The following is a 144,179-nucleotide window of genomic DNA, read 5'->3' as shown; positions in this document are numbered from 1 at the left end:
TCATATTCGGCTTTTGCTACAGTAAGAATCTTATATAATTCATTATAAATAATATAGAATTATTTTTGGCCTTTATCCCACTGAATCAGAACTGATAAACAACATTTCAGTGGCATAGAGGTAAACAAATGTATGATAGATATGCAAGTATTGTAAATTGGCATTTCACTCTAGAACATTCAATGAATATGGCTTTTTTCTTCTTTTTTTGCTTCTATTGGCTACCGTTATCATCCATTACCTCTTTGGGATTCATGGAAAAAGATTCTGGATTAAAACAGTTAAATTAATTTGTCTATTTCATTATTGATTTCTAATTCATTTTATAATTTTTCCTTTCATCTAGAAGTAAAAAAATACTTACAAATTGTGACTCCGCAGATGTTTGTACCTGATATAAGAGAAATAATGTAAATAAGGATAACAAGGATTATATTTTATTATATTTATAATCTGGAGAAAATGATCCTGTAATCATTATCATAACATCTATCTATCATAATATCTGGAGAGAACCAATAAATCTTTGCTCCTGAAGTCATGTGGTTTGTGCTCAGAATTCTACAACTAGCATGTGATATAAATTCAAGACTCATCCACCATATAAAAAGCTAATCATTTGAAATGATAATTCAGCGTGTCAGAGGATGGCTTTTATTGTTTTTTTATATATCATCATGATATAATATTTTCTCAGAATTTCTGTCCTTGGCTTATAAGCACTTAATTTTTTTTTATTACTATTTCTAACTGACCAAGAGAGTGCTCAGAATCATATCTATGTTCATGAAGTATAAATATGCTGAAGGCAGCAAGACCTTCATCTTGGGCACATAAACAATCCCAAACCATCTCCAGCTGTTTAAATTTATTAAATCTCTTCTGGGATATTATGGATTTTAAATGAGATAATGTTGTGCAAGTGCTAACTCTAACCCAACCTATAAATAAATAAATAAATGTCACCTATTATTATTGTAACACTTAACCTAATAATTAACTTCATCTGGCCAGTGTTCTAACTATAAGTTGGTGATGTAATATGTTTCTTAATATCTGTGAATGAGTGATTCTTTTTCATATGAATTATGATGCTTTCCTTCTTAGCCTAAGCTTTTGTCTGAATCTGGAACTCTAGAAATAGGTAGGTGACATAGTGGATAGAACACAGCACTTGACACAAGCTGTGTGATCTTGGGCAAGTCACTTAACCCTAATTACCCTACCAGTTGAAAGAAAGGAAGGAAGGAAAGAAGGAAGAAAAAGATAAAGAATTAAAAGAAATACGAAGTGTTACTCTTCATTTTTACATATTCATCTCTAGTGGTTATATATTTGAGATATAATTAGAAAAATAAACACTTTGCCTTCTTATTTACAAAGTGACCTAAAGAATCTTGATCACCACAGTGAGTTTTTCTTACTTACATTACTTGAATTCATATTCACTGTTCCCAAAGAAGTTGCTTGATTTCCTTCTAAAGACTGAAGAACAAATTAAGAATTCAATTATCTGATACTTCAAAACATTCTTTCTTAGTTTGGTCTGCTTAAGGAATTTCATATTCTTTTAAGTATAAATGAAATTCATTAATTAATATTAAACAGTGATTTTCCCCCTCCTTTTCTTGAGAAGGGATAAAAGATTTCCATTTATCTTTTAATTTAACTTCTAGTGAATCATTTAAAAATATATTGTGCTTTTCCTCCATCTATGAAAGTGAAAGGGAAGTGGAAAAAAAAAAAAAGGATTTGGGTTTGAGCCTACTGATGACATTCTCCCTGGAATTCTTTCCTCACTTTTGGGATGAAGAACTTTTTTCCAGAAACTATTCATTTCTCCAGCAATGGCAAGTACCACAGTGATGAAGTTAAAGCAGAAAGTCAAATCCATTAGGCCCTAAGTTGGCTGAGTTCAATAAACATTCAATAACTGCCTTTTTATGCAAGACACTATGCTATATTCTGAATAAACAAAGATGAAAAATTTTATAGTACCTTCCCTGAAAGAATTTCCAATCTAGTTAGGGTTGTGAGAGAGAACAGGTTTTAGCACATGCTCAAGGAAGTATAATAAAAAGATTGTGATAAAGGCAAAAGAGGTTCAGAAAGAATAATACATGAGAAATCAAAGGAAGGGCAGACCATTTAGCTAATGGGATCAGGGATGGCTAAGTATATATTACTGAACTCACTTCAAAAAACATAAAAATTCCAGATCCGATATAGTATACATTATAACAATCCAAATAAAGTCAGGTTTATTAAAAGAATGTAATTAACTTTCCAGGTCATGAGCAATATATTCACAGACATATATCCTGACTAGCACTCTCTCTCTATCTTACTAGATAAAGGGTTTTTCATCTTATTGTGTCATCTTATTGTGTGGTCCCCCCTTAACAGTCTGGTGAACACTATGGACTTCTCAGAATAATGTTTTTAAATGCTGAGATAAAATAAAATGGATTATTAAGAGAATCTGAAATGTAGTTATCTAGTTTTGCACTTATCTATTTAACTACCTATCTACTTTAAAAAAGAAACAATAACAACAACAACAAAAACCAACCCAAAAACTTAGGTTCATGAACACTTCATTAAGAACTCTTAGATTCTCATTTCTAAAGAAAGCTTTAGAAAAGCAATTAAAAAATACATGAAGCTACTTACCATGTTACTGGGAAATTCAATTTTCTCAATCTGTACTTTGCCATAAATTCCCAGGGTATCTATTTTGTCTGGCTTAATTCTATGTTCGTAGAGCAAGAGATGTCTTCCATTCACATCCACCTATGAAGATAGCAGACAACTAGAATACACTATATCTAAAGGGTTAACTATTTTAATTTTTATTTAATTAAATTAAAATCTCTACGTTTCAGATAACAGCATTATAGTTTTAATCTCTAGTATTTGAATTTATTTCATTACCATGTTATATCTAGAGTTAGAATGGATTTTATAGTTCCTTTAGTCCATTCCATTATTTTACAGATGAGGTCCTGAGACATTAGGTGACATGCCTAAAGTAGTAAATGGCAAAGTCAGAATATAAACTCCATTCCAGTCACACCAAGTCCCATGCTCCAAGTTGAATAGTCTTTCCACTGCACCACACTGTCTCCCAATTCTTTCTTCTTTGAGCTCACAATATGTTGGAGTATAATATGACTAAAAATCATACTTCCTCTAAACTGTGTCTACACAGCAGTTAATTAGCTCATATTTATTAAGCTTTTACTATGTAGTAGAAAGTGCTATATCATGTTACTCCAAGAGATATGTGATGTCATTACTGGGAACAATTCATCCTGTGCAATTCTTGTGCATGCTCTCCTGTGGAACAACCAGAGAAGGTCTATCTCATGTGTGATTAGTACCAATGCAACAACCAGGACTGGCTCTCCACTGTTTGTCACCCTCACTTCATGGCTAGCACACCTCCATTTTTCAGTCATATGCTTTTTTGATGATAGATTTTATGCTACCTCTTGTATACATCCTCCATTGGTAATACAATATGCTATAATCTGCTTATGTGTCTCTTCATTTACCTTTAGGTGTGTCATTTTAATTTTTTCAAAGACTCTAGTATCCTATGATTTGCAGCTATTTAACATCACAATATTATGTTAGTATTAGTTAGTGTTTTTTTACTTTACTTTACAACATTTAAATGTTAGTGTTAAAAAGTTGCTTTTTGGTGCAGTAATATTTGTTATAAGATAACAAGCATAAAATTTATCTGCTGCCAACAGAATGACTTTTCAAATGTTTTGCCCTTCACACACAGAGATAATGAACTTCAAGTTCACTGGGAGTCCGCAGTAAGATACAAGAGCCAAAAAAAAAAAAACAACAACAACACCCAAAAAGCCACCAGGAATACAATTATATTAGCAGGGGCATAATGTCCCAAATGAGGGGCAGCCAGATGGCACAGTGGGTAGAGAACCAGCTCTGGAGTCAGGTCGACCTGGATTCAAATCCATTATCAGACACTTAACATTCACTGCTGTGTGACTTTGGACAAGTCACTTAACCCTACCTACCTTGCCAAAAAATAAATAAGTAAAATAAATGAGAGCAGTTCTCTGTCTTAGCCAGACCACAGATTGTGTATTCAATTTTAGGCATCACATGGACAAACTGGAATGAATCCAGAGGAAGGAGACCGAGGCAGCAAGGGAACCTAGAGCACATTCAACACGTGATCATTTGAAGGAAATGGGGATGTTTATGCTGGACCAAACAGAAGAGATAGCTGTGTCTCCAAAGGGGATTGATCTACCTGAAGGGCCTTCCTGTAAAACCAAGATCCAACTGCTCTGTTTGGCCATAGATGGCAGAACTGCAAGCTAAGGGGAGAACTTGAAAAGATAGAGATTTAGGTTCCAAGAAAGGAAAAAAATAAACCTAAAAGTAGTAGTGGAGTGTACTGAGCTATGTAGTGGCTCTCTGGATTAATGAAATAATAGGTAATTGTTAGCTGGCAAGGAGTAAGACTATCACCTCTGGCTCTGCAACAAGAACCTAATTCACATTTATTAGGATGAAGTCTGTCAACCTTACTAACACAACCTTCCACTGAATATCTATCTATTAATTTAAGTAAAAAAAATCATTGTATTTGGTGTCAAAAAAATCTGAGTTCAAATCAGAGCTCTGACATTACAGGTGCCACTAAAGGCAAGTCATTGTACCTCTCACAGTCTTTTTTCTCTTATCTGGAGAATGAGGATATTGGACTAGACCCCTTTTAAGGCTGTTTCCAACTTTACAGCCAGGAGGCTATGAAGATCCTCTACTAGGGAGTAAATAATTAATTTCTCTTTCCCACAAACTGACCTGGAACTTGTCCTTCAGTACCACAAACATGATCTTAAAATCTTTTCCTTTTTCAAATGGCATGTCATAGGTGATCTCTTCCCTTCCCCACTTCTCCCTCATCAAGGTGTTGCATACAATGTAGCCTGATCTTTTGAACCGAGGGTTAAAGTGGAAAGCCACATCAGCTCGAGGCTTCACGCTGTTGCCACACTGGAAATCCACCTGGAACCTATTTGGAGAAAAGCATGTGAGAGATCAGTCTTTTGTCTTTTAGGAAGAAAGGAAGAGAGTTTCCAATCCTCCTTCTTTAATCCCTTCCATCCCTGCATAGTACCCACTTTCATTATAAATCAAAAAGCCATCACTCTCCTAGAAACACTTCTGCTGTCTACACTCATGCCCCACTTATCTTATACTTCCACCAAAATTCTCATAATGTGTGACAAATTCCCAATAAAATATCTGTGGATCTTCACTGGCTGGCTCCCACTCCCTGCTCGTCTCTGTCTCCAGGTTTCCTTCAAGTCTCAGCTAAAATTCCATCTTCTTTAAGAAGCCTTTCCAGATGCTTTTAATTCTAGTACCTTTCCTCTGAGATTACCTTCACTTTATCCTCTATATATTTTGTTCACATGTTTTCTCCTTCACTAGATTGTGAACTTAAGATCCTTGAGGCCATGGATTGTGCCTTTCTTTTATTTTTCTATTTTTCAATTTTTTTTTACAAGTTAGAGGTGATTTATTGTCACATCATCTGCACCTGTGATTTTATTAATATAGGTTAAGTCCTGGTGCTAAAACTCCTACTAGAGAGAACTCCAATCTTATCAGTTACTCAAGCAAAGATTGTTCATCCTTCATTCCAAAAGGACCAATATCATCATGAGGTGATGTCTTGACTTGCACGCAAATTAGATTTAAGTGAGGCAGAGTTATATAAAATTATACTCTATTTCAGAGTAACCAAAGTTCAGTGTTAATGTAAAAGTCATGATTGGCAATGGCTCAGGATGCAGGGGATGACCTTGATGTCTTCAACGTCTGATCAAATCCAAGTGCTCTACAATGCCTGCTTTAATGCCATTGGAACAAATTGTTCTTATCTACCCATTTCTTCAAATGCTTGAGGTAGCCATCCCCCTAAGCCATTGATGGGTTTGAAACTCCTTGGTTACTCTCAATATTGTTTAGCCTGTTTGCCAAGATGATTTACCAGGGTGTTGCCTCTGTGCATGCTCAGTGAAAGAGTAAGTGACTTTCCTAGGGGTCATACAGTCATCATGTATGACTGTTAAAAGTTTAGCTAGGAATTAAGGAGGTAGGACTTAAGTCCATGTGTTTTCAACTCTTGGATCCACACCATCATCAGTGTTTCTGGGGGTTTTCCACAAATAGTATGATTAGAGCCTTGATTTAATGCATTAATGATACTGCCTTCCCACTATCAATTGTCTCTAATTTGTCCTGTTTATATCATCTTTGTATGTAATTGTTTGCATGTTATCTGCCCCATTTATTTATGAACTCTTTGAAAGTAACAACTGTCTTTTGCCTTTCTTTGTATTCTCACACACAGTAGATGCTTAATAAATGCTTATTGACTAATTCATGATAATCTAAAATCCACTGAATAATAGTCTGCGAAATAATATCTTGTCTTTACATTGTTCAACCCTTACACCAACTCTGTGAAGTAGCTGTTATTATTCTTCCCTGAGTTTATAGATGAGAAATTCAAGACTCAAACTGTTGAAAGACTTGGTCCAAGTTTACAACTGAAGCAGCATGTTGAGGCAAGGCTTCCTGACTCCAGTTCCAATGCTATAGACATCATGCCATGTCTTACGTTCTCATCCCCATTTTTAGTGGAGATTTTAAAAAATCATTAAAAAAAATCATTATTCTTTATCTTCATCTGTAAAATACATGAATTGCTTGCTTTGTTAATCATTCTGCATTATCATTGGAGATGTACTTCTTTAAATCACCAAATAAGATAGTGTTGAAAAGATGGGACTTGTGGATCAATTTGATATTGGGAAGATCATCCAGGGGCAGCTAGATGACTTTCTGGTTAGAGAGTCTAAAATCAGAAAGACTCATCTTCCTGAGTTTAATTCTGACTTCAGATACTTCCTAGCTGTGTGACCCTGTCACTAAACCCTGCTTATCTCAGTTTCCTCGTTTGTGCAATGAGCTGGAGAAGTAAATGGTAAATCATTCTAGTTTCTTTGGCTAATCCCAAATGAGGTCATGAAAAGTTGGACATAAATGAAAAATGATTGAAAAACAAGGTCATTCAAACTCTTTGGATTTCAGTTTCTTGATCTGTCAAACACAAGGTTTTGGTCTGATCACTTCTAATGTCTTTTCTGTAGACTTATAGACATGGAGATATTTCTTATTTACTTTACAGAAGTATAAGTGACAAGCAAAATCCGTATGTTCAGCAGATTATGTCCTTTGAATATGTTAGGGATTCTCATTCATGCTTTCTTCTGGGCCTATCACAGTTGAAAATTTGATTAGAATAGCACTGAATAAGTAAATCAATTTAGGTAGAATTGCCAATTTTGTCACTTTGTTGTTGTTTTTTGGCAAGGCAATTCGAGGTAAGTGACTTGCTTAGGATCATACAGCTAGGACATATTAAGTATCTAAAGCTTCATTTGAACTCATGTCCTCCTGACTTCAGAGCTGGGGTTCTATCCACTGCACCATCTAGCTACCCCCACTAATTTTATTTTATTTTTAAAAATAATTTTAATTAATTTTAATTTTTTTTAAATGACAGAACCCATGCCTGGGTAATTTTTTACAACATTATCCCTTGCACTCACTTCTATTCCGACTTTTCCCCTCCCTCCTTCCACCCCCTCCCCCAGATGGCAAGCAATCCTATACATGTTAAATAGGTCCTAGATACAATATATCCTAGATACAATATATGTGTGCAGAATTGAACAGTTCTCTTGTTGCACAGGAAGAGTTGGATTCAGAAGGTAAAAATAACCCGGGAAGAAAAACAAAAATGCAAACAGTTTACACTCATTTCCCAGTGTTCTCTCTTTGGGTGTAGCTGGTTCTGTCCATCATTGATCAACTGGAACTGAATTAGATCTTCTTTTTGTCGAAGAAATCCATGTCCATCAGAATACATCTTCATACAGTATCGTTGTTGAGGTATATAATCCTGGTTCTGCTCATTTCACTCAGCATCAGTTCATGTAAGTCTCTCCAAGCCTCTCTGTATTTGTCCTGCTGGTCATTTCTTACAGAACAATAATATTCCATAACATTCATATACCACAATTTACCCAACCATTCTCCAATTGATGGACATCCATTCATTTTCCAATTTCTAGCTACTACAAACAGGGCTGCCACAAACATTTTCTGTTGCCTTTCTTTTAGAACAGTGCCTAGCACATAGTAGAAACTTAATGCTTCTTGAATTAGCTTGACACTTAAAATGCCCTGTATTATTTGCTGCAATGTTTAGTCTATTTCTTTAAGTAACATTCCATTTGAGAGATCAAAGGAATTATTTGGATCTCAATTTTGAATTGCCATAAATTATTTAATACTTCAGATAATATACTTATTTCTGAGATATTCCAGATGAAAGTAATTGTGATCAAAACATAGTAATAATTTTGAATTTTCTCTTTTTATTTTCTTCACTCCAACTGAACTAGACTACTATCATAAATTCCCAAGATGGTATTATCATCTTCTACCTGTATGTATTTACATTGGCTTTTAGACCTCTCTATGGAAATTATATAGGACATGTTGGAATCAAAGGTCATTTTGGAGGAGTTGGGGGAGGACAGGAGGCTTCTCTTTGGCCAGCTGATATAATCTGAAGCTTGCATAGCATAGCATGTCTCAGCCAATAAAATTATTTTCTTAGGCACATATTATATTTGCAATGGCCCATAGCCTCTGATCTATGGAAATCATAGAATGCTCAGATGACTAATACTGGCACCATGGAAAAGGCTCAAAAATGATTGTGAAGCAATCATGTAAATAACTGAGTCCCTCATCCTGGAATTGGCTCATTTTTGCCTACTGAAGACATTCAAGATCCAGATCAAATGCTCTCTATGCTCTGAACATGGTAGGTGCTTAATAAATGCTATTTGACTTACAGGCCTTCTTTAAAATGCCTTTCTTGATATGCCTGGGAGAGGTAATTCCCCTTTTGGGAATCTCTTGGTTCATCCTGTTTGACATTTTCCATAGACTCAATTAATTCTGAAGTCATTACAGATATTTGTGAACCCATCTCAATCTCTAAGCATATCCCAAGGAACAGTGATAGGTTTTCTAATATCTAATTCCACTTATCTACCGTGTTCTAAATGAAACTTCCAATATTTGTTTATCCTATTAGAGCATATTTGGATTACGGATACTGCGACAAATCAAGTCAAGTCAAGTCAAGTCAATTAGCATTTATTAAGTGCCTACTATGTTCCAGGCAAGAATTCTACCTATAAATAAAATAGAGAAACAATCCAAAAACATCATTTCAGCTATTGCCCCAAATCTTTGGCCTGAGCTGCAAAAGTGAAAGTGAAATTGTGAAAAAAGAGAAAAGCAAAAGAAATCATCAACTAACAGCATAATTAACCTAACAGCAAAAACAGCAAGCAGAAAAGTGAAAACATCTAAATGTCATCATACCAGATCCATAATCTCTAAAATATTCAAAATATAAAGTTTCAAAATAGAAGCGTAGCAGAGGAGATCAAAGTTAGGAAGGGACAGGATAAAGAGGGATATTATCATGCTACTGTGTTTTCTGTTACTCGGGTCATTTTTATATTTTATATATTCTGATGATTTTTCTGGCCAAATGTTAAATACTTGATAATACTCTTTGCTTATTCTCAAGGAGATTTTGAGTTCCGTATTCTCAGAATGGGAATTTTTCTTTTGTCGGTTAAGGAATGATAGAACACTGTTATATAATTCTAACTGCCATGCTAAGTATTTGGTTGGTTATCATCATAAGACATGAACCTATGGAGATTGAGCTTACATCCCAAAACTTCTTTTATTTAACTCAAAAAAAAAGCAGCTATTTTATTCAACTATGCAATAAGTCTGGGCAGCGGGTTGGTTCAGTGGATAGAGTGCTGGACCTGGAGAGTCTGGAAGAATTATTTTTCTGAGACCAATACTGGCCTCAGACACTTACTAGCTCTGGGCCCCTAGACAAGGCAATTCACCCTGTTTGCCTTAGTTTCTTCATCTGCAAAATGATCTGGAGAAGGAAATGGAAAAACATGCCAATACCTTTGCCAAGAAAATCCAAAATGAGGTTATTAAGAATGGGACAGGATTGAAACAACCAAACAACAAGAAGTGGAAAGTCCATAGAAAATTGAATAAAAGTGTAATAGCAGAATCACAACTTGTTCCATAAATGCTTACATCTGAACCCTATTGAAAGTTAAAGTAAGAGATGATGATGATAACCATAATAATAACCTACTAAATACTTATCATAGTGGTTAGAATCATACAACAGAAAGTTCTATCTTACATTAACTGACAAAAAAAAAAAAAAAAAAAAAAAACAACCCCCCCCCCCCCCCCCCCCATGAATACAAGAACTCAAAATCTCCTTGAGAATAAGCAAAGAATATAATATTTGGCCAGAAAAAATCACCAAGATATATAAAAATGACTTATGAAATGAAATGTTCTGGTCAATTGAGTAGCAGTTAAGCAAATGCTAATCTGCAAAGTTTGAGGGAAGGCACGGAAATAGTAAGATTTAAAAAGAAATTATCTAGAGAAATTTGATGAAAATTGTTCTGGTGGCTCATTAAAAATTGTTAAATAAAGATGTAATTGTTTTTGAAGAACTCTACTTTCAAAATTATTTTTTTCCTGGATGATAACATAGGATTAGAAGACCTGAACTCAGGTCCCAAGTCCTTAGTCTCCTTTTGTGTACAACCTTGGATAAAATTCCAATAATTCCCTGCTTCTCGGCCAGAGAAGGCAAAGTTCTGCTAAAGGTCCTCTTCTTCTTCTAAAGTTATCCCTGATCAGCTATGATGGACTTCGCTCTTCTCAGCAATAAATCAGTTCAAGGCAATTCCAGTAGACTTGGGATGGAAAATGCCATCTGAATTCAGAAGGAGCACTAGGACACTGAATGTTGACCAAAGCATAGTATTTTCACTTTGTTGTTGTTGTTGTTGTTCTTTGTTTGCTTGGTTTTTTTTCCCCTTTCTCAGGGAAGGCATAAAAATTTGACACACTAAGTCTTACAAGAATGAATGTTGATATTTAATTTATATTGGATTGGAGGGGGAATGAGGGAGAAAAATTTGGAACACAAGATTTTGCAAAGATGAATGTTTAAAACTATCTTTGCATAAAATTGGAAAAAATAAAAATTAAAAATTTTTTAAAAAGAACGAATGTTGAAAACTATCTTTACATGTATTTCAAAAAATAAAATACTATTGAGAAAAAAAAAACTTATATCCCTGGTGATTTCATCTACTCCTACTGTAATAATGTCCTAATTGGTCTACCTCTGTATGTCTTCCTTTCTTTAGTCTATCTTTTCATCAAGTTTCTAAAATAATATGTGAAATGATTTTTTAATTATAACGTGCTACAAATATAAAATTGTTACTAATCAAATTAACTTCACAAGGAGAAAGAGCAAGAAATATCATGGTCTTTACTGATATTTTTTCCTTTTACTCTTACCCACAAAAATTCAATTTCTTTCTTCTTTGTTCCCTTCTAACAAAAGCAAGGCAGAGGACACTGAGCATGTATACATCAGGATAGAAAGTTACCTGTCTGCATCACTGGGCACACAACCATGGATAATAACCAATTTCCCAGGCCCCAGCTCCTCAGAAAGTGTACCAACATATGGAATCATCTAAGGAAGAAGAAAACAGTTTTCTCTCACTTATGCATTTATGTAAATATTAAAAGAAATTATTTTATTAAATTATATCAGTCAAAAACTTGGATGTTGAGTGAAAAACTAAACTAAGTACAGGTGATATTTAAGGTCTATGTCACTTCTAAAAACTATGCTTTTACCAGTGAATACTGGTAGCCAATTTTTTCTAAATTGTTTTGGCTTCTCAAAGTGCAAAATTTAGCCAACTAGTTGCCTCCCCATCTTTTTTATCTTTAAGAATCCCTCTTAACTGTAACCAGCTCCTGCCCACTCTTATCATAGGAAGCAGAGAAATTTGAGGGATGGGCTTAAACCAAGATTCTCCAATGCTCAGGATCATGGCCAAAGGCTGATAGGAGCCACTTCCTCCCTGTAAACTTTTTTGATTCTTGCATCTAAACGTGTTCTCTTACTCCTTAAACTTTATTTCAACATTTTTCTCCATTACTCATTTTTGCAATATACTTATTGCAATAAATTTTGCGAAATATACAATAATTAAAGACCCCTTTAAAAAGGTCTTTAAGGGGAGTGCCATGTTTTTTTTTTTCATCTTTCTCAGAATTCTCAGAATCTAGCAATGCCTTATAAAAATGTAGGAGCTTAATAAATGACTGTTAAACAAAAGAAATGCTCAGTAGCTGAAAAGGTAGCAGTATCAAATAGGGGGAATTTTTTTTTTAATAAGATAAAGGAGACATGTGTTTTTGGAAGCAAAATTAAAATAAAATGAGAATCTGATTGTGTTCTAGTGGAAGGAAATAAGTTTGGAAAAAATAAGCCTCAGAAATTTTTAAAAATTGTGACTACAGGGCTGGGTGAGATGTTGATATTTAGAGGGTTTGGGGGTTATTTTAGCATATGAACTCTCTGAGGTCTGTGGCCATGTCATTTTCTCAAAGGCCCCATCCTTATATAATATATTTTGTAGTAATTCAATGAACCCCAATAGCAATAGTGAATGTTTGCCAAGTCTGAGATGTAAAGTTACAAATTTGTTATTGCCTTCTGCACCTTTTTCACTAACTCTGAATGGAGAGAAAAAATGAGCCTAATTCATTCCCACTGTAGTGCTGGAAATTTTCTTAAGTTGCTATCTATAGAAAAAATATATAATGAATAAGGAAGGAAAAGCCAGATACACAGTTTATTTTTTGCTTTCTATGATTTTATGATAACTACAATTTGCATTATCCATCTACTACAAGGATTACAAGAGTAAAACATTGAAACTCAACACAAAAGTTAAAAAAGTAAAATTATTTTATCCACTACAGCATCTAGCTGAGCACAGCATAAGTATTCATTACTATTCATTGTGTGAGTTGTTGTAGTATATGAAATTATACATTTATGAGAATAGGAGCCACAACTTTTCCAAGTCTATATCATAAATCACTTTAATGGATTATCTGACCTATTCATAGCTTTGCTTTGTTTTTCAGACTTCAAGGACAGTCATATGCAAACCAGACAGAGGAAGAACTATAGTGAATTATGGGCATTCAGTATTGTACTTATTTAATAATAAATCAGATTCAAGGATTTTATTTTAGCCATTCATTTCTTTTTTTTTTTTTAATATATAACTTTTTATTTATAAGTTATAGCATGGGTAATTTTACAGCATTGACAAATGCCAAACCTTTTGTTCCAATTTTTCCCCTCCTTCCCCTCACCCACTCCCCCAGATGGCAGGTTGACCAATACATGTTAAATATGTTAAAGTATAAATTAAATACAATATATGTATACATATCTAAACAGTTATTTTCTTGTACAAAAAAGAATCGGACTTTGAAATAGTGTACAATTAGCCTGTGAAGGAAATAAAAAATGCAGGTGGACAAAAATATAGGGATTGGGAATTCTATGTAATGGTTCCTAGTCATCTCTCAGAGTTCTTTTGCTGAGTGTAGCTGGTTCAATTCATTACTGTTCTATTGGAACTGATTTGGTTCATCTCATTGCTAAAGAGGTCCATTAGAATTGATCATCATATAGTATCGTTGTTGAAGTATATAATGATCTCCTGGTCCTGCTCATTTCACTCAGCATCAGTTCATGTAAGTTTTAGCCATTCATTTCAAATAGCCCAGCTTTCTTATTATACTTTGAAACAGAGATCTCTCCCAAAGGCTAAAGGATAAGAAAGAAGCAAAAGATCTAGATAGACTTTCTATCTAATCCATATATTGTCTAGCAAGACCCTGAAAAATATAGTGTTGATTAAAAAATAGAAATATTATCTTGGGAGTAAAAGTGGAAAGTTGTTTTTGTTAAAGATCATTTTCCATTGACTTCTACAATGAGCTTTTCCTTTATTGTACCGAGTCGTTACAGTATAAAACTCATGATACAATATACACACCAACACCTCTCAGCATGAAAAACATGAAAATCAATTCATTTCTTAATGGTCTTATCATTACATAAATTCAGAAGTTTTGCTGTTAGACATTCTTTCTCTCTCTTTCTCCATCTATTATATATTTACCTGTCCTGTCTGTTTTTATCTATGTCTGTCTCTACTTAGTAGGCTGCTGCTGCTCTGTCTATACAAATCATTCTACTCATCTCTCTCTATTTCCACCTACCTATCCTCCATCTTTGTCTCCACCTATCTCTGTCTTCCTATCTACTTATTTCCACTTATCTCTATTTCTACCTATGTGTACCTATTTCTATCTCTCTGTTGCTGTCTGTCTGTCTACCTCTATCTCTACCTATCTAACTATTTACCTACCTACTTAAGATGTAGCCAATCCCCAGTAATTTAGGGGATAATTAACTCTACTGTGCCTTGGGAAGGCTCTTTATTTATATCCTCTTTCCCCACCCAACTTTCCATTTCATTGTAGTGCAGTGATGAGACTGTTATATTTGGAGGAAAGTCCTGAATTCAAATATTGACTCAACTATTTATTAGATGTGTGACTTTGGAATATGTTTCAATGAGCCTCAATTCTCTCTTCTGTAAAATGAGGTCAGACTAGCTAGTTTCTGATGCTCTAGAGCTATGATCCTATGAATAGATTCTTCCCTCCCCCCAACTATTAACAAGAAAGAATGAGAGGAGCTGATGCAATTGTTAATTTTGCTCTTTACTAAATGTCTAATGAAAACCATGTAGGACAGACGTTATATTTCTTGGGTAAGATGAACTTTTTGGCATTAGATAATTCCCGATTTCATTCACATGCTCATACATAAACTAAGCATAGCCACATTAAGTAGTACTCTCTCCATAAATAAAAACTAACTTCAATTACCGGATTGTGGACGACATTTTGTAGATTATTTGAGACCATCATGTTGTCTGTCCAATTGGTTGTTGCCTCTTCTCTTCTATCAGTGACCTATGGATTTAAATATGTTTTATTTGAAATTACATCTGGTGAAAACTTGGGGAATTCTCCCCATACAAAATAAAATTTTAAAAAACACAAATGGAGATGAAAATATTCAATAAAATAATTAATCACAAGCATTTATCAAGCCCATCCTTATATGCCAAACCCTATACTCAGCACTGAAGTTATAAATACAAAGAAAGAAACAAATCCTACTCTCATGGAGCTTACATTCTAATGAAGGTGATTCACTACTTTCCTCCATTCATAACTCTTTTTCATGCAAGATTCTTGTTACTAATCATACTTAGAGAACACAGTGCCCTAGGCCTCAACATAATTAAAGAGTTGTTCCAAATCTTTACCTGGTTTATTCACAAATGAAATCCCTCTACTTTAAATACTAGAAACCAATATATACCATACAGCATAGGGTTTAATAAACTTGTAAAACACAGAAATGTATTATCAAGCCATAGCCTCTAAATTCCTGCAGAATTTATCAGAAGCAGTAACTGGGGAAAAATAATAAAGCCAATCAGGTGAAGCTTTGGCTTTTTGCTTGATTGTTTTTTTCTCTTTACCAATACAGGCAAGTTCATTTGGCAGGGGAAGTCCAAGGTCCAAATAAGATTCATGAGACCCAGACAGTTGTTTTTTGTTGTTGTTGTTGTTGTTTTTAATTAAAAACTTGCTTGTCTATATTTGTACTCACTCTATTTCCGAGTCTTATCAATGGGAAGTGGTTCCTTAGTCCACGTTCAGGTCCCATCATGTAAGGTTTAGATTAGCTTTCTGGAGGTCTCGGGACCAGCCTTGTTTTCAGCAAAATAATCACCACTAGAATAGTCAGGGATAAAGTCTAAAAGTCTTTATTGTTCTAGTGGTCTTCAGAGGGGACTTGGTCTCAGTAGGGAAATGAAGGAGGACACGCCAGTCACCACCATGATGGTGGGAGATGGAATGTCTGTCTCCCAGTCCTTGTTGGCTCTTACTGAACTATGCTAAAACTAGAAAACTATAGTCTTATCAATTCCACTGAGTTAACCTCTTGTTTAAAGTAATCATACTGAGCTTTAAGTATATTTCTCCGAAGGGACTAAGAGCAGCCTTAGCAAGATCTTTACTCTTCCCCAATATCCACCCATCCATCACCACTACTGTCTCTGTTAACAGTTTTTCTTTAAAATGTAAAACTTCTTTCCTAAACAAAACCACTTTCTGATACGTAAAAGGAGGTTTTGTGGGATTGTGGGGAATACTACGTGCTGGAAATGTTCCCTCCTATCAGAGGCAAGAAGTCTAATTGCATTGCAGGTTACCCACCTTCCCTGTTGAGAAGTAACTTGCTATTAGTCCTAGAACGGAGAAAATTCTTCAGCAATGGCAGCCAGACCCAAACAAATAAATAGTGAGTTTCGGTAACGACGTTTTCCAAACGTTTTTCATTATCTTGCTTTGACAGTCAGAAGGCGCTGCCCACAGATCTAATCCTGTACAAATCCCCCCTTTCCCTCCCCCTCATCCCCACAGTGGCTACAGCAGGATCATCATGGCTGCAGAAAGAGCAATTTCTCCACCTACTTACCCTGCGCTACTCAGCCCTCCAGGAGATCCCAGCAGAAACCTGTTCGTTCAGTAGGTTTGTGATCTTCTGGTGGCATAACTTAGTTGTGTACGGGTGGCGAAGGAAAACCAAAATAAAATCTGCTTTCAGTTCCTGGTTCACGCGTCCCTCCACAGTGACGTCAATGTACAGATGCAGAGCTAAGGAAATCTCTAATCCTCTGCTTTTCCTTCCTTCGCTCACCGCCCAATGAGCAGCTGTTACCTAAGCTAAACTTCCTAGAAATCTGACAAATCTAGTTTCAAAATGAGCAAGGGGACATCAACAGAGAAGTAGGAACGTATTAGAAACAATCATAATAAACAAATCTGTGACACACGAAGGTCTGTTCTCTAACTGGAGGCAGACGTGATGGAACGGAGACAGATTTAAAAGGAGCATGATGGGTAGTTTGCCCCTTCTTCTCTAGCATCCTGGAACTAGCTCACTCGCTTCTGAGAATCCCAGGACAGCTGACCACTGAAGGCCAAAGGCCCTTTGAACAAGGCTACACCAGCCACCAGCCCTGAGTGTATTATTTTAGCTTAGCCATCTCAAATTGATGGTGCCGGTGGTCAGTTGCTTTCTAGTGAATGATCTGTCTGTCTGCCTCTCTGTATTTATAGTTTGTTTTTCTTAATTTTTATTGAAGAGACTTTGGATTCTTTTGTCATTAGAGCAGAAACAAGAAATCATAATTAATACAATTTAGACTGCTATGTCCCTCCATAATTTGACATTGTAACTGCTGTCACACTCAAGTATTAAGTTAAGATAAAAAGAAACCTGCAAAAGAAAAATATACTTATAATTAGATGTGCAGAGGCTTTTTATTTTTCTTACAGAGAATCTAGTAGCCAGAGATAGTTGCTTTGAGAGGCAGTACTGTTTACTGGAAAAACAATGGATTGAAACTGGAACTCTGTCCCCTATTCATTCTCTCTAAGTTCATTAATGAACTTTTAATTGCTACATCTGAAATTTTTCTAAATTATTACAAGTTGAATTTTTTGTTGTTGTTGTTGTTAAAGGTTGTTGTTTTGTTGTCTTTCTTTGTGTCCCCATTGCTTAGCACAGTGCCTGGCACAAAGCACAAGGTCAATAAATTTCAGTTAACTGATCCACTGCAAACGTTCACAGCAGTTACCAATTTTGCTGTAATCTTCACAAGTCCAGAATCACATTGGAATCTTAACCATCATTTTTGGCTGAGGGCAAACGCAAAAATATGTGTGTGTGTATATATATATATATATAATGAAAATGAGACACAGTGAATTCCAGGACATCAGTGGAAGAAGACCCTGGAACAGTGCAAAAGCTGGGAATGCCACAGCCAAGGGAGGGAGCAGGGAGAAAGAGGGCCTGACAAAGAGCTCATCTGGCATGGAGGGTGATGCTAAAAGAAGGGCACCCTCTGCTAGAAGCTAGAATTACAGAGCTATGGCAAAGTCTTTTCTCAGGAACTTAAGATCTAAAGGGAGGGCTAGGAAAAAGGAAATAGAGTAGTTAAACATAATTTCTATGATACTAAGCTAAAATTCAAATCAATAGGGAAGTAGAAACAAATCATTTTCACCTGGATAGTTGGCTAAGGGAAATCTTTCTAGAGAAGATGGTGAATTAAAAGGAGCAGCTGTAGGGGATTAATGAATCATGCCAGACTTGCAGTCAGAAATTGAATTCAGATTCAGCCCCAGACATTTACTAGCTATGTGACTTGGGCCAGCTGTCACTTAATCTCTCTGAGTCTCAGTTTCCTCATTTGTGAAATGAAAGAGTTGAATTTAGAGATGTCTAAAATCTTTTTTCCCTAGCTCAAGAGCTATGATTTTAGGACATAGGATTAAATCAAATGATTAGGGAAGGGGCAGTTAGGTGGTACAGTGGATAGAGCACCAGCCCTGAAGTCAGGAGGATCTGAGTTCAAATGTGACCTCAGACATTTAACACTAACAAATTGTGTGACCTTGGGCAAGTCATTTAACCCCAATTGCCTCAGCAAAAAAAGATCAGGGAATTTGCACTTTTTTCCTTCCAGAGAACAAATACTACTAAAAATTCCCATTAGGGTCTGGACTTTGCTTTATTTTCTTATTCCCCTTTCAAAATTCATATATTTATTGATGATCTCTTATGTTCTGAGTGCCATGAGGCTCCAGAGAAATACAAAACCTTTGTCCCAGTAGCACCTAACCTTTAGATGGAGAAACACGAGACTAGTTAAATGATGGCTAAAAGTTTGAATGAGTCAGACAATACAAGAGATATTGCAAGGCTGTATATGACTAATTGTGGAATGAATGTCATTAAAAAGAACTCACAAGAATTTAGAGGAGGGAGAGTATCATCAAAATCAGATTTTTTTTCTCGTTCCCCCCTTTTTCTGTTTCCGTTTCTGTCCCTTGCTTCTTTGGTCAAGTTCACTTGCTAAACCATAATTCTTAACATCTTTTTGGTAACTTCATGTGTCTTACCTCCTTTTCCAGATCAATCCTCTTCAATCTGGTCAGGTTGATTTTCTTTCATTCCATCTATCTTTCCTAAATCAGGGTTCAACACACCCCATCTTCTCTACAAGTCTGATGCTGCCAGAGAAGAATCCTCAAGAAGAGAATTTTCTCCAAAGTTTCCTTGTTCCTCACTCTGTCCCTCTTGGGCTTTGGGATGGAGAAAATATACCTCATCAGTTCCCCTTGAACCCACTAGCAGCACTTAAGACACAAGGTTCTAGAACCTTGGGCTGTATGTCATAGAATTAGAGAATCTCAGGATTAGATAAGATCTTGAGTGCTACCTGTATTGGACAATATCAGAAAAATGGGGATATGTATTGTTGGAAAGCAAAATGCAATGTAAAAAAGCAAAAAAATGTTGGGCTGAGAGTTAGACCTAGAATTTGGGATGACTTAGACCAGCTCTATATCCCCAATACACACTTCATCTTTTTTCTGTGCCTCAGTTTTCTCATCTATAAAATGGAAGTAATAACACTTGTACTACCTAACTCATTGGGTTGCTGTGTCAAAGTATTAAATAAATCATAGGAACATATGTTCAGATTTGGAGCTTAGGAAGAATCCCTAGATTAGTCTCAGGGTAATGACTTTTTCAGCCACAGCCATTCTCATATAGAAACAGATTTCTGTTGTTCAGATATTGCCTTAGCAAACCTCAAATTTGCACTGCTTTGTGTATGTCAAAATATTAAATAAATCATAGGAACATATGTTCGGATTTGGACCTCAGAAAGTATCTTTAGACTGACTTCAAGGTAATGACTTTTTCAGCCACAGCCATTCTTAAAGTTCATCAAAAAAGGAAAGCACAGAAGCTCACTTTTGGAAGGATCCTCAGAGCCATCAAATCTAGACTGGGAAGAATAATCTCCTCAGTCTATAGCATGCCCAAGGATTCATCTAAATACCTCTCCAGCTATCCCATTCTCATTTTTGGAGAACACTGATTGTTAGGAAGTTTTAATTTACATAAAACCTAAATCTAACCCATGCAACTCCTGTAGCTAGAAAGGTTGAAGTTTGCATAACAGTATTAAAACATGCATTATTGTTAAAGCACAAGTTTCATGAGGTAGGGGCTATCACCAATGCTGAGCACAATCTTCTGAGGCACAATAGGCATTTAGTAACTACTTAATTCAACAAATATTTAAATACCTATTATGTAAGACAGTGTGGACAAAGGAAAAAGATAAACTCTCTTTTCTCAAAGAATTAAAAAATTTATCCTGGGAAAGTATATTGTACCACTGGTACAATATTTCAATGGTGTGGAGAACTTGTTTGATCCATGCGAATAGATAACATTTCTGCAATGTATAGTCTTAGAAAGCTATCTAGAGTACTAGGATATTAAATGATTTTTTTAGGTCACACAACTAGTGTAGGGTCAAAGATTGGTGTCAAGTCATATTAATTTTAAAGAGGTATTTTAAAAATTCTCTTATTAAACATAATGTTTGTATGGATATTTTAAAAATCTCTTATTAAACATAATGTTTGTATACCATGCTACTCCCCAAATCAGTGTGGCTGCTTGGGAAAAACAGATTAGTGAATACATGCCAAATCCCCATCCAATGCAAAGTTTCTCTCCCTTGCTATATCCTAAAACAATACTCAAATCCAATAAAGGATAACGAGTCCACCAATATTTATTAAGTATTTTGTTATGGTTAGGTTAGTCAATTTTCAGTCATGTCCAATTCTTTGTGACCTCATTTGGGGCTTTCTTGGCAAAGATACTGCAATGATCTTGCAATTTCCTTCTTCAGCTCATTTTGCACAGGAAGAACTAAGGCAAACAAGATTTTATTAGGTTCTTAATTAAGATGAAAAAAAGGCAGAGGGAAAAAGACAAGGAAGGGAAATCAAAAAGTAAATAAAATATCCTATGTATCCAGGAGATTCTCAATCTAATTTTTCAATTCCCGATTCTCTACCAAAATGGTAAGATTATCACTTCATCATCATCATTATCATCACCACCACCACCACCACCACCATGATGATCATTATCACTAACATTTACGTGGCATATCAAGGTTTGCAAAATGCTTTATATATATATGATATCATTTGATCTCAGAGCTTCATTGATAAATGTTCAGAGTACACTCTCATCAGCCTGAGGCAGCTAGGTAAATAGAAGGAAGGTAGAGTATCTAGAGTTAGGAAGATCCAACCTCAGACACTTACTAGTGGTGGGACTTAATCTGTCTGCCTCAGTTTCCTCTACCACCTTCCAGGGTTTTTGTGAAGATCAAATAAGATAATCATACAGTGCCTAAGACATAGTAGGTGCTGTATAAATGTTTATGTCCATTCCCTCCTTTTCAGCCATTTCTTACAGTAGATTTGAAAATTGAAACTTTTTGCCTTAACTCTGAAGTATGTTGGTGCAGCTATAACTCCTGTTCTCAGAGGCACAATGATTATACTGCTTCACATGGTCTCTGTTGGCTTGTCTCTCCCTTGGTATATTATCTACATCCAATGGATTCCATTAAAACCTCCAATCTGGGGGCACAGAATTCCTAGTTCTCTACCTAGTAATGTCATCAGACAGGCACATAAACAGCCCACTGGGAAATATATTCTAGAGAAAGTGAACCAACGATTAATATTCTTTTAGCCCCAAGCATTATGAAGTTTCATGTTGACATTTCCATTTCACAGAAAATTTAACCTTATTGACTAATGCCTCAATGTACAATTGAGCCCAATTTTTCCTGCTAGGATTTATTCACTGAGTATATCACATGAGGTTACAAAGATGATTGCCTCTTTCTAAACATCAACAGGTGGAGGAGATGATGAATAACTCTCTATATTTGCAAAGGGCAATTTCCTGTTCTCTCTTGGTGCAGCAAATAATTCTCCTGCCCCTCTCACAGAATTCCAATTTCCACATTTTTAGGCAAGGATAGAAAAATGATGCACTGGAGAAAAGGAAAATGGAATGTAACATGCTCTCAGAGTCTTATTCAGTTAGTTTCCTTCACAAGTTTGGTCTAGTTCTGCCTAGGATCAGAAGTAGCCCAAATGTCACTCCCACTGGCAGTCACTCCAGGGATCTCAGGAAGAAGGTATCAGGCTGGGAGGAGTGAAAGGTATGATTAGTACCACTCCCTGCTCAATAGGTTCACATGTTTAGCCTATTAAAGGAGAAAGAGGGGAAGATTTCTGAGCTCTTTTTTAAAAGAAACACAGGAAGAGGTTGGGAGTCAAGAGCCTAGATTTACTTAAAATGTATCTTTCAGAGCCAAGAAACAATATACACATTATATATTGGGTACTATATGTAACAATGTAAATGGAAACAGCAACAATGTTTAAAAAATCAAAAGTGAATCTGGTGAAATTATAAAGAACAAACATGACTCAGAAGAAATATAACAAAGAGAATATTGTACACAGCAGCATCAAGACTATGTGATGATCAACTATGCTAGACTTGGCTCTTTTCAACAATGAGGTGGTTCAAGGCAATTTCTACAGACTTGGAATAGATAGAGCCATCCATATCCAGAAAGAGAACTATGGAGACTGAATGTGGATAAAAGCATAGTATTTTCACTTTTTTGTTGTCATTTGTTCGCTTGGGGTTTTTTCCTTTCTCATTTTTTTTTTTTTAAACTTCTTTTCCTTTTGATCTGATTTTTCTTGTGCAACTTGAGGAATATGAAAATATGTTTAGAAAAATTACACATTTAACCAGTATTGGATTGCTTGCTGTCTAGGGGAGGGAAGCAGGGGGAAAAGAGGAGGAAAAACTAGAACACAAAGTTTTGCAAAGGTGGATGTTGGAGACTATTTTGCACGCATTTAGAAGAATCAAATACTATTAAAGCAATGAAAGAAAGCATATACAGAGACTTTCCCATCACACATACTTCCTTGATGATATGGGAAGATCCATAAATGGTATACATTGCACGTATTTTCAGAGTGTTTTCAATGCATTGATCATCTATGCTGATTTTTGTGTTTTTCTTTTATTTTTCTGTCTTTAGAAATACTATTTTTTAAATTTAGAATAGATGTTCAGCCTGGACATTCCTCAAGTTATATTAGTCTTGACCTTGAATTTGAATTTCTTTATTTTTTTTAACATTTTAATTTAATATTTATTTTTAAGTCTTCTTTTTAAATTTTGAGTTTGAAATTCTCTCTTTTCCTCCCACCTCCTTCAGTATTTGTTACTGGTCCCAGTAGTTAGGTCTGTAATTTGAATGGCTCCTTTCTTACTCATGAGCGCCTCCTCGTGATTAGATTGGTAAAGATAGTGATTTCATGAAAATATAAGATTTGCCTAAATGGAGAGAAAAGGGAGGGAATATTAGACAGTTATTTTTAACATTTTTTTTATTCTCTAGAAAATCTACAAGTTCAAACAATGGTAGGAATGGTTGTAATGTGGGTCATCACATCTTCCTTGGAATTGAGGGGGCGGGGGGGGGGAAGGTAGCGAAGGAGATATAGAATAATGGACTTGAAATCAGGAAGAACTGAATTTGACTCAGATATTTATTACTGCTGTGAATAATACTTCTCTGAACCTCAGCTTCTTTAGCTGTAAAATGGGGATAATCTTTAGATTTAGAATATCCTTCAGGGTTGTTAGAGGCTTAAAGAAAATAATGTATACACAGTGCTATACAAAATTTCAAGGGCTATATTTGTGTCAGCTGTCATACCGTGCACATTCAAATACAGCAGCCATCTGGAAGGATGGCTATGGGACAGAGCAAATGGTAATGAATGGGGCACAAGAAAATGAACATCCAGAGGCCAAAAAAGAATGAATGGTGGAAAACTAACAAGAACAACAACAACCTGTTTACCTTCTTTTCAGTGGAAAATCTCAAAAGTACAGGATGAAAACAAAGTATGGGATGGTTTAACAATTCATTCCCATAACTTCATCATACCAACTGTGTCTGTGGCTAAACTCACAGTATCGTTTAGGAATGAAGTTAGGCAATGGAAAGCTAATCATGAAATAGCTAATAATGCAGCTGTTTTGGTTAAAGAGCTACATGAGAGTTTCTCCTTAGTCTTGTTCCAGGGGCTTCCTTTGAGCCATGTAAGGTTGTAATGATAAATAAGCTTAATTGAATGTTTTCTTTGGCTCAAAAGAGATGGCTCAATTGAGATGCAGTAAAGGTGAAGTCTTGGCATGATAATCTTAATGCTCAGATCTTTCAGATTTATGATTGTAGCTGGCAGATATTTAGGGGATGTCATGTGCAGAAGAGTATTATATTCATCCTTCCCACTTGAGGGGTTACTATTCAAATTAATGGGTAGTATATATATATGCACACATATATACACATATATGTAAGTATATATATGTGTGTATGTATATATATGTATATATAGGTGTGTGTGTATATATAGGTTTTTTTTTTTGTGTGTGTGTGTGTGTGTGTGTGTGTGTGTGTTATACACACATATAGGGTGGGTGGTACAGTAGATAGAGTATTGGGCCTGGAGTGAGGAAGACTCATGATCCAGTGTTCAAATTTGGCCTCAATTACCAGTGCTGTGGTCCTAAACAAGTCACTTAATCCTGTTTGCCTTGATTTCCTCATCTATAAAATGAACTAAAGAAAGAAATGGCAAAACACTCCAGCATCTTTGCCAAGAAAACTCCAAATGAAGTCACAAAGAATTGGACATGATTTAAAAATTAACAACAATATATGTACACATATAAATGATATTTTATATATGTAATAAATAGAATTTATATACATTATGTATACATGCATGTGTATGTATACATACACGTAGAAATTTAGCCCCAGTTAATTATTAACTCTGTTGTTCTGGGTGAATCTCTTAATTCTATTTAAAGGTATAGCACTTTACAAACCTTAAATCTCTAATATAAATACCATGTTTATTTGCATATAATTGATATTTATATGATGGTTTAACATTTGTAAAATGCTTGTCATACATTATGTAATTATAATCTCCCAACTGCTCCACTGGATTGATGCTAGAGGAGTTCTGATCTCCATGTTGTGGATCAGGAAATGAGATGAGAATGAGTAACTGATTTGTTCATGGTCTTAGAGTGTGTAAGTATCTCAGGTCTTCTTGATCATAAGTTCAGCACTGTGCTACCTGATACCCCATGTGCCTATACACACATATATAAACATATGTGCCTATATATATACCTAAGTATTTGTGTGAAGGGCATCCACTTTTCTCATATGAGACCCCTAGAATAGTTATCCCAAATTTAGGGTTTTCTATGTGTCTAAATTTGGTAAAAATTATAGTTCCCAAGCTCCCAGTAATGTTTGTTATTTATTTTCTAGTCACCTAGATCACAAAATTATTTCAAAGCAAAGCTATATATAATAAAAATGTATTTAATAAGAAGCTATTTAATAAAAACCCCACTAGAACATTTCTCCTATAAACTAAGGCATACTGTTCCATAAATACACATACCATCTATGGGGTAAGTTGGCATCCATAGGGGCACAATAAGGAGCATATACATAAGGAACAAGACATGTGTATGGAGGAACAACTCATGCCTCTGATGTTATAGGACCACTGATGATGTGTTTGGATGAGAATAGCATCAAAATGCTCTCCCTGAGCCTAACTTCCAGATTGGCATCTCTGTAAAACAAGTTATTCCACTGGTCTCTGATGGCTCTATGGTAATTATTAGGGTTGGAATATAAACCAAAAGAGGTTCTACTATCTTCTAGAAAAGTACAGGAGGCAACATTGAACTTTGATCTGCTGCTCTTGGATGGATGTTGTTCCCTGTTTTCAGCTTCTAGGTTTATCTCTTTGCTGATCAATAGAGCTCCAGTCTGCTGGACTAGAGGTGTCAAAATATTGCCAGCATTGCTAACTCTCCCAAGTGCTGCCTAAATCAGATTAAGATATAATAAAAAATATTTTCTAAAAATAAATAAAAATATAATAGAACATAAATAATGTTAACATACAGTTTTCTAAATCAATGTCCCCATCGGGATCTTTAGGTGGGGCTTATTATTGTTTAGTCATTTTCATTTGTGTTCAACTCTTTATGTCCCCATTTGGGGTTTTCCTGGCAAAGATAATGGAGGGGTTTACCATTTCTTTCTCCAGCTCATTTTAGAGATGAGCTTGCTGAGGTAAACAGGGTTAAGTGACTTGCTCAGGGTCTTTCTGACTCTAGTTCTGATACTTTATCTGCTGCTCCACCTAACTATCCCTCAGGTAGGGTTTAATGATCCCTCCTCTTTGAGTTTGAGACCACTTGGCTATAACATAATGGCTAGAACTTCTTGTTGAATCCAGGTTAACAGGCATTTGTTTGTTTGTTTGTTTGTCATAGCCAATATACTTAGTTAAGAAAAGCCAAACAGAATAGCCATAGGCTAAGATGAAATCTTCTCCCCCTTCTCCCACCCCTCCCCGCCCATATGTCTAGGAGGAGAACAAAGTCCTTTGTTACAAATAACTCTCTAATTTAGGTAGATATTTCTGAAGTTCTCTCTGGCTTAGAAAAAGTGAACTAAGAAGAGAGGTTATGGCTTTCTACTCAACAAATTCAGATTCCTGACTTTATTATAAATGTCAATAGCAAAATCTTTTTATAAGGATGCTATCTATATTCTGACTAATGAAAAATCTTGTTTCCTCTCAATATCTATATCTATGTATATTTATCTATAAATGAATATACAGATGTGGAAAATTGATCTTGCCAGAATTAGAACATGTTTTTATATGTACAAGATAGATCCGATGATGACCTTTTGATATTAATTAAAATAATAATAAATTCCTATATTTGCATGGGCTTATAAAGTGCTTTTAAATGTCTTATGCTATTTGATAAAAATAGGTATACTCTTCTTACTTCTATCAAAGTTACTTTGTTGGGTAATTAGATAAAGAAGAGAGGATGAAATCTTATACACAGTCTACTCTGTAGGCTCCAGTATTCCACTCAACAACTGAACCTGATCACTATGGGTACTTCTGCCTACAATGCTGATAGTAATCTATTTGTCCCTTCTCAACCTGGATGACTCTCTTCTATGTCCTTCCATAGGTCTATCACATGGGGTCCAACAATATATTTGAGGGCCTTTCTAGCAATGGAGGACAAAAGCTATCCATCATTTATCTCTAACTTTGGATAGATTATGGTTAATGCAGATAGGAAGATTAGAAGACCTGAATCTTTTGCATTTGTTTTTAAATTCTATTCAATTACAGGAAAGGAAATGTGATTGAGAATACTCTCATGTTCAGAAAAAATATAAATGAATCTAGGGCTTGAGATTAAGTATCCTAACTACAGTGCTTAGGATGGTGTCAGGGACTTAGTAAGTACTTAATAAACACTTACTGCCTGACTGATTACTTCATAAGATTGTTGGAAGGAAAACACATTGTAAAGTTTTAAGTGCTCTAAAAATGTTAATTATTTATTATTGATACCATATTTGAGCACATCTCACATTCACTCTTCAGTTCACTCATTCATTCATTCAATGTCTTATTAAATACTTACTTTGTATCTTAGATGAACTAAGATAAGCCTAGTTATTAATGTTAGAACAATTTATTGGCTTTCTAAACTATCCGATTTGAGGAGGAAAGGACAGGCTTAAAAGAGACACAGATTGATTAAGCTCTATAGCTGATGAGAGCAAGGATAGACGAGCAATCATAGAAGAACAACCATTTAAGGAGTAGAGTCATTAACTGGAAAAAGTACAGGTGGAAATCATCATCTATCTTGGGCACTGAAAAGTGCTAGGATATTTCATTTGTAAATGTCAGGTTTCACAAAGTGGCCTCCATCTCTTAAAATCGTCATTTGTTTCTCCTGTGACTTATAGTATTTGTCATTGAACTATAAAGAGAGACTATCCAAGGAGATAAATTTCCAAACAGTCCATATCTGTCATTCCAGAAAAAGAGTAGGAGGTAAATGGTTTATTTCTCTACTGAGAAGTCCCTCAAGGGAGATACATTCAACGAAATAGAAAATAGGACCTCCTCTCCCCACCCATCCCCTGCAAAGGAACTAGGACCTTCATAGCCCCACAATTCAAAGTTAGTGCTTACTCAGCTCTAAAGTCTACAGTTTTCCCTTGAGGAACAGAATAAAATATATAACTATTTTCAAGTAATTGAGGAAAGAGAAGAGGAGAGGAAACAACAACAACAACAACAACAATAACAACAACTGGGAATCAAATTTCTTGATTTGAACAATATTCCTAAAAGTCAAAAGAAGATAATAGTAAACATCTTAGCAGCTAATTACAGCCATTCAGAATAGGGTTGTTTTTTTTTTTTAATTTATTTTTTTATTTAATAGCCTTTTATTTACAGGATATATACATGGGTAACTTTACAGCATTAACAATTGCCAAACCTCTTGTTCCAATTTTTCATCTCTTACCCCCCCACCCCCTCCCCTAGATGGCAGGATGACCAGTAGATGTTAAATATATTAAAATATAAATTAGATACACAATAAGTATACATGACCAAAACGTTATTTTGCTGTACAAAAAGAATCAGACTCTGAAATATTGTACAATTAGCTTGTGAAGGAAATCAAAAATGCAGGTGTGCATAAATATAGGGATTGGGAATTCAATGTAATGGTTTTTAGTCATCTCCCAGAGTTCTTTTTCTGGGCATAGCTAGTTCAGTTCATTACTGCTCCATTAGAAATGATTTGGTTGATCTCGTTGCTGAGGATGGCCTGGTCCATCAGAACTGGTCATCATATAGTATTGTTGTTGAAGTATATAATGATCTCGGTCCTGCTCATTTCACTCAGCATCAGTTCGTGTAAGTCTCTCCAGGCCTTTCTGAAATTATCCTGTTGGTCATTTCTTACAGAACAGTAATATTCCATAATATTCATATACCACAATTTATTCAGCCATTCTCCAACTGATGGACATCCATTCAGTTTCCAGTTTTTAGCCACTACGAAAAGGGCTGCCACAAACATTCGTGCACATACAGGTCCCTTTCCCTTCTTTGTAATCTCTTTGGGATATAATCCCAGTAGTAATACTGCTGGATCAAAGGGTATGCACAGTTTGATAACTTTTCGAGCATAGTTCCAAACTACTCTCCAAAATGGTTGGATTTGTTCACAACTCCACCAACAATGCATCAATGTCCCAGTTTTCCCGCATCCCCTCCAACAATCATCATTATTTTTTCCTGTCATCTTAGCCAATCTGACAGGTGTGTAGTGGTATCTTAGAGTTGTCTTAATTTGCATTTCTCTGATTAATAATGACTTGGAGCATCTTCAGAATAGGGTTGTTAGGGCCAAAGCTATTCACTTTCACTAGGCTTCCAGATTTTTATTAGCCCTTTCCATAATGAACTATTATTTTAATAATAATATAAGAATAATATCATTACATTTTGTCAAATAGTAATAGTTGGCATCTATGTAGTATACTATAACTTACAAAACACTCTTATGGCATTATAAATGTCAGAGAAAGAGGGTAGGCATTATTTCCTCTCATTTTACAAAGAGAAAACTGAGGCTTAAAGAGATTATGCACTTTGCCCCAAGGAATGTGTAAGGAGAACAATTATGTGAGCTGAGGCCCTGGAAGACCAGAATTGGAATAGCATCTGCCATTCTTAGGTTAAGGGAATATGCTATTTCTGAAAGAGCAGAGAAGCATTCTAGAGGTTTTGTCTAGTGATATGTGAGCCTGATTTAGCCATATATTCAGCAGAGGCATCATGCCAGGTGAAGAGCTGTATTGTTGAACCATATATTCCACCTGACATACTGTCCTCTTTGAGGAACAAGTGGATTGACCTATCCACCATAGATGTCATGGCTACTGGTGAATTTTAGGAAGACTCTTTGAAGACAGAAAGTACAATTCTGGATGAGGAACTAAGATAATGGAGCTTCTCCACCAGCCAGTTCTGCACCATTCATATGTGGAACCTTTGCTTCCATTTGATTTGCCTTAATTTGATTCTGAAGATCATCTGATAAGATCAAGAACCAGGTTCTGAGGTCCTTTCTCTACTTAAACTGCCAAGCACTCAAATTCTATTACTGAGAGCATCACTCTGATGGATTGGCCATGTTGTTCAAATGCCAAATGCACATTTGCCTAAAAGATTATCTTATGGTAATCTTATGGAGAACTCACATGAAGGTCAGAAGTGATACAGGGACACTTTCAAGATCTCTCTGAAGAACTTTTTTTTTTTTTTTAATATCTATTGTGAGACATGGGAGATGCTGGCACAGAACTGCCCAGCATGGCAACCCCACATCAAAGAAGATGCTGTGTGTTCTATAAGCAAAGTAGAATTGCAGTAGCTCAAAAGAAAAGTGAGATGTACAAATTTTAGAGATATCTCCACCCCCAAAGTTCATATGGGCTATCTGTGCCCCACCTGTGGCAGAACCTTCTGACTCAAATTGGTATAATCAGCTACAGTTGGACACAGTGTACACTGACCCCGACATAGTGATGTCATTTTTGGTCCTCTTCAAATATAAAGGACAACAATCCACATAATCACTAACTGCTATAATACCTAGACATTTGGCAAGCAAAATTAAGTTATGAATATGTATACACAGTCATTGACTTATTTATTCAATCTTGCACTAGAGTGCTATTAAAAAAAAAAAAAGGAAGTACATATGTATTTCTTCATTCTGGTGGACCCATGCTCAGTGATCTGTGAGAATGAGGTAAGACTCAGAGCTTTAGAACTGGAAGAATCCTTAGTAGTCATCTAGAATGTCAGAAGGAAGAAAGCATATCCAAATATTTAAGATCTTTTGGTTCTTCAATCCTTTGTATCTTGGCACTGTTAACTGAATACCTTGCCAAAGATACATTGCAAGTCTAGCAAAATGATTGGCTTCCTTCCGGACTGCAATATAGAAATTTGGTTGGCACTCCCCTCTATGCCTCCAAAGGAACCATATTTCCTTTCTCCTTCTTCCAGCTTCCTGTGCCAACCTTAAAATGCCTTGATATTCCATCAAAAGAAAGAACACAACTTGCTTGGAGTGCCTGAAGATTTTTAACTCTTGCTTTTTGTCTGGAGAATGGACCTTCTTCCACTTTGATTGGCCCTATGAGCCTTAAGTCTCTGCCCACCTCATCCCTCTCCTGAGTTTGTATTTACTTACTTGGATTATTTGGTAAGGTTCCACTCATACAGAAATGAGTATATTCTGTTGCAATTGACCACATCATTGGATGTCCAACTTATCATTTTGCCCATGTGGAATAGGCAAGCCTTGGGTAATTTCTCACATTGAGCTGTAGTTGGAGCATTTTAAGAAATCACTTTTTGCATTCATGTGGAAAATCCAGTGTCTACGATCTGGGTAATCTAGAAAGATTTTATAAGATCACTGATGTGTTTTTTAAGATATGATCTGATTGGTGGATTTGTGAAATGATACAAATATTTTGGAAAGTATTTTAGAATTATGTAGATAAAATGACTAAAATAAAAATGACTTAAAAATAATCTTTGAACCAGAGACTCCATTAGTGGGCTTGTAACTCAAGGAATTCTTCAATAAGAAGAAAGTACACAAAACAAAATATTTATAGCAGCACTCTTTGTGATGGCTAAAAATTGAAAACAGACTAGATGCCCATTAATTGGGATTGACTAAACAAATTGTGTTACATGAATGTAATGGAATAGTATTATGTTCTAAGTGTAAGCTGACTACCATTGAGGCAGAAGGTCAGAAGCATAGCTGAAAAGTACACTCTTCACTTACAATGGAACATTCCCAAAGTCCTCCTTTGATGACTCATCATGGTGTGGAGATGACCCTGTGTGCTTAGAACTATGCCAGCAAAGACAGACCTTGGCAGGTCCTGCCATGTTAGAAAGGCTTCAAGTAGAAGCCTGCCTGCCTGACTGCATTATATCTGTCATTTGAGCACTAGTCTGCTAAATTTAGAGGCTCATTATCAAGTTGACTGCAGGATAATGAATTTTTCAGCCACAGTATCTCTGCAAAAAGACTTTCTACTTAACTGTAGAGAAATTTGCTGCCTCACTCAATATAGAATCTTAGATCCTCGTCATTTAAAAGTATTGCAGTAAAAACAATCATTTCATTAATCAACCAGCAAGTAATTATTAAACATCTATTATTTATCAGACACTGTGACAGCTTCTGGGAATATAAAGACAAAACTGCAGAAGTTCTTGCCCTCATTGGGCTTTCTGTCAGAATGTATAAATGAATAAGTAAATAATAATTATATTAATAGCTAACATTTGCCTACTCCAAGTCTTTATGAAAATGTTTTTATGTATTTCCTGAGTTGATGCAAGCAACAAAAATGTTATCAGCTAGTGGACAATTTTTAAAATTTTTTATTATTTTTTGTTACAGCTTTTTATTTTTAAAGCATATGCATGGATAATTTTTCAACATTGACCCTTGCAAAACCTTGTATTCCAAATTTTTCCCTTCCTTTCCTCTACCCCCTCTCATTTCATTCAGCATCAGTTCATCTAAGTCTCTCCACGCCTCTCTGAAATCATCCTACTGATCATTTCTTATAGAACAATAATATTCCATAACATTCATATATCATACCTTATTCAGCCATTCTCCAATTGATGGGCATCCACTCAGTTTGCAGTTTCTTGCCACTACAAAAAGGGCTGCCACAATTTTTGTAGTGGCCAATTTTTTAAAGAACTTCGTATTGAGTTTTTGTTGTTATTGAGTCATTTTTCTGGCATGTCAAATTCTTTATGACTCCATTTGTTTTCTTGGCTAAGATGTTGGAGTGGTTTACTATTTCTTTCTCTAGGTTACTTTATAGGTAAGGAAAGTGAGACAAACTAATAAGATGAGTCTTTTTGACTCAAGGCCCAGAATTCTATCCACTGGGTCATCTCACAGCTGTTTGCATTGAATTTGCCTAGTTATAAGGACACATTGTACATTATTTTTTTAAAAAGGGAGAACAAATTATTGTTACTAACCTCTGTTATAATCTTAGTGAGATTACTAGAAGTACCTTATATCAAGTAGCAGAGGACATTGGAATTGGAACAAGGAAGACATCAGATTTTGGTCCTTATATTTAATAGCTGAGTGATGCTAAAACACAATATTTAACCTTTCTGAGCCTCAGTTTACTCTTTACATAAAATAAGAATAATATTACTTGAACTCTCTGCCTTAGAGATTTATTGTAAGCTAGGAGACTGGGCTTCAATTCTTACTGGTTGTGTGACCATGGGAAAGACATTTAATTTTTCAGAGACTCACTTTCCTCATCTGTAAAAAGGAGGGCTAATGGTTATATCACCCACCCCACAGGATGTTATGCAAGGTATCCCATAAACCATAAAGTGTTATATATGTCAGTCATGATTAACCTACAGTAGGAGAGGGGTGGACTAGGAAGACTGCAATCAATTTGTGTCCCATATACCCAGGCTAGCAGCAGCTTATACAGCATTCATAGAGAGAATACGATGGGGCTAGAAGACAAAACAAAGAGTTGCTGTAGATGATAAGTTGGCGGCTTGTGGTTGGGGGTAGCTGGTAAAAGGAAAAGAATAAGGGAGTTGGTAAGACTGGTCTCTAAGTCTTTGGCAATTTCCCAATGAAACCCCAGTTTGAGGAAACAAATAGAAGTTCAAATGTTAGCTTGGAGTGAAACATAGCCTCTATACTTGGTTACCAACTTGCCTAAAGCTTCCTTTATTGTTCTTGCCAACATCACTAAGCCACTGTCCATTATGTAGTTTTCTGTTGGATATTGTGTAAAAGGTTTTTTTGTTTCCACGAAAGGAAGTAAAAATAGATCATTCAAAGATCTGAACAGATCCTTGCTTCTGGCCACAGGTGTTTTGTTTGATTTGGATGAAGTTTGGGAAATGCAGTTAGGCTCCAGCGACAATTACAGATTACAATTTATGACTTGAATGAAAACATGAACTTTACTTCCAAGGCCATCCCCTTCTCCCAGTTTTCCTTCAAGTAGAGATTCAGCTCAAGTTTTAGGTTACTGACATGGGCTGGCTCTAAATGGCAACCCATATTTAATCCAAAGAAGAATCTTAAAACAGTAGAATGTATTACGATTCCCTTTAAATATATTAAGACATCTTCTCTTTCCTATCATTTAGAATATGCCCCTAAATTCTTTTTTTTCTCCTCCAAGAATCTTGTCCCAGGCCTGGAATATAATAATTATCATAACTATCACTGATATAGTACTTTTTGCAAAAGTGCAAAGTGCTTTATATAGATTATCTTGTTTCATTTTCATAACAACCCCAAATACAGTTTCTTTTTTTTTTGTTTGTTTTGTTTTGTCTTTGCTGAGGCAATTGGGGTTAAGTGACTTGCCCAGGGTCACACAGCTGGGAAGTGTTAAGTATCTGAGGTCAAATTTGAACTCAGGTCCTCCTGACTTCAGGGCTGGTGCTCTATTCACTGAGCCACCTAGCTGCCCCCTTCTTATCTTTTTAGAAACAGTGTGGAATTATAATTAGAGATCTGGATTTGGATTTTTATTCTTGTCTCAGATACTTAGGAGCTATGTGACCTAAGATGAATTTTAATTGCTCTGAGCATCAATTTCTTATCTGCAAAATGGGGGGACAAAGATGGTGAAAAAAGAGCCTACAGGATTCTTTAATATATTACAAATCAGTCAGTCATTAACATCATCACCCACCACATGTCAGTGAGTCATACTGGTCAAGCACCCATGGAAAATATTTACAGACTTCCTTTTGCTATCTATGACAGCATTGGGTATTTCCCTTCACCATCCAGATGTTGCAATTTCAGGGGATAAAATCCAAGATTGTCTTGGAACCAATACAAGAAGCTGGTTGTTAAATTTTCAGTGACAGCATTTACAACTTGGAAATCTGCAAATTCCACAAGTCAAGATTTGATTTATTAGTTACTTGATTGTTAAGATTTTATACAAATGTGGAGGAAATGTTAATGATGTAGATTAAACTTTATGACTTTTCTTTTAATATTTTATTTTCCCTAGTTACATTTAAAACAAATTTTACATTTATTTTTAAGACTTTAGAGTTCCAGATTCTCTCCCTTTCTCCCCATCACCCACCCCCCATTGAGAAGGCACATGTAGAGTTATGTAAAACATTTCCATAAAAATCTTATTGCGAAGGAAAACATAGATCTCATTCCTCCAAAAAAGACCTTCATGAAAAAAAAGTATGCTTCAGTCTATATTCAGACACACAGATTGAACATGTATATTTTTTCAGAAAGTCAGTTGTTAAAAATGTACCAGCATACCCCTGACCTAAATACCGTATAATTGAAGAGTTAAAATTTCTGCTTTGTAGGGTTCATCTAATGCATTCCTAAACCAAATCCTTTATATTTTGCGCTAATTGACTTTCACTGACTTCGGGCATATCACTTAGTTAAATACAACCTCAGTTTTCTCATCAGTAAAGGGATAATATCAGTACTGCACATCTCCCAGGGTTTTTGTGTAGCTTAATGAGATAATGTACATGGAAGTTATTTGCCAACGGTAAAGACAGACAAGTATGAGTTACTGTTGTTATTCCCATCTCTTCTTGATCTGCATGTTTTACTTTATTTGGTAAAAATTGGAGCATACTTGGCATTCTGACTCAACCTCCTAACCTCCTCCTCCAATCTTTGAATAATTTTCCTCTTCACCTCTGTCACTTGGAACTCCCAGCTCCCTTCAAGGTTCAGTTCAACTGCCATCTTCAGGAGATTTCTCCTGATTTTCCCTAGTTGTTAGTCGCTCCTTTCTCAACTTCTATCACTTTGCATTTATTTTGCATATAGATTATATGCTATAACCATGAAGTATGTCCTCAGTAAAGTGTAAGTCTGTTGAGGGCAAGGACTCTCAGGTTTGCATCCCCAGGACCTAGCATAGTGCCTGATACAATAAATGTGAGTTGACTGACTGCCATCTGTGTAATTATAAATGTAAGTTAATTGGTTGCTTAGGCTAGTCTCAATTGCCCTTGGCTTCAGCTTTTTTATGTAAAAAAAGAGGAGTATTTGAATGATCTTAGGGTTTCCTTCAGATATAAATTCTGTGATCCTTTAAAGCTGCTCCCTCGGCAGAGGTAGGAGGAGAAATGCAGAGGCAGCAAGAGCTCTGACAAGTGGACTACTTCTTTCATTGTTGATCGCATTTCACCCCTCTGTGCCCAGGAAGGTATAATGCAAGTTTCCCTGTATGTAGGTGGCAGGAAACTACAGTAAATATCCTATTGGGTGGTGATGGTGGTGGTTGACATTTATTTAAGCTATGATAGCATCTATTACTATGTAGACTGGGTTTTTAAAAGTCTTTATTTGTAAGAAAAATACAAAATAACAAAGGATATTCATAATGAAGGCTCATATACAACACAAATAAAAAAGTACAGTACAATAGCCACAACAGGAGGGACCATACTTTAGAAGCTGGAGAAATATTCTCCATGGAATCTCAGAGGGTGCTTGTCAAGTTAAAAGGAATAAACTGTGGTTCATGGATTGGAATATGTTTTTTTTTTTTTTTTCCTTTTTAAGATGATGAAAAAAATCTGGCTTGGTTGAAATAAAAAGCCCTTTTTTCAAATTCCTAAAATAGTTGATAAAAACTTTGGTCTTTGGTTGTAGGATATGCATTTCCACCTCTAGATTCTGTTCTCTTAGATCCAATTATGGCCAGTAGGACAGAAATCATGAACAATATCGAAAAGTTCTCTTAGTTTTTGCCCAGTACATCCAGGAAGGTAGAAGACAGGGACCTGCTGGGGCTGATTTAATCCCCAGGGCCATTCAGTTCCAGCCAGGAAGACTCACAGCAACCTAAAGATATTCAATATAAATTCTGGCAACAACATTCAAAACATAAGAATACAGTGGGAATGAAATGCACCCATATCCATTTTGCCACCAGTGTACGTGGTTTAAAAAGTAGTTACAGACAGAATTAACTAAGCTGGCATTGTTAGAATATAATTGAAAGGTGTTTTTTAGGATTCTAATGCAAGTATGTACTGAATACAAAAATGGGGGGGGGAACATTCTGATATTAACAAATCATATATTCATTTATTTAAAATCATCTTTAATTAAATGAAAAATAGTTCAACAAATACCATCTGTATTATAAGCTAGGCAAACAGACAATAAAACACCACCAAGGAAGAAGGTTGTAGTGCATATATAAAATATATTGATGCTTGAAACCAGAGGAAAATTTTAAATGCATATCACCTAGATCATTGAGATGGGGAACTAACGAGAGCGTGAATAGAAAAAGAAGGTAACCTAAGAGATATGAAATCCTCTTTTCAGTAGAAATGGTAGCTTTTAGTAAAAACTAAATAAAGGTATGCCTTACTCCTCTAGAAGGAAAGGTGAACAGAAGAACTGGCTATGTGTTAGGTATTAATAGCATATATAAATGTAAAAAAAAATCACATTTTTGTGTTACAGTCTAAAAACAAGTCAGAGAGGTTAGTACTACTAACCTACACATTACTTTTTGATGTGAAAAGTTACCCTTGGCCTCTGCATCATTTAATTATGTAATTTGTGTCAAAGTTTCATTTGCCTAAAAGGAGAAACATCAAATAGGACAAACCCAGGATCTACATGGGAAAAACTAAAGAAATAAAACCAAGAATGAAGGTCCTATTATCAGGGGTCATTGGGTACTTCCTTGAACTCAACTACTATTAGAGCAAATTAGAACCACATGTTGATACTAAGAAAGGTTGTACTAGGTGACCTGGTACATACTCCTTAGATTAAGGGGAACCAAAATTTAGCCACTGATTCATTATGAGATGTTCCACAATGCAATTAGACTCTCTGTTTCTACATTTATAAAATTTGGAGAGTTAGCATTTTTCTATTTTATGGGAGTATTACAGAGGTATTCTGAGAGTTCATTTGGTCATATCTGCAAGAATTATAGAAAGTAGTCAAATACATAAATAAAACATGGCTGGTTGTAGTAAGCTCATGAGTATGTTACTGAACCTGTATGGATAAGCTCCCTTTTCTGTAAAAGAAGGGATCTGGACCTCTAAGACCCTCCTTCTGACTCCAAATCTATTGTTACTATAGAGCTTAAGTAGCAGCAAGTCAGAAATAATGCTTCTAATTCCATAGCTTTTAAATTCCAGCAGAGGGCAGTATCACATTAAAATTCATTATTATTTTTACCATTAAAACAGGTTAACCATCAGCTGTTATTATTGTTATTATTAATATTAATAATTATTATTATTAATTATAATTAATTATTGCTACCTTCAACTCACCATTTCTATTTGTTCACGTGAGATATGCCAGTCTGATGCTCTTTTATAAAACTAATGGGGAAGGGGGGATTTGTATATTATAAAATGTACAGTCTTAAAGTGGACCTCAGCAAAATCTCCCTCCTTTTTCGGGAAAGAAGGGGAACAACAGACATATCTCCTCTTTCCTTTTTCCTATGTATTAAATTTATCTAAATGACAACTGACTTTTTGAAATCCTTAAATTAACCAAGAAACAATATATTCCAGTCAAGCAGAAGGCATGTTGCTTACTTATGTATTTACAAAATGTGCCATGTATTACTGATATTGGAATCTCATTATAGAACCCGACAAATGAAAATTTAGTGTAAAAGTATCTGTTATGGGTCATATCTAAGGAATTTAATTTATTAAAGAACCAAAAGGGTTTAATACCAAGACAATTAAGCCTTCATGGACTGATAACAGCATCAGAATAAAGCTATTGGGCTTGTACTAGACTATTAAAAATTAGAAATACTTTGATGAATATACTATGAAGTAATTTCTACTTTCCCAACCTCTTTTTTCACTGCACTTTCTCTTTGTCTGAATTTCTCCTAGTCCATAGAACTATATGAATTTCCATAAGTCTATATACTTACAAGGTCTATAATGAATACTGTAGGAAAAAGTATGAAAAAGCCACATTTAGGCATATTTCTAATATTGTTGTAATTACCTAATGTGAAATGACTATTATTAAGAAGTTTTGGATTAGTATATATATTTGATTTGCTTTTATCTATTTAAGGATCAAACTACTTTTTAATCTCATGAATTTATGTGTACAAAACTCACCCTACATTTAACTGCCTGATGGCAGTAAACTTTTGATAAGCACATTATTTAATGGGCATAATTTCTATCTTTAGCTAATTATAAACAACACTGCCTCGAAAGTATCAGGGTATGCCAGATTTTAGAACAAATGGACAAAGATTAATATAAGCAGTAAATAGATGTCAACTTCTATATTTGCTATAAACACTAAGAACTTGAAACATTTCATAACCATGGTAATAAAATAAGCAAGTGGAAGATGGAACTTGAAACATTTCATAACCATGGTAGTAAAATAAGCAAGAGGAAGATGTAATAATGAAGTTGTTAGTAGGAAGTTCTACCTACTTTGGAAAAAGTGATGCAAATGAGTAGGTTGTGAGCTGTGGTCCATATCTCATTTAGATTTCAGTGGAAGTCCCCTTAATTACTAAGTGAAAAGATAGGGACAACTTTTGGTCTATATCCTGTTCAACTCTCAGCTAAGGTTTCTGGACTAACAAGAAAGGAAAGGTAATCTAAATAAATAAAAACTGGGTCATTTCCCAGTATGCCTATAAAATGATTTAAAACAGGACATACCCAACTCATTAATGGGCTGGGTTACAAAAGTTCATTTGTAATAAGGTTGTTCGGGACTAAGAACACATTTTTCCATGGAAATGATGTCCCATATGGGTAGATTCCCATGTTAGTTTACAATTACCTATAAATTACCTAAAGAAGAGTATTATATTAATAGTACTATAGGATTTGTTATCATACCTAACAATATACCACAGTTTCCTTCTTCCCACTTGAAGCCCTGACAAGAAAGCAGAGATTCAACCTTTTTCTATCTGTTGGTTATCAGAATTTGGGGTTCCCACAGCTCCCAGCAAGGTTGGATTTAGGGAAGGCTGAGGGATGGCAATGAGGGTTTGGGGGAGATCATTAGCTGAGGACCTACTATACTAATCTATTGCAGATCTGTCCAGTAGGACAAATTGAGAACTTGTTAATGAGGTTGGCTAAATGGAAATCTAAGGCAGCATGGAGTTTACAGTAGTGAGGTTAAAAGGAAGCAGGAAATCTCCTAGGATAATGGAGAGGGAAGTGGAATTCCTATGCCCATGTAGCAAGATTGGCCATTTTTACAAAAAGGACTGAAGTATGTTGAAGGTAATCTATATTCTGAAAACCCAATTTTTTTTTTTAAAAAGGTGAAAGAGATGTTGAGGCAATAAGAATGTGGCTTATGAGTGTTGGTACCTTGATCTATGTTACTTTATGCACCACTAAATAACCACTGCCTTTTTAGTTTCATATACTTACAAAGTCTATAATGAACACTGTAGGAAGAAGTATGAAAAAGCCACATTTAGGCTAACCAGGCACCCAGAGGGGAACCTTCACTTAAAAGTTCAGCATAGTGCCAACTCCATTGTCAACATTCAATAAAAAATTCAACGAATAGTTTATCAGTTTTCTTTAACAACTTATTAAGGCCTCTTTTTTTAAAAAAAATAACATTTCATTGTAAATTGTTTCAATTACATCTTACAATAATTCTAATAAAAAAGAAAGTAAATTGGGAATAATTAAGAATAGATCAGAAATTTTAACAAACATTTATTGTTTCTTTTCTTTTAAAGTTCATCTTCTCACGGTGAAGTTGATTAAATTAGCAATATTAAGCTTTAAGTGAAAACTATTATAAGATATTGCTAGAAAAGAGTGTGGGTGGCTTAGCAAACAGTTTTATTCTAAGTCACCTTTAAAGTTTACTGATGTTGAAGGACATTGCACTCTAAGAAAAGAAAAAAAAATTGTTAGCCTCAGGGCTTTGGGTACCTAATTCTCACTTGTTACATTTATTTTTACTTAAGTAAACCAAGAATTTGGACTGAGTTGAATGCCAGATAGCTAGCTATCAGGTTGAAATGCCCTAAAATGTATTACACCCAGAATTAATCTAAATATCTACATTTTAAAAAATGAACTAGTTTTTGTACCTCCCTTCAAAAACTCCCCAAACAACCACATTATTACTGCCTAATTAATCAGTTCTGATCAGATGATAATTTGGTATATTGGGAAAAAAGCAATGGATTGAAAAGCATTTAGGTTTTAATTTCCGCCTTTACTATTAATACACTTTGTGATCCTGGACAAATAATCCAAACTTTTGGAGTCATTTTCCTCATTTGTAAAATGAAGGAATAGGAAGCTAAATGGCACAATGGAATCAGAGGAAATGGGTTTGACTCCCTATTTATTGTGTTTGTGTTCTCCAGAACGGCCAATTAACTAAACCTGAAGCTCTTTGTCTAAAAAGAGGAGGTTGGACTAAGCAAATTCTCAGGTTCCATCTAGTTCTGAGACTAGGACTCCATCACTAGATGACTTTCTTGGCTCTTTCTGGCTCTAATCTTCTATGATTCTATGAGAGATAATGCTATCTATTCCCACTAAAGAATAAAGAAAAGATGATACTCTGGGAAACTGAACAATCTTGCTATGACTTCCATATAGACTCAATGGAGCTTCTATATTTTTTAATAAACCATCAAGACAGAACACTGAAAAATCTCTGAGCTAAACTGTTAATTTTCTTGTTTGGATTCCTGGATTCTCACTTGTGAAGGTTTTACTTCTTAACTAAGTGCTTTTTATAGAATTGCTAGGGCCTGTCTTAGCTGATAAAAGAAATGTTAGTGATAGTTATGTTTTAAGGAGAGATCAGTAGATCCATGTAGACCTTTTAATGGATCCTTAAAACCCTTCACTAGCAAGACACTCAGTATTAGTCTCATATGGAAGATGCAAAAGTGAATGTTGTATTACTTTAAAATAATTCACAGCTAGTATGAAAGATTTTGAAGACTATCTATGGAAAATTCTCCTTGTAGAACACAATTACCTAGAACTAAGTTCTTGCTCTAAGACTTTATTCTAATCTCTACAATATTTACTTACATTTTAAAAAAATTTCTTTCTTTGAAAAAGTGAGCAAATAACATCTATCTTCAGATTCCTGAAAGAGCACAATGGTATTCAATGATATTAGATAGGTATATTAACTGAAGGCAACCTCAAGATAATACTAATGTCCCAATAAGTGGGCCTTCTAGCACCTTACAATGGATGAAAAATAATGTTATTATAATAAAATGATACAATCATTTAACAGTGTGTGGCTTCCAAGCAATGGAAATCAAATCTATTGATATGGCAGACATTGCATGTGATTCCTTTGGTCATCAACAGTTTTTGGACCCCGGGAATTGTTCTTACAATCTATATTATTAAAGTCAATGGATAATCTGATTTAATGAAGGAACAAAAACATTTTTACTGATAGGGGTTGGCTGTTGTATAAGCCTGCCTGCCATTTTATTTTATCCTCCTAAAGTTCTAGATTCAAACATTAAATCAAAATACAGATGTGCAAACACACACACATACTTGTACAACAACAATAAAAAACAAACAAAAAACTGCTTTGGGGACACATATGTTATTTTTTCTGAAGTAAATACTTTAAAAAAAGAGAGAGAAAGATCAATGTTTTGTCCTCCCCTCTATCCCAAACTACAGTAGTTTTTAATGTCCAAAGAATCAATGGAATAAAGGAAGAAAGCTTTTAAAAGTGATTGTGGTAGTCTCCATGTCCCCTCTTTGGCCATTCTTCTTCCACCCACCTTCGCAAGACTTTTTCCACATCAACTCTATGGTAGAGCCTACAGAGCTCAATCAGTTGATCCACAGTTTTATGACTGTTCCGGAGCAGGAACTCCAAGGTAGGACTCTGTTGTTTCTGTTCCAGAAAACACAATTCATCATAGTGCATTCCCCATTTGCTTGCAAAATTTCTCCAGTTTTTAACTGTTGGGTGACATGGATCCAGCTTTATTCTGATCACATCTAACAAGTCCTCATCGTTGAGCAAGTCACTGATGTTGGGGGCTTGGAGTGAGCATAAGGAACATGTACAATTTTCTTGGCAAGAGTTGTTCTTTATATCTGTAGGGGAGAAACAGTAAGTTCCAGTAAGTCAACAAGAAAACCACAGATAGGTGGGTTTTTTGCTTCCTTCTTTTGAGACTGGTTTTTCCCATCTCACTCAGACTGGAATGGCAGCAGGAGTTATTGATAGCCTTAGTCCCACGTGGATCACCCAGAGTACTTTAATATGCTCATATTCCAATCTATAATGCTTTCCTCTCCTTAGGTAGCCTGGTGACCTGCCACTCCTGGGAGCTCACTATACTGGCAGTAGACTTAGTACAGATACTCAGGCAGAACTCACTGCAGTAAGAATTCCTGAGCTCAAGAGCTCCATCAACCTTTGTCTCTCTCTGATAGCAGGAATTACAGGTGTGCCTCAACACGCCTGGCTGTCTCATCTAGCTTTAATCCCATCATCCTCTGAGTTGTCAGTTGCATTCGATTATATGATATGAGATAGCCAAGGAAAATAAATATTTCCATTATTTTTTTTTTTAAACTAGATCTATGATTTCCTCAATATGAGGGAACTCCAGGGACAAACTTTTTCTAGAGCTAGAAGAGAGCATCCTCTAGTTCAGCTCTCTCATTTTACAGAGAAGGAAACTGAGGCCTGGAGAAATTAAAGGTCATACTGAAAATATGTGAATATTCAAGTGAAACTTGAATCCAGATGTTCTTTATTCCAAGTCCAGCTCTCTATTCACCACACTATGCTGCCACTGTTTCTGTGCATGTATGTAAAAGAGCTATATATTACAGATCAGTGGTTCTCAAACTTTTGTTTTCGGTATCTTTATCCTATTAAAAATTATTGACGATCTCTCCAAAGCATTTTTGTTTATCTGGATTATATTTATAGACATTTACCATATTGGAAATAAAAACTATTTTTGAATTTGTAGACCCTCTAAAAGGGTTCAGATATCCCCAGGATTCTCTAGACCATATTTTGAGAACCACTGTAATAGATAATGGATATATAATGGAGATACGTATATATACCTCAAAGGACATCATAGATACACATATATAGAAATATATATATATATATATATATATATATGTATACATATATATATATACACACACACACACACACACACACACACATATATGGAGACATACATATTCCCTCTTATATACAGAATTTTCATTCCTCTACAATGAAGTTGTCAAGCTCAGAGCTCAGAACAGTTTTTACTTTAAATAATATTGTGGCATATTTAAAAATGTAAAAACTGTTCTTAGCTCTCAGGCAGTACAAAAGCAGGCCCTCTAAGCAGAGCTGACTCCTATTCTACGTCAGGATGAGCTACTGTTTCAGTAATGAGGAAGGGCTTGCCCTCAATTAACTACAATCCCCTTCTTAAGAACTTCAAGGATCTCACTCCCTTCCTTGACAGAGATGGCCAATCTTCTGTGACTCAACGGGTCATTGGGAGTTGCTGTGGCCAAAAACTTTTATCTCTTTGTGGCTACCCTGGCAATAATGTCAGAAGTATGGTGGATGTGCTGCTGGGTCTGTATGTAAAGCCTTTTTTTTTTCCCTTGGTAGGACCTGCCTGTCAGATCTTGTACGTTGCTGGCATAGCTTTCCAGGTTCAGGAATAATTTTCATGGCACAATTAGGCATCAGAGGAGGACTCTGGCAGAAGAATCCTTTTCCTAGTCCTTTTATAACTTTTTCAAAATAACTAATAACATGCATTTGTGAGATAGTTGGACTGAGTTAGGAATTCCCAAAAGGGTTTTTCTCTGAACAAAGATAAATTGCCCATCTGTGTATCAAAGTTACCCTCATTAGCACCATGCTCTACCCCATCTGAACTAACCAGCCCAGGCATGTACATAGCCTCTCTCCTACCTGCCCCATCCCCCTTCCAATTTTAAAGTCAAGCCTGACAGCTTTTAAATGCCAAACACAGTACTTTAGGGTGTAAATGACTGAAAAACTCTTAAACATTTCTTTAAAAACATACACACAAACTTGAAAATCCACCCTGTACACATATTTGAAAATGAGTGATAATTGACAATGTCAAAATACTGATTTAAAAAAAATTATGGCCAATTTATCATCCTTCTGTGTTTTCTTCACCCATGGGGCTCTCTTTGAAGCCGAGCCAAAACCTTAGCTATGTACATAGGATGAGAATCAGGCTGAAAAAAAAAAGAAAGAAATCCAACAGCTGTAGATTCTTCTTCCAAGTTTTCGTTATATAAAAAACATAATTCTTCTGCAACATGAATTTTTTGAACCAGTGCAAGATAGTGTTCATATCTGAGGGTTTTTTTTTTAATGTTTAAAGTGAATTTAAGTATCTTACTGAGAAGATAAAGGAAAATGGAGCTGGTTGGTAATAGGGTTGGCAAGCAATTCTTACCAGCTAACTTTAGGTGTCTCCACATAACCAGAGCAAAGAAGCTAATTCCCAAATGTTCCCAAATGTCTCCAAGACTCCACTTTGGTCAGGTTAAAATTGTGACTGATTATAAAGAATTCACTCTTGTTGATTTGAGTAGGGGTCACAACTCATTCTAGCCTCTCTATCTAAAAGAAATGGGTATCTCAGACTAACATGTTTTATGATTTCTCCCTTAAGCCTTACTAAATCCTTCTGAATTACTGATGCTTCCTTTACACTCACAACTCACAACTTTATACTCACAACCCACTTTGCCATCTATCTCTTTAGTTTATTTATGCAGTGGCAAACATAGGATCTGGACTTGTGATTCCTCCTAGAGGAGGAAATTCCCTCTACCATAATGAAAGGCCGGACCTCTTTGCCTAGGAGGTATTGAGAAATAAGGTGATTAGCCCCTAACAATTTGCATGAGTTGGTCTTTCGGGTTCTCAGGCCACCTTCCCCACTCAATGTCATACTCTCTCTCATATCATATATTACTCTATATTACTGTTACCTAATAATATGTACTTTGTATATAATATTTCTCATATCCTGATTAGAATGTAAGCTTCCTAAGAACAAGGACTGTGTTTAAGATTTGTACCTCCTACTAGCTGTGTGCCCTTGGGCAAGTCACTTAACCCCAAATGCTTCAGGGGAAAAAAAGATTTATATACTCCCACCACTTTATGAGGATGATCACTTTTTGTAATGGTCAATTTTCTAGGAAGATTGGATATTTGTAAAAGTAACTCGATTTTGAAGAGTCCTTGAGTAACTAGAGAAGGGCTTCTTAAAAGAGAATTGGTACATATTTTGTTCATTAGAATGGACCGAAAAGGAGGAATGCTGAGAAAAACCAACATCCAAAGATTAAGTAGCTTAAGAAGAGATTTCTTAATATTAGTAGTCTCCATGTAAATAAACTACACAGAAAATCACTTTTATCTTCATGAAGAGTAGAGAAAGGAGACACAGACTTCAATTGTAATATGAGAGATTTGGGTTAGATATAAGATAGAACTTCCCAACAATGAGAGTTGCTTAAGATCAGAATTAACTAGCAAGGGACAATACCAAATTTAGTCTAGCACCCTTTAAAAATAGTACTGATGCAAAATTATATTTAATGCTATGTAAAGATTGGGGTAAGGAATTTTAAATAATCTCTTCTGAACACATGCTTATATAATTCTATGCTACCTTTGTTTTTATATTGAAGAAAAAAATAATCAAGAAAAAGTCAAGAAAAAAAGAATAATCCAGCTACTAATATGTTAGTAGGACTACTTTAAATCTTCAGTTTGTAAAATTATTTCATTTCTTTAAATCACTAGTAAGAGCATGCATTAGTTTTGGTTTGAAAAGGCATGATGTGCCAAAAGAATGATTGCCTTTGTGGGTTTTGTTTTGTTCTTTGTACTTCAATCACTAAATCGACAAACCAGTTAGTATATTGGAATTCATCTGAGCTTGGCAACATGAGTGAATTTAAAGCAGCTCGTGAGAGTCATGGACTATAATTAGCCTTTCTGAGGGGTGTGGGAGGTGGAACATGTTTTATCTACCAGTTACATTTTGTCCTGCCATATTTTAAAAACCTACCATGTAAAGTAACACATGAAAGGATTGAATGGGTAGTGTCAAAAGGAAAAAAAAAATAATAATGGGGGAGAGGTGATCTGGAAATCACAAAATCCAAATTAATCGACAATTTTAATAAATGTCAATATTACTGCATTATTGTCTAAAAGCCACATAAAACTGAGCATGTAGAAAAAACACTAATTGTTGACTATGATTTCTGTTTTTCTTAAATGATAGGACAGATTCATTGTTATTTTTTAGATGTTAGAGATGTTAGAATCTAAAGGAAAAATGATGGTGAGAGAAAAATGTAAGTGCTTAATAAATACATAAGCTGAGGTATTTTTGTAAAACATAAGAGAATTCATTGAAGAGATAGATTTAGATTCAAAGCTGTAGGTTCCTTTTGAGTTTTTTTAAATTGGTGTTAAAGGGATAAAGCTACTAATGTTCAATACTCGCCTGGATTCTATAATAACCACCACCTAAATACGGTCACCTCCCCATTAATCTAGCTTTGTTATTGCCTGATACCTTCCATTTTGAACTTTGAAGCTGAAAGCAATGAGTCCCATTCATATTTTGGGCAGGGAATTCATTACTTTGATCCTTTTTAAGTACTTGAATTAAGTATCTTATTAAATACAGAAGATGGGATGGACATTGCTTATAACAAGCCAAGGCTTTGAAAAGATTTCATACCTGTTACTCTAGTTTGAATACTACATAGAAATATAAAGAGGGACCAGAAAGAGAATATTGAGAATAGTATTATGGTAATCTATGATAGGGAAAGCTTAGGTGGCACAGTGGCTACAGTTCTGGATCTGAAGTCTAGAAGATTCATCTTTCTGAGTTCAAATCTGGCCTTAGACACTACTTGCATGGCAAGTCACTTAACTCTGTTTGCTTTAGTTTCCTCATCTCTAAAATGAGCTGAAGGAGGAAATGACAAATTGCTCCAGTACCTTTGCCAAGAAAACCCCAAATAGAATCCTAAAGAGCTAGATATGACTGAAAAACAAATGAATAATAATAACAAACCTATATATAAAGAGAAAGATTTATAGAAAGTCTAAGCTGTGGCTGAGTGACTTACCACAGGACAGTTGGGTGGGTAAACCATGAGGCTATTTCATGCTTATTACTTTGATAAGAGAGACATTTCTTGCATTTTTCTATATTTGGAAACTGCCTGTGCCATCTGTCTATCTAAATCAAGTTCAAGTGGAGTCATTTGAATGTTATAAGATTTTACACAAAGATCAAATCGCCCCCTAGGGTTATACACACCCAAGCAGGTAGAAATCTTCATAAAAACTGGAAATATCATGCATGTACCTTGAGGAGCAGGGTGGAGTAAGGTATTAAGCATTAGACTTAAGAGTCATTTTGATCCCTTCTTAGATGATTACTAACTGTATGGTCCTGAGAAAGTTAAATAACTTTCTCATTTTCTTCATATTTGAAATGAAAGGGGGTAGCATGATGAACATTTAAGATCCTGACTTCCAGACTTTAGCTTTTTTGGAAACCAGGTAAACTACAGAATAATTAAACTACCTTGGGAACTAAGACTTTTGGGACAGCCTGCATTATAAAGGTAGAAAGAGAAGACTGATAAATTTTAAATTTCATTGTAACTGCCAGAGATGACAAATTTTTGTTATATCTTTTCTCCCCTATTTACCCATTATCTTGGTTTGTATCAATGCTTAACATAGTGCCTGACACATAATAAATACTTAACAAATTCTCTCTTGTCTCTTTCTCATTCTATTTTAGAAAAATACATAATGAGAATTCATTTTCATGGGGTGTAGAGTTTTAAATGAAAAGCACAATGAATATATATATTATTGAATGAATATGTATATATATAAAGAAAGGAACAGGACCTATGACTTTAATAGTTCAGAAAACTCCCAGATGGTGAATTCTCTCAAATGGACACCTTCACTAAGGCTGACAGTCTAGAGAATTACTTAGATTCTTGAGAGATTAAATAACTTTCCCAGGGTGACATGGTTAGTATGTGGCAGGATGATACCAAGTCATTTTGACTCTGAAGTCCACGCTCTTGCTCACTTCCTATCAATGTACTTTAGCAACACAGAGTATACGGCATATTAAAGTCATTTTCTAAAGGAAAGAGACAGGAAGGGGCAGCTAAGTGGTGCAGTGCACAGAGCACTAGCCCTGAAGAGAGGAGGACTTGAGTTCAAATCTGACCTCAGACACTTAACACTTCCTAGCTGTGTTACCCTGGGCAAGTCATTTAACCCCAATTGCCTCAGCTTTTAAAAAAAAAAAAAAAAAAGGAAAGAGACAGAAAAAGAATAAAAAGGAAGAAATAATAAAGTTGTAAGTCTCTGGTCAATAACATAAAAAGTTCTCTCAAGCAAACCTTGACTAGAAACACGAGCCTATTTACAGTATTTCTGCCCTCACTTAATTCAATTATTAATAAGAACTCTAAGGCAACAGGCACTTTCCTATGTAGAACAGAGCCTTCTAGAGAGCCTGTATCACATAGTTACTTGCTTCAAAAAAGATGAGTCATCTTTTATTTTTGAGAATATTACTTTTAAATGACATTTTAGAATTATAGTGCTTGTATATTTCAAATGAAAAAAATCTGAATCAACTATATGAGAATGGAAGTGCTCACATAATTCAGAAAATTGTTGAAAGTATTATTTTTTTTAGATTCTACATTGCTGGAAATTTATAGCTTTATGAGGAATTCAGGCATCAAATATTCAAACAATTAGAAGCAACTAGTAAGATCTAATTTAAAACTAAGCTGCATCTAAGTTTTTATTTTTTGGCTTGCAGACTAAAATGCTGGTCAATTAACAGTTAATTGGGCATCTGAACATGACTAAAAAATCACAAAGGTCATTATTAATTGTGCCTGGAAAATGGCTGCAATCAGGATGTTGGCAGTGGATCACAGATTAAGTTAATAGATCTACTTGCAGGTGAGATGTTCTTTTATCTGGCATGTTCTGGCTGTTAGAGGACTATTACCACGTGGGTGTTTCCCAGAACTTTATGGAGGCATGGAAGCACAATTGTTAGATCTCAAATCACTCCTAGTGAAGCTCCCCAGGTTAACTGAGGCTGGAGTGGAGACATCTGATAACTTAAAAAAAAATGTAGTTAACATTGAGAATTTTTATATTGGGGCTTTTGGAGACAGTCAACTTCTGTGGATTGAAAAAATGTTTTATCATACATAAGGGACTAATTCTAAAGGATTTGTAAAATTAAATATATCTGTGTGTCAAAGTTCAGTTAACTATTTTTCATTATGGATGTGCAAGCACATAGCTTTTCTCTGTAAGATTTCTAACAGGGTTGATAGCAAAATTATTTAAATGACACTTTATGGTTTTGGCAAACTATCCAGTCATATCTGCATGTACAACGATGTAGTCATTACATTGAGAAATGGAAGGTGATAAAGAATCATTCTTATGACAGTCTCAAACTAGAGGGCAGTTGGTTCATTTATGGAAGGACTTGGGATGGGCAAACAAGGACAGGCAGTGACTTGCATCATTTGAGGGACTACCCATTTTGGTGAGAGAAGAGATATTTTTTTTTTCACCTCTTTCCTAAAAAATTCTTATGAGATTACAACTTGGAGGCTGTGGGTCCTAATACTATTACTGCTGCTAATGAGTTGTCTGAATTTTGACCAACTGATTTGATTGTTGTATGTCTTGTTTTACTTCTTGGAAGAGTGCTGTCTATTTTTATCCATCTCAGGAATGAGGAATGTTTGGAAAGAGACATGGAATTATGTAAATTGAGTAAATTGAGCTCAACTGGAAGAAAGCTACTAAATATAAACATAAGGCATTATTAGCTTAACAATACCCATGACTTCCATAAAGATTTGCATTTAATAAGATTCTTTTTTAATCGCACACTAATTTTTCCTCTCACTGGCAATATCTCACATTTTTGGCCATTATCAGGATAGCCCTAAATATTACAATTAGTTAAAATATCCAATAACTAAACCTTATTCCTTTAAATGACAAAATTTAAAAATAATTATCTTAGATGGAAATATTTTGAAAATGCACCAAATGTTTTAATACTTTTCAAAACAGAACACACTAAGCCTATATAAAAATTTGTATAATTTTTGTATATTTTTACTAATCCTCAAAATGTTGGAGAGAGAGTAGATGATAGCTAAGGTCCAAAATCTCAGGATGCTATGAGAATTCAACTTTTTCTTAACACTTAGGATCAGCATTACGAATATCAATTTTTATAATGGTACTATTTGCTCCTATAACAACACAATCCCAAATGACTAACTTTTCTAGATTTATATCAGTATTTCAATTCTCATCTATTCTCCACCTCAGTCAATCAGGCTTTTATTTCCAACTGTCATCATTATTTCTGCATCAATTTTTACCCTCCCCCATCTCTCAATTCCAATATGCTGCTTATAATCTATTAAGGACTGTGAAAAATGGTACAAATGTGCAGATCATCAAAAAAATACATAAGGAAAATTTATAAGCTCTAGAGGTAGATAGGATCTGAAAGACCACCTAGTGCTAATTAACCTATTTTTATATTTGAAGAAAACAAGGTTCACAGAAGTTATTTACACTCTCTCCCTTCTCAAATTATCTTTACTCATCTATGTATTTGTCATCTCCCCCAGCAGAATATCAGATGTTTGCACGTAGTGTTTGCTAGGTGGTCCAATGGACAGATCACTAAATTGAGTTTAATCTTGCTTTTAGATCCTTACTGGGTGACTATGAGCAAGTTACTTAAAAAATTTGTATTTGGGGCAGCAGGTTGGTGTAGTGGATAGAGGACCAGTCCTGAAGTCAGGAGGACCTGAGTTCAAATCTGGTCTCCTGGCTGTGTGATCCTGGGCAAGTCACTTAACCCCAATTGTCTAAGCAAAAAAATATTGTATTTGACTCAGTTTCTTCATCTGTAAAATAGGGATAGTAATAATACTTTTCAGGGTTGCTGTCAGGATGAAATAAGATATCATATAAAAAAGGCTATTGTATTATTATTCCTAGCACTTTGCAAATATCTTGCATATTAGTAGGTTCTTAGTAAATATTTGTTGAGTTAAATTGAATTACTCAATACAGATAGTAACTGGGGGTAGAGGTGCAACTACAATTTGAATTCAGGTCTTCTGATTCTAAGATTCAATACTCTTTCCACTAACATCATGCTGGATTTTAGAAGGCAATTTAAGATTATCTCTTAAAATTTATATGATAAATCCCCAAGGCTTCCTGTACTGTTCTCTTTTTTACATTTTTGTTGTGATTTGTTTAGTAACTTTAAACTTAAAATGTAATTTTAAATAAAGTTTGGACTTGTTTGTAAGGAGAAAGGAAAGAAGAAGGACAGAAAGGAAACAGAGGAAGGGAGGAAGGAAAAAAGAAAGATTAAGTCTTGAGATTAAATCTTGCTTTCATATGTAGAAGAATGTAAACCAAACTATTTCTAGGATCTTGGAGATTAATGATTTATTATAAAGGGAATTAAAAAACTTAATTTTTATACATATGTACACATAATGAGTCAAGTTGACAGTGCCAAATAATTTTAAGGTTGTTCAACTTTAAAAATTCGCTGTGTCCAAATCCATCAATGTAATTTAGTCATGGGGACATGCTGCATCTCTAGATGGTGCAGTGGAAAGAGTATCCAGTTTGGAGTCAGGAAGGTGTATTTTCCTGAGTTAGAGTCTAGCCTCAGACACGTACTAGGCTGAGTGACCCTGGGCATGTCATTTAATCCTGTTTGCCTCAGTTTCCTCAGCCATCAAAGGAGCTAAAGAAGGGAATGGCAAACTATGCCAGTATCTTCACCAAGGGAAATCCCAAATGGGGCAAAAAAGAGTTGTTTAGAATCAAAAAATGACTAAACTACCACATCATATGCTGCATCTAGAATCTGACCACAAACTCTAAGGAATTAATAATTTATACAAAGTTCTCAATTTCATAAGATTCTGAGTAAGAACATCTGGTCTAATCCTCTCATTTTACAAAGGAAGGGAGGTTAACTGACTTGCACACAATCACAGAGTAAACCGAAGAACTGGGATTTGAATTTAGGTCCTTTGATCCTAGGTGGATCAAAAGTGGATAGAGCACTGGGTTTGGAATCAGGAAGACTCATGTTTATGAGTTTAAATCTGGTCTCAAATATTTACTAGCTAGTGACTCTGGACAAGTCACTGAACTCTGTTTTCCTCAGTTTTCTCAAGTGTCAAAGAAGCTAGAGAAGAAAATGGCAAACTTCACATTAATATAAACCAAGTCTTAACAAATGGTAGTTTGGCAATTTCTCAAAATGTCTCCATGTTTTATAGATTTGTTTTTAGTTGGAAAATACGTTGTCAAATCCTTTTTTTTTTTTTTTCTCAAATCTAGAACCTGGTTGTCATTGTACACAATATTAAGAGGTTACCTGAAAGTGGATCCCCAGTGCTGTCGGGATAGCCTTCTTCTTGCTACAAACAAAAAAAAAAGCAAATTTCATTAAACTTACATTAAAAAAAGTTAATGATATTCCAAACTAATCAGCTAGAAAACTATAAAAATGTAGAATTTTGTCACAATTTAATATACACCACACAAGAGAAAAAATATAGATAATTCTTTAATGATATAAATATATCTTAAATTTAAAGTATATATACTTTTTCAAAACATATTTAAACATAAGGCACACTTTTAAGTTTAATCTAATTTCTTAAGTCTAGGCAATCATCCAAGCAATAAATCATGCCTTGATTTGTAGAATTTGTTGTTTTCCAAGGTGTAAATACTGAAAATTTAACAATGAGCTAGTTAGAGTTGTCTCCATAATAGATCACGCTGCTTATTTAATTATTTGTAGATGTTCTATCACATTGCCTTTTGTATTAATCTAATCTAAAGCTTTTTAGGGTGGTTGGGGTAGGGGGGAGTCTGGCCCAAGGATTTTATCATGTAGGGAATCAATCCCTAGTGAGGAAGTTCCTTCTACCAATGTGGACAGGTAGCTCTTGTGTAATTTATAATCTTAGAAAATGACATGGGGGAACTGGGAGCTTAGCCAACTCGGTCAGTCACACAGCTGGAAGAAGGAATGAAGCCTGTATCTTCTCAACCACCATACCTTCAGCTCATCAAAATACCAATCAGAAAACAAAGTTGTGGTAGTGATTAGTGAAGTATATGATTAGTGGTGTTGCTTTCATGAGAATAATGGAGAACCTAATGGCTGCTTGGCAAGTAGAGTGGAAAGTACACTGAAATTGGAGACAGAGGACCTGGCTTAGTCTGTTTTTTGTTTGCTTGCTTCGTGCTCCTTTCAATAGTATTTTACTTTTCCAAATACATGCAAAGGTAGTTTTCAACATTCATTTTTGCAAAATCTTGTGTTCCAATTTTTTCTCCCTCTACTCTCCCCTCCCCTTCCCCAAGACAGCTAGAATCTGATATAGATTAAATATGTACAATTCTTCTAAACATATTTCCATATTCATTGTACCACACAAGAAAAATCATATCAAAAGGGGGGAAAATCCAAGGAAAAAAAGCAAACAAACAACAGCAACAGCAAAAAAGGTGAATTATGCTTTGATCTATATTCAGTCTCTGTAGTTCTCTCTCTGGATGAAGATGGCATTTTCTATCACAAGTCTATTGGGATTGCCATAAATTGCCTCATTGTTAGAGAACCTATCTGTGAATCCCACCTTACTAATCTTGAGCAAGCCATTTCAACTCCTTGAATTTTAATTTCTCCAACTCTAAAATGAGGAGAGTAAATGATACTTGTACTACCCACCTCAAAAGGCTTAAACTAAAAATACTTTGTAAAATGTATACCTATATATAAATACCTAAATCTATTGTATATATATATATGTATATGTAGATATAGACACATCAGTATACATATATAACACATTATAAATAGATAAAAGACATATTAATATATTTAAATCCATCAAGTGTAAAAACATAAATATATTGTATGTTAAATATATATAACAGTGTATTATATAATGTATAATAAATATATTATTATATTTAGATATATAAATGTGTAAAGTAAATAAATATAAGTATATATGTATATATTATATATGCATGTATATATGAGCTATATACACATTCATATATATTTATATATTTAAAAATATTTGTAGATTTTCATTTTATATATTTATAATATATATGTAGGCATTTATGTACATATATGTGTATATATGTATCTACAGATACATGTGTATACACACATATGATACTCTGGACTATATTATGGACTATAACTTAGATTATTTTTATTTTAAAGATTTTAAATATGTTTTTAATTTTTAGTGTATCCCAGTCAGTGTTACTCAAAAGCATTACATTTATGTTAAATTCACCTCAGCAGAATAAGCTTCCCTCTCTGTAGCACCTGTTTTTTTTTCTATCTGTGGTAAACAGAAGGACCCAGAACAAAAAACTACCTCCCTGATTATTAGACCCGAGGATACATTTGCCAAAGAATTGGAGGAAAAAAAGGGGACTGGTCTTTTCTGAGACCGTCAAAAAAAAATCATAGATTTAGAGCTAGAAGGGACCTTGAGGTCAAATCCAATGCTCTCAATATGTAGAGAAGGAAAGCCTGCTTTTTAGAGTAACTTTAACCCAAGGTCAGAAAGAAAAGGGCTAGAATCAGACTTGGAGTCCCACTTCTCTTCTTTCAAAGAATCTTTCCATTAACAAAATCTGGGTGGGAGATGTTTTCTATATAGTTCTTTCCAGAGACAAGGTTTGTCTATAATTTGATGCCTTTTGCTTTTATATCCAACATAGCAAACTATCTTTAAGACCAGGAAGGGAAAGAAGAATGTATTAGGTGACTATTATGTGTCAAGCATTGTGCTTTACTATTATTATTCCATTTGATTCTTAAATTTTCAATTTTATTAGATCCATGTTTCAATTTCTGTATTTACATTGAGGTTTTTATTTTTATTATTTAGGATTACAGCATCCGGAGAAAAGATGGGAAAGGGAATTGAAGAAATTATCAAGTCCAATGTCTGGTCTCTGGAAAGAACTAAATCAAAGACATTTCACAAAAGAGATTTCTTAAGGAAAGGATCCCTGAATTTGGCAAAAAAGGAACTGGACTTCAAGTCAGGTTCAGTTTCTTTTCCTTTTGACCTTGGGTTAAAGTCACTATAACCTCCCTGTATCTCATTTTCCTTTCTATAAAAAATGAGAGTTGGATTTGATTTTTAAAGTCCTTTCTAGCTCTAACTATAAGATAAATATTTTCCCCTTCTTTCCTTCAAAAAAGAAGTCCCCTTTTCTTCCTCTAAATTCTTTGATAAATGTATTCCCATGTCTAACAATTGGAGAGATTTTGTATAGGAGCTGTTTTTGTTTAAATGACTCATCAGCTTCAACTAAATCTCCTCCCTTCAAAAATGTCTTTAGTGGACCAAAGAAAAACTATTCACTGTCACTCATGCAATATCTTTTCATAAACTTGAAGGCTGTAATTTCCTTGGCCCCTCCAGCCTAGTAGCATTTTTTGGTAATGTGCTGAAGGACACCGAGACAGTTGCTGAAGGAACAGAATAAATCCTTTTCCACCTGACCTTTTAGTTTCACAAAACTAAACACCTAAGTTTTAAAATTTTAGGGACCTCATTTACTAGGTCATGCAGAGGCTTGCCTTTTTACATCTTGCATTGTTTCAGAAATTCAGGATCATGGTACATTGATTTTTTTTTCCACTTTGGTTATGGTGTCCTACACCACTGAAGTGGAAACTTGGGCTGAAGGAATGGAAACAGGAACTTTCTGTGGTAATGCCAAGAAACATGAATGTTGATACTTGGACACTCTTGCACTAGCATTTTTGTAGTGTGTGTGTGTATGTGTGTGTGTGTTTTTAAGGTTCACAAAGCACTTTACAAATATCATCTCATTTTGACCCTCAAAACAACCTTAGGAGGAAGATCCCTTCTTTTTTAAAGATGAGTTAACTGAGAGCTATAGTAGTTAAGATACTTATCCAGCTAGTAAGTGTCTAGAGTCACATTTGAACATTCCTAATGCCATGTTCAGCACTCTTCTCATTTTTACCACCTAACTGCCTCTTATCAAGAAAAGGTGGTTAAAAATATACATTGAGTTATTAATAACTAATATGTTTTATGGAACTCCTTTAATTAGAGAAATGAAAAATATTACAGTAATTTTTACTGGAATTAAAACCACTGTACATTTAAAAATCTTTAAAATTGTTAAAAAAAAAAAAAAAACTTTAGGAAGAATTAGAGGTCTTTTGGATAGATAGTCCTTGGAGTGAATGTGGATTGGATCATCTCTAAGGGAGGTTTAGAGGAGGTTAGAAAAAAGAGGTGAACACTATGAGACAATGTGGATGATTTGAGAGCTATGATGTCAAAAGAGATGTCTGCATTGATGAACATTGATGAGATCACAACTCCAATAAGGTCTTACTTTTATCTTGAAAGTACTTTACTGAGTTGTATGACAGGGCAGTGTTACCCCCAAGATACAGATGGGGATTATGACTAAAAGAATCATTAAGTAAACTGCTTAAAATATCTAAATTTTTTTTTAACTGAACCTGCAATTTCATTAGTTTAGGGAACTCCCAGGGAAGTAACTCCTTCTTTCAATATAGGTCAGTAATTTCTCTAAAAAATTATAGTTCTTAGGGAGTTGCCTTGAAGAGTGACAGGATGAGTGATTTGCTTAGGGTCATGCAACCAACATGTGTTAGAAAAGTGTCTCATATGCAGGGTTTTTTCCCTAAGAGATTGACAATCCATTACTACTCATGATCTTTTGTTTTAAGTTACCATGGAAGAGTCTGCATTTGTTCAATTTTATCTAATATTTAATGACCCCATTTGGGGTTTTCTTGTCAATGATAATAGAGTGGTTAGCCATTTCTTTCTCCAGCTCTTTTTATAGATAAGGAAATTGAGGCAAACAGAGTTAATTGACAGCGCATAGCTAGAAAGTGTATAAGGCCAGATTTGAATTCAGGAAAATGAGTCTTCTTGACTCTAGATCTGGTATTCTATCCAATATGCCATGTAGCTACCCAATCAGATCTAGGAATCTAGAATTGTAATCTGCTCTGACATTATCTTAATGTTAATCTCTGAATTATAAAATGAAGTAGTCTTGTGGGGGTTTTTTTGTTCTCACTTGTATTATATGCTCTTGATTCATAAAGTGCTTTAATGATATCACTTACTGATTTTTGAGAAAATAGATCTATCCCCATATCTTAAGCATTTCTCTTAGAAAGGGAGGTGGTGCTCACAATTTATGACTTCAGACTCAGAATTCAAAAATAATCTAGACTCTTGAAATTGTATCACAATATTAGAGCTCTACTGCTACAAGGAACCCCAGAAGTCATGTAGTCCAACTGCCTAGTATTACAGATGAGGAAACTGAGACTCAAGGAAGTTTTAGTGATTTATTATGGTCACATGTTAGGTGATAAGAGAGGACCTTTTTTTAAAAAAAAATAATATTTCATTTTTCCAAATACATGCAAAGATAGTTTTCAACATTTGCTTTTGTAAAACCTTATATTCCAAATTTTTCTACCTCTTTTCCTTACTCCCCACCTCCTTAAGACTGCAAGCAATCCAATATAGGTTAAACATGCAATTTTTCTAGACACATTTCCATATTCATCATGCTGTGCAAAAATATCAGATCAAAAGAGGGGGAAAACATAGGAAAGGGAAAAGAAAAACAGGCAAACAACAAAAGGTGAAAATATTATGCTGTCATCCACATTCATTCTTCATAGTTCTCTCTCTGGATGTGAATGGCATTTTCTATCACAAGTCAATTAAAATTTCCTTGAATTATCTCATTGTTGAAAAGAGCCAAGTCTATCACAGTTGATCATCACATAATCTTCTTGTTACTATGTATAATGTTCTCTTGGTTCTGCTCACTTCATTCAGCATCAATACATGTAAATCTTTCCAGGAAGAAAGGACACAATGCTCTCTTACTCCAGAGATATTACTTTAAAAGTAACTTTAAGTAACTTACTTTAAGTAAGTCCAAAAAACATTGGTATGGTTTTTTTAAAAACAAGCTTTCTAATAAATTTACTGTCATGAAACTATAATTCATTTTATTTTTAAAAAACCTCATTAAGTTTTATTTAAATGGCTTCTAAATAGTTTATTTTGTAAGACATCCTGGCTCTTAGATAACTTTTGATATATGCTTGGACCTCTATCTAGAAAATCAAAGAATTGCTTTATTTAAAAAAAAAAATTCTCCTGCATTTAACAAATGCTCTACAAAAAAAGCTTCACACACAAAATAGAATAGAGAAATAGGATTATTGCAAGACTGTGAATCTCTATTACACACATCTTGCTTTATAAAATAATAATAATAAATTCAATATTTCTTTCAAAGCTGTCCTGCTTCTCTCTGTTACTTTCTGAACTTCTGTCCATTAGAAAGTGCTTAATGAACTCTCTTTTCTTACTTTTTTTGGAATTGCTTAGGGCCTCTTTTCTTCTATTGAAATCCTGCTCTAATATCCTGAAGAGAAACTTTTGAAGAAGACAATCTCTTTCAGAAAGTGGATTGTAAAAGTGCTACTTGTTAAGGGAAAAAACAAATCAAATTTTAGTTAATGGACAGCCTAGTTAAGGTCAAAAAACTGTTAATGAGACTTGAACTTGGAGGAATTTCACAAAGCAGTTGAAGAAATATGTTTGAGAAAATAGAATCACAAGTATCTTTCTCTCTCTGACTTCTGTCCCACTGAGGTACCAAGGACTGAAAGATCATGCAACCAATGAGTGATGGGAATTCTTAGAGCAGATGAAACATTAGCAAAAGCAAACAATTCCCTATTATTAATTTACAAGCATGAAGTTGGGGCTCATTCATACTATGGAAGTTAAGGCCATTGGTCAAAAAAAAAGAAATAGAGTTTTGAGACTGGTGATCTGACACTTAATGAAGAATAGTTTTTCATGCTGAGATAAACATGGTGAACTGAGTCCTACTTATCAAGTTTCTAGTATAAGGTGAGACTTTAGCTGAAATAATTTTTTTTTTAGCTGAAATAAATTTTAAAAATTTATATGCTGAATTTATATTTCCTTTGAAAAATTCAAGGCATCTTTTCTTCAAGATAGCCCTTGTTCAGATGAATTTTTATAGAAAGAGAACCACATTCATTTTATATGTACTTTCACCTTTCTCAAGTTCATTTTTCCTAATATATATATCTATATCTATACAGACATACATTCCAAATTTAAGTGAGGGTATGAGCTGAACATTAAATCCAACTTAAAAGTCAGATTCACATTCAGATAATCAGCTGGAATTCCTTTTAAAGTATATAAGCCTCGTTAATTGTGACTCCACTAATTAGGAATCTGTGATGATTTAGACAGGACTGGGCTAAGCTGTTTGTTTAACAAACTCTTCATGGTGCAAATTATACTGAAATGAGATTATAGGGGAATACTTAAAAAGCTAAGAGAACTGAATGTTTCAAGTATCCTTGAACATTCTAAGAGAGTTTTTTCTGTATAAAAAACTTAATAGTCACACTCACCTATTCAATTGGAAATACAAAGATCAAATAAGGCACAATCCCTTTTCTAACGAAGCTTACAGTTTAGTAGGGGGATACTATACAAAGGCAGACTGCAGAGTGTGTGTGTGTGTGTGTGTGTGTGTGTGTGTGTGTGTAGCGAATAAATAAATATATAAATGTATACTATATATAAGATAGAGAGGGAATTAGCAGGTGATAGGGATGAGGAGAAAGGCTTCAAGGAAAAGAAGGCATCTGAGTTCTCTTTTAAAGGAAAAGGTAACTATGAGATAAGTAGAAGACAAAACAGAAAATAAGAAAAGAGCTACTGGCTGGATCAGCTATCATCTGAATTCTCTTGAACTGAAAAAGTTTTCTTAGAGTCTGTGCTTCATACTGAGAAAGTGGATCCATAATGACCTTATCGATGTGATTGGTCCCTCCAATGATGCAAATTACAGCACATCCATGCCTGCCCATCCTATGTAATTTTTGACCATGTCCTTCTATAAATTCATCACAGGGCAGCCAAATAATATATTCCAGACCTTCTTTGTTGAGAAAGCACTAAGGAAAAAATGCAAATGACTAGAAATGGATTCAGATCAAGCTTTATTTTAATGACAAACCACACTGGGCATCTCAGATCACCATATTCTCTAGTTTATGCCAGGCACAGTTGGGCAAAGGATGTGTGTGTACAAGCATTGCAGATGTTTGGGGACTTAAATTTGGGAAATTGCATAAAACTTTCAATTACAGACTCCAAATTTCTCACTGCCACAAAAGCCCATCCTTTTACCAGCTGTTTTTTCTCAGTGATACTGCATGGCTATGTCTGTGAATCACTGAATGCCATGAGTGACAATTGCAGATAATCCACCCAAAAGACAACAGGAAGATCCATTTTAGACAAAGGCAGGCTACAGCCTATTATCAGTGATTTACACATAAAAGAGGCAATCAAAGACATGTGTGGTTAAAAAAGGGAGAGAGGTCATTCGGTAAATGCAAGGTATAATGTACAGACAAGCTCAAGTACTGCATTTATAACTACACAATATTAAAGGGCCAGAGAGGGCTTTCAGCATATTGGGTAGATAATACTAAGCAGAATTTATGTAAAGACAAAAATATTACATCATATGAGAAGATATGAAGGGATAGTGGAGAGATCATCCACATTAAGATATACAAGACATCAAAACTAAATAAATATATGGAAATATATAGGTATATATGTGTGTGTATTTCACATATCTTTAATAAATTGATATCATAGTTTAAAAATTTAATAACATTTTCTGGCATTATTCATTTGATAAGTGTGGATAAAGTAAAAAGGATAAAGTCTGGGTAAAATTCTATAGGAATAAGAAACTTTAGGTCATTTACTATAATTCCTTCATTTAAGAGATGGCCCAAGAAGTAAGGTGACTTTCTGAAAGCCATACAGGTTCTAAGTGGCAGAGCAAAGATCCAAAGTCAAGTAATCTGACTCCAGTGGTAGTGTTCAATCCACAGTCAATCAAATCAGCACAAATCACCTACTTTGCTAGGTACTACCGATAAAAGTACAAAGAATGAAACAATACCTCCCTCCAATGAGCTTACATTCTAATGAGAGAAATATGTGTGTGTATGTGTGTATAGTTAACAAATATACATATACATATATATATATATGTATGTATATATATATATATATATATATATATATACACACACACATACATATACATACAGTATATTTAGAGTAGTTCCGGAAGATATTAGCAGGGGGTAGGGACAAGGAAAGGCTTCAGGTAAAAGAATGTTTCTAAGCTGTCTCTTAAAGGAAAAGATTAATTCTATGAGGCAGGAAGGAGGGAGAGTGAGGGAGTACATTCAAAGCATGAGGAATGGCTATAGCAAGGGGATGGATGGAGGTGGGAGGAATGATGATATTAAGGGACAAAAAAAATGCCGGTTTGACTGGATTGCTGAGTATGGAAGGAGAAGTGATAGTCAATGTGGCCAGAAAAAGATATTTGAGGCACGGTAGAAAGGGCTTTAAAAGCTAGAAGTGTTTATATTTTTACCTCTAAAGGCAATAGGAAGTCACAGAACTTGATTGAGTGGAAAAGTCAGATGGTCATGTCTTTGTTTAAGGAAAATGACTTTGGTGGCAGTGTGTAGGATTGATTGGAGGCTAGGAGACCAAGGAGGAGGTTGTTGCAATAATTTACATGAGAAAGGGATGTGGGCCTGAACTAAGATGGTTAGTTACATAAGTAGAGAGAAAAGATCAGATTTGAGGGGATTTGTGAAGCATATTTGGCCACTGAATGATAATGGAGAGTGAGGAAGAATGATTTGATGGAGATGTTGAGAATCCAGACCTTAAACACCTGAAAGCTGGTGGTACCTTTGGCAGAAATAATGAAGTATGGACGAGGAGAAGATTTAAGATGGAAAGACAATGAATTCAATTTTAGAATGTAGAATTTAAGTTAACTCTCAGTCTTACAATTTGAGATGTCCAATAGGCAAGTAGTGAGACAGGGCTGAAGCTCTGGGCTGGATATATACATCTGGGAGTCATCTGCTTAGAGATGATAGTTAAATCTATGTGTGCTAATGAGATTACTGAGAGAGAATAGAGGGAGAACAAAATAGGTCCCAGGACAGAATCTTGGGGAACACCCATACTTAGGGTGCATGATATAGATAATAAGCCATCAAAATATACTGAAAAGGAGTGATTAGACAGGTAGGAGTTTAACCAGGAAAGTCATGTCACAAAAATTCATAGAAGAAAGCGCAACAGTATTAGATGCAGCAAATAAATCAAAAGGGTCAGGAAAGAGAAATGATTAAGATTTGTCAGTTAAGAAATCTCTGTTAACTTTGAAGGCCTTGTCCAATTTCTGCAATGAAGAAAAATTCCATAAACTATCTTAAGAAAGCAGTTTGATTTTACTTGCAGATGATGGGAGACTAGCTGAGTTGGGATTTCTTTTTCCCAGAGTCTAGAATTAATCATAATTAAGTGGAGATGAAAGGATAAATTCTCCCTGTTTTCTCCCCCCTAAAATTAAGGGCTACTTTGGGGAACCATCCTCCAAAATGACAAACGTGATAGCTTTATCCTTACAGTCAGAACCCAGAAGATCTTACATTCTATTAAGATCTTACTGAAACTTGAAAAGATTTTAGTATATAAAAAAGAGCAGGTCAGAACATGCTATGTTGACTCATATAAGGTGATCACCTGTATCAAGTGCCAATTTCACTGCATTCCCTGTTATTATAATTCTCTTTATTACTTTGGGTTTGCAGAAAGTCTGAGCTAAAACATTCTATTTCCAAGACAAAGAGGTTGTTTTGTGGACAGTCTTCCTACAACCTTTCTCTATAATTTAAAAGATCACCTCCATTTACTAATGAATCCTATGAGACAGTGATATGAGATAGAGCTCTGGTCTTGGAGATAGAGCTCTGGTCTTGGACTCATAAGACTTCGGTTTGAATGCTGCCTCAGATACTTAGTAGCTATGCAAATTTAGGCAACCTCTAAGTGCCTGAGACCCTTCATCTGTAAAATGGTAGTGATAGTAGTAACACCCGTACTACTTTCCTTATTGAGTTTGTTGTGAAGAAAGCATTTTGTAAACCTTCAAGTGCCATGTAAAAGATGAGCTATTATTTATTAGTATTGTTGAAGTACATATAAACAAATATATGCCAGAATAAAAAAATTCTAATTATAGAAAAGTTTCAGATCACTGAATACAAACATGCCAACTTAGGATCTTTGATAATAACATCATAGATTCAGAGCTAAAAGGCATCTAGGAAGCCATCTAGTTGAACTCCAACACTTTACAGATAAGAAACTGAAACCCAGAGAAGTTATTGTTTAAAGTCCATTGACTAATATCAGTTTGGGATTTGAACAGGGGTCTTGTGCAATTGGCAGCTCGGCGGCCTGCATCAACCCTGGAGTCAGGAGAATCTGAGTTCAAATTTGATTTCAGATGCTTACTAGGTATGTGACCTTGACAAGTCACTTAACCCTATATCCCTCAGTTTCCTCCTCTGTAAATTGAACTGGAGAAGGAAATGGCAAAATACTCCAGCATCTTTGCTAAGAAAACCCCACATGGGAGCCACAAAGAATCAGGCACAAGTATTTGACCAAACCACTCTGTGCATTTTGTTTGTTGTTTACTCAGAGAGATTAATAGCAAACTTACATTTTCTAAAAACAGTCTAAGACATGCATACATATATTATATTGAACATATACTTTAACATATTTAAGATGTATTGGTCAACCTGCCATCTTGGGGAAGGGGTTGGGAGAAGGAGGGGAAAAGTTGGAACAAAAGGTTTTGTAGCTGTCAATGCTGAAAAATTACCCATGCATATATCTTATAAATAAAAAGCCATAATAATAAAAAAATAAAAAGTCTAAGAACAGACCCCATAGTACTGACTTCCCTTGCTATTAAACTAGATATGTTTCTTCCTTTTTAAATAGCCTTTTCAAGAAGTTCTGTTTTTCTCTTCAATGATTGGATTAATTTCCATTGTTTCCAGGTAGCAAGGCTGAAAAGACTATTCAATGAAACAAGAGTGTAGCATCCCCCTCTCCTTTTCCGCCCCCATTTCGAGGTCTTTTCACTTCCTCTTCAGAATCAGAATTCTGGCACAATTCCGTGGTGAGACAAGAGTGTTTTGTGGTTTTTTCCCTCACACCTCATTATGATCACACTTATTTGCCTCAATTCTGATACTGCAGAATGAGACAGTGAAAAGTCAGAGTAAGAAGATCTGGATTTGAATCCCAGTTGCATCATTTATTACCTGGGTGCCTCAAATAAGTAACTAAACCATCTCAATAGTAAAATAAAAAAGCAGAACTAAATGAGGTCGCTTCCAGCGCTAAATCTGTGATCTAAAAATGACTTTTATTTTGTGTTAATAAAGCTTCTTAGGGACTCCATTTAAAGATATAAAAACTTTTTTTTATCAGGATATAACTGCTTATGTGGTGATGGCGATGGCCCAGTGACAATTTTAGTAGCACAGCTAAAGTATCAATATGCTCTTCTATTTCTTTATTTAACAATTATTTACTTACTATGTACTTATTTTGTACTTATTTTTGTACTTATTTTTTACATTATTTTCTAAGTCAAAATGTGGCTAGTAGGGGTCCTTAGGCATGCACTAGTCTCCCCCCTTTCCTTTTTGAGTTTAACATCCCTGATTTAGCCCAACCCTCCTAGTAAAAATGATGAAACTCAGGGCCAAGCAACTGAAGTGATTTACCCATAGTCCCACAAGTGGTGTCAAGGGCAGAATCAGATCCTAAGTTTTTGGTCCCTAGAGATACCATTCTTTCTGGGATGTTATACCACATTCTAAGAACACTTGATCTGGACTAGAGACAATTCTGGCCCCATTTCTATGTCTAGCTAATTATAATACCCAAGACAAATCAATTAACTTTTTTTATTTATATGTATGTGAATTACTATTTTCATTCCCTAATAATAAAGTTAGCATATATATAGCACTCGAAGGTTTGCAAAACATTTTGCAAATATTAAGTTATTTGGGAGGAAGGTATGTCATTATTATAGTTTTACAGATGAGGAAACAGGTTATAACTTATTCACAACTACTGTCTGAGACTGGATTTGAAATTAAATTTTCCTCATTCCAGGGAAAGTGTTCTTTTTTTCCTCTTTTCTTCTCTTCCATTCTTAATAGTATTTTAATTTTTTCCAAATACATGTAAAGATAGTTTTCAACATTCATTTTTGTAAGATTTTGAGTTCTAAATTTTTTTCTCTCTTCTTTCTTTCCCTCTCCCTGCCTCCCTAAAAGGCAGCAAGCAATCGAATATAGGTTATATTATGTTAGTAAAGTGCTCTTATTCAACACAGCACCTAGTTTGAATTAGTTAATTCGTTAATTCCTGAGATCTCATTCAACTATAAAAATGCTTAGTAAATTCTGGGAGCGTCATTTAACCCAAATTTCCTTATTTTTAATATGTAGATAATTAATAGCACTTATTTCCTAGGATAGTTGTGAGGATCAAATGAGATCATATTTGTAAAGTACTTTGCAAATCTTAAAGTACTATAAAATTCTAGTTATTATCATTATTATATAACCAAAGACCTCGTAATTACCAAACCTAATGGCTCTTTTTAGTTCCTATTTTTCCTTAAATTCTCTGCAGCACTGGACACTTTGAACCATGCATGCCCTTCTCTGAAAATTTCCTCCCTTTGTTTCTTTCTTTTTCCTCTTTTCTCTTTAATGGTTCTTTCTGTTGGATTGAAGTCTTAGATCAGGGGTCCTCAAACTACGGCCTACGGGCCAGATGTGGCAGCTGAGGACAATTATCCCCCTCACCCAGGGCTATGAAGTTTCTTTATTTAAAGGCCCACAAAACAAAGTTTTTGTTTTTACTATAGTCTGGCCCTTCAACAGTCTGAAGGACAGTGAACTGGCCCCCTATTTAAAAAGTTTGAAGACCCTTGTAGATGATCCTTTTCTCTCTTCCCCCTTGGAAAACTCATTCACTCCCATAACTTCAACTGCTTGGATAGGCTTCCAGACATAAGAACACAAGTGGGCTCCAGTACACACCACTTCCTGCCTCATGGCTGTGCTTTCCAACAGGGATGTAACTCCTCCTACATCCTCAATAAGGTTCCAGTAGCATGGGACCATAATACCACTAGGACCTGCATATGCTTGCCTTGAGGAGCCACCTAGGACATACAAATCTGGTTCTTACAGTCCAGATAGATGTAAGGACAACCCCTCTCCTTTTTCAATGAACTCAGTTTCTGTCTCTCTCTGTCTTTCTTCCCTCCTGCCCCCCAAATCCTGACCTTATACAGGGCACTTCGGTATACATGTAGCCCTTCCTTCAAATACCCTAGGTTTGGCAGTTTCTCAATGTACTCAGCAACCATGACCTATTCTTCAATTTTATCCCAGCTATCCAATGGATGGTCTTATTTCCTTGAACCTGCCATCAATAACAAGTATTCCCCTTTCATGTTAAAGAACTCAATTTTTTTTTCTAATAATCATCTTTTATCATTGCATTTTCCCTATGCCCCTGAGGGGTTGGGGAATGGTTTTCTAATACTAATATCTAGCTCATGAACCCTCACTGGTGTGTTTCCTGCTATGATTATTAATTGAGAATCATTTAGTCAGCAAGACTTTTGTAGTTTTTAGAAAAGGGTATTTCCTAAAGTGACAAAATGAGAGTAATTGGTACAAAACCTCCCTCTTTCCTCCCAAAGTCTGTAACATACTTTCCTACAAGCCTACACAGAATCCAGTGAAAAATGAGCTAAAGCTTAGTAAGCACTTAATGATCAAATACTAACTCACAACTCTTTGTTGCTTTGAAGTTTTTTTCCTTCACTTCATGAGGTGCTCAAGAAGATTCCCTGGACATGGTATAGATTTGTGCTGGGCTATTTATAAAACTATGGATGAATTTAATATGTTCTTGACTCTTAGCTCCCATTTGTGTGTTTTATACAAATTGTGCAAACCTAAATTTCATTCCCTCCTCAACTTTACCTATTAGAATCCCTAATTCTTTCTAAGTGAACTCAATCAACAAGTTTTTCTTAATAGTATCTCATTATGTACCACACACATACACAAAGAGGAAAAAGTAAAAAAAAAAAAAAAAAAATCATTCCTAACCTCAAAAAGTTTACCTACTAATGGGGACATAATATGGAAATAAAAAGGTATATAGATACAAGAATAAGAAATATAGATACAAAGTAAAAGGAAGTAACTCCTTGGAGAGACTGAAGTGACTGGGGGAGACTGGAAAGACCTCCCGGAGAAGGGTAACATTTGAAATGCATCTTGAAAGAATTCAAGGACATCAAGAATTGGAGGTGAGGAGGGAGACTATTCCCTGCATAGGGAGTACACAGCCAGAACAACAGTGGAGCAGGATATGGAACATTATGCATAAAGTAGAGCAAGCATGCTAATAGACGAGTTTGTGGAGGAATTTATTGAGTGAGGGAATGACATGTTGAGACCAAAGCTTTAAGAAAATCACTTTGGCAGATGTGTGAAGAAAATGGAACAGGGAAAGAATTGAGGCAAAGAAGCCAATTAGAAAGTGCTGCAATCATCCAGGTAAGGCGAGCTTAAATCAGAGTGGTGGCAATGTGAGAAGCTTGGTAGTGCAGTGGATAGTGTGCTGTCTGGAGTTGGGAAGGCTCATCTTCCTGAGTTCAAATATGACTTTAGATTGTATAAGTTGGTCAAGTCACTTAGTCCTGTTTGCCTCAGTTTCCTCATTGGGAAAATGAGCTGATGAAGGAAATGATAAACCACACTAGTATCTTGCCAAGGAAACTCCAAATGAAGTCATGAAGAGTTGGACATGATTGAAACAAATAAAGAGACAAGAGTAGAAAAAAGAGGAAATATTCAAAAGATCTTGTGGAGATAGAAGAGATATGATGGAATAACTAATTAGGTATGTGTACTTTGTAACTATGGGGAGTAAAAGATGAATGGATGATAAGATTACAAACTTGGGTGACTGGGAGAATGGTGTTGACCTTGATGAAAATAGGAAAATATGGAAGAGGAATGTGTTTTAGGGGAAAGATAATGAGTTCTGTTTTGACTGTGTTGATTTTGAGGTGACTACATAATATCTGGCTTAAAATATTCAATATGCAGTTGTAAATATGGGCGTAAAACTCAGAAGAAACTATGGCTGAATAAAATAGATACAGTGATCATCTGCATACATTGGATAATTGCTTATAGGAGTTAATGAGATTACGGAGATATATAGAAAGAATAAAGAAAAGGGCCCAGGACAGAGACTTACAGAATACCCACAGTTAACTGGAGTGACAAGGATTATAACAATACAGCAAAGGAGACTTGGAAGGAAGGGGGAAATGAAACAAGAGAGAGTAATGTCTTAAAATGCAGAGCAAAGAGAGTAAATACCACATTCTAGTAGTTCCCCTAAAAAAAAATTTACCTTGCATTTTTTCTATTTATGTAAAAGAGGGAATTTCCTTCTCCATTTCAACTGATATGGTCAGAGAGGCCCTGAAAGTCATCACTAGTGTTAATAATTTTCCCACACAATGCGGGAATGAATGTTTAATCAATTTGTGAGAATTATAGGACCTTGACCATTTGATTAAGATAACCAATATTACACAGGAAATATCTTATGAATTGGTTGAAAAAACTAGTTATGCTTCCTAGGCCTATATATAAAAGCAAAAATTTATTTAGTAGTGGTAGATTCCACTTCAACTACTGAACATTTTCAACTGCTGGAATATTCTCCTTCCTTATCTCTACTTCTTGACATCCCTGTTTGTTTTTCAGATGCAGTTCAATGTTACCCTTCTGCAGGAGGCAGTCTCAGTTTCCTTCCCTTCCTCCTGCCCTCATTTCAGTCCTCCTATCAAATTTATCTTTTTTTCTACTCTCTATCTAAAATATATCCTACTTATTTACACACTGTCTCCCCAATATGTAAATTGAAGAGTACTTTGTGGAGATGGACTTCTTCAAATGTACCACACACAGGTTCTACAAGTTCCATAAGGCAGCAAGGAGGGGCAAAAGGGATTCTCTCTAGTTTCCTCTCTGATCCCTTTCCTCAATTGTCCACATCATCAGGACTATTGGTTCAGTAGGAAACAAAACATTCAGTTGGGAGTCAAGAAAGAAGGAGAAGGAGAAGAAGGAGGAGGAAGAAGAAGAGGAGTTGAAAGAGATGAGGAAGAACAAAAAGAAGCAAAATTTATATAGTGCTTACTATGTACCAGGAACTGTGCTAAATAAATAAAGTATAAATAAAATAAGTTTGTGTCATAGAACATATTGTGTACATGTTATATTCTCTCAGGAAAATTTATCCCCTTTGCTTAGCACAAGGCTTGGCATATAACATATGCTTAATAAATGATTTGTTGATTGATTGATCTCACTTATCCTTCATTCCCCAAATCAAATGCCATCTCTTCCTTGGAGAATTCTGAGCTCCCTCAGAAAGTGATTTCTCCCACCTCAAAACTTCCTTAACATTTTGTTTTATTTTTCCTCTTACATACTTCATCATGATCAAGTCTATATCTTATTTATCTGGGTTCATATCTTTGAAGAAGCCTAATATTTCCTCTACACCATCTTTTTTATGTCTCTTTCTACCCTAAGAGGCTCTCTCAAGTGCCTTCCCATTCCAATCCATCCTCCATACAACTGCCAAAGTGATTTTTCTAAAGTATCAGGTTGACTTTCCCTCTACTACTGTTATTTGCTTTTATCTGCAATGAATGTTCAAAATATATGTATTTATGGACTCAATCTATGGGTTTCCTATCCAGTCACATATCACAATACAGGCAATCAATAGATGATTCAATTTTTTTCTTTTCTTCCAGTACAGATGACTAAGCCAATCTTTTTTGAATGACCATATATTTTACTGAAGAGGCTTTTTAGTGTTTCTGTGTTTGATAGTTTTCTTAGCAAAGATTCTGGAATGATTGCCATTTCCTTCTGCAGCTCATCTTACAGATGAGGAAACTGAGGCAAATGATATTCATTGATTTGCTCAGGGTCACAAAGTTAATAAATATCTGAGGCGGGATTTGAATGTTATCTTTCTGCCTCAAAGTCTAGCTCTCTATCCACTGTACCACCTACCAGCTATGATATTTAAGGTCTCTTCTAGCTCCAAATCTGGGATCCTAAGATATTATTTGAATTGAAATATCTTGAACATATGCACAAGATTGGCACAGTAAATGCAGGGCTAGCCTTGGGGGCTGAAAAACTTGGGTTCAAATTCTCCCTCTGACCCAAAGTTGGGCAAAGCACTCATCTATTTGGTGTTCCAGGCCTCTCTCTAAAGCAACTTTGAAAGACTTGAAAATTCTCATCAGTGAGCAGCCAGATGGTGCAGTGGATAGAACATTGGTCCTGAAGTCAGGAGGACCTGAGTTCAAATCTAGCTCAGAAACTTAACTAGCTGTGTGATTCTGGTCAAGTCACTTAACTGAAATTAACAATCCCAAAACAAACAAACAAAAAAAAGAAAATTCTTATCATTTCAATGATCAGCCATGATTCCAGAGAACTTGTGAAGAAACATGCAGAACAAGACATACATTTTTTGGATATGTTTTGCTTAATTATGTATATTTAAAAATAAAATACTCTGAAAATATATCACAACAGTTTTCTTTTTTCTTTTTTTTTTTTAATGAGGAGTGTGATAGAGAGAAAATATTTTTGATTGGGAAAAAAACCCTATATGTTATGCATGAGTCATTGATTTTCATAAATGGAAATTCCATCCAAGATTTTACCACCCATGTATGAAATCATAGGTCCAGACTGAAAATAAACCCATCTTAACACATAAGGATTTCTACTATATCTAAGAATAATGCTGATCCAATGTAAAGTAAGACAGCAAAAATGAGAACCATATATTAAGTTATAAAAATCACAGATCTTGGAACTGGACGGTATCATTTCATTGAGAGGTGTCAAACTTATTGCTATAATTGAGAAATGTTCAATAAAATAAGTAAAAATAAATATGACATATATAATAATGATAATTTGTGTTTTTTTAATGTTGATAAGCAGCTTGAGGGGTCCATTTCTATTTAGTTTCATATTGATTCTAGTCCAATTTTTTTTTGGGGAGAGGTAACTGGGGTTATGTGACTTGTCCAGGGTCATATAGCTAGTAGTGTCTGAGGCCATATTTGAACTCAGGTCCTCATGATTTCTGGATAAGTGCTCTCTCCTGGATGCTCCTCTAGCCCAACTTTCAGCAGAAGTATATTAGTCCTCTACAACATTACTTATACTCGAAGGCTTTGTACAAATTATATCTCATGCCTGTAATGCTCTCCCTCCCTCAAGCTTGGCTCTCAAAACTCTTCGCTTTCTTCAAGGTTTGCTTCAAGTCCCATCTACACTATCCTGATCTTCTCAGTTACTTGAGCCCACCTCAAATCTAAATTACATTGTATAAATTTTATATTTTCTTATCAACCAACAAGCATTTACTAAGCACCTAGATTTGAGAAATGGTGTAAGTACTGTTTACAAAGACAAAAATGAGATCCAGTTCTTGCTTTTCAAGGAATTTATATCCTTTTGGGGAAAAATCTTAGTACTATCTTCTGTTTTATTAGTATTTAGGAAGCAAAATGAGAGGTAGAGAATTTCATTTATGGGTGGAACAGCCAGTGAAAATGTCCAAAGTTGGGAAATAGAATATCTTGTACAAAGAACAGCAAGGAGATAATGTTACTGGATCACAGAGTACATGGATATAAGAAAAAGGTATAAGAAGACTAGAAAGATGGTGAAAGGACAGGTTATGAAGAGCTCTGAATGCTAAACAGAGGATTTTGTATTTGTTCCTGGAAATGACAGGGAGCAGTCATTGGAATTTATTCAGTAGCATTGTGTGTGTGTGTGTGTGTGTGTGTGCGTGTGTGTATCTGGGTATGAGAGACAGACAGACAGACAGAGGCAGAGGCAGAGACAGAGAGATCTGAGCTTTAGGAAAATCACTTTGAGAACTGAATGGAGAAGGAAATGAAATAGGGAAAGAGAGAACAACCAGTAGGCTATTGCAGGTGTAAGGTGGTGGTGTAGGATGGAGAAAAGCAATTATGATGCAGGAGAAAAACAATTAACTAAATAAGAGGGTCATTTTGGAGGGGGTCCAGTTTTCTTGTCTATTTAAAATCACATTTAGTAATTGTCTTTTCTCTGCAGAATGGCATAATTTTAAGTGCTGGAAGTAGCATTTAGTTGAATTTTTTAAAGGAAGCTGAGCATTCTAGGAGGAAATTGAGGGAGTGCATTCCAGGCATGTAGATCAGCCTGAATATGGAGGACAATAGAGAAAAAAAAAATGGAATGTTATGGAGGAGGATCATCAAGAAGGCTAATTTGGATAGAACTTAAAGTGAGAGGAGAAATAATATATGAGAAAGGTAGGAGGCTCAAAGAGATTCTGAAGGGTTTTAAATGTCAAACAGATATCTTCAAAGGCAGAGGGATTTTTAAGAAGGGAGGGAAGAGGGAAGGGATGGAATTATCTGCATAGGAATTCCTTCAATCAATTAAAATTGCATCCCATCTATGATTTAAGAGTTGTCTTTCTAAATTGCCTGTGGCTGTTTGTTCCCATATACCCAAATGTAGTAAATGTCACAGGCAGGATTTGTACCCAAAACTTCCTTAATGCAAAGCCTGTATTATATTCACTATTCCAGGTTGTATATATAATATCAGTGGAAGAATAAACAGTATGAGAGTCTTTTGCAGGAATAAGAAACTTGAAAGTATTGCATAATTTTCCAAATTAAATCTGGCTTGCAATCCAATTAAATTCTGAGCCCAGTTCGGTATAATGTCATTCTGGCAATGCACATTTTTCATTTTCTTTGTGTTTCCAAGGTTTCTGTGGACAAAGAATTCATCATATAGGACCAAACTAGGGATGAATTCTTGTTCTTCTCTAAACTGGTCCTTTGATAGCTGGCTCCATTTATTGCTTAGATTCATGTTCAAAGTCTTCCCAACTTAAAAGAGCCTTCAAGAATCCAGGAGTTACCTCCAAATAGCAATAAGTCATTAGAAGAGGGCTTTGTGAAGACACTACCCCTCCCATGTCTTACATTAAAAACAAACAAACAAACAAAAAACACCAGAAATCCAGAATCTTTTGAGAAATTTATGAGCTCAGAAATAAAAGAAGAATCTGTAAAATGCTAATGTGATCTTAGGTTGAAATGTAGTGTGGAGAATAAAGGAAATGGCAATTTTGTATTCTGACATAGTCAAACCATGTCTAGAAGGCATGAATATAATAAGATGAAAAATATCCAAAGTTGGAGATTAGAATGGAGGACAAGACTTAAAACTTTGTCATTTAAGTGTTGATTGATGGAACTAGGGATATATGTTCAAGGCATGAAATGAATAGGTATGCTTTTCCCAGGGGAGAGCCTGAGACCTTCTTTCAAAGGGGATATAAGAGTTGACTTTCTGGAAGGGGAAGAGAAAGGGATACTAAGGAAAACAATGAAAATGTTAAAACAAAAACAAAAAAAAAACCAAAACTCACTTAAAATAATTCTTAAAAAGAAAATAATTCTGTTAGATCTTCAGTGCTACTTGTCAATTTTTTTAAGCTCTATGTGTTGATTCACAATTTCATTTTACTTATATTCCCATTCTTAACTTTCATCACCCTAACAGCATTTTGATCTCCATTTAAGTAGTTCTCTTTTGCACTTGAAATAGTGAGAAAGTAGCTCTCTTTCTCACCTCATTCCCAACTGACCTCCTATTTATTTAAAACATGAAGTTATTTTAGTTAGCTTCCTTAACTTCTCTTTCTTCCTTATTAATTCATCTAATTTTTCAATCTAAACAAATGAAATAGCTACTTACATTCCAATTAAAAAAAAAAAGGAATTTAATTTTCAAAGTAGAACTCCCCATCCCATCTCTCTCCTACTATGGTAAATATGTTATTATCATTCAGGGAAGTCTTTTTCAATCTAATATATTCTAAACTATGAAAGCACAGAAGTTGTGGTGAATATTATGTACATAATCCTAAATTAGTTATGAAGTGGTACAGGCCTAATCTTAAACAGAGAGAGACAACAAGGTATTGTGGGTGGTGCTATATCTGACAATATACTAGCTGTGAGAAGCTCAGTAAGTCACTTAACTTCCCATTGTTTCCAGGCAATTCTAATTGCAGAGAGGTGAGATTCTTTAGTTCCTCTTCAGAAATTGCCTGCACCTATGTAAGCACAGGTCCATTAAAAAACAAAAAACTTTCAAGAACTTTGGAAAACTGCTCACAGCTAGCTAAACAAACAATATAGCCTTTAAAGATTTAAGATAATGTTGTTTGCTGCAAGAAATTGGAAGAATTTATTATCATTATTATTAATATTCATATTCTAAATTTAATATGCTAGTTCAAACTCAACCGAGACAGTAGATATTTAGAGAGTAAAAAGTAAACATTGGAAGTTGTTATAATGGAAGAAAAGTAAAGATTTGTCTATCTTCCTAGACTCAGAATAAGTCTATGTAAAGAACATTTTAAAAGGGGGCTATCGTCCCCCCCAAAAAATTGTTTTTTCCATCTGATTTAACCAGACAAATAAAAAAACTTGAAGGAATGGCCTTTCTTTTATAGTCAAAATGGTTCATTCCTATAAATGGATTAAACCACTATCAGAACATGACCATTAGCATTCATCAAATTTGTTTCCATCCTGTCTCCTGTCTCATGAGCAGTCCTTATTCTTGTAATCCCTACTCTTCTTGTCACATCTCATCCAAATAATAAATTATTGAAGACTCCCTCACAGATTTAGATCACAGATTTAGAGCAAAAAGGGACCTTAGACATTATCTAATTCAACTTCCTCATTTTACCAATGTGGACCATGAGGATAGGAGAAATTTAATAAGTAGCCCATGAACACAGAGGTATATATATATATATATATGTATTAATTTATAGAGCCAACCTTGAAGCCAAGGCTCTATAAATTTACAGAGAAAAGACTTGATTTCTCTGGCATGTTTTCCATTATACCAATGACTTAGAACACTATCAACTGCCACTTGTCTGATCTATTTGGAAAACTAAAGGAAGAGGAATAGAAGAATATCTCTGCAGGAAAGAATGAGAGGAGACCAATCGTCTCCATACCTATTGAAGGAATGAGCCAAAAGAATGAAATGGTAATAGACAGTAGTAATAATGACTTGTATTTTATCACCTAATTACATCTACTGGATACACCAAAAATGGAGCTGTCATGCAGGTAATTTTAGTTATATGATTAACCAAGATCTTAAAAACCACTTCACTATGTCATAATACAATGAATGTCTCTTTTACAGTTGAATCAATTGTTTTATACTACATTTGCCATAATGACATTTGATTTATAGGATTAAGGGCTAAGAAGATACCTTAGAGATCATGTTACTTGATTTTCAGGTCAAGAAACTAAGGCAACAAGAGTTAAAGTTACACAGCCAGTAAGCAGTCATTAGGATTCAAACCTGGTTTCAATTTTAGGGCTTTCTCCGCTGTTGTATCTACTTCCAAGGGGGCTATCTTTTATTAAAAAAAAAAAAAAAAACCAGACTATAGAAAAATAATGAAAGAACAGGCCTGTAAATTAAAATATAGTCATGTACATCATAAAAGTTCTGTTTTGATACTCCACTCTGTCTTCTCAGAAGGTAGTAGGGTAGAGTGAATAGAATGCTAAACCCAGAGACAAGAAAACCAAGATTAAAATTGCATCTCAGACACTGACATTTAATAGGTAGGTGCCATTGTGCAAAGACTGCTTGTCTTGGAGTTGGAAAGACATCCTCCTGAGTTCAAATCTGGCATCAGACCCTTACTAGCTGTGTGATCCTGAGCAACTCACTTAGCCTTGTTTGCTTAAGTTTTCTCATCTGTAAAATGAATTGGAGATGAAAATGGCTAACACAAAAAAATCCTACATAGGGTCATGAGGTGTCAGATATGAATGAAATGACTCAACAATAAGAACAATAACAAAGCTTTGTGCCCATGAGTGATCACTTAGCCTGTATGGGTCTCAGTTTCCTCATCTGTAAAACATAAGATAATAGTAATAATGTGTCTAATCCCTATTTACACACTATTTACTATTTATAGTTTTTGTGAAGCTCAAATGAAATAACATGTAAAACGCTATATGATATTATTATTATTATTACTACTGAAAGTTATACTAGTGGAGTATAAATCTATTAAGTTGTATTTTATCAAGTTAAAAAAGCTTCCTACATGGTCATAGTGATAGGCTGTCTATTATTCTAGGACCAGCCTAGATAAGTATAGAAAAGCTCATGCTCAGTAGGCTAACTACTAGATGATGAATTTTTTGGTATAGCAATATATAAAACAAAGAAAAACACAAAATATCTTTCAGTTCTGTGTATTTCCTCTTCTATTTCCATAGTGGTAGTGGCAAAGAAATGGGGCAAAGAAAGCAAAACATTGCATAGTTTTAACAACATTTATAAATGTTAATTTAACTGTTGGTATTATAAATGCAAGATATTTTTCTAAAAAGAGGAAAACTGGATTACATAAAAATTGAGATTTCTTCCTAAAAATAAAAGCCTAAATCATAAAAAAGTAGGGAAATTCTATGACAAATCTGACAAGATAATGCTGCAGTAGAATGAACCAAAGATTTGGAATCAAAATCTGGGTTTAAGTTGAACCTGTGTTTATTGCTAACTGCTTGACTTTAATAGTCAACTAACCTTGCTAATTCTAAATTTCTTCAAATGTAGAATTAAAGGTGTTTTACTGCTTAAAATCCTATGAACCTAAGATCCTATAAGACAAGTGAATCTATACCATGATACTGAATAATTTGAATAATAAGGACAATTTATTAGAAGAGAGGAAAAATGTTCAAAAATATAGGTCAGTTTTAAGAAATGAAAGAGCTTTAAGACTTTTAAATGACTCAAAAGTCTTATTTATAATAATACTTTTTTCAAGAAAGTACTCAAAAGATTCTGATCATAATAATATAAAATAGTAAAGAAAGACATTTACTGTATCTTTAAAAAACAGGAAGTTGTTAATGATGTGAAAATAATTTTTGAATCATCAGTCTATGTAGTCACATTAATTTTTTAAAAAGAAAATATTAAAATCAACTCTAATGGAACAGAAAGGAAAATATGAGAATATACTATATGCAGTTATAACAGTTCTCATATGATCTACATAGACAAGCAATGACTGAAAATTGAGCAACAAATAAAAGTAAAGACATTGACTCTGATTATCACCTTGTCATACACAAGTTTCATCCACTAAAAACAAGTGCTACGTGAACATGACAAAGGAACCTGGAAACTGTCACCTTCCTTGAATATAATTAGGATCGCAGCAAAGAGATTCACCATCTTAAAGTAAAGACATCATCTTGTCTGCAAAACATTACAGGAGAATATACCTAAAAATAATTTACAGCATCAGCTCAGAAAACAACAAGAAGCAGTGGAAGGGAAAAAGCATATGCAGAAAGTTTGGAATATGACCCAACTAAACCAGATCACCTAAGATCATGAGAAGATGAAATGAAAGATACTAAACAGACAGCAAATGGAACAAATTTGCTATCATGTTTAAGACAATTGATTCTTATCATCTATAACAATGTGTTATATGAGGAAGTGAATAAGGCTTTTTAAGAAGATATAGTATACAGCTAGTGTTTCTGATAAAGACCTTATTTCTAAATATTTAGAAAACTGAGTCAAATTTATAAGAATACAAGTCATTCTCCAATTGCTAAATGGCTAAAGGATATAAACAGGCAGTTTTCAGATGAAGAAATTAAAGTTATCTACAGTAATATGAAAAAGTCACTACTGATTAGAGAAATACAAATTAAAACAATTCTGAGGTGCTACCTCATGCCTATAAGATTGGCTAACATGACAGAAAAAGAAAATGAATGTTAGAGAAGATATGGGAAAATTGGAACACTAATGCATAGTTGTGAACTAATCCAATCATTCTGAAGAGCAATTTGGGACTATGCCCAAAGGGCTATAAATCTGTGTATATCCTTTGATCCAACAGCATAACTACTGGATCTGTATCCCAAAGAAATAAAAAAGGGAAAAGGATGTATTTATACAAAAATATTTATAGCTCCTTTATTTGTAGTGACAAAGAAGTGGAAATTGAAGAGTTGCTGATGGGAATAGCTGAAAAGACTGTGATATAAGAATCGAATGGAATACTGTTGTTCTATAGAAATGATGAGCAGGTGAATTTCAGAAAAGACTGGAAAGATTTACATGAATTGATGCTATGTAAAGTGAGTAGAACCAGAAGAACATTCTACACAGTAACAACAACATTGTGCAATGATCAGCTTTGATAGACTTAGCTCCTCTCAGCAGTACAATGATTCAAGACAATTCCAAAAGATCTATGATAGAAAATACTATCCACACCCAAAGGAAGATCCATAGAATCTGAATACAGATTGAATAATATACTATTTTCACTTTTTTGTTGTTTTTTCTTTCTCATGGTTTTTCACTTTTGCTCTGATTCTTCTTTTACAACAGGACTAATATGGAAATATGTTTAATATGATTGTACATGTATTATCTATATCAGATTGTTTGCTGCCTTGGGGAAAGGGGAAAGGAGGGAAAGAGAAAAATTTGGAACTTAAAATCTTATAAAAATTAATTTGGAAACTATCTTTACATGTAATTGGAAAAATAAAATATGGGGGATGCAAAATGTAATTAGGAGGACAGGCTGGATCAGGCTAAAAATAGAAGAAATCTATTCTGGAGACAAAACAATTTTGGGAGACATGAATAATCAGTTTTCGATGGCTCAAAAAGAGAAAAGAACATACATTATAAAAGAATTGGGGAGGGGAGAAATCAGGAACAGTATTTTTTCAAAAAATGTGACCAAGAGGAAATCCATAACTAACACTCTCTGTGTGCACTTTTTTAAAACTCCCTAGTGACTTTTAAATAAATAGAAAATTTGCATTTAATACCGCATTGAATTTCAGTACATTTTAATCCAAGGAAAAAGAAAACTGAGACAGAGTCATGAATATAAGGCTATAAATACTGAAAATCTCAAAAGTCTGAGTGCAGCTTTTAGCTATTTGGAGGCTAAAACTTTATATTTAAAACTTTTTAAACTTTAGTAGCTTAAAATTATACTCAGATTTTTGAGACATCTTATATTACACTTTGCCTTGTTATACATATTTATGGTTCTAGACAAAAAGTAATTCGAGGGTATATTTAATTCATCAAATGATTACCTCTCACAAGAGGAAAAAAAGATATTAGAGTTCTGAAGTAAGTATATTTGTTTAATTTCAAAATTTCAAACATTAGACCCTCAACTCATTAAAAAAAGTTTAAATACTAAGCTATCTAAATAATTATCTTGAAAGGTTTAAACATGAGTGTTATATAGAAAGTTCTTCCCCTCTCAATTCAATCTGACATACATGAAAGAGAAGAGGGAGAGATGGAGTGATGGAAGATGGAAGGAGAGGGGGAGAGAAAAAGAAAGAGAGAGAGAGAGAGAGAGACAAAGAGAGAGACAGAGAGACAGAGACAGAGAAAAGGAAGAAGAGAGGGATGGAGGTAATAGGAGGAAGAGAGAGAGAATTTTAAAGCAACCTATACAATTAAATCCATCAACTACTGTAAACTAGAAATGGCTATTAAGGACCCAATTTAAAAGAACCTAATGAATTTCAAAAATGTTATGCACTCCATAAAAGACATAAATATTGGGTTAATGAAAGTAATGATGGCTCTCATACACTTTAATTTTTTCTTAATTAAAAACTTAAGGATTCACCTCCTTTCAATGTAAGAAATGACCCTTTCAACCAATGTGATTTAGCATCTTCTTGGAACAAAAGTAAACAGAAATGAGAAGCAAAGACTGATTAATTAACTTCATGCTCTAACTAAATTTTTGTTATCCAGTCATTTCTGTCATGTCCAACTCTCTAGGATCCTATTTGGGTTCTTCTTGACAAAGGTAATGGGTGGTTTGCTATTTCCTTCTCTAGTTCATTTTATAGATAAGGAACTGAGGCAAACAGAGGTTAAATGACTTTACCCTGGGTCACACAGTTAGAAAGAGAGCATTTGAGGTCAGATTTGAATTCAGGAATATTTTTGGTTTTGCATCCTATCACTGTGTCCCACAGCTGCTCATCTGCTATTAATACCTGTTCTTTAAAATCTTTAATTTTCTCTGGAGTAAAATGGTCCACATTAAACTGTACAAATGCATAACCTACTACTTCTCTGAAATTATCACTAGTAAGCTGTAACCAAATGTTCCAAACACTTCATTAAATTATCTGGATTGGAGAATGAATGATGAATTTTGCTGCTATATTTACCTTCTTCTCATCTGCCAATTTCTCCTCTAGATCTTATATCTTTCTTTTGGTGAGTGATGACAGCAGGAGATACTTTATTTTCTTCTTCCCATGTGTTTTCATGAACTTATACTTACTTTTAAAAGCAGGTTAAAATCACACTTTATAAACATATATGAAATGAAAAAGCAAGTTTTAGCAAATGATATTGTATAAAAGAATATATCTTCATAGTCATATACTAAGATAGAGAATATTTGAATAGCCAAAACATATTTTTAATTATTAAAGCTATTCTTTGAAAATAATTCATTTCCTTGACCAACAGGATGATTTCAGAAAGGTCTGGAGAGACTTACATGAACTGATGCTGAGTGAAACGAGCAGGGCCAAAAGATCATTATATACTTCAACAACAATACTATATGATGACCAATTCTGATGGACTTGGCCATCCTCAGCAATGAGATCAACCAAATCATTTCCAATGGAGCAGTAATGAACTGGACCAGCTACTCCCAGTGAAAGAACTCTGGGAGATGACTAAAAACCATTACATTGAATTCCCAATCCCTATATTTTTGCCCACCTGCATTTTGGATTTCCTTCACAGGCTAGATGTGAAGGGTTTGGTCATGTATACTTATTGTGTATCTAATATATATTTTAATATATTTAACATCTACTGGTCATCCTGCCATCTGGGGGAGGGGGGGAGGGGAAAGAGGGGAAAAATTGGAACAAGAGGTTTGGCAATTGTCAATGCTGTAAAGTTACCCATACATATGACCTGTAAATAAAAGACTGTTAAATATAAATAAATAAATAAAATGATTTTTAAAAAAAGAAAATAATTAATTTCTTTAACCACTAATATTTTCTTTGTGATGCTACATGCCTACAACAAATCATGGAACACCCCAATTTCTAAAAAGTGAAAATTGTGGGTGAGCCAAAAGTCAGTGGAATGAAAATTGTTGGACAAGTAAGCTGCAGCAAATTACCAATAATGATTTGTGTGTAAGAAGGGGTATATAAGATATAGTTCAGGAAATGTATAAAAAGACTTGTCCAATGGGATCCCCTAAAGCTAGAATGAGCAATGAATACTAATTAAGACAAAAAGGGTTTACTTGTCTAGAATGGGTATGAGAAGGTCATGTAAAAAGGTATCAGAATACTATGTAGGGTGAACAGGACAAATTTAATAAATCTTGAAGAAAAGTCAGAACAACTAATTTGTTATTTATCTCTGTTATTTCTTTTAACAATAACAATCTCAAGGCTGGAAAGTTTAGAACAGGAGTACTTAATAGAAATGAACCCAAGATAAGTGAGGAAATGGTTACCCAGCACCTATTTACCCTTAATGAGATTAAGGTGCTATTTCTGGATGAGCTGCATCCAATGACAGTGAAAGAAGCTATAAATACGCTTTTTTAGAGAATTTTTTTAAATCATGGAGAAAGACAGCTGACACATAGTGTTTTAAAGTTTGCAAAATGTTTTACATGCATTATCTCATTTGCTCCTCATTAATGACTCTTCAAAGCAGATGCTGTTATTTTTATACTCATTTTATAGGTGGGAAAGCTGAGGTTCAGAAAAGTCAATTTCCTTTTTTTTCTCTAAAGCTTTTTATTTTCAAAACATATGCACAGATAATTTGACAACATTGACTCTTGCATAGCCTTGATTTTCTCCTCCTTCCCCCTATTCCCTCCCCTACATGGCAAGTAATTCAATATATGTTAAACATGTTAAAATATATGTTAAATCCAATATGTATAAACAAATTTATATAATTCTCTTGCTGCACAAAAGAAATCAGATAAAAAAAGAAAGTACAAGAGTAAGAAAACAAAATGCAAGTGAACAACAACAAGAAGAGTGAGAATGTTATTTATGATCCACATGGATGTAGATGGTCTCTTTATCAAAAGATCATTGAAAATGGCATCAGTCATTTCATTGTTGGAAAGAGTCATTCATCAGAATTGATTGTTGTATAATATGGCTATTGTCATGTACAATGATCTCCTGGTTCTGCTCATTTCAGTCATCCTCCTAATCATTTCTTATAGAACAATACTATTCTATAACATTCATATACCATAACTCATTCAGACATTCTCCAATTGATGGGCATCCACTCAGTTTCCAGTTTCTTGCCACTACAAAAAGGGCTGCCACAAACATTTTTGTATATGTGTGTTCCTTTCCTTCCTTTAAGATCTCTTTGGGATATAATCCCAGTAAAAACACTGCTGGGTCAAAGGGTGTGGACAGTTTGGTAACTTTTTGAACATAGTTCCAAATTGCTCTCCAGAATGACTGGATCAGTTCACAACTCCACCAACAATGTATTAGTGTCCCAGTTTTCCCACATCTCCTCCAACATTCATCTTGTCTTTTCCTGTCATCTTTTCCTGTCATCTTAGCCAATCTGAGAGGTATGTAGTGGTATCTCAGAGTTGTCTTAATTAGTCAATTCCTTTTTCAAGGAGCTCAATATCAACTCAAAATTTGTTTTAAAAATGAATGTTAAAAATTGCCTTTACATGTAATTAGAAAAAATAAGAAACTATTTAAAAGAAAAAAAAAGATGTCCAATATTTGATTTAGAATATTCTCTACCCTAACTCCTGTTCTTATTTGAGGGAACTTGAATATATATGTTGATATCCCCTTGAATGCTCTGTCCTCCAAATTCAACTTCACTTTAACTTCTATAGCCTGGTCCTCCACTCCTCCTTAGTCATATACAAGGGTGATCAAATCCATGATTGTACCATCAACACCACAAGTGTTCTACTTCAATGATCAAAAACTCCAAAACCCCTTTATTATGTCGCAACTTCTTTCAATTTTACCACTCAGCTTTATCCTAACTAAACCTATTCTTTTCCCTAACTGGGACCTCTAATTCTTACAACCATCTGCACCTATCTCTAGATGGCAAGCAGTCTAACTTGATCTAACTTCCTTTCCCTCCAAATCCAAATTTATCTCTCCATTCAACACTCTGAGTCCTCTGCTTTTGAATCCCTTGCTATCTTCCCTCTCCTCTCATCAATAGTCAAAGCCTTGCCAAACCAAACCTGGATTATTCCTGCTTTCTACCTCCTCCATTTCTACTCACAGGCAGCTAAAAAGAGCTAAAGGAAATCATGAAACTGAGCCATTTGGATCTCCAAATATTTGCACTGACTGACTCTTATACCTCCTGTGGCTTACCTCCCAACCTCCACTCTTAGAATCTATTTCCATCAAAACTATGCTCAAGAGAGGCATCTTAGCTTAGTAGCAAGAGAAAAGTTCTCTCAGTCAGTAAGACAAGTTAAAATCTCACCTCTGATACATGTTCCTTGTGTGATCCAGAAATTTAACTTCTTTTCTAAGACTAGATTATATAGAATAGGTGCAGATCTACAGAAATGGGAAGTCTATATATGAACTGATGCTGAGTGAAACGAGCAGGGCCAGGAGATCATTATATACTTCCCCAACAATACTATATGATGACCAATTCTGATGGACCTGGCCATTCTCAGCAGTGAGATGAATCAAATCAGTTCCAATGGAGCAGTAATGAACTGAACTAGCTACACTCAGCGAGAGAACTCTGGGAGATAACTAAGAACCATTACTATTGAATTCCCAAATCCCTATATTTTTGCCCACCTGCATTTTTTATTTCCTTCACAGGCTAATTGTACAATATTCTTTTTGTATTCTTTTCCAATTCTTTTTGTACAGCAAAATAACGGTTTGGTCATGTATACTTATTTGTGTATCTAATTTATACTTTAATATATTTAACATCTACTGGTCATCCTGCCATCTGGGGGAGGGGATGGGGGACAGGAGGGGAAAAATTGGAACAAGAGGTTTGGCAATTTCAATGCTGTAAATTTACCCATACATATAATCTGTAAATAAAAGGCTATTAAAAAAGAAAGAAAGAAAAAAACAGAAATGGGAAGTCTAATCCACAACTGTCTCTTCCACCCCCAAAAGCCCAGACTCTGCTCAGGTACCATGTTCTTCATCCCCTAGATTTACTCCCCCTTGAAATTTATATATAATAATAAATTTATTTTATTATTTTATTTATTTTATATTTACCTATTCATGTACATATTATCTCCCTCAATGATTATAAATTCCTTGCGGACAAGGACTGTTTCATTTTTTTCTTTGTATCTGTAGCATCCAGTACTTAGTAGACACTTAATATAAGCTGACATATTAAATGCTCAACAAACTCTTGTTGATTTGACATGACTTAGTTAAAACTCAGTCAAAAACAGATTATTCCACAAAAATGTGATTTGCTCTTTGATAGCTAGTAGGAATGCCAAAGACAGCTTTTCATCTGGATTTTAGTAAAAATTGCTAACGATTTCTCATTATTTTCTTATGGACAAGATAGACAAGCAAAGCATAGATAAGATTTCATAGGGACAGGTGTAAGCTCTTTTAATTATGTTCAAAGGTTCAGCTGCACAAAAAGTTGAACAAGACCTGACACATTAAAAGTGGATGAGAAGCTCAATATGAGTCAACAATTTTACATGGTGGCCAAAAAGTCCAAGTGCAACCTTCATAGAATTCTACCATCTAAAATGCATGAGCTAACAGTCCTGCTGTGCTCTGCTATGGTCAGGCTATATCAGGAATATGTGTTTGATTCTGGAAATCACTTTACAGGAAAGTTGTTGATAAACTTGAATGGGTTCAGAGGGGGGCATTGTGGATGGTAAAGGACCTTGAGACCATGCCATGAGAGAATTTGTAGAAGGAAATGAAGATAATTAATTTGGAGGAAAAAAGAGATTTTTAAGGGGGATGTGATGGGTACCTTCAAGAATGTAAACGCATAATGTAAAAGAGGGATTTTATTTATCCAGGTTTGTTTTTAGAGGACAAAGCTAATAGCAATGGGTAGAAATTTCAAACAGTAGAATTTAGCTTGATTTTTGGGGAAAAAATTCATAAGAACTCTCTAAAGTGGAATATATTGCTGTAGGAGATGGTGAATTCTGTTCTCACCAGGGATTTTCAAGCACAGCTTGCATTATAATCTCTTTTCAGTGTAGCATAATCTCTGTTACTGTTGGTTTTTTTTTTTTTTATTAATGGCATTACAATATAATTGGCTTGCTGTGTAATCCATGTTTTACAATAATCACAATAACATTATTCTGAGAAGGGATCTATACACTTGGCAAAAAAAATCACTAAGAAACATTGTTAGGGGGCAGAGCCAAGATAGCAGAGATGACACAGGCTTCATTCTAAGCTTCCCTTCTACCCTCATTACTAATTACCAAATTCAGCCTCTGAAATAGTGCTTGACTGATAAATTCCATGAATATTGGGAGTACAACAAATTACCAGCTGAAGATAATCTGGAAGAGAACCAGAAAAGGTTTGTCCTGATTGGCGGGAGCAGGCCAGCACAGGCAGGGAGGCAGAACAAGGAGGCTAGCACACTGAGTGGATGGGGGCAAGTGTGGTCTCCGGATGGAGGATTTGCAGGGGGAACTCTACCACAGATTGGCTGTTCTGCTTTGATTGCAAAGCTGTAGATCAGCAGAGAAGTTATACAAATGCCAAAGGTAGAGGGTACCCCAACAAATGCCAGAATTTAACAGGACCTGGCTACACCCACCCAGTACTGGAAGTGACACAGCACAGCTGTGTAACCATATTCTGCAGTGTGGGGCTTTTGCCCAGGGCAGCCACACTTCTGCACAGCAGGGGGGCTCTGCCCAGGGCAGTGGAACTTCCGTAGCACAGCTGCACTTCCCAGTGCAGTGACACTTCCACTACAGGGCTCTTCACCTGGCACTTCCGCACCTCAGCTGCAATTTGCAGCCCATTTTCAGGACAACTTCTGTACATCTATCTATCCCTGTTCTGTAGAGGTAGCTGGTAACCTCCTTATCCTGAAGACAGACCTTAAGGGCTTTTGAAAAATGAATAAAAAAGCCAAGAGGACTCTAACTATTGATAGCTTCTATACAAAAAGAAAGCAGGTTTCCACCCCAAAGAGACTAATAGCAGACAGTCTCCATATAAAATCCCAAAGGGGGATGTAATCTGGTTCCCATCACACAAGGCTCTTCTAGAAGAAATTATAAAAGATCTTTAAAAAAGAGCTAGAAGAAAAATAGGGAAAGGTAAGAGAAGTTCTGCAAGGGAGTACAGAAAAGGCATATAACTCATCAAAAGAAAAATTTGATAAAGTGGAAAAAGAAAACAACTTCCTGAAATGTGAATTGGAAACGGTAAAGAACTCCCAGGGAAACAGAATTTGTGAATTGGAAAAGATAAAGAACTCCCAGGAAAGTAGGATTTGTGAACTGGAAAAAGAAAATAACTCATTAAAAAAATTTAGTGAAATGGAAAAAAAATTCCATAGAGCAAAACAACTCACTTAAAAACTCAATTAGACATATACAAAAAGAAGTTAAAAAAAAAGTTAATGAAGACAATAACTAATTAAAAATCAGAACTGAACAAATGGAAATGAATGACTCAAGGAGACACCAAGAATCAGTCAAGCAACACCAAAAAAAAAAAAAATTAAAAAATAGAAAAAATGTTAAATATCTACCTGGAAAAACAAGAGACCTGGAAAATAAATCTAGGAGAGATAATGTGAGGATAATTGGACATCCTGAAAATTATGATGAAAAAAAGAGCCTAGACACTATTTTCCAGGAAATCATCAAAGAGAACTGCCCAAATGTAATAGAATCAGAAGGTAAAATAGGCATTGAAAGAATTCATCGAATACCTTCTGAAAGTGACCCCAAAATAAGAACTTCAAGGAATATTGTGGCTAAATTTCAAAAACTATCAGACTAAGGAAAAAATATTACAAGCAGCCAGAAAAAAAAAAAACAATTCAAATACTGAGGAGCCATAATAAGGACTCAGGATCTACCTGCTTCCATATTAAAGGATCAAAGGGCCTAGAATCTGATATTCCAAAAGGCAGAAGAACTTGGAATGCAGCCAGGAATAAACTATCCAGCTAAGCTGAACATTTTCTTCTAGGGAAGAAGATGGACATTCAATGAAACAAGTGAATTCCATTTATTCCTAGTGAAAAAAAAAAAAAAAAACCCAGAGCTAAACAAAAAAATTTGACCTCCAAATATGGGACTCAAGAAAAACATAAAAGATAAAAAGAACTCTTGAGAACTGTATTTCTGTTATGGGCATACATAAAGAGCATGTGTATAATTTGATACCAAATTTTATAATACCAAAGAAAAGGGAAGTAGAAGTGGAAAGGGGATAGAAAAAATGGAAAAGAGGAGATAAAAAGAGGGAAATTACATCCCACCAAGAGGCAAAGGAAACTTATGATATTTGCGGGAATTTAGGGAGGGGGAGGAACATTATGTGAATCTTACTCTCATTAGATTTGGTTCAAAGAGAAAATATTAGACATATTTGGTGTACAGAGAAACTTCTCTCACCTCATTAAAAAGTGGGAGAGGAAAAGGGAAAAGGAAAAGAGTAATAATGGAAAGATATAAGAAAGGGGAAGGGACTCAAAGGGTGTGGGAGGGATTCTAAAGAGGGAGAGCTGAGTGAGGCAAATGGTGCACATAAGTTTAATACTGGGGAGAGAAGTATGGGGGAGAAAGAAAAAGAAAAGCATAATCTGGGGATAATAATATGGCAGGAAATAAAGAATTAGTCATTTTAATCATAAATATGAATGGGATGAACTCTCCCATAAAGTGGAGGCAGATATCAGATGGATCAAAACTCAGAATCCTACAATATGTTGTTTATAGGAAACACATCTAAAGCAGGGTGATACATATAGAGTAAATGTAAAAGCCTGGAGCAGAATCTATTATGCTTCTGGTGAAGTCAAAAAAGCAGGTGTAGCCATCCTTATCTCAGATCAAGCAAAAGCAAAAAATGATGTAATTAAAAGAGATAAGGAAGGAAACTATATCTTGCTAAAGGGTAGCATAGACAATGAAGCAATATCAATACTAAACATATATGCACCAAGTGATATAGCATCTAATTTCCTAAAAGAGAAATTAAGAGAGTTGCAAGAAAAAATAGACAGCAAAACTATAATAGTGGGAGATGTAACTTTGCACTCTCAGAATTAGATAAATCAAACCACAAAACAAATAAGAAAGAAGTTAAAGAGATAAATGGAATATCAGAAGAGTTAGGTATGATAGATCTTTGGAGAAAACTGAATGGAGACAGGAGTACACTTTCTTCTCAGCAGTTCATGGAAACTATACAAAAATTGACCATATATTAGGACATAAAGACCTCAAAATTAAATGCAGAAAGGCAGAAATACTAAATGCATTCTTTTCAGATCATGATGCGATAAAAAACTATATTCAACAAAAAGCTAGGGGTAAATAGACCAAAAAGTAATTGGAAACAAAATAATCTCATCCTAAAGAATGAATGGGTGAAACAGCAAATCATAGACATAATAATTTCACCCAAGGGAATGACAACAATGAGATAACATACCAAAATTTGTGGGATGCAGCCAAAGCAGTAATAAGGGGAAATTTTATATCTTTAGAGGTTTACTTGAATAAAATAGAAAATAAAAATAGAGAAAGAGAAGATGAGCTTACAACTTAAAAAGCTAGAAAAAGAGCAAATTAAAAATCCCCAATCAAATGCTAAACCTGAAATTCTAAAATGAAAAGAAATTGATAAAATTGAAAGTAAAAAAATTATTGAATTAAAAAATAAAACTAAGAGTTGATTTTATGAAAAAGTTTTATGAAAAAATTTGGTAAATCTGATTAGAAAAAAGAAAGAGGAAAATCAAATTGTTAGTCTTAAAAATGAAAAGGGAGAACTTTCCACCAAATGAAGAGGAAATTAGAGCAATAATTAGGAGTTACTTTGCCCAACTTTATGCCAATAAATTTGATAACCTAAGTAAAATGGATGACTACCTTCAAAAATTCAGGCTCCCCAGATTAACAGAGGAGGAAGTAAATTGCTTAAATAGTCCCATTTCAGAAAATGAAATAGAATAAGTTATTAATCAAATCCCTAAGAAAAAATCCCCGGGGCCAGATGGCTTTACATGTGAATTCTACCAAACATTTGAAGAACAATTAACTCCAATGTTATATAAACTATTTGAAAAAATAGGGAATGAAGGATTCCTACATTTATGACACAGACATGGTACTAATACCTAAACCAGGTAGGTTGAAAATAGAGAAAGAAAATTATAGACCAATCTCCCTAATGAATATTTATGCTAAAATCTTAAATAACATATTAGCAAAAAGATTACAGAAAATCATCCTCAGGATAATACACCATAACCAAATAGGATTTATACCAGGAATGCAGGGCTGGTTCAATATTAGGAAAACTATTAGCATAACTGACTATATCAATAAGCAAATTAACAAAAACCAGTCAGTAGCATCTATTTAAAACTATCAGGAAGCATTATATGTAATGGGGACAAATTGGAACCATTCCCAATAAGATCAAGAGTGAAACAAAATTGCCCACTATCAACATTACTATTCAATATTGTATTAGAAATGCTAGCTTCGGCCATAAGAGTTGAGGAAGAGATTAAAGGAATTAGAGTAGGTAATGAGGAAACCAAATTATCACTCTTTGCAGATGATATGATGGTATACTTAGAGAACCCCAGAGATTCTACTAAAAAACTATTAGAAATAATCCACAAATTTAGCAAAATTGCAGCATATAAAATAAACCCACATAAATCATCAGCATTCTTATATATCACTAACAAAATCCAACAGTGAGAGATACAAAGAGAAATTCCATTTAAAGTAAGTGCCAATAGTGTAAAATATTTGGGAATCTATCTGCCAAAGGAAAGCCAGAAACTATATGAGTAAAACTATAAAACACTTTCCACACAAATAAAGTCAGATCTAACCAATTGGGAAAATATTAAGTGCTCTTGTATAGGTCAAGCAAATACAATAAAGATGACAATACTACCTAAACTAATCTATTTATTTAGTGCTATACCAATCAGACTCCCAAAAAATTATTTTAATGACCTAAGAAAAATAACAACAAAATTCATCTGGAAGAACAAAAGGTCAAGACTTTCAAGGCAACTAATGAAAGAAAAATCAAATGAAGGTGGCCTACCTGTACCAGATCTAAAACTATATTATAAAGCAGCAGTTACCAAAACCATTTGTTATTGGCTAAGAAAAAGACTAATTGACCAAATGAATAGATTAGGTTCACAGGACAAAATAGTCAATAACTTTAATAATCTAGTGTTTGACAAACCCCAAAACCTCAGATTTTGGGATAAGAATTCACTGTTTGACAAAAACTGCTGGGAAAATTGAAATTAGTATGGCAGAAACTAGACATGGACCCACACTTAAAACTGTACACCAAGATAAAGTCAAAATGGCATAAAGAATGATCTAGGCATAAAGAATGAGATTATAAATAAATTAGAAAAACATAGAATAGTTTACCTCTCAGATCTGTGGAGGAGGAAGGAATTTGTGACCAAAAAAGAACTAGAGATCATTATTGATCACAAAATAGAAAATTTTGATTATATCAAATTAAAAAGCTTTTGTACAAACAAAACTAATGCAGATAAGATTAGAAGGGAAACAATAAACTGGGAAAACATTTTTACAGTAAAAGGTTCTGATAAAGGCCTCATTTCCAAAATATATAGAGAATTGACTCTAATTTATAAGAAGTCAAGCCATTCTCCAATTGATAAACGGTCAAAGGATATGAACAGACAATTTTCAGATGAAGAAATTGAAACTATTTCTAGCCATATGAAAAGATGCTCCAAGTCATTATTAATCAGAGAAATGCAAATTAAGACAACTCTGAGATACCTCTCAGATTGGCTAAGATTACAGGAAAAGATAATGCTGAAAGTTAGAAGGGATGTAGGAAAACTGGGATACTGATACATTGTTGATGGAATTGTGAATGCATCCAGCCATTCTGGAGAGCAATTTGGAACTATGCTCAAAAAGTTATGAAGCTGTGCATACCCTTTAATCCAGAAGTGCTACTACTGGGTTTATATCCCAAAGAGATCTTAAAGAAGGGAAAGTGACATGTATGTGCAAAAATGTTTGTGACAGCCCTTTTTGTAGTGGCTAGAAACTGGAAACTGAGTGGAGCCTATCAATTGGAGAACTGAATAAATTGTGGTATATGAATGTTATGGAATATTATTGTTCTGTAAGAAATGACAAGCAAGAATATTTCAGAAAGGCCTGGAGAGACTCACATGAACTGGTGCTGAGTAAAATGAGCAGGACCAGATCATTATATACTTCAACAACAATACTATATGATGATCAATTCTGATGAATGTGGCTCCCTTCAACAATGAGATGAACCAAATCAGTTCCATTTGTTCAATAATGAATAAACCAGCTACAACCAGTGAAAGAACTCTGGGAAATGAGTGTGAACCACTACATAGCATTTCCAATCCTTGTTTTTATCCACTTGCATTTTTGATTTCCTTCTCAGGTTAATTTTACTTATTTCAAAGTCTGATTCTTCTTGTACAGCAAAATAACTGTATGTATATATATATATATATATATATATATATATATATATATATATAGAGAGAGAGAGAGAGAGAGAGTATTTAACATATACTTTAACTTATTTAACATGTATTGGCCTACCTGCCATCTGGGGGAGAGGGTGATGGAAAGGAGGGGAAAAGTTGGAACAGAAGATTTTGCAAGGATCAGTGCTGAAAAATTTCCCATGCATAGCTATTTTAAAAAAGAAACATTTTTATCTGGAAATCCCTATTCAGGCACAGGTTGAACTAAATGACTTATGAATTTCCTTCCAATTCTGAGTGTCAATGAATTTTCATTTTTCAACTTAAGTATAATACCAACCCTTTCACTAAAGTCATAATCATATGCCTTTTTTTGCATGGAAATGATCCTGGATTCCCAAATATGACAATAGAGCATTGAACTAAGACTCCTGGCAGGTGTCACTAAGATGGAAAAGTTTCATATATGGTCCCCATGATAAACTACATATTTGTACTTTCTCTCTCTCATCTAGCCTAAGTTCAAAATCCCTAACGGCTGATCATTAAGTCGAAATTTATTTCACTGAAAGAAATTTACAAATACTCTTTCTTCAACATTTGAGGAGACTCCTATCTGTACAATGGAGGGAGCAGCTCTGAGATAAAAAAAAAAAAAAAACTTTTGATGTGCTTAAGTATTAAATTTTTAGTTCCTAAGTAGGCACATTAATTCTAGGCCAAATATAGTCTGATGGAGTAGAGCATGAGAATCAGAATGCTGCATATAAAAGACAAGATAGATATATTCATTCCCTAAATTTGTCATTTAGTGATTTTTATAGTTAGAAGCAAAAACATTTTGAAAAATTACATTTTGGGGAGATATAATTTGAAGATATTATTAAAAGAGTTTGTAACTTGGGAACTTTTACTTTGTTAATAATAATGATTATGATATGGATTGTTGTTATAGAAGACTTTGAATTTTATCCCAATAGGGAACTCCTAGATTGGAAATTATTTCTGGTGATGCAAATCAACCACTGGCCTATAACTTAACAGTATTAAGAAATTTGCTTGGGGAGTGACTTGGATAGTCACACAGCTAATATATATCTGAAAACAGTTCTTTCTGATTTCAAGGACTGCCCAATATCCACAAAGTCATAGTCTCTCAGTTTGCCTGGGTAAGTTATTCTTGACTGCATACCAACTTCTTTTGCCTTTTGGAATATCAGATTCCAGGCCCTTCTATCCTTTAATGTGGATGCTGCTAGATCCTGAGTGATCCTTATCATTGACCCTTGCAAAACCTGATGCTCCAATTTTCTCTCTTCCCCCCCCCCCCCCCCCCCCCCCCCCGAGCTGCTTGTAGTATTTTTCCCTTGGTCTGATAGTTCTGGAATTTAGCCACAATATTTCTTGAAGTTTTGATTTTGGGATCTCTTTCAGTAGGTGATAGATGAATTCTTTCAAGGTCTTTTTACCTTCTGTTTCTATAACATCTGGGCAGTTCTCTTTGATGATTTCCTGGAAAATAGTGTCTAGGCTCTTTTTTTCATCATGATAATAATCCTTAGATTATCTCTCCTAGATCTGTCTTCCAAGTCTGTTGTTTTCCCAAGTAGGTATTTAACATTTTTTTCTGCTTTTTCATTTTTCTGGTTTTGCTTGGTGTCTCCTCGAGGTATTCATTTCCATTTGTTGAAATCTGATTTTTAATGAATGATTCTCTTCATTTACTTTTTAAATTTCTTTTTGTATTTGTCCAATTGAGTTTTTAAATGAGTTGTTTTGTTCTATGGAATTTTTTTCCATTTTGTCAATTTTTTTTTAAAGAATTATTTTCTTTTTCCAGTTCACAAATTCTGTTTTCCTTGGAATTGTTTACCTTTTCCAATTCACTAATTCTGTTTTTCAGGGAGTTGATTTCTTTTTACACTCTACCTTTTAATGAGTTACATGTCTTATCCTGACCCTCTTGCAAAGCTTTCCTTTCCTTTCCCATTTTTCTTCCAGCTCTCTTTTAAAATCCTTTTTAATTTCTTCTATGAGAACTTTATGTGGTGGAGACCAAATCATATCCATCTTTAGATCTAGAGACAAACTGTTTTTAGTCTCCTCAGGGTTTGAAGTCTGCTTTCTTTCTGAATAGACACTATCTATAGGTAGAGCCCACTTAGCTTTTTTGCTCATTTTAAGAAAAGAAAAAAAAAGAAAAGCTATGGCCTGCTTATGGGGGGCAGTTGCCTCTACAGACAACAGGAAGTGGTAGTGAAGCGACAATGGGATAGCATCCATAGGCTGCGTTGGGATTTGCAGTTGTGCTGAAATCAGTGGCAGTGGGAAGGCAGTATCTGCACTGGGAGCAGTGACTGTGGCTGCACTCTGAGATCCTGCTGAGTCACTCGGGTATTGGGTGGGTGTGGCCAGGTCCCAAGAGACTCTAGCTTTTGGTGTTATAGTCTTTACTCCCTGTATTTATAGCTTCTCTATTGATCTACTGACTTACTGCCAGTGCAGAGTAGCTCACACTGTGCTAAAGTTCTCCCCATAGATTTTCCACCAGCAGAGACCACACTCTGCTCCCCTCTGGTCTGCTCAGTGAGCAGGGCCTCATGCTCTCACTGCCTGCCTGAGTCTGCCCCTGGCCTAACCCCATTCAGTCCTGTGAGTGAGCAAAAACAGACCTTTTCTGGAGAATTTCGAGATTATCTTCTGTTGGTAATGTGTTGTATTCCCAATATTTGTGGGTTCTGACAGTCAAGCACTAATTCCGAGACTGAATTTCATTAAAATTGATTGAGGGAAAAAGAGAGCCTAGAAAGATGTATGTGTCCTCTCTGCCATCTTGGCACCCAGTCATAGTCTCTCAATATTAATCACAGATGATACATTACTTCACTGGATCCCTATAATAAACTCTGATGGGATAGGTGCTTCCAGTTTTCCATTTTATAGATGAGTAAACTAAAGCTCTAAGTTGTGGTCTGCCTACAGTCACATGGTTGGGAAATATTGGAGTTGAGAATGAAGTCAATTTCCTTTAACTAGGAACAGAATTCCCCATCTATCAATTTAATATTTCCTGTCAGAATTAATCTGAATTAATAATATTTATTAATCAACAACTTAAATCCATCACTTGCTAAATTCAAACAAGGTATAGTACTATTTTTTTTGGGGGGGAGGGGGGTACTATCTTTCATTTAGGAGGCATCTGGGTGGCTCAATGGATAAACTATTGGTCCTAAAGTCAGAAAAACCTGAGTTCAAATTTTGCCTCACATATCTACTACCTGTAAGAAATTAGGTAAGCCACTTAATCTGTGCTTGCTTTAATCAACGAGAGAAAGAAATGACAAATTACTCCAGTATTTTTGTCAAGAAAACCTCATGGAAAGGATGGTACACAGGTCACAAAAAATCAGATATGAATGAATAACTCAACAACAAATCTAAAATTTAAAGTTTTTCAGTTATCAAAATTACCCTTTGGCTTCAGGCTAAACTTCCCCCTATAAGGTAAGCTTCCTTAGTAGTATACATTTTAAAAATAACAATTAACTCCACATTTTTATAAAGTGTTAAAATTTACAAAACTTTTTGCCCTTAAGTACAGAGACCCTTAAATTTTTGTTTTTTTCTTTCTAGTACTTATAGTGCCTGGCTCTTGGGGACTGAAAACACGATTAAAACAAAAGACAATAAATGTGATTCAATTGATTGAAATTTTTAAAAATGGTTTACATTTCCTTTTTATGCCAGTTAATGTTGTTTAATAGGGAAAGTTTAAGAGAGAAGAGACCACAAAGATAGGGAGGAGTCTGAAGATTATAGAGATAGGTAGCCATTAGCTGTAGGAGGTTTTAGGATAATTTTTTAAAATGGTTTACATTTCCTTTTTACGCCAGTTAATGTTGTTTAACAGGGAAAGTTTAAGAGAGAAGAGACCACAAAGATAGGGAGGAGTCTGAAGATTATAGAGATAGGTAGCCATTAGCTGTAGGAGGTTTTAGGATACAATGTCCCTTTTCCACTACTAATGTACAGTTTCATTTCATTACCAAGGTGATTTACATGCCCAAGAATATCATAATTTAATAATAAAAGATTTATTACAGACTAATTTTTAAAAACAAGACTAAACAAACCTACAAATTTGTCTTGTTAAAAATTAACTTCATGTTTATGGAATGTGCAGGACAGAACCAGCATACCTTGAGGCAAGACATGCTTTTGGAAATATTTAATACTCTAAATATAATTTTAACACATGCTAGTCATTGCACAATTTTGCTAATGAGTTTTAAGTTATTAAAATGGACAACACCAAAAATGTGATGAGGAGCTGAGAGATCAACATGAATATCCCTAAACCAATTCATTTATTTAACAGTTATGGTTTAAAAGAACTGTTTCTTTTCATAAATTATCTCCTTCACCAAACTGAAATTCTAAGACCTTTTAAGAACTTTTGAAAAAAAGCATTTGCTGACCAATAGAAGGCAACTAAGTGGTACACTGGATCGAGCACCAGATCTGAAGTCAGCAAAACTCCTCTTTGTGAGTTCAAATACTACCACAGACACTTATTAGCTATGTGACCCTAGATAAGTCACTTTACCCTGTTTGACTTAGTTTTCTCATCTGTAAAATGAGAAAGAAATGGCAAACCCCTCAAAGATTTTTGCCAAGAAAATCCCAAATGGGGTCACAGAGTCAAATATAACTGAAAAACAAGTGAACAACAAAATAACAAAAATGGTTTATGGTCAAAAGTTATGTGAGTCTTGTGCAACCAATGCAAAAAAGAACCAAAATCAGCCACAAAACCCAAAACCTCACCCTGATATTTTGCTTCCTTGTTTGATAACAAATGTAAATGTTTCTTTGAAAAACAAACTACACTAAAAGGACAGAATCTATCCTTAAGATCTGATTCTGCAAAGAATGATATAACAAACAAGAAAAGAACTTTAAAATCTCTCTCTCTGGTTCCCCAAAATGAGCATTTTGAAATAAATGTTTGCCCCATTGGTATTTTGATTCACAAAAGGAATAAATTGTTACCATTAAATATGTCTCATTTGAGCTTCCTTTAACCCTAAACTAATAACACATTTTTTTCCCCTCCACAACTAGACCATTGATTTCAACTGTTGGGGAAACTCCTAGGTAAGAAGAACCTCCTTCTATCAATTCAAATGAGCACCAATTCTACAAGTGATCATCTTAGAGAGCTCTCAGCAGATACAGAAAATACAATGATTTGCTCAGGATCATGCAGCCAGTCTGTGCCCAAGATGTCCCCCTGATTCTGAAGCCAGCATACTAACCAGTATTCTAGACAGCCTCACCAATTTAAAAAAAATCCTTAATCTTTATTTTTTTTCTATTGCTGTCATTGTTTTTTAATTATTCATGCACCAACTGGTTATTTTATTAATCATTGTGAAACTCTTATTCCTAGAATACAGTACTGTAAATAATCATAATGATTTTTAGTAGACTGAAAACAAAAACAAAAAATCAGCACACTTTTCCTTTTTTATTATACCAGTAGGAAATGAATGAAAGCAACTATCATTTTTAACATAGACAGCATAAATCATTTATACTCATCAGGTAGACAACAGGCATTTCAAAGTCAAGATTATGCATTTTTTAAAATGCCACAATGAATGGCAAATCATAGAGATGGCTGGTTTTAGTGGGATGAAATACAATTACTCCTTCCAAAATCACAATTCCAATATATTTTAAATAATTGCATATATATATAACCTATGCTAGACTGTTATCATTTTAGGGAGGAGGTAGAAAGGGGAAGAAAAGAAAAGAAGGAGGGAGAAAATTTAGAACTCAAAATTTTAAACAAATTAATGTTTAAAATTATCTGAACATGTAATTGGAAAAAATAAAAAACCAAAAAAATCAAAATTGTTATTCCAGTAATTTTTATTTAGAAAATCAATCATTTTTATTGTCTATTCTTTGCTTCTGATAAAAACTGCCATAAAAATTCTCGTTAAATATATATTTTTCTAATATAATTGAGCTTATTTTGCTGCAGGAATTTTTACTCTTTAATTCCTCAATTGATTTTCCAAGTGTTCATTTCTATTTTCTCTTATATTTGAACTGATTTTACCATTTCTGCATTTAGTTCAAAATCGTTTCTAAAGGGTGCCAAAGGAGAGAGAGAAAAAAATCCCAAACCTCCTCAGTTGAAATAAAAACTTGAAGCATTAAAAGAATATAAAATATTTACAAAAATATAGTTTAAAATATTTTCCTTACCTGATGTATTATGTCAGAACTTGGTGGAACTTTCAGTGTAATCGAATTATATTCCTCAGCTAAGAAAAACAAGACACAAAACTTGATATAAAGGAATACCAGAATAATTGCCACACATTCATCCCTCCTACAAATGGCACTCTCAGTGAGTTTGGTCATTTGGTTGCCAAAAATTCTGTTTGAACAAGTGGCACTAGGTATCTTCTCAGCATTTTGCAATTCCTGTTACAAACTAGAGAGTGCATTCTGACTTGGCTCTTTGGGGAGTCACCCCTAAAGGATTAAAGTAATATAGTTTCTGATTTGTTGTGGTTTCCTTCTAAACACTTAAAAGACAATGGAATTGGGGAGGGATTAGAGGGTCAATTTATAACCTCTTACAAAAATTACTTCAAGTTGTTATGTTCATTATTGGGTTTCTGCCACCCACAACTTCATTTCACATCTTACAACCTGTGATAAACATGTCACATTGTATATGTTATAACATCAATTAAAAATGTTAAAGTTTATCCAGCTTTTTAGCTTGAATCATATAATTGAAAGACAGTCAGTCTTTTCTTTCCATATCATACAACTGAGGCTGAGTGTATATTGTCAAACTATTTTTACTTTTTAAAAAAGCTGGGAAATTCAAAGCGGATCTATACTAACTATCTACATGTATAATTTTTGAAGAAGAAAAAGTAAAGGCATTTGACAATCAGACTTTTCACATTTGTTAGACCCTTATTAATTTAAATACATAAGCTAGGGATAGGAATTGTGATTTTTGTTATCTTTCCCCATTCCTATTGAGCTTTGAACCATGCTAACAGGAAGCATATATTTTAGCATCTCCCTTACTCCATCCTTCAATAGGTCCAAGATATGGGACTTAAGCCATGATTCTCTTAAATCATTGACACGTGATTATAACAAACCCACAGTATTTTCTTCTCATATTCCTGAATTCTTAAGTTAATTTGTATGATAATTTGAGTTTGGGAACTTTTATTTAAATAAGGCATTTGAAGTACTTCATGTAGGTTCCTGCTTATTCTTCTTTCTTTCTCTTTCCTTTCCCCCTCCAAAAACAGTCCTCCAAATTAAAAAGCAAACAAGGAGAGGTGACTCCTACCATGTTGTTTTTTTTGATGTTATTTCTAATATGGCTAAAAAAGCTAAATCTGTCTGAGAAGGATGTTCATGGAAAGAGTACGGGTTAGGGGTTTATGTGAATGCAAAGAGTGCTCATCCTAAGATTAGACTAGTAGCTATGAAGTTGATGGGCAAGTAATATTATCATATCCAAAAAAAGAGTACATCATACTGATAATAGAGACTTCATTTGGGGGCAGCAAGAAAGTAGTGGATAAAGGAGGGTTTATTATGTTTTTTTAGAAGTTAAGAAAAAAACCCCAAAATATCAAAGTCTATATAGGTATGATTTTCTAGTATTTTTTTTAAATACTATTAAAATAAACATAGTATTGTGGATAACAGAGATATGGGCTTAGAAACATGAAGTCATGAGTTCCAATTCTACCTTTAGATATTTTCTAGCTGTTCAATCCTAAATCAATTAAATTCCCTCAGTCTCAGTTTCTTAATCCATAAAAAAGGGATATAATAGTTCCTACCTCCCAGGATTATTGTGAGGTAATTTTAAATACACTATAAAATCATTCAGAGGCTTGGCATCAAGACAAATTTTTAGTGAATGCTAAAACAATATGGCAAGGGTACAGGCTAGGAAATAATTTGTTAGGGAAAGTGGAAGCTATAAAATGTTTAATAATATGGTTGTGTAAAACTGAAGGAAGTACTTATCTATGCATCTCCCTAATTTCTGCTGTCATGGGGCTCAGAAAGGAAGCTTCTCAAATGACATGGGAACCATTATTTCAAAATATGTCTCTATTTAGTTCTATTTAGTTAGCTAATGATTGAAGATTTTCCATCAGTGGCTATGAAAACTGGAAATATGGAAATCAGCCATTCCTTGAGATGCCAGTAAAAGTTTTTAAAAAAGTAAAAAAAAAATTTTTTTTAAATAAATTAATCCTTTGACTTTTTGCTCCAAATCTCAGGATTTTGCCTATATAAAGTTGTCATATGCTTTATTGAACAGTTTGGATCAGATAAATCTGAATACTGCCATAGGAGAAATCTCAGCATTTATTCAATGGCAGTGATACAACTGTAAAGAGGGTATAATAAGCCTTCTCATTTCATTGGAAATGTTGGTCACTAAAAGTCTATCAGATCAATTTTTGACATACTAATTTGAAGCCCTCTAATTTGGGCTGGGCTACAGATTATCTTTGTATTATATATGGAAACAGAATTTGTTGGATAAATTAGCTAAAATTATGCAGGATATGTTTAACCTACCTCTAACAGTAAACTTTTAAAGAACTTTATTATTTTAACTATATACAAATATATAGTTAAAAATTACTCATCTATTAAATTAGACAGGCCCAAAGAAATCTCTATTTTGTTAGAACTAAGTGTGTTAGGACTTGCCAGAGCTTGTGACCCACTGACACACTCTTTGAGAACACTGAGTCATCTTCATGCCTCAATGAAGCATAGAAACATGAGGTTGAATTTAGCGAAGGTGAAAGTAATTAACCTTTCACTTTAAAAAAAAAAAACTCTACAAACTATTATTTATTCATTCTAATTCAGTTTCTGAATTAATGAAGTCTGATTTTAAATGTGAAATAAAACCTACAAACCATTATTTATTTATTCATTCCAATTCAGTTTCTGAATTAGTGAAGTCTGATTTTAAATGTGAAATAAAAATAGACTTTTGTTCATTTAATTTACATAAATAAAAAGGACAATTTGAAACTTTTCATCAGATGCAAAATTGAAGCAAGTTTTGTTAACTTACAGAATTTGTTACTTTTGTAAAGTGATCAAAAATCAAGTAAGTAAGGGCAAGTAAAAGTTCCAACATGGTAGTCCTTTTCATAGAAATGCTTATCATTCTAATTTTGGATCATTTAAGATTTTACGAAACTCAAATTGTAGAAGATTAAATGTAGCATTTACATGCTACGTATCAAGTTTTAGCCTTGAAAACAGGAAATCTTTACATTTGATACAGTATCTTTTAAAGAGTCAAACCATGATTTTGCATGATAAGCTCTATACACTGAGACTTGGCTTTTGCCAAAATCTTATTCTCTGTTTTCATATGTCTTTATCACTCCCTCAATTTTCCTTTTTTACAGCATTCTTCATTTGGTTAAATCTAACAAGCCTCTTGATTTGTGAGGCAAATTCTGATAAACCCAACTTGGCAATTTCAATTGCTTTGCTGAAATAAGTATGCGGCTATCTAGACCTTCAGGATCAAACTGTCTCCTTGAAGGTGGCTGGAAAATAATCATTATACTGGGTTTGACATAGGCTATCAGGAGGTGGGGATGGAGGGAGATAAGGAATGGAAAGGCAATAAATCAGACATAAAAAATGTTTTTATAAGTGAAAAATTTTTAATTTATTTGAAATGAATCTTGTAAACACACATATATAATCACATTCTTTTTTCTCTCTCTGTATATATGTATATATATTCTTTGAAATGAATTACACATATAAATGACAGACATGATTTTATATATATATGATTCATTTTAAAGTTTTATATATATACATATACATATGCTACATTTATATAAAGAATGTGACCATATATGTGATTTATTTCAAGTTTTAAAATTATATAACATATAATTATATATGTTTGTGTGTGTGTATGTAGGTGTGTGTGTGGAGGGAGAGATAGAGACAGAGAGACAGACAGAGAGAGGGAGGAAGGTATGAGGGATGTTACGCAGGATATTTAGCAGCTCCTAAATAAATGCTTATGTGTTTGAATAGCTGCTATTTTTATCATGGAAATTAAAGCTGGAAGGGACCTTAAAAGTTGGTTTTTTTTTTTTGGTTTAACAATTATTTTGAGATGTTTTCAATTTTTCTTGAGTAGTATTACAAATTGGAGTTATTCAACAAGGTTAGGGATGTGTGAGAAAGGAATCTCCAAGTAATTTAAAGAATCTGACCCCTGCTGAAAAAATCCTTTTAAATATAGTGGGCAGGGCTTTCCTTGGGCACTACTAGACTTCAATTCCGACACTCTTTGTTTTCTCTCTGGTATCTCATCTTTTCACTCCCTCCAGATATCCAGTGCTTGTATGTTCTCTCCCTTTTCATTAGTATAAAAACCTGACAGTGTGTTTCCTTACCTTAAATAAATGTCATGTTACTTTTCCCAGGATTGTCAGTTAAGTAGGGGGTGAGGAGGACAGTGGAGATGGAGAATAGGGATGAATCTCTAATTATGGAAATTCTGACATCAGAGTGTAAATGTTCAGACATGATATCCCCAAAAGTCTTAGTGCTTAAATTGTACTAAGACTTTGGGGGATAATCTGTATAAATCGTGTGTCTAATTTTTATCAGATTAGGGAGGAAAGTGTCTCAAAGTTCCTTGCAGTTTATGTAGCTGATAACTTTTACCTTATAGTTAGCTTATACTTTTATACTTAGCCCAGAAAGTACCTCTCCATACTCCAAAGAGGCAGATTTGAGACCATTTGCCTGTATGAGGAAACTGTTGGGGAAACCCAAGTTTGGTGGGAATTCCCACTGTTTCTATGGTAGTGATGGAAGCTAAAATTACCCACTTGGGTAATATTGAGAGAGGAGAGAGAGGGTTTCTAACTCTGCCATTTCTGTAGAAATTGCAGGTATCTCCAGCTATATTTGACCGCAGGGAGTTTACCTGTCTCCTCCTCTCTCCCTTCCCACCCCATTCTTTCCCCTAAGGATCGAAAGCAAAACTTCTGACTTGGCAATAGTGTCAGGTTCAAATGTTCCACATACATGTTCAGGCCTGTGATCTCACAATCACCTGGCTTGCTTCAATAACAAAATCTAACTTTGTAAGCTGTCCTGCAGTGTAAGCAATAGAAAATAAATTACATGATTTCAGTGATCTATGCCATATATTGACACTGGAGGTCGAGAGTTTTCAGGGTCATTAGCTTTAAAAACACAAGTGGAACACTTTATAGTATGGTACAAGCAGGCCATAGATGGAATATTAGTCAATTAAAGAATTTACTTAAGCTTTGATCCAGAAAAAATAAATATTTTAGAGATTTTGATAACAAAAATGATTTTAGAGGTATTTGTCCAATAAGTTATATGTCAAATTATGTATATAATAACATATGCATGTACATAATATACTTATATGTGTGTATGTATCTGTGTGTGTGTATATTGAGTACATATACGTGATTGGGACCAGACCTTCAATTTTATTGTAATGGAATTATTGATGAGAAAACTCCTTTACCAAAACAGATCAACACCTTCTCTTCAAGAGCTCTCAAAGCCACTAACAAAATCAACTGACATGCCTAGAATCATACAGCCAATTATGTGTCAAAGATAAGTTTTGAATTCAGCTCTTCCTTGTTCTGAAGCCATCACTCTATCCACTACACCATACTATTGCTTATCAAATGAGAGTCATAATTGTTTGTGACATATTAAATTCTGGGAAAAGGACTATATTTTGGCTGACCTACTGTTCAAAATAGCTTTACCATTTATCCAATTACATTAAAATTTGAATAACTATTATTGTACATACCTTTAGGGAGACCTGTATCTTGAACAGGATATTTTTCTGACTGTACAACAACAAAAAGAAAAGCTGTATTAGTATGAAGATATTCAATAATCAGATCAGGTTAAGATAAACTAGAATTATTTGCTATGGGAAAAAGATATTCAAATTATAATATTTTAAGCATTCTGCTTAGGGATTTATCAACAGCAGTGGTTTATTTACTACTATCAATTTTATAGATGATGAAATGATTGTACACATATAACCTATATCAAATTGGGAAAGAAGGAGGAAGGTGTTAGAAACCTAGTGATAACTCAATGGAGTTGATAGAAACAATGCTTTAGTTTACACCTTTGAGAATTCACACATTAGCTCACATTTTGGAGTTCACAAGATCGGGAGATTCACAAGTCAGAAACCCACAATCCCACGCTCTCAGAGGAGGAGTCAACCTTTGGGTTCACACCTTTAAGAAAGAGATCATATATAAGAAGCTCTTAGAGCTTCAGTCAGTCAGTCAGTCAGTTGAAAAAGATTGAAAGCCAGAAGTCAGTCAGCTAAGGAGATTGACAAGCTAGACTGCAGTTGGGCAGAACTGGGGATTTGGGAGAGGAGAACCAAAATTCAGAGAGAGCTGGAGGCTGAAGCTGGCAGACAAGCTGCAAGAACTCTTGAAACCAAGGAAGGAGATAGGCCTCTAAGAAAAGTAACCAGGCTATTTTGGAATTGAATTTTAACTCCTGGCTGTATTTGAAGTGATTGTTACTTGGAATGGAAACTAGCTGCTTTCAGAAAATCTCCCCAAGAAACCTGCTCACAGAGAACCATCATATATTATACAAAAGAAGAGAACACCACAGGGAGGAATAGAATTTGGAACTCAAAACTAAAAAAAAAAAAGTTAAAATAGTTTTAACATGTAATTGGGAAAAATAAAAAAGATTAAGGCTCAAACAAATCTGTCTAATATAACAAGAAGTCAAAGAGAGTAGAACAAATGTTCCTAAGATCCTAATTTTGGCTCTGATCACTAAATACACTTCCTCTCTTCTATACAGTATTATTCTCCATATCTTACTTCCTATATTTTAGAATACACAACTCATTTAAAAAGCACTTGTTTCATATTAGATTATTACACATTTTCCCATTATATAAATACGTACAGAAGGCAATATGGTAGCAGAAAGAAAAGAGTCCATATAAAATATGGAGTTGAACTTCCTAGATTCAAATCCTGCTTCTTTTGCTTACTATCTATATCCCTTCAGACAATTCCTGCAAGTTTCTTCATCTACAAAAGGAAAGAATTAGACTGTATGGCTTCTGAAGCTTCTTCTAGCTCCATATCTATAATATTATGATCTTAGTTTGAAGGCTGAAGTGAACTGAATTTGGAGTAAAAGGGTTCTAATCTTGGCTCTACCACTTACTATTTGTACAACTAAGAGCATCCAAATGATTCTAGAGTAAGAGGGAGCCACCAGAATTTATTGTATTAGGGTTTGCCACAATCAGGAAAATTATTTTGGAAGTTCAGGGAAGTTTGGGTTTGAGGTAGGAAAGAATTGAGGGGGAGATATGGTGGTGGCTATATGAGTTAAGAGGAAAGGACAGATGGAGAAAATTGTGGAGGTGGATTTAACAAGATTTGGCAAATGACTGGATATGTGGGATGAGTGAAACTGAAGTCAGGAAAGGAATGGAGGATATAAAAGGAGGTGGCTGGAAGGATTGTGGTAGTCTCATGAGAAGGGAAATTTTGAAGAGGGTATGTGGAAATTAGTTCTACTTTTAGATGCATTGAGTTTAAAATGTTTATAGGACATCTAGTATAAAATACCCATCAGGCTGTTGGTGATGCAGGGCTGGAGCTCAGGAGAGATATTAAGACTGGATATAACCTAGTTATCATCTGCATAAAGATAATAATTAAATTAGTTGGAACATGTGAAAGCATTAAGTGAGAGAGTAAAGAGGAATGATGAGAGTCTTGGGGAATACCCACAGTCAAGGGCATGGGGTAGATGATAAATCAACAAGGGAGTGTTCAGACAGGCAGGAAAAACGTCAAGAGACAATACTGTCAAAAAAATTCAGACTGGAGAGAGAGTACCTAAGAGGAGGAGGCCAAGTGCTGCAGAGGGTTCAAGAAGAATGAAGACCAAAAAAAGAAACCATTATACATGGAAATTCAGATATATTAAAGAGAGTATCTTTACTTTAGTGATGAAGTCAGAAGCCAGCCTGAAGTGAGTTGAGAAGAAGAGAGGGCATAGACATTAAATAATTTAGCCTCTCTGGAATGTCTTTCTCATGAGTAAAATGAAAGATTTGGACTGAAGGGTTTCTCAGGTCTGTCCCAGCTATGATGCTATAACTTCATCTCATAATTTCTATATGCAATTCATTCCATACTGAACAGACATTTGAGTGCCTACTCTCTCTCTCTCTCTCTCTCTCTCTCTCTCTCTATATATATATATATATATATATATATGTATGTATATAAGTATATATGTGTGTGTATGTCTACACACATATAAAATGTTACATTTGCATTATATACATATACATATATACACACATATAAATATGTCCATAGCACCACATCAGAGTGAAAAGTTTCTTTAAAAATTAGATAAAGATTTATAATCAGAATTTAATTATTAATGCCAATGGAGGGGAGTTATAAAAGTAGTTATTTTAATAATTACTTTTAAATTAAATTAAAATAAATCATATCTCCACAACACACCATATTTTTATAGTGCTTTGATAGTTACAATGTATTTACCTCACTACCACCTTATAAAGTAGATAGTGAGAATATTATAATCCTTATTACTTGTTCAAGGACATGCTTCAAAAAAATATAGGAGATAGACATCAAACATAAGTGCTTTGATTCTATTTTCCTCAAAATGACCTATATGTATCAAAATATTCCCAGCAGCTCTCTTCTCAGAGCAGAAGAATTGGAAATCAAGGGGACGTCTATCAATTTAGAAATGGCTCAATAAATTGTGGTGTGTGTTTATGATGAAATATTGTTGTTCTGTGGGAAATGATGAACAGGATGCTGTCAGGAAGAAAAGAAAAAATCTGGAAAGTCTTCCATGAACTCAAGTTGAAATGCACTACATATAAAGTAACAGCAATGTTCTGGGATGACCAGCTGTGAATGACTTTGCTATTATCAGCAGTACAGTCATGCACGACTACTCTGAAGGACTTATGTTGAAAAATCCTATCCAGAGAAGAAACTGATTGTATCTGAATACAGACCGAAGCGCTCTCTCTCGCTCTCTCTCTGTTTTTGTCTCTGTCTCTCTCTCTCTCTCTGTCTCTGTCTCTTTCTGTCTCTCTCTCTCTCTGTCTCTCTGTCTCTATCTTTCTCTGTCTCTCTCTGTCTCTCTCTCTCTTTCTCTCTGTCTTTCTCTCTCATCTTAATTTTTTTTTTTTGAGGGTTTTAATGTTCATTAGGGTGGGAGATCTATGGTCTTGGGGTTTTTTTTTTTGTTGTTGTTGTTTTTACAACTTGACTTTTGTGGAAATGTTTTGCATAACTTCACAAGTAGTATCTTAATTGTGGGTGGGGATAAGGGAGAGAACCTAGAACTTAAAAATTTTAGAAATAAATGTTTTAAAAAATTGTTTTGAATGTAAGTGGGACAAAATATTAAATAAAAAATCTTAAATTTCAAAAAAATCTTAAACTAAGAAAAATAAAATTTCAGGCATTGCTAAAATTGCCTTTTCAGGTAAAAGTACAGATAAATTACTTTCTTGCATTTCCTTTAATAATGAGGAAGTCTAGGCAAAGCAAAGTAAATCTCTTTTTTTGCTGAAAAGACAATTTGTTAATTCTTGATGTTTTATTTCTTATTGATTAAGTAATAAATATAAGCTAACCCACTTCTTCCAGATAGCCTAGTATGAAAAATGTTAACACTGGACAACTTTAGAGGCAATTTTGAGGAAGTTTACGAGCACACTGTTAATGGAGCTTTTTAAAAATCTATATAAAAAAGGAAAACAATAATGGTTTCCTAAGAAAAAGGGAATGGGTAACAAATAAATAATAATATTTATACTTTGTAAATAAATCTAGAATGGAAATTTTTTTAAAAAGAAAGTTTTTCCTCACAGCTAAGCCTGGATAGGAGAAGTAGTTATCTCACCTTCCATCCCCACCCACATTGTCTTCTCTTCTAATTCTAACTGAACTTGAAAGTAGCATGAGTCAGTTGGCGAAAATGCTAATAGATTAGGGAAAAATAAGGCAATGAGGGTTGTAAGAGCAAAAATCACTTGATTAGTTTTATTAATTCTACCTCTAAAATAAACCTTGCATCTCTCCTTTTCTCCCTCACATAGCCATCTTCTTAAAGTAGGCCCTCAACAATTCCAATGTAGACAAATTCTAATAGCCTCTTAATTAACAGCCTTCTGGTCTCTAGTTTCTCCCATCTCCAATTCATCCTCCATAAAACTGCCAAATTGATCTTCCATAACAACAGGTTTGACCACATCACCCCTATGCTCAAGGAATCCTAATGACTTCTTCTTGCCCTTAAAATAAAATACAAATTCATTCCTCTGTTGGATTTTTAAACCCTTCCACAATCTGTAGCCAAACTGATTTTCCAAGGATACTGCACAATCATTTCTTTTATGGATGGTGTGTTCCAACCAAATTGGCCTGCTTATTATTATTCCATGATGGGATCATAGATCCAGAGCTGGAAGGGCTATCTAGTGCAGACTGTTAGGCTCTGAGACAGACAAGGAAAATGAGGGTCAGAAGGGTGGGGGAGAAGGAAGATAGCATGACACATCTCTGTGTAGTAAATGACAGGTAGGATTTGAACCCAGAACTTCTCTAAGATTTGTGCTTTTTCCATTATGCTATGCTGTCTCTCTGTTCAACAGAATACTTTCTGCCTTCTTGACTTTGCATTCTGTCCCCATGATGCAATACACCCTCTAATTATCTAAAATTCATAAATCCCCTAGTTTTTTTTCAAAGCTCAGATCAAGAGACACATCCTCTAGGAAATATATGGTCTCACCCCTTCAATAATTGCTAGGGATTCTGAAAAATCCTTTTTATTCATTTTGCCTTTTATTTTCTATGAATGTGTTGTACCCTCTCCTCACCCCCATCCCAACCCTCACAGACTGTCCTTCAGGAACAGGAATGTTTCATTTTTGTCTCTTTATCCCAAGTACCCAGCACTATACCTGATATACTGTAAGCACTAAATCTATGCTTGCTGAACTGAATTGAATTTTTCTCAACATCAGTTTCCCTGTCTAAAAAATAAAGATAATATATAATGTTATTTAAAATTATATATGCCAGTTGTAGTGAAGCTCTAGTGAGATGATGAATGAAAAATTGCTTATAAATCTTAAAACTCCATATAAATGCCAGCTCTTATCATCACCATTATCAGTAGTAATCTAGTCTCATAATTTTCTTTACTAATACTCATTAGTCCTGAAATAGAAATGGTTTGTAAAAGTTACTCAGGAATGGTGATTTAAAGATTGATGTATGAAGAAAAGTCAAAAAAGATACTTGTAAGATAAGTATTTGGTAAGTTATCAAAGTGGCCAAAGATAGTATTCAATTGAGTATGAATGTAAATAAAGGTAGAATGGATTGGCTAATGGAAAGACTTGGGATGGGTAGAGGGACATAAAGTTGCAATAAAATCAAAGAATAGGTACAAAATGAGTAAGACTGGAAGAAAAGAAAGGTTAAGAAAGGCTTTGTTTGGAAATAGTATTTCAATGTTATAGGAACCACTGATGCAATTCCATGAGATGACTGAGGTCTACTATAGAACAATGCCATGGGAATGAAGTGATATGGAGACAGTGGTATATAAGGATTTTATGGACCTCAAAACACAAAAGGTTACTGAGAGACAATGATAGAGGAATGGTATGATAGCAGGAGAGGAGCATAAAATAAAGCTCATCCCATTTTTCCTGGCCCTGAGAGTCTTTCTGACTCTCAGTCTCCTAGTCTTTCTGACTAGGAGAATGTCTTTCAATGGAGATGGTGCAGAGCATCTAATGTCAATCTAATGAGCCCATTTCAGTTAAAGGAAGGAGATAAAAGGAAGGAGATGAAATATCTAAGAATGTAGGAGTGTTTGCAAAAGATTAGTGTTAGAGAAGGTACAGTGAATATAAACAAACTGTTTGTAGCAATCTTTGACAGGGATGAACAGGAATTCAGGAAAATACTCCTAAGATGGAATGACTGAATAATGAGGAATGAGAAATTAAAACAATAGAAGAAATATTGGTGTAACATATTCCACAGGCAGATCTCAATCATAAGGATACATGACAACTTAGCATGTACCAGAATTCTAATAAGGTCTTCTAATTTATGAAGTATCATATAAACCAAAACTGATTACAATAAATTCCAAGTCACATCACAGATTGCTATATTTATAATAGGATTTTTTTTCAAATACTGGCATCAGTTAGGATTTAGGACCTTTTTGTTGTAATAAGAATAGGAACCAGACCTTTGATTTCATTGTAATATGAAACTCTAGATTATAGTAAACTCCTTCAACTAATTTAGACTGGAAATAACTATAATAATTAGTATTATAGTGTATTTATATAGTGCTTTAAGGCTTGTAGAGTGCTTTTATATCTATTTGATCATTTGATCTTTACAACAACCCTGTGAGGTAAGTGCTATTATTATGCCCATTTCATAGATGAGAGAACTGAAGTTGAGAGAGAAGTAAGATCTGAATTCAGATATTCCTGATTCCAAGTCCAGTAGTTTATCCACTGTGACACCTTTCTTATTGTTGTTTGGTTGTGTCTGAACCTTTGTGACCCCCATTTAAAAGTTTTCTCAGCCATTTCCTTCTTCAGCTCATTTTACAGATGAGGAAACTGAGGCAAATGGGGTTAAGTTATTTGCCTAGGGTCATACAACTAGTCTCGGACATCAGATTTGAACTTAGATTCCTTGTTGTGGTAACTGTTGATTCCTTAACTGTTGCTCCAACCACCATGCCACTTATTTCCCTTTTGTGATATCTGGCTGCCTCTTATAGTTTTATAGAGTTTTCCAGAGAATGAGAGATTAAGGGATTTCTACAGGGTCATTGAGCTAGTAAGTTTCAGAGGCCTTCTGGGTCCAAGACCATTTCTCTATACACATTTGTTGTAATAGCACTTTTTAAAGATTAGGTTATATCTGAATAGATTTTAATCTTTTTTTAAAAACCATTTATTCTAATTGGATGTTTTCTTGACCTTTAAAAACATATAACAAGTACATTTTTATTTCAAAAATAAGTTACTAGAAGTTCTAAATAACAGATTTAGTAAGGCAGAGTCTCAATCAAAAATGAATAAGCCTTTATTTATCTCTATATGCTTAGTATTTAAGCATTATGCCAAATATAGGAGATAAATGAGATTAAATAGAATTAAGAGTACACTAATTATCTGTATGTGAATTATTTTAATCTAAAGAAAAGAAAGGCTTATTGGATCAGGGTGTTTGAGGTAGGATAAAAAGTTTTCATGGGGAAAGTGAGATTTGAATAGAGTCTAGAATTTTGATAGAGAAAAGGGAGGAGGGGAAACAATAAAACATATATAAGTAAACAGATTAAGGAGAATGAGCACTGAGTATATTAAAAGCAGGGATGAAACTGGTCTGATTTAAGAGCACAGGTAGGCTGTTTGTGTGTGTGTGTGTGTGTGTGTGTGCATATATGTGTGTGTGTGAAGTGTAATGGGAAATAGATAGGTAAGCAGAGGAAAAATCATAGATAAATTTCAAAAGTTCTCCATGGGAATTTAACTGTAGATGCTATTGGAGATTTCTACAGGAAAGAATCACAGAATAAAGTCAGATTAGTAGAAGCACGCAGGATATAATGTATGGATGAGCAACTGATGTAATACTTACTAGGAGACTGTCATGGTAGAAGTAGAACAAGAGGTGATAGCAATGCAAAGGAGGAAAAACAGGATCTGGAATACATTTTAAAGCTATAATAGGACCCTGAAAAATTGAATGAAAGTAGGCTCAGCGGTGTCAAACACACAGACTATGGACTGCTCAAGTCCCACCATATTCATAATTTAGCTCAGACCAGATTAAAACGTAAATGGAAAATATTTAACAAAATATACAAAAATGCAAAAGCACAGGTAATGCTAATATGTATTTTTCCAAGTTATTATATAGTCCACAGGAGTCTTTATGTATGGTTTAGTGGCCTCTGTATCTATTTAAGTTTGACCCCACTGGATAGGAAAAGAATAATTCATCAGAGATAAATCCAAGTTTTCTATCTTGACAGACTATGAGAATGGTGATGTCATCGAAATTCTGCAATCTGCTTTTTTTTTAAATAACCATTCATTCTGCAGTGTATTTTTTAATAAAAGACAAGTAACTAACAAGCAAAATACTATCAGGGATTTGTCTTTAAATACTTCCTAAGCCCCGAAATAAAATAAAAATATATTTCCTTGGATATATCATGTGATCCATAAATATTTAACCTCATCTTCTACTCTTCTAAATTTATAATAGTAAATAATAATAGTTGATAGGCTTTAGAAGTGGAAAGATCCTTAAAATACATTTTGAGTCATCAAGAAAAGAATAAATTATATTTGGTTTAGTTTAGTGCTAAGGGTATTTTATAGTATAATCATTTTTTTTTAATTGGCAACTAAAACATAAACAAATAAATAAATAAATAAGAAAATGGCAATCCATGTGTGGCAAACTTGAATTGACCACATATTTAGTTAAGCATAATACCTTTTTCTTTGCTGCATATTATATTCATAGTTAGAAACAAATTAATTTTTTCTAAAGCATTTGTTATCTTATACTTCTTTTCACACCCACATAATAGAGATAGTGTAGTAAATAAAGTCAAAAGAACATCAGATTTGGAGTCAGAAAACATGCAATTTAAGTTTCCCATCCTTAGGCTAGTTGCTTAATTTTCCCAAGTATTAATTTCCTTCCTCATTTGTAAAATGGAGATAATTATACTAAAACTATTTGCCGCAGAATGTTGTTAGGCTCAAATGAGATACTATGTTAAAATCTAACCAAATCTTATGTTACACTCAATCAAAAAGCATTCATTAAGTGCACGGTACCAAGTGCTGGGGGATATAATCTGTCCTCAAAGAACTTATATTCTAATAAATAAATGTAAGTAATTTTAATGTTTCTGCTAACATACCTAAGAAAGGATAGTACCAGTACTATTATCTAAATATTAAAAAATGGATTTATCCAAAAAATTAAAATTGGATTAATTATTATTCAAATAATTTACTATCTAATTAAATGTATTAATTATTTATTAATAATTATTAATATTAATATTAGAATAAGAATATTATCTTAAGAGGTTATAGGCTTTGCAAGACTTCTAAAGGGGTCCATGATACCAAAAAAGGTTAAGAATCTCTTGTCTAGAGTTTCATTACAGCCATTTTTTCCCCTTCTACAATGAAATGAATTTATAACAGGATTTCTAGATACATCTGTTTCAAAAGTATGTAATAACATAAACTATAATTAGTTATTTCCTGCATGTGGGCTCAGTTTTAAGTCTTGAAGGGGAAAATATCTCCTATATCACAAAGTATAAGCTATTTGATAAGATGTTTATCTCAGGAAAATATCACTTTAAGGTTCTTAATACAGTACTGAATAATGAACCAGTTGAAATCAAATGACATTTTTATTTAAACAAAAACCACAACATACCATTTTAAATGATAAAGTGCTAGGATCAGTATCTTCTACTGGTTCTCTGGTGGCATGATCTGTAAAAATAAACATGATGAAATTTAATTTCTGATAATGATTTTCAAGATGATGTAGGCCCTTAGTCATATTTTTAAGCCATTTTTCCTTCAGAAAGGATGTATGAAAAAGAAAGAAAAGAAAGAAAGAAAGAAAGAAAGAAAGAAAGAAAGAAAGAAAGAAAGAAAGAAAGAAAGAAAGAAAGAAAGAAAGAAAGAAAGAGAGAGAGAAAGAAAGAAAGAAAGAAAGAGAGAAAGAAAAAGATCGCATAGCATAGTATCAGAAACCTGGAAGACTGAGGTTCAAATCTTGCTTCTCACAAGTACATACTCTGTAATCCAAGACAAGACATTTAATTTCTAAGGGTTCTAGACAATTTTTCAAGGTTAATTTCTAATTGGAAAAAAAGGTATTGGCTTGTATTGGAAGATGGAAATTCCTCACCCAGGAATTTCCTATACTGATGAAATCACAGGTCCCTCTCCCATCTCTCCTGAAACCAGAAGAAGAAATAGGTTTAATATTAATTGGATAAACATATTTCTGAGAATTTTTAATTTCCCTTTATTCAATTTAATTATGCCATTTCCCCTGGAATATTTGGCTAACTAAAGCCTGTTTCCTATTAATATTAATCTCACCTGGCTAAAACCTGAGTTATGGAATTATAGTATTAAGAAATGAGTTTTTACATTCCTGAAATGAGTTCAAAAGAGAGGAAGAAAGAAATATAGCATCTACAAAATTTTTAAGTTCTTCCAAGGAGACTAAGCTAATTTTGTTGGTGAAAGAATTTCCCTTGCACTTACTCTTTGCTTATCTTTGTGACATATACATCTTTTCCTCTCAACTAGCCTTTTGGGACTTCTTTAAAATGTAGCCTTGCAATTTTGTAAGTGTAGGATTTTGCAAACTCACTATTTAAATCTGTAACTGAGTCCATTTATTAGTTTGTCTAACTTAGTTGATCAACCTTAATTAAGGGAAACATGAGATTAATAAATCTGTTTGATTAGCTAGGGTCACTAGCTAGTGTGATATGTTAAAAAAATTATTTCTTTGTCTCTCTGGCATAACTTTCTCCAAAAAGACCTTGTTTGCTCAGGATTATTTTTCTATCTTCTGAACCTGTTCTTAAGTATAATAAAACTTAGATTTTAATCTCTATAGTTTCTGCATTACTTGGCAACAGTAACCCCTGCAAACTCAAAGGGGAAAGAGTTTTCACATTAAGTTAGATAAAAGAAATTGCTAAAATAAATAAATAAAACTTTAGGGCAGATTATTGATCAAAAAAAAAAAGCCCCATAAGTCTATATATAATTAAATACAGCCATATATTTGAGGGACATATAGATGTGTATTTGTATGTATATGTGTATGTATATTATATATGTACATACAAATACATATATAAAAGAGACAGAGAAGAGAGCAAAACATACATGTTGTTGTTTAAAGATAGATTACAAACTGGATATGGATTTAAACCCTGGCACATGTGAGTCTGGACAGCTAAATTGCACAGTGTATAGAATACTGGGCTTGGAGTGAGAAAGATCTAGCCTCAAACACTTACTAGCTCTGTGATTCTAAGCAAGTCATTTAACCCTGTTTGCCTCAGTTTCCTCATCTGTAAAATGAGTTAGAGAAGGAAATGGCAAACTCCAGAATCTCTGTCAAGAAAACCCCAAATGAGGTCAAAAAGAACTGGACAACTAAAATGAATGAACAACACAACCAACAAATGTGAGTTTGCTATCAAACCTGTTCCTCCCTATCCTGAAACCATTTTAATTCTCTCTAACAAATTTTTGACATTCAAAATTATTTATTAAAATGCTAGATGGACAGTGTTTTTTATTAGGAATTCTAGGCAATTTAAAAGGATACATTATCTGCCCTTAAGTTTTCATTCAATTCAATCAATTTCATACTTATTAAGTCCATCACATGTACTAAAGGCACTATGCTATGGTGGTAGAAAGATGAAAAATGCTGTAGTTTTTTCCCTTAAGAAACTTACAGTCCAATGAGGGTGGGTCAGGAAGGAGATGTCTATATGTTTGATGGTAGAATGCAATAAGGACAAGGGAAAAAGCTAGAGAAGGTTACCTAAAAAAATTTGAGGGTGGAGGGGATCACTTTGGGAGGAGAGATTAGGAAAGGCTTCAAAGCGGGCACAGCATCTGAGGTAAATATTGAAGAAAGAGGAAGAGGAGAAGGATTTCAACAAGGGGAAATGTGTAAGCAGTGCATTTTGAAGCAATAGAGGACAAGATGATACTATGGAGGCACTGATAATACAGTTTTTCTGGAATGTAGAGGTTGAGAGGGGAATAGACTAAAACAAGACTCTTTAATTGGAGTCAGGTTGTAGAAAGTCTTAAGTGTTAGGCAAAGTTACTTGTATTTTATCTTCTCTACTTTCTCAATCCCCTGACTTCTAAACACACCACTCAACTGAAATCGCTCTCTCCAATGTCATTAATGATCTCTAAACTGCTAAGTTTGCCAAGCTTTTCTCATTTCTCATCTTTTTTTAACCTCACTGCAGCTTTTGACACAAGTGACCACATCCTCCTCCTAACATTCTCTTCCTCTGTTGTTCTCTCCTTGTTCTCCTCATACCTTTTTGACCACATGCCCTCAATATTCTTAGATGGACCATCAACTTACAGGTCTCTTTATCTTAAAGGTTCCCTAAAAATTTACCTTGATATACCTCTTTTCTTCTCTTGCTCTATTACTCAAACCAAGAACACTCATCCAGAACTTTTAGTCTTTATCAACTGATATTCACGGGCCATTCAGTGACTCATCAATTCAGGAAGTTAAAGTTAAATATCCCAGCAAGTCAAGAATATAGAGATTGTTCCAATATTTTGTCATGTGATACCATTAAATGTTGCAGGCATCTAGGATTTAAGTTTAAGTTAAAATGGTTAAGTGGAGAATTAAACAATACTCTTAGAGAGTTCAACAATTCCCAGAGATTTGAGTGTCAGCTCTATGTGAATCACTTACTTTTGAATTGTAGTCTTGAATCACAAAGTGAATCTCCTGGTAGTCTAGGAGGCATCTCAATATGTTCAAAGAATAATTCCTCTCCCAAAATCTACTCTTCTAACAAATGTCTTGACTTCTGTTGAGGGCACAACCATCCAATGTAGTTCAATGGGTAAAGTTCTAACTGGGATCAGAGGTCCTTGCTTTAAATTCTGGCCCTCAAAGAACCTCACTTTCCTTATCTATAGAATAAACAGGGTTTGAACTAGGCAACATGGTACAGTGGAAAGAACATTAACTATGTCAGAGGTCTTGGGTTCAAATTCCTCCTCTCATACTTACTACCCATGTGATTGTGGGAAAGTCAATTAACCTTTATGGATCTTAATTTCTTCTCTAAAATGAAGGGTTTAGGAGCAGCTAGTTAGTGCAGTGGACAGAGCACCAGCCCTGAAGTCAGGAGGACCTGGGTTCAAATCAGGCTTCATACACTTAATACTTCTTAGTTGTGTGACCTGGGTAAGTCACTTAACCCTAATTGCCTCAGAAAAGAAAAAGAAAAAGAAAAATTAAGGGTTTGGAATTGATGGCTTCTGAGGCTTTTCCTGTTCTAGATATATGAGCCTTTCTGTTTCCCAGGATTAAAACCATAGAGTCATTCTTGATTCCTTTGTCTCCTGTGCACTCCATTTCAAGAATCATCTTTTTGAATCTATCTTTACAATAAATCTCTTTTAAATTTGTTCCTTTTTCTCCAATCAGTAGCTAAATGGATTAGAATGGGAAGATTTTGAGGCAGGGAAACCCACCAGCAGGATATTACAATAGTCCAGTCTACCCTAGAATGATGGAAGTGTTAAAAGAAAGAAAGGGGCTTATTTGAGAGATGTTGCAAAAGTGAAATCTCTCTCCCATCCAATCCTATTTCCACATAGGTCCCCAAATAATTTTTCTAAAACACAGGCCTGACTGTTACTCTTATGCTCAAAAATCTTCAGTGAATAGAAATATATATAACATGACTGTACATGTATAACTTATATTGCTTACTGTTTTAAGGAGGGGAAAGAAAGGAGAAAAGAATTGGAATTCAAATCTTATAAAAATGAATGTTGAAAACTATCTTGGGGCAGCTAGATGATGCAGTGGACAGAGCACCAGCCCTGAAGTCAGGAGGACCTGAGTTCAAATTTGACCTCAGACACTTAACACTTCCTAGCTGTGTGGCCCTGGACAAGTCACTTAAACTCAATTGCCTCAGGGGGAAAAAAAAGAGAAAACCATCTTTATGTATAATTGGGAAAAATAAAATACTATTAAGTAGAATAAATAAATAAATGGATGAAAACTTTCAGTGACTCCTTAATGCCCATGGGATAAAATGTAAACTCCTAGACTTGGTATCTCTATCTGACTTCCATGTTTTCAAAATTATTTTCAATTAATCTGTCATAGATTCTGTATTACAGCAATTCTATAATTTTGTTCTTTGGACTGTTCTTTGGACTGATTGCTCCATCTCTCTCTCATCAGTGCCTTTACCCAGGTTGTCTATAATGATGATGATGGTAGTGGTGGCAATGGTGGTGGTTTAAGGATAGTGATAGCTAATAGTTATAGAGGTCTTTAAGGTTTATAAAGCATTTTACATATGTTGGCTCATTTGAAGTAGTCTTCTTTTCTGCTTCTAGTAATCCTTACCTTCCTTTAAAACTCAAGTATTCTGGTTCTCAGAAAAGTCTTCTTTGATCCTTCCAGGTTTTTATTCTCCCTTCCCCTCGATTTTCACTTATTCTACTTATTTTTGTATACATTGTGTTGCTCTAATTGCAAACTCCTTGATGATTGTTGTGGTTGTGTCATTTTTGTCCTGTTTGACTTTTCATGATCCCTTTTGGGGTTTTCTTGGTGAAGATACTAGAGTGTTTGCTAATTCCTTCTCCTGCTCATTCTAAAGATGAGGGAACTGAGGCAAACTGGATTAAGTGACTTGCCCAGAATTACACATCTAGTAAGTGTCTGAGGCCACATTTGAACTCAAGAAGACAAGTCTTCCTAATTCCCAGCCCTGTGCACACCTAGCTGTTCCTTGCCTTGACAATAGTATCTGTAATTGTATTTCTAGTTTTGAAAACAGTAGACAGGCAACATTTGTTGAATTTATTAAATTTAGTCACCAAAGGTTTCATAAAGAGCATGGGGAGGGCTATGTGTGACATAGACTTGAGGTCTTAAATCTTATATAAGAGAAGAGATCAAAAAAAAAAAAAAAAAGAGAGAGAAAGAGAGAGAAGAGATCATGTGGTCAGACACATATCGAGGGAAACAAAAAGATTTGAACCAGGTGACTTTTTTCTTTCTTTCTTTTTTTTTTTTTTTTCAGTTTTCCTTTCCTTTATTTTGAGTTTTTCTCTGATATATTTGTTATGATGATACAGAGAGTAATGAGATGGATAGGAAACCAAGACATGCTAACTAAAAGCAAAATTATGATATAGTCCAAGTTAGTGTTTGAGCTTAATCCTTTTATTCTCATTTTCATCCTTTTGTTCTTTGTGGCCAAATTCCTTGAAAAGGTCATCTATAAGAGGTGTTTCCATCTTCCCTCCTCTCTCTTAATCTCTTACAATCCAACTTGGTTTATTGTCCCACTAAAACTGTTCTCTTCAAAGTTATAGATCTCTTAAATTGCCTAATCCAATGACCTTTTCTCAATCTTCATTCTCCTTATCTCCATGTGGCCCTGGTGATCTGTGCATCATCCTCTTCTTTTTAAGTATTTTTTAGATAATACTGACATACTCTCTCCTGGTATTCCTCTTACCTATCTGACTATTCTTTCTCATTCTCCTTGCTAGATCTTCATGAAGATCTAGATCACACTCTCTAGCCACAAATTTCCCACAGGATTCTATCTTGGGCTCTCTTCCCTTCTCCCCCTATAGTACTTCACTTGCTGATCTCATCAGCTCCAATGAATTTAATGATCATCTCTAGTCTCCTCTCTGCAGATCCCAAATCTACTTATCTTGTCTCCAATCTTTCTGCTGATCTCTAATCTCACACCTACAATTGTCTTTCAGACATGGAGTACTTGATGTTAGGTAGATACTTTAAACACATGTTTAAATGCAAAATCGTTAATTTCTCCCCAAACCCTGTACCCCTCTTACCTTCTACCTGCCTTCTCTCTCCCTACTGAAGTCCATCTTCCATCAACCACTAAAATGATTTTCCTAAAGCTCAGGTCTAACAGTGTCACTCTTCTATTCAATAAACTTTAGCTGCAGGATGAAACATAAAATCCCGGTGTATTCAAAGCCTTTCCTTACCTAGCCCCCTCCTATTTTTCCAGTCTTCTTATATCTTACACTTAGTCATATATTTTTCCATCTAATGATACTGCTTCCCTTGCTGTCCTACTAACAAAACCCTCCATCTCTCAGCGTTGGTTTTTTGTTTTGTTTTGTTTTTGGCTCTGTCCCATACCTGAAATGCTCTCCCTCTTCATCTCTGCCTACTCTTCCCTGATTTTATTTAAGTACTAACCAAATTCCATCTTCCTTTTCCAACCCCACTTAATTCTAGTTCTCTCCCTCTTTTAATTATTTCTTCTTTGTTCTGTATATACCTTGTTTGTTGTCTCTCCCATTTAGATTGTGAGCTTTTTGAATCAGGAATTGTTTTTTGCCCCTTTTTGTATAATTGGAGGTTAGCACAATACCTGACACATAGTAGGCACTAAATGTTTCCTGACTGATTGATCAAGAAGTTTGGGCTCCACATCTCCATTCTTGGCCCTTGTTAAGAACATACTTCCTTTCCCACAAATGAGTGACAAAATGCTCTCATAACCAATTCCTTCTCACCCTCCAATCAAAATTTATTGCTGGACACTTCATGTCTTTACACTAAAGCAGTATTTCAACATAATTTATTTCCTTTGTAACCCTATATATTTTTCTGAGAAGGTCTATAGCCTTTATCAGACTGACAAAGAAAGTCCTTGACACAAAAAAGTTTAAGAGCTCCTGCTCTAAAATATAAATGATGACAAACTACTATCTCTTTCAGAGTTCTGTTATTTTAAAAAGAAATCAATACCTAAAGTTAAAAGATTATAGTGTAGAAATTCAGGAATTCTTTAAATTTTAGAAGGAATTTTAGGAACAGTGGGGAATGTGTCTAATTAATGCATGTAATCATATGGATCAGATATTTTTCTATTCTTTCTAAGCATGAAATCAATTCTACATTCCAAGAGAAAATAAGTATTGGTTGTAGAAGTGTGGGACATGAAAAGAAGCTACAACAGAAGAGCAATGGAGAAGAGAGAAGAGAAAATTTGGGAAGGGAAAAGGAAAACAAAAAACAGTAGTTAGCATTTTTAACTAGGCAGACATAGCTAAGAGAATGACAAGTTTGCAGGCCAAAAACTATAATTCTTTATCTTAATGAAGATCTTTTGGCCTCATGATGAAGTTTTTTATACTGATGGGAACAAAGATGGTAAGAGATTGAAATAGAGACTATAATTTTAGTCTTTTGAGGTCATTGAAGAAAGAGAATTTAAATGGAAGGACATACCCAGAAAAATTCTGTCTTGTTTTCTTGCACTTAACTTTATGGCTATTGAAACTGGCTCTCAGTTGTCTGAGATCAACTTTTAGCTCCATTCCCCATATTTCTAAGGGCTGTGTGCCTGTTGTTAGTATGGCATAGAGGGAATACCATTGCTTCTAAGTCAAGGAAAGTTGAACTCTAGTTCCAGCTTGTATGACATTGAAAAGGTCACTTCTCTGGGTTTCAGTTGACTTCTCCATAACATGAAAGATTTAGACTAAAGAGTCTCTAAAGTCCTTTTCATCCAGGATCATATTCAGTCAAATATAAGGAAAAGTTCTTCAGTTTTTTGGTTGCTATGACACAAACACTTCTAGTCCTTAAATCACTATTTGACATTTCAAAAATATATCAGAATATCATGAGATACCAACATATAGTTGAATTCAAGAAATAGTTGATAATTTCCACTTCTAGGAATTGAGAGAAATACAAAGTATTACAAATGACACATATATGATAATAATTTTTAAAATTACATAATACCTTTATTTGAAAGATACAAAACAAAGGCCTCTGTGAGTTACAAGGAGGAAGGCTGCTACCAAAAGGAGATAATAGGAAACACTTCATGGAGAAAATGGAATTTGAGCTGGAGTTTAAAGGATAGGAATTCATCATGCAGTGAAGGAGAGGAAAAATATGAGAGACAAAATAACAGCTTAAGAAAAGACAGAGGCTCAGGAAAATTTGAACCACAATCCAAGATGGCTAGGCATAAAGAAATCCTGAAAATCCCTCAGCCTGTTCTTGAGATCCTGGAATAAAAAAATTCTCAATACCAACTATGAACAAATATGATAGATAGATAAATTGGGGGGGGGGTAATTTTAGAGGGAAGGCACTAAGATTAATGAGGACTGGGAAAAGCTTCTTGATGAAGGGGTGATTTTAGCTGAGACTTGAAGAAAGCTAGGGAAGGCAGGAGATAAAGATGAGGAGGAAGAGAATTCTAGGAATAGGGGACTGCCAGGGAAAACACTAGAAGTCAAAAACAGTGTTTTGTGCAAGTAACAGCAAGAAAGTCACTGTCAAAGAGTATGAGGTGGGCAACAAGCTATAATAAGATTAGAAAGGTAGGAAAGGGAGAGATTATGGAGGGCTTTTATGGACTCATAACAAATTTATAAATCCAAGATTTCAGACAAGAGAGATTAAGCAAATCATAGTTTATTAAGGTATTTTCAGTTATCTTTGAAAGATTATAGGGAACTGAAGAGGTGTTCTAAAACTGACAAGTTGTCAATGTGGCAAATGCCATGCTGACATGGGCAGATGGGCAAATGGTGTCTAGATTTTCAAAAAGAAAAAAGAGTAGAATTTGATTAATGAGTATTCACAAAGGAGAGAACAAAGTCTTTAAACATCACAACATGGCTCCATAAAAAGCAGGTGATGACAGACTACTTTAATTTCTTTAATGACAAATTTATTAGATAAGATCAGTGGAAAACAGTTCACCCAAGTACACCTGAATTTCTGCAAACTATCTGACAAAGTTTCTTATACTATCCTTGTGGACAAATGAAGACATGAGCAAATTAAGAGTCAATTTTGGGCAGAGAGCCAAGATAGTAGAGTGGAAGGAATTAATGCATTTGTGCTCTCACCCACAACTACTTCAGACAGATTTATAAAATACATCAGCCTTGATAAAGAAATCCAGAAAAAAAATCACAATGAGTTCTTTGTCCATCCCAGGTCAGTAAATATAGATGTAGATATCTGGAGATACCAGAGACAGGATCATGGCAGGAGCACACAGTGCAAGGACATTTATTATGTCATTCAATGTCTGAAGAGAGGCTGTAACCCCTACAGGAGATCCCTAATCTACATTTAGGAGGTCCTCAGACTCACAACGAGACACTTAGATGGGATCATAACAGTTTTCTTGCCCACTACCATCCTGGGTGATCAGGGATGGAGTAAATGGAGATATATAAACAGCTTGGGGAAGGTCTGGGTAGTGTACTAAAAAAGAGGAAGTTCAGAAGCCAACAGCAGCAGCAGTGGTCTGGCTCAGACCTCAGATACAAAGCAGGATCTGACTTCAAGCATCTAACCCACCCTGCAAAAGAATAATCAAGGTAGGAAACCCAGACCAAAAGGGAGCTTTCCAGCTAAGGGAAGAGTCTAGCAGTAGTAAACCCAAACCCAGTTCAGAGATTTGAAGAACTCAAATTAGGGGATCAATGATTGGACTTTGTCCTGGATCAGACCCTTTTGGGAACATTAAAATCCTGAAAATCCCCCAGCCTGTCCTTAAGATCCTGGAAAAACACAATTCTCAATACCCCAAGGAAGCCACAATAGAACCAGCCACCATCTTCCATCCAGAAGTGTTACAGAGACTATCCTTAATATCAGGTCTGAAAATTAGGAAGCAAAAAAATTGGCAAACAAAAAAAAGAACACCACCATATGGTAGCAAGTTGGCTCAAGAAACAAACACTAAAAAAAGAAAATGATTCCAGCAAAGCCTCAGAAACACACACACACACACACACACACACACACACATAGCTGGGGAATAAATTCAAGTAGATTTCCTGGAAGAGATGAAGCAAGAGGTTTTTTTTTGTTTTTTTTTTTTAAGAACCTAAATCAGTTGGTTTTTTTCCTGTGTATAATAAATGAAATGACAGTGCTTGAGGAAATAACAAGAAAAGAAATGAGAGCTGTGAAAGAAAGAATTAGAAAAAAAAATTAATATATTGGCACAAAAGATAAAAAAAACCCACTCCCAGTTTCTCAAGCAACACACTTCCTGAAAATCTGAATGGCCCAAATAGAAGCCAATGGCTCTGTGAGACAAAAAGAATTTTTAAAACAATATCAAAAGGCTGAAAAATTGGAAGAAAATAAAAAATAACCCGCAGCAAAAACAACTGATCTGTAAATCATCACTGGTATTCATTCATAGGGAGTGTTCAACCTGGAAATGGTTCTGTTATGCCTTAATGATCTTTAGAAAAGAATGGAAAGAGAGAGAGGGAAGAGGAATACACTAGGAATGAGGATGAAGATAAGGAAAAAAGGAAAACTATTTCATAATCAAGATGCACAAGTAGCTATTTATACAAATAAAATAGAAGAACAGTAGAATGTCTGACCTGTGAACCTCATTCTCACTTAAATTAGTCAAAAGAAGGAAGAACACACACACACACACACACACACACACACACAAACATACACTCAACAAAAAAAATAGGAGGGAAAAGAGAGTGAGAGTTAGAGGAAAGATAGATTAGTGGAGGATTTAGTCCTAAGCAAAACAATCTCAAAGGATATACAGAAATACTTATAACTCTTTTTGAGATAGTAAAGAATGGAAATCTGAGGGAGTACACATAAATTGGAGAATGGAAGAACAAGTTATGGTATACAAGTATGATGGAAAATTAGTGTGCTGAGCTCTTATTGGAGTAATGACCAACCGGGATTCCAGAGGGCTAATTAAGTGGGGAAGAGTTGTGCAAGGTCACTGTCTCATTTTCCTCTATAGAGCCCTCTGGCCCCAGAGGCCAGATATAGCTCAAGATAACTGGTGATGGCCCTGGATGCAGGCAGGTTATAGCATCATATTCCTGATGGTCAGAGTCCTCTCTGAGAAGAAAGGACAAACAACAATTAGAAGGCTAATTCTGAAACATACCATTCATTTCTTGATAGAGGTGAAAAGCTATAGAATACAGAATGAGACAAATTTTTTGGACATAGCCAGTGTGGAAATGTGATTAACTATATATTTGTAATGAGTTTATTTTTCTTATATTCTCCACTGGGGAAAGAGACAGGGCAGAATTTGAAGAGGGAGGTGAGAAGGTAAGTCTTAGCTGATGAAAATATAATTATTTTTAAAAAATAAATAAAATTGGAAGGGGGCAGCATTAAATTAAATGACCACTAAGGTCCCCTAACAAAAAAGTATAATTTACATCCTGGCCTGTTTAAATGCCTGTACCCAACAATTTGAATGTGCTGGTGTCAACTTGGAAGGAAATCTCTAATGGAGTGCCCCTAAGGCTCTACTTTTGGCCGTGTGTAGTTTAACAAATGACTTAGATGAAAGTAGAAAAGGCATTCTTAGTAATAAGTGGCATTTTTATGACATTTTTAAGTTTGCAAAGCACTTTACATCCATCATTCAAACTTTATAGGAACTTTGTGAAATCAGGTTCTACAGATATTATGATTATTTTACAGAGGAGACAACTGAGGCTCAGAGAAATTAAATAATTCCCTTAGGGTCACATAGCTGATAAATGCTTGAAGGATGGGTTCAAATTCATGTCATCTTCTTGACTGAATCCATCATTCTGTCTTTACACTGCACTGTCTCCTCTATGTGTGTATGTGACTAGCTATGTAACTATGGACAAGTCACTTAACCCCAATTGCCTCATTTCAAAATAAACAAATAAATACATAAATGATTTCAATCTACTAGAGCCAAATCTAATAAGATGCAATTTAATGGGAATAAATGCAAAGGTCTATTCCTGGGTTCAAAAACTCATAAGTACAATTTGGGGCAAATAGGACTGTGCAATAAATACTATAAGTTTTAATAGATTATAAATTCAATATAAGTCAGCAATTTAAATGACAGCCAAAAAAGCTGTGATCTTAGGCTTTGAAACTCAAAGAAGTAATGTCTCTAATGAAAAATTATATCTATTGTATTCTTTTCTGATCAGAATGCATCTAAAGAATTATGTTCAATTCTGGCCACCATATTTCAAGTACGGTATTGACAAACTGGAGTGGTTTCAGACCACAATAGTGAGGGGACCCAAGACCATGCCATACAGTGACTTGTGGAAGGAAGTGAAACTTTTTCTGATCAGAAAAGATTGATTTAGGAGAGTACTGATAGTTTCCTTCTAGTATTTGAAGGGGATGTGTTAGAAAATTAGACTTCAATGAACATTTAGAATGAATGGGTAGAAGTTGAAGAGAAGCTGATTTAGGCTTGATATAAAAAAAAAAAAACTTTCTAAGAAATAAAAACCCTAAAGAAGAATGAATTGCTTCAAAATGTAGACAGTGGTGGCCTTTAAGCAAAGGCTGGATATTCACTTGCTGAATGATATTGTCAAATATTGTTTAAACTACATGAATACCATTGTTGCAACAAACCTTGAAATTCTAAGATCTGAATGGTAGTACTACTAAAATAAACAGAAAAATCAGAACCAGATTTAGGAGAAAGATAATATGTTTTGGATATGTTGGATTTGAGTTGGATATCTGGGTTGGCTTATACTCTAGGCAATTGGAGATGCAAGTCTGGAGTTTGGCAGTAATTTATAAAGGTGGTAGTTGAAGATGAAGGCAAATGGCAAAGAGGATGGGAGAGAGACAGATAGGAAAGTTAAGGACAGTTTTTGGTTTTTTTTTTTTTTTTGGATTTCCCAGCTTGGGGGAGAGGAGGAAGGACAATAAGAGAAGAAAATTTCAAAGTAAACAAAGAGAACCAGGACATTAGATTATCCCTGAAGCCAAGAGAAGAGAAAATATCCAGCAGAAAGAGACTTAACTGTGGGAACTATTACAGAGAGATTAATGAGGATAAAGACGGAAAGAAGCCACTAGATATTGTGATTTAGAAAGTAAGTGGTTGCATTTGAGAGAACAGCTTCAGTAAAAGGATAGAAGCAGAAGCCAGATTACAGGAACCTAAGGAGAGTCAGTGAAGAGGAAATAGAAGCATTAGGGAGTGATACATTTTTCAAGTTGAATCATTTGTAAGTAGCATATTTTGATGTCTTTCTCCATGTGGAGCTAGAAAATATGAGAGGAGACAGTAGATACATCAAATCAATGTATAAATGTGTGTTTGTAACAGTAAATGATTGTAAATTACTCAAAGTTGGTTGAGAGAATTACTCTTAAATCACTCTATGAGCAAAGGCAGATAAGCAGGAGAATGTACTAGATGCTTTCAAGTTCTTAAGCCAAAAGCATGGCTCTTGGTGCTTTCTAGAGAAGAATTAAAGGTGAATCTTTGAACATGTGATTGAAGAATCTATTGTCTGAACATTGTGGATTTTCCTTTGATCTACAGCTCTTTCCATTACCAGTTATTAAGTACCTCTGAAGTCAGGGGCAGCTAGATGGCACAGTGGAGAGAGTATCAGCCCTGAAGTTAGGAGAACCTGAGTTCAAATCTGGTCTCAGGCATTTAACAGTTCCTAACTGTGTGACCCTGGGTGTCACTTAACCCCAATTGCCTCAGCAGCAGCAAAAAACAAACAAACAACAACAAAAAAAAAAACTCCTGAAGTCTTGAACTACAAAGTAGCAAGGAGATAGATATACCAATCCATTCTTTGATTCTTCTCATTCTTAAGTGCAAGTGTTTTTCAGGTTCTTGAAACAGCTCAGCATTGTCATTCTTAGAAACTAGCTCCTGAGATGAAAGAAAGAAAGGCATGGAGATAAAGAAATAGGATTCTAACTTTGATTTCTTTGGCAGCTACCCAGCCTGTATTTTACAGATATAAAGGTGTCAGTCAGTATTGAATACTGAATACCCAAAAGGTTCAAATTAGAGGGAGAAAAGGGGAAGAAAGAGGGAGGAGACACATAACAAAGACATAACAGACTTGGGCAACAGGAACATAATCAAGTGAGCAAAAGAAAACAGAAAGCAGAGGCAGAATAACATTCTTAGCCAGATCCATTTAGATGCTCCTAGTTCTGCTATCCATAAACTATCATAGTTTAGTGCCTTGGAATTTCAAGTAATATTTATATATTGCTTTAAGGTTTGTAAAGTAGTGCTTTATAAATGTTATCTCATTTTTGCTTCATAACAATGCTGAGAAGTAGGTGCTATTTTCTCCATTTTACAGATAAAGGAATTGACATAGAAGTAAAGTAATTTGTCTAGGGTCACATAGGAAATATCTGAGACTGGATTTGAACTTGGGCCTTCCTGACTTCAGATCCAGTTGACACCTTGCTGCCTCTAGAAATATATAATTTGAAAGTAACTAATTTTTTCTCAGTTTTTGAGGAAGGGAAGCTTCTTTAAGGAAGGGATGGCAAGGATAGTTAGTTCCATACATGAGGACTCTAAGGTACCAACAAAAAGGCCAGGACCAGGGTTTTATGAAATCCCTTAATTCACTTTTTCTAATCTCTATGGCAACAGAATGTTTAAACTTCCCATGTCACCAATCTAAAAATACAAATAATTACTGTTGTGTCTTAAAAACAAGATAAAAAAGGGAAAGTAAGCATTGGAAGAAAGCACAAAATTGACAGTGTTATCTCCATCCAGCAGATTAAAGTTCTGGTTGGCTAGGGAAGGAGGGCAAAGAGGAAAGGGAGTTTCTGGTTGGGATAAACTTTTTCTCCTCTGATGACTGGTGAAAATGATAAGTGATGGGAGGTGGAGCCAAGAGGACAGAGAGAAGTCAGGAAGTTGCCTGAGTTCTCTTAAGTTTTCCCTTAAAAAAAAAAAAAAGTTAAATCAAGCCTACAAACAGATTCTGGTGAGACAGAACTCACAAAAAGAGGGAGAAGCAATTTTCTAGCCTAAAATAAATTAGAAGGTCTTGAGGAAAGGTCTGTCTCACTTGGGTAAAAGGGAAGCCCAACCCAGCACAAGTGGTTATCTAGGCAAGCCAGCAGGAGGCTCTTAGTCATTACACAGATCAACAACCAAGTCCCCTTAGTTCTGGATTAGCATTCTAGTGGCCCAGAAGACAAACTATGTAGCCTACAGCCCCACTGCAAAAGACAAACTACCAGGCTTGGACTGCCCCCACAAAAAGTATAACTAGAGTGAGCCACCCTAGCAAAGCGGGCAAGCTGCCATCACCTGAGACCCTGCTGGAGAACCCTGATCCCCACAAAAGAAGCTTGGAGCAGTGTCTCTGTGCACCAGGAACAGAGTTCGACTATAAAAAATGAGCTAAAAACAGAAAAAAAGGGCCCTGACCATAGAAAGCTGCTAATGGTGACAAGGAAGATAAAACAAACCCAGAAGTCTAAAACAATGCCAAAATGCCTACATATGAAGCCTCAAAGGTTTCATACAAAGGATTATGGATTGGGCTCAAGCCTAAAAAATCCTCTGAGAAGAATTTAAAAAGCATTTTAAACATCAAGTAGGAGAGGTAAAAGGAAAAACTAGGAAAGGAACTAAGAGTTATACAGGAACTCTGTATAGGGAGTTAATATAAGAATATTAACTGCTTGGAAAAGGAACCACAAAATCTCACTAAAGAAAACAATTTCTTAAAAAATAGAATTATCCAAATGGAAAAAAAAATCCACTGAAGAAAACAACTCCTTTAAAGGCAGAATTGACAAAATGGAAAAGAAGGTACAAAAGCTAACTGAAGAAAATAATTCCCTAAAAATCAGATTTGGGCAAGGAGAAGCTAATGATTCTGTGAGACATCAAGAATCAGTCAAATAACATCAAAAGAAAGAAAGAATAGAATAAAATGTAAAATATCTAAATGTTAAAACAATCGACCTGGAAAATAGATCCAGGAGAGATAATTTAAAAATTATTGGACTACCTGAAAGCCATGATCAAAAAAGAGCCTGGATAGCAACTTTCAAGAAATTATCAAGAAAAACTTCCCTGATACTGTAGAACCAGAAGAAAATATGTTGGAATCTTTACAAAGTGTTAAACCATTAGAGTTGATAGAAACAATAATTATCTAATTTAGCATGGTTCAATATGATTGATTTGATCTTAGGAGATATTTTGGGCCAGAACTTGAAACAAGGTACTAAGTACAACTGATGGAAACAATGCTTGTGTTCACACCTTTAGAGAGCTCATAAGTATCTAAGTATTCAATGGAGTTCACACGTTTGGGAGATTTTAGGCTTAGTATGAGATATAGAATTCACACCTCCCTTAGGGCCAGAGAGCACTCTGGGAGATAACCCAGAATCCCTCTCTCTCCAGAAGGAGGAGTTTACCTTTGGGAGATCATATATATACAGGAAGCTCTTAGAGCTGGAGAGTTTCTTGGGAACATTGACTGGGGTCGGAGAGGAGCACTCTGAGAGGAAGCCCACGAGCCCTATCTTTGAGGCAAAAGAGATTCATTGCATCTTCTACCTTGGTGCTGGCTGCGATTTTGGAGTAATTATTTACTTTCAACTGAAACTAAATCTGCCTCCAGAAAACCTCCCCGAGAAACCTACTTTCTCTCAGAGAGAACACTTATTTTAAAGAAAAAGAACACCACAAAAATACTCATTGAAAAAATCTATCAATCACCTCCCAAAAGAGATCACAAAATGAAAACTCAAAATGTACCCAAATGAAAATGAAACCCAAAATGAAAATTGAGTATAATTTGTCAAGGAAAAGATGTACATGCAATAAAATAGGGGACTTTCAATTTTTCTTGATGAATAGACCAGAGTTGAACAGAAATTTCATTCTTCAAATATAAGAATCAAGAGAAATAGAAAAAGTAAATAGAAAAAGTAAAAAACATGTTATTCGATAAGATTAAATTGTTTACATTTCTATGGGGAAGGTGATATTTGTCTTGAGAATTGTACCTCTATAAGGGTAGTTCCAAGGAGTATACATAGGCAGAGGGCATGGGTATAAGTTAACTTTAATATGATGATATAAAAAAAAATTAAGGAATGAAAAAAAAAAAAGGATTGTACTGGGAGAAAGGGGGATGTAGACTGGGATTAGCAATCATAACTGAATGTGGATGGGATGAATTCTCCCATAAAATAGAAGTGGATAACAGAGTGTATTAAAAACCAGAATTCTACAATATGTTGTTTACAAAAAGTACATTTGAAGCAGAGAGATACACATAGAGTAAAAGTAAAAGGCTAGAACAGAAAATGATATGCTTCAGCTTATGTAAAAAAGGAAGGGTAGCAATCCTGATCTCAGATAAAGTAAAAGTAAAAATAGTTCTAGGTAAGAGAGATAAGAAAGGACTACATCTTGCTAAAAGATACCACAGACCAGGGCTTCTTAAACTTTTCCCACCTGCAATTCTTTTTTCCCTGAGAAATTTTCATGTGATATATAGATATATAAAATAGATTCATAAATCAAACATTCACTGATAATAAATAATAATTTCACAACCCCCACATTCAATTACAAGATCCCATATGGGAGTCTTAAACCACAATCCAAGAAGTTGAGAAATAAATGATGAAGTAATATTAATACTAAACATATATGCACCAAAGGGTATAGCATCCAAATTCTTTAGAGAAGTTAAATAAGTTAAGAGGTAGAAATAGACATGTACAAAAATATTTGTTGCAACTCTTTTTGTGGTAGCAAAGAATTGGAAATTATGAGGATGCTCATCAATTGGGGAATGACTGAACAAGTTTTGGAATATGAATGTAATGGGATACTATTGTGCTACAAGAAATTATGAACAGGCAGATTTCCAGAAAAACCTGGACTTACATGAACTGATACTGAGTGAATTAAACAGAACTAGGAGGATATTGTACAGAGTGATGAGATGATCAGCTATGATAAACTTAGCTCTTCTCAGCAATACAATGATGCAAGACAATTCCAAAGGACTAATGATGGAAAATGCAATTCATATAGAGAAAGAATTATAGGGCACAGAGTGAAGAATACTATTTTCACTTTTTTATTGTTGTCTTTTGTTTTTTCTTTCTCGTGGTTTTTCCCTTTTGTTCTGATTATGCTTTCACAACATGACTAATAGGGAAATACGTATATGTATAGCCTATATCAGATTGCTTCCTGTCTTGAGGAAGGGGGAGGAAAGAGAAGGAGTTAGAACTTGAAATCTTTCTAAATCAATGCTGAAAACTATCTTTACATGTAATTGGGGAAAAAATACTATCAAGTGCAAAATACAATGGTGAATAGCGAATGCAGGAGATAAAGGGCTCTGCCCTTGCCTTTATGTAGACATACTTTGATATGACAGACAAACATAACTGGTTGAATGGCACATACGACAGTACAGGAAGCTTTTCCTCATGTAAACTCCAGGTTTATTACACTGGTAAGTACAGACAACATTAAAAGTGTCAATTTTCTGGGGAAAGATAGGAAAACTTTTAGTCTTAAATTTTAACACTGAAATAAAACAAAGAATTAATTTTTCATAGGATTGAAAATGGATCAGTGAATGTTATCACCATTATGTAAATCAAGTACCCTTTCTTCATCTTCAATTTCCAACAGCTAGATAAATCAAAATTACATATCCTCTATCTTCAGGAGAAAAAAACCCAAGAGGTCAGGGTTATGCTGCATATTTCTCTTTCTTCTTCTTCTTCTTCTTTTTCTTTGCTGAAGCAATTGAGGTTAAGTGACTTGCCCAGGGTCACTCAGCTAGGAAGTGTTAAGTGTCTGAGATTACATTTGAACTCAGGTCCTTCCTAAATTCAAGACTGGTACTCTATCCACTGTTCCACCTAGCTGCTCCATGCTGCATATTTCTAACAGAGTTAGTGAGATAGATGTAAAAATAAATTAGCATTATAATGGCTATATATTTTTTCCTTATTTTGGAAAATCCAAATTGGGTTTTTTTTTAATGGACAAAAGTTGTATTTTTTTATTCTATTGTTCATGTATATGTATAAATGTATCTATATCTGTTACATAAAATACATAGAACCTTATTTACATTAAGGGGTCAATCCAGTAAATATTGACCCTGATCATTAAAAAAATATATATATCAAAATTCTTCTGTCAGCTTGAATTAGTATTTGACTTTTCTATCTTTATTCTTCAGTTTCAAATTATACCACATTATCTGATAGGAAAATTCCCAACTAAAATTGTATACTGTGTTTTTATTATAAAAATGGAGAAGTTACCATCCTGAAAAATCACAGAAGTTTTAATGAAATATCAGAAAAAAGGAATCATTATTAACATTGTTGAGGTAATCAGGATTAAGTAATTTGTCCAGAAATACAAAGCTAGTGACTGTCTCTAGGCCCCATTTGAACTCAAGTTCTCCTGAATTCAAGGTCTGTGCTTCATCTACCACCTAGCTGCCCTCACCCTTAACATTTAATATTTGTGGGGGAGGGAGGTGCCAGGCATGGAAGCTAGATCCATTATGAATTGTAGTGGTAGAATTCGTAAGAAGCCTACAGGATGGAGGCTTGGCCCCCCAAGAGATGAATGGTTAAATTTCTCTGAAGGTACTCCTAAAATCAAGCACAAGAAAAGGTGAAAAAGAAATGATGAGAATAGAGATAAGAAAAGGAGGAGTCTAGGAAGTCCACAAGGACTCCCATCGAATTAATATGAGCAATAGTAGCTTCATAGTAGGCCAGGGAATAATTTGCCAGGCAAAAATCACCTAGCCGGACATAGCACTGAGTCGGAAGACTATGACATTTTTGGATATCCATTTGGATATTCAAAAGATCAAGTCATCCCTCTAGGAATTTTCATAATGCTTTAATCTCCATTTCCTGCCACTTTTCAAAGGAAAAGGGTGAATTGGAAGTGGGAATATCCTTTTTATAGAGATATCTACACAAAGTTTATCTGTTTTCTTCTATTTATCACTTCCCACTTCTTAATAATCAGAAACATTTTTAACAGTGCCTGAAAAATAGAAGACACTTAATAAATAATTGTTGATTTGTTTGCTTCTCTAGGAAATTCCTCAAGGCACAGAACATTAACAAATAATAGTCTTTGATTTAAACTTTTGGCCAACTATTCATCATCATTTCTTTCTGTCTTTTCCCTTTATTTGTATACTCACTGCTACAAAGTAGGTACTTAATAATGCTTACTGATTTATTGATAGCCTCAAAGTAACAATATCTAAAGAGTAAGATCACTTTTCTGTCAAAATTCAAGTAATTAAATATGAAAGATACTTATTTCAAGTAATTGCTTTTGGCCTTCCCTAAAGAGACCAACTCCAGAGACTTCCAGAGAAAGCACATCAATATAGTCTACCTAGGACAAGATTCTAGGAAAGAACAAGAGGATTCCCCTAGCTATGGACTTTAGAGAGGTGGTGAGTTCATGATGAGTTCAGTTGAAGGTTTTCACCCAATTTCGGTGTCAGAGGCAGTATAAATACAGTAGAAAACATTCTGGTTAAGCCCACCATAGATATGCATTCAAGATTCATTGAATTTCTCTTGGTTCTAGGCTTTTCATCTATGTCCAACCCTTAGAACAGTGACTGGCATATAGTAAGCGCTTAATAAATGATTGTTGACTGACGGGATCCTGACTTGTAAAATTTTCTATTAAGTACTGTTTGTAATGACACAGTAAACTCTTTCTCCACTCCCCACTCAATCCCTACTGTGAGACTGAGGTAAAGAAGGAGATGGGGGGCGGGGGGGGGGGGGAGAAGGGGGAGAGAAAGGGGCTACACAGTATGCAAGTGGGGAAGGTGGAAATAAGAGAAGGAATCCAACACTTAAACTGCTTTATGCCAAGGAGATTGGTTGGACGTGTTTCAACCTGGCATCTCCCGGTGCAGAACAAAAGCGATTGGGGCCAAGAAGTAGAAAGAGGGCAAGGAAAAAAAGACTGAAAGGGGAAAGGAGACAAGAAATGTGGGGGTGGAAGTGAGAGTGCGTGGTGGTAGGGGGTGTAATAGCAACTGCCCATCCTAGGTCTTGTTTTTTTTCTCGGAAAAACAAGTTCCCAAACGACCACGGGGCCCCTTCTTGCACAGCGAGCACTATTCCAAACGCGGCCCCGGGTGGGGAATGTGGGGGGTGCCACATTGGGTGCCCATCTCGCGCCTCCCCAAGTCCAAACAGCAGCTGGGACTCAGTTCTCCTCCCTCTCCCCGCCCCTCACCTAGACCCAGCGGCCAGCCCTCCGGGCACCGCTACCAGACCAGCAGCTGAGGGTACGCCCCTCCTGCCTCGATGTCAGCTTACCTGTGAGTAGAGGGTCCTCGGCAGAAGCCATGGAGATGGGGTAGGGGCGCGCCAGGATCAGCTCGGGGATGAGGAACCCGCCGGGAAATGGGGAAGCGTGGGGAAAGGGGCGAAAGGAGAATAGGAGGAAAACCGGGAAGGGCAAGGATGGAAACTCCGACTTTCCCGGGTCGGTGTGATAAAAACACGCCAACTCCTCCTCCTGTTGCTGTCTTCGCTGCCTTCTTCCTTGTACTCACTTCCTGCTTGGGCATGAAGAAGAGCCCCCTCTGTGCGTGTCTCTAGCTCCCTCCCCTCTGTAGGTTCCGAGCTGGGCTGGGGGGCTCCCCGCGGCTCTCCCTGGCTGCCGGCGCTCCGGCCCCGTCGGCCGCTAGTCCTGCCTGCCCCCTTCGCCCGCTGCAGCCGCGCGCGTCCGCTGCCCGCTCCGGACGCTGCCCACTCCGGACGCCCCTTATGTCGCAGCCGCTGCCCGGAGCCTCGAGGGCCGATCTCGTAATTGCCCCAACTCGCTGCCGCTCAGGACCGGGCTTCTCGATTCGTACCATAAACCAGATGATTAACCTTAGCCAACGGTAGCCGTAGAACCACTATATTCAGGCAGACGACAGTACACTTTACTGGATGCTACCCTAGTTAGGACCCCAGAGCTACCTGTGTGCAACAGGCATGGTTTGTGATATATACGGTAGTCTGATATTTAAGCAATTTCCTGATCTTTATGTAGACGGGATTCTGATGCATGATAGTACATGCTAATAATTTCTATTTTGATTTTTTTCTTTTTTGCATTAGTCATTACCTGACCTCCCCCGGGGAAGTACTACAACAAAGAGAATGAAAAGATGATTCTCATTGCAAAACACATTAGCAGCACCAAGGCCTTTTGCTGAAGTAGTTACTGTGAATTATTGTTTAATTCTTATAAGGAAGCTTAGAATTTAATTTATAATGACCAACAAGTATAAAGTTGGAAGCAACCTCAGAGGATCTAATTCAATACCTTCATTTTTCGGATAAAGAAACAGATTCCGGTGGGTTAAGAGACATACCCAAAGTAACACAGGTAGAAAGGGTGCTAAAGCTAAGACTTTAAAGGGATTCCTTCTTAGCCAGGCAAGTCCTGGCCCCTCACCTCACCTCCTGCAATTGTTTTTTTTAGCTTCCTTCAAAGTTCAACTCCTACATGAAGCCCATGTTCATCTCCCCAATACAGACCCCAGCTACTAATACTCTTCTAGTGAAAATTATCTTGTATATATTTTGTATTTAATTTTCTACAAACATGTTCAATAAAATGTAAACTCTTGGAGAGCACAGACTGATTATTGGCAATTTATCGCCAGTACCTAGCACAAAGCATTTATAAATATTTGCTGAATTGATTCAAATCAATATATTTTGGTCTGGACCTGTTGGTATAGAATCTCCGTGTAGAAATTTCCCATAACTTGCATTTTCAAAGAGGTATGAGAGGTTAACTAATTTGCCCAACGTCACAAAGCTAACATTAAAAGTTTACAGACAAAACTTGAACTCTGTCTTCCTAAGTACAAGATTAGCTATATATCTCTTAAAACCTACTACTGAAAGACATAGGTAAATAAAGCGACAGACAGACGGACACATACATATTTATGCATGTATGTGAATGTAAATGTAAATAAGCTATACTATTATGTGTTTTTATGTATATATAAAGAATATATTTATATTTCCAAGTACTAATAAACCAATTATTAATCACAAAATTTCCACACATGTAGTAACATTGAAGTAAGCAGAAGTTTGGAAGAATTGTAAAATTTTCTAAATGCTATTCATATTTAGGAAGAAAAGAATGAAATTAATTATAAGTAATTTCTTGTTCTTTACCACAAGAAATTGTTTACAAAGGAAGAACACTGCCTAAAATCAGATTTGTATCATTTGTAGCAATGTATGATATCGTTAACGTCTAACATATTTACTAAGTACATATTTAATATTAATCACTTCACAAGCATTTATCAAATACTTGATATGTGCTAGTTGTTGACCCAATCACTCGGTCTGATCTACTCAAAATAATCAGCAAAAGACTGACATACCATCTTGGTGCCCAGGAGGTGACTTTCTACCTAGCCCAGGCTGCTTTGTAGTACTGAGGCCCATATCACTCTTGAAGATGTCTTCTTAAATCTCAGAAATGTTCCATGAATGAAACAATATATTAATCGAAGAAATAAGGCTTTAAAACTGGAACATATCCTCTGTGCAGGGAAAATAAAACAGCCTAGATGAAGTGTCTCTGGGGAAACTGTGGGTAGGAGGACAAATTTCCTTTTCCTCTAACCTATAATGGAAAGGGAAATTTTTAAAATGGGTATTTTCTATTGTTGACCACTTGGGGAGTTTGTGTTGTGGTTCTGCTTTTCTCATAAAGGGGCTAATTTCTGAGATCAATCAGCCAGAACTACTTCTAATCAATTCAGAAGATCTTGCCATCAGTGCAACCTCAACGGACGCCCAGAAACTTCTTTGGGTTGCCTTGACTCACAAATATCAACCTCTATAAACAAAGATTTTGTAAAAGAAACTCCAAACCTTGTACTAGAATTTCATTTACTGCTAATTCTGATGCCATATTATATCAAATAGAGATTGGTAAGGGGTGGAAGATGGTTAATGATTTTTTTTTAAATTAAGATTGGATCAAGGTCAAACCTTAATGTTTCCAATTCTCTCTGATTCCTGTTAATTTCCTCAAAATCTCAGTACCACCATTTAAAAAAAAAAATGAAATGCATATAAAATGTGTAATAATAATTAAACTGCCACATGGCTCACTATGAAAGAAGAATGAATAACACATATTTACTTCGGGGAAACATATACTAAAATTGAAATAATTTTTAAAAATTCACAAAACAGTGAAAGTTCAAGAGGAGACAGGCAAGCAGGATAGTTATGAAACTGATGTATTGAATCTTTAATATATTTTACAAATAAATATATAATAGAGCAGAAGTTCTCAACTTGAGGTCTGTGGACTTGGGTTTTTTCCTTAGAATATTTTGACAATTGTATTTCAGTATAATTTATTACCTTTATAATCCTCTATATTGATTTCATATACCTAAAAGCATCCATAGATTTTACTAGACTAGCAAAGAAGTCCATTATATACAAAAGGCTAAGGAGCCTTATACAAATAAAGATTCATAATTTCATATGTAATCTTTCTGTTCTTTGTATATGGAGAAGTTCATATTGGTTAAATTTAGACTAAATTTAAAAAAAGAACAAAGTGATAAAAATCATTGCAAAAATAAAATACTGTATACAGATACCTGATAACTATCTTCACTTTTCCTTGAGAAAAATAAAAATGGACAAAACAATCAATCAATGAAAAAAAATTTCCCTGAATCAAAAACTCTAGTCTACTAAGTAGACTAATTCCTAACAATTATTGTTTGTTTGTTTGTTTTTTATATAAACCCAAGTTGAAGGCATTCCATTTCTTCCACATTAAACATTTTATTTTCCTTGAATCTTCAGAACGGAGCCTATGTATAATTTCATTTAAAATTTCTGTTGCATGCCTAACAACAGGAGGCAATTAATAGATTTTGTTGACTCAATGTTGACTTGTTAACAATACTGACTAAAGAACTTCATTGATTTAAGTGAAGCATTCTGATTCTTCTAAAAGGAACTTTCTGAAAGTTAGTGGAACTCCAGTGAGCTTAGTCTATAAGCTAAGAAACACACCTCACAAATTCTCCAGAGAAGTTCAGCATTTCTTCAACACTGCATTTGAGTAGAGCCATGGTACTAGCTAAGTGACAATGGGCATAAGGTGATATCTTGACTTGCCCATGAATTGTATTTAAGTAAGGTAGAATTGCACAATATTGTCAACCTCACTCTATTCTAAGTCTTCAAAGTCCAGTGACAAGAACAAATCAGGACAATTGGCAATGGCCCTAGATGCATTGGATAATCTGTTGTCTCTGATGTCTGACCAAGCTCTAAGGGCTTCAGAGCATGTTTCACCTTCCTTTGTGGCTTTTGGAACAAATTGTTCTCATCCACCCAATCCATTGGAGGAAGTCTTCATATGCTTTGGGTAATCACCCCCCACTAATTCATGGATAGATTTGTGGCAAATCTGTTACCCTCATCCTGTTTAAGTCCTTCAGTGGTCACCCCCTTACTGGGGTGTGGCTGCTGTGCATACTACCTCTTTTTGGAGCCACAAGTTGAGAGTTGAGTATTTACTAGCCAGAAAATGCTTAATAAATATTTATTCATTGATTGACTCTCAAAACAACTATGTTAATTATGGTTTTGGTTTTTTTTTTTTTTTTTTTTTTTTTGCTAGAATTGAACCAAATTCATCACAATACTTCTCAACTTGGTGGGGAAGCATAATAGAATAATCAAAGAGGGAATAACAGAATCACTGAAGAACTTCTTAGGAGAAGACAAAAATATAATGGAAAACAGAAAAGGGGACAAAAGAAATACCTTATTCAAAAAATTATGAATGTCTTTTGTTATTATTTCCCTTCAATTTCCAATCTCTCCCTTCCCCAACTCTATTATATTTTTATAATAAAAAATTAACAAAAAAGAAGGGGAGAAAGCAGTTCAACAAAACTACAAATACATCAATCAAGTCCAACAATCAAGTTCTCAGGCCTGAAATGCATTCCCTTGTGTATCCCTTCCTTTAAGAAGCAGCTCAAGCATCATTTTCTGCATGAAGTCCTTCTTTTCTACAGTTGCTTATACCTTCTATTTTATTCTATTCTACATTTAACAATTTTGTATATATTTTCAATTATTTACTTTATATTTATACTATACATTTCTAAATCTACTTGTTGTGTCTCCTATTACAATGTAAACTCCTTGTTTCATTCTTTGTTCTTGTATTCCTTGTTACCTACTAGCATGGGGCTGGCACACAAGTTAGTAATAAATATTATTTGGTTGATTAATTGATTGATTGACCCAACAATGTATACAATATTCCCAATCCATAATTTCCCTCTGGAATGAAGAACTTAGGGGTGCATTCTTCTCTCAGAAATTTTTTTTAAAAAGATAACACTAGGCAAGTCTCAAATGATATTCCTCTGTTGAGACCTGCTGGACTTCAGAGTAGCAGATGGAGTAGTGTGGCATATGGTACACACAGAGTAGTTAAATTTAGGTACTTGGAATTTCTAGTGGTAAGCTTGACTAATTTTATATTCCATTAAGTCTAGTACACAAATGAACAGAAATACAAGGGCTGGTGGTAGGTAAAAATGTGCAATTTAGAAATGGACAAGATTGTGAAAATTTCAAGTTTTCTTTTTACAGATAAGGAAACTGAAGAAAGCCACAGGCTAAATAATTTATCAAAGATCAGAAAAGATAGATAGGTTGGGACTAGATTATGGAGAGCCTTAACAACAGCCTAAGGAGTTTGAACTTTATCCTATGAGATAGTTAAAATATTTGCAATGGGAAATGATTTGATGAAACCAATTGTTTAGGAAGATTTGTATGGCAGCAAAGCTTGGGAGTAAATAGCCATATTTATAATACTGAAAATGCTATTTAATTGTGAATTCTTAATATCATTAGTTTTTAAAGTATGGGATAATTCATATTCTTGAAAACTTCAAGTACACTTAATGGAATGGTTGTTTTTTTTTCTTTAAGCATTAAATTGACAAGCCAAAAGTTTTAACACTTATTTGATTCTTTTTTGATAAGCTTATAACCTTCCTCTATAGATGCTAAAGTACTTAAAGAGTCTTTCTACCTTTCTAAGTAATGGTAGATTAAATCTCTAATGCTTACTCTTAGCATTTTATAATGAATTTTTCAGTGTAGAAGCATAGTCAAGATGGAAACCACAGTGCCAGCTTTGCCTTTCCCACAGAGGGGGAAGGTAACCTGTGGTTAATTCTCAGTACAGCAAACTATTTAAAAAACTTAGAACCACAAAAATGGCTAGTAAGAAAAAAAGAAGAGAAGGAGATCCTGGAGAGACTATATGAGCCCACGAGAATCTATTAAACACATGTTTAAATGCTTGGTAATTTAACAGTAACAAAAAAAAAAAAGTATTTAAAAAGAAACCTCAAAGTTGTCATTCTTCATATTTTCTTTGGTTTAACTAATTATAAGTTTTCTCTATTGGTGAATAACAGGGCTTAGTCTTTGGCCCTAGAAGATATGACCTATTTAATATCTTTTTTTTAAAATCCATTCCTTGTCCTTATTTTCCTCTGCTTTTATCTCCATGGCACCTTCTATACAACTACTATCTTCATTGTTTTTAATGTATTGAGACTCCCCCATGTATCATGGAGGTCTCCTTATGGCATGAAGACAGCCTGTTCTTTCCCAACTCTTCACCAAGAGAGACTTTAATACCTTCAAGAAGCAGAAGCATGAGGTTGGGACCATTCTCCTCTTCTTAGAGAGTGGGGGTGCTAGGCTAGAATTATGTTATTTGTTTCCTTAAATATTAATCTAAGGGTTATGATTTTCAGGTTCAAACTAAACTTGTGATTGATGTTTCTTAATGGGAAGGATCCAAATTTTATATCCAAGGTTTGATGTTTTTCCCATCAAATATGGTTCATAATGAACCCACATAGTAAGTAGCAAAGAAACCCATTCATTCAAATTGATGACAAAACAGAAATCAGACAAAGTATATATAAGGGAATATATAGAGAGTAAAACATCTCTCTCAATTGGGATCAAGATATTTCAATTCAACCAAGAGAAAAATTTTGATCTCACTCAAAGGGGAAATTCCTTGAACTCTCTAGTGTAGATAAGTTGGTGATAGGGACATGATAGAGATGACTACCTCCTCTTATGTCAGCTTCCTCCCTTCTTCCTCAAAAAATTCAGTACCTATCTCACAGTCTGATTCTACCCAACATTTATCTTTGGTGATTTGTTATTTACATCAATAATGCTCTTCTCAGTTTTTCCACCTTTCCTACTCCACAATTCCCCATGCCCACACAACTCCCATAATTTCTTTGTAATCTTACTTCAATTACCCACAGAGGTTATCATACTT

At 34.9% G+C, this 144,179-nt stretch overlaps 2 protein-coding genes across 4 annotated transcripts in view; both read right to left on the bottom strand.

The window, feature by feature from the left end:
- Positions 1 to 17,053, bottom strand: part of LGALS8 (galectin 8) — a 21,362-nt gene extending 4,309 nt beyond the window's left edge. Inside the window, exons 1-7 of one of the 3 annotated variants that reach the window (XM_012547947.3) lie at positions 16,730 to 17,050; positions 15,061 to 15,147; positions 11,673 to 11,761; positions 4,852 to 5,062; positions 2,674 to 2,793; positions 1,429 to 1,485; positions 365 to 391 (exon numbers count right to left, since the gene is read on the bottom strand). In XM_012547947.3, the coding sequence (XP_012403401.1) occupies positions 365 to 391; positions 1,429 to 1,485; positions 2,674 to 2,793; positions 4,852 to 5,062; positions 11,673 to 11,761; positions 15,061 to 15,102 (546 nt within the window). In that variant the 5' untranslated portion in view covers positions 15,103 to 15,147; positions 16,730 to 17,050. Of the gene's footprint in view, positions 1 to 364; positions 392 to 1,428; positions 1,486 to 2,673; positions 2,794 to 4,851; positions 5,063 to 11,672; positions 11,762 to 15,060; positions 15,148 to 16,467; positions 16,622 to 16,729 lie in introns of those variants that run through there. The other 2 variants (XM_012547948.3, XM_012547949.3) reach the window with 2 other exon arrangements.
- A 19,146-nt stretch (positions 17,054 to 36,199) lies between these two features.
- EDARADD (EDAR associated death domain) lies at positions 36,200 to 137,428 on the bottom strand. The gene is given in 7 exon segments (XM_003767805.4): positions 36,200 to 43,449; positions 53,922 to 53,964; positions 100,059 to 100,117; positions 105,724 to 105,763; positions 115,514 to 115,572; positions 137,096 to 137,234; positions 137,236 to 137,428. Coding segments are annotated over 7 exon segments (834 nt in total). The 5' UTR covers positions 137,350 to 137,428; the 3' UTR covers positions 36,200 to 43,069.
- Between the last annotated feature and the right edge of the window lie 6,751 nt (positions 137,429 to 144,179).

The sequence above is a fragment of the Sarcophilus harrisii genome, chromosome 4, assembly GCF_902635505.1.
Source record: "Sarcophilus harrisii chromosome 4, mSarHar1.11, whole genome shotgun sequence".
In the NCBI taxonomy this organism is placed as follows: Eukaryota; Metazoa; Chordata; class Mammalia; order Dasyuromorphia; family Dasyuridae; genus Sarcophilus; species Sarcophilus harrisii.
The sequence above is the reverse complement of the archived record's forward strand: the minus strand, read 5'-3'. Positions and strand labels throughout refer to the sequence as shown.